The sequence below is a fragment of the Petromyzon marinus genome, chromosome 42, assembly GCF_048934315.1.
Source record: "Petromyzon marinus isolate PM22_M1 ecotype Great Lakes invasive population chromosome 42, UKy_Petmar_22M1.pri1.0, whole genome shotgun sequence".
Taxonomy (NCBI): domain Eukaryota; kingdom Metazoa; phylum Chordata; class Hyperoartia; order Petromyzontiformes; family Petromyzontidae; genus Petromyzon; species Petromyzon marinus.
In genome coordinates this window covers 2,296,864-2,433,663 of record NC_133708.1, presented here as the reverse complement: position 1 = coordinate 2,433,663, position 136,800 = coordinate 2,296,864, and the positions used below count along the sequence as shown (strand labels likewise).

General features: G+C 53.1%; 2 protein-coding genes across 2 annotated transcripts; one reads left to right on the top strand and one right to left on the bottom strand.

The window, feature by feature from the left end:
• Positions 1-41,049: 41,049 nt before the first annotated feature.
• LOC116951298 (uncharacterized) lies at positions 41,050-49,677 on the top strand. The gene is made up of 4 exons (XM_076073619.1): positions 41,050-41,168; positions 46,067-46,091; positions 46,830-47,762; positions 49,105-49,677. The coding sequence occupies exons 1-4, from the start codon at positions 41,050-41,052 to the stop codon at positions 49,588-49,590; spliced, it is 1,563 nt and encodes a 520-aa protein (XP_075929734.1). The 3' UTR covers positions 49,591-49,677.
• A 13,123-nt stretch (positions 49,678-62,800) lies between these two features.
• Positions 62,801-129,412, bottom strand: LOC116951296 (ras-related protein Rap-1b). The gene is made up of 7 exons (XM_032969816.2): positions 129,085-129,412; positions 83,009-83,097; positions 77,439-77,507; positions 69,549-69,605; positions 68,056-68,196; positions 67,749-67,892; positions 62,801-67,366 (listed from the first exon to the last, which is right to left on the bottom strand). The coding sequence occupies exons 2-7, from the start codon at positions 83,063-83,065 to the stop codon at positions 67,277-67,279; spliced, it is 558 nt and encodes a 185-aa protein (XP_032825707.1). The 5' UTR covers positions 83,066-83,097; positions 129,085-129,412; the 3' UTR covers positions 62,801-67,276.
• Between the last annotated feature and the right edge of the window lie 7,388 nt (positions 129,413-136,800).

Here is a 136,800-nt window from a genome sequence, read left to right as displayed (position 1 = left end):
CCCTCTTCCTTCACTCTCCCCATCTCTCTCCCACACCCCCCCATCTCTCTCCCACTCTCCCCACTCTCTCCCTCACTCTCCCCATCTCTCCCTCACTCTCCCCACTCTCTCTCCCTCACTCTCCCTCACTCTCCCCATCTCCCTCCTTCACCTCTCCCCATCTATCTCCCTCTCTACCCCCATCTCTCTCCCTCACTCTCCCCATCTCTATCCCCCTCTCCCCCCATCTCTCTCTCCCTCTCTCTCCCCATTTCTCTCCCTCACTCTCCCCATCTCTCTCCCTCACTCTCCCCATCCTCTCCCTCTCTCTCCCCATCTCTCTCCCTCACTCTCCCCATCTCTCTCCCTCACTCTCCCCATCTCTCTCCCTCACTCTCCCCATCTATCTCCCTCTCTCCCCCATCTCTCTCTCCCTCTCTCTCCCCATTTCTCTCCCTCACTCTCCCCATCTCTCTCCCTCTCTCTCCCCATCTCCCTCCCTCTCTCTCCCCATCGCTCTCCCTCACTCTCCCCATCTCTCTCCCTCTCTCTCCCCATCTCTCTCCCTCACTCTCCCCATCTCTCTCCCTCACTCTCCCCATCTCTCTCCCTCACTCTCCCCATCTATCTCCCTCTCTCCCCCCATCTCTCTCTCCCTCTCTCTCCCCATTTCTCTCCCTCACTCTCCCCATCTCTCTCCCTCACTCTCCCCATCTCTCTCCCTCACTCTCCCCATCTCTCTCCCTCACTCTCCCCATCTATCTCCCTCTCTCCCCCCATCTCTCTCTCCCTCTCTCTCCCCATTTCTCTCCCTCACTCTCCCCATTTCTCTCCCTCACTCTCCCCATCTCTCTCCCTCACTCTCCCCATCTCCCTCCCTCTCTCTCCCCATCGCTCTCCCTCACTCTCCCCATCTCTCTCCCTCACTCTCCCCATCTCTCTCCCTCACTCTCCCCATCTATCTCAATCTCTCCCCCCATCTCTCTCTCCCTCTCTCTCCCCATTTCTCTCCCTCACTCTCCCCATCTCTCTCCCTCACTCTCCCCATCTCTCTCCCTCACTCTCCCCATCTCTCTCCCTCTCTCTCCCCATCTCTCTCCCTCATTCTCTTTTTTCCTCTTTACGATCAGAGGAAACAAGAAGATGCTCGGTGTAGTCGGCACTTTGCTTCGTTCATCATTTCGTTTTTTAAATGCTTTGCTTTATGTAAACACCCCCCCCCCCCCCTCCTTTTTAATGAAAAGATTTAACAAAAGATTTATCGCTCTGCTCTCCTTACCCCATCCCTCTCTCCACCCCCCTTTCTCTCTACCCCCTCCCTTCCTGTACTCTCCCCATCGCTCTCCCTCACTCTCTCCTCCGCTCTCCCCATCTCTCTCCCTCTCGTACCCATCTCATATTCCCGCTCGCTCTGCAAACAGCGGCCACGTGATGTTCGCGTGCGCGGTGTCTGTGTTGCCACATCTGATCTGTGTCAACAATGCGCATTCGGCATAGACAAAGATCCCCCGTGTAGCCTCCTCGGCGAGATGTTAACTCCCTCGCGCGGTCTACAGGAGGTCGTGGGTTCGATCCTGACCCTGATGCCAGCTGTATATTTGGAGTTCGTGTGTCTCTCTCTCCCTGTAGAGATGTTAACTCCCTCGCCCGGTCTACAGGAGGTCGTGGGTGAGATCCCGACCCTTATGCCTGCTGTATATTTGGAGTTTGTGTGTCTCTCTCTCCCTGTAGAGATGTTAACTCCCTCGCCTGGTATACAGGAGGTTGTGGGTTCGATCCCGACCCTGACGCCTGCTGTATATTTGGAGTGTGCGTGTCTCTCTCTCCCTGTAGAGATGTTAACTCCCTCGCCCGGTCTGCAGGAGGTTGTGGGTTCGATCCCGACCCTGACGCCTGCTGCTGTATATTTGGAGTTTGCGTCTCTCTCTCCCTGTAGAGATGTTAACTCCATCGCCTGGTCTACAGGAGGTTGTGGGTTCGATCCCGACCCTGACGCCTGCTTTTTATTTGGAGTCTGCGGGTCTCTCTCTCCCTGTAGAGATGTTAACTCCATCGCCTGGTCTACAGGAGGTCGTGGGTTCGATCCCGACCTTGACGCTTGCTGCTATATATTTGGAGTTTGCGTGTCTTTCTCTCCCTGTAGAGATGTTAACTCCATCGCCTAGTCTACAAGAGGTTGTGTGTTCGATCCCGACCCTGACGCCTGCTGCTGTATATTTGGAGTTTGCGTGTCTCTCTCCTTTGTGGACGCGTGGATTTGTCTCCCGGTCCTCCACATTTTGAATCAACATCACCACGCGTTTAGGCCATTTGCCTGCCTCTCCATTCCCACGTGATGATGATTTCGAGGATGATGAAAAGCCGCATCGTTGAGCTATCATTTGTGAGGGCCAGATCGCTTCTGAAAAATAGCTACACACAGCTCAGTTGGGGCTTTACACGGTAAAACAATAATATATATTAAAGGGAAATGTGTGAATGTGTGTGTCTGTTCGAAATGTTTAGCATACTTCCCAACATGCAATACACTTGAAATGTGGCATGTGGGTAGCTTCCAGACTGTACACAAAGCATAAAGTATAAAAATAGACTTTTGTATTTGGGGGGGGGGGGGGGGGGGCGCAATAATGGATATATTTTGCACGGCAAGTGAGCGGTGACGTCACATCTGTGATGTCACCGGCATGCGGCAGCGTCACGCAGTGTGCCTATGACGTCACGCACCCCCCCCCCCCACCCTCCGCATAGGCCGTCTATTAATCCAAGACAATAATCCAAGTCTCGGGCGAAGCCGGCTCGTGAAGCTAGTAACAATAATAAAACATCGTTTTATACCACAGACTGTTGGGGCAAGCGCTGTTAGCGAGTAGCGCCTATGAAGGCCGGAACGGCACACGAGGGGGTGGGTGGTCAGCACCACGGCCAGGACCACGGCCAGCACCACGGCCAGCACCACGGCCAGCACCACGGCCACCACCACGGCCAGCACCACGGCCACCACCACGACCAGCACCACGGCCACCACCACGACCAGCACCACGGTCAGCACCACGGTCAGCACCACGACCAGCACCAGGGTCAGCACCACGACCAGCACCACGACCAGCACCAGGGTCAGCACCACGGCCAGCACCATGACCAGCACCACGGTCAGCACCACGGTCAGCACCACGGTCAGCACCACGGCCACCACCACGGCCAGCACCACGGTCAGCACCACGCCAGCACCACGGTCAGCACCACGGCCACCACCACGGTCAGCACTGACGATGTTCACTAAGAGTGGGAGGAACTCTGTTTATTAACAGACTTAACAGTTCACATCGTGGTGGTGGTGGTGGCGGCGGTGGTGGTGGTGGTGGCGCTGGTGGTGGTGGTGCTGGTGGCGGTGGTGGTGGTGGTGGTAGCGGTGGTGGCGGTGGTGGTGGTGGTGTGTGTGAACAGCGTCATGCGACTCACAGGGGGGCAGGGGGGCAGGCCCCCCCCCATCCGAATGAACAGATGAAACAGGTTACAAAAAAACACGTCAAGAACATGTATTCAGTAAATAAAACATATATCCCAACCATAAATGCTCCCGCTACACACAAAAAAAACCCCATCGCTTAAAAATGATGACAACATTTTTTAATAGGTCCGGAAATTAAAAAAAAAAACACGAAACAACGCCAAATCATTCTAGACTTGAAGTTTTCGTGACTGCAAGGATCCAACCCCATTTCTTCTTCTATCGGTAAAGCCACGTAGGTGAAAAGTAAATAAGTAAACAAATAATAAAATGCTTACTTCTTTTTTTCACTTACGTGACTTTACCGCAAGACGCAAAGAGAATGTCAAGTCAGCCGCTGCTGCTGCTGCTGCCTGTGACTGAATCCCAGCACGTTGACTTTGCTAAGCAGGCATGCGCATGTGGAGCACCGCTTACATTCAAATATTTACTTGCGAATGACATCACTGTGAGACGGCCTTCATCATTAACGCGACTGCACGGGTGGCAACGTAGATCATACTCTAGATTGATCATATCTATGGTTCTGTAGCCTACATATTGATTGTGTTACGGGGTTTTAAAAAAATAACATCCGTAGCTATATTCTTGGTTCTTTCGGTAAAGTCACCACGTAGAAGGGAAGCAATAAAATAATAAAAAATATAAAAACATAAAATGCTCACGACGTTTCGACTGCAACACACGCAATCATCATCAGGTGTGAAAATCACAGCAAGAAGATTTGAAAAAAACATATTGCTGTGGTTTTCACACCTGATGATGATTGCTTGTGTTGCAGTCGAAACGTCGTGAGGATTTTATTGTTTTATATTTTTATTATTTATTGCTTCCCTTCTACTTGTTGACTTTACCGAAAGAACCACGAATATGAATCCCTGCAGTCACGAAAGCTTTAAATCAAAATCTGTAGCTATGTCAGTAAAAGTGAGTCGGGATGAAAGTATGGGGGGGGGGGGGCAAAGTCTCTTGAATAACTCCCCCTCCCCAGAAAGAATATCACAACTCAGAATATTTATTTCTACTGCGGGAGGAATCCGATGAGCTATGAAGCTCTTTTATCACAGATGTCCGGTAGGGGCACGGGGTAGGAACGTCACAACAACAAAGAGTTACACAAACACACGAATAGTGGTGCAACAGAGGTAAACACATCACCCAGACACACACAAATACAACGAAACCATCCGCATCCGTCCAGGCAAAGCCCTCTGTGATATTTTAACTTATTTTTTCAGGAGCCACCTGGCCACACATGATAGCCGCTCAACAAAGTGGCCCCATCACTTTGACATTTATAGCGGAAAAATCATTTAAAATCATCCGCCCGCTCATGTACGACAAAGATCCCCCGTGTAGCCTTAACAGACTGTAGGGGCAAGTGCTGTTAGCGAGTAGCAGCTATGAAAATTTGTACGGAAACACGAGGGGGTGGGTGGCCAGCACCACGCCCGGCCGCCTTTGTCTCCCCAGTGGCGATGTTTACACACTGTACCAGGTACTCATTTGAGGCTGAGTCGACCTAGAGGAAGAGGCCCAGAACCGGTTTAGAAAAACGTCACCGGTGATGATGCTGGCCGTGAGCGGGGATCGAACTCGGATCGCCGGGTTCGTAGGGCGGCGTGCTAACCGCTGTACCACCACCAACACCAACCACAACCACAACCACCAACTACCACCAACCAACACCACCAACCACAACCACCACCAACCACCAACCACAACCACCACCACCAACCACCACCAACCACCAAACACCAGCACCAACCACCATCACCGACCACAACCACCACCACCAACCACCACCACGACCACCACCAACCACCACCACGACCACCACTAACCACCACCACCACCAACCACCACTACCAACAACCAACCACTACCACCAACCACCACCAACAACCACCACCAACCACCATCACCAACCACTACCAACAACCACCACCAACAACATCAACCACTACCAACAACCACCAACAACATCAACCACTACCAACCACCACCAACAACCACCACCAACCAACCACCACCACCAACCACCACCAACAACCACCACCACCAACCACCACCAACAAACCACCACCAACCATCACCACCACCAACCACCATCACCAACCACCATCACCAACCACCAACCAACCACTACCAACAACCACCATAAACAATATCAACCACTACCAACCACTACCAACAACCACCACCAACAACATCAACCACTACCAACAACCACCACCAACAACATCAACCACTACCAACCAGCACCACCAACCACCACAAACCACCATCACCAACCACCACCAACCACCACCACCAACCACCACCAACAACCACTACCACCACCAACCACCACCACCAAAAAACCACCACCACCAACCACCACCAAAAAACCACCACCACCAACCATCACCAACCACCACCAACCATCACCAACCACCACCACCAACCACCACCAACCATCACCACCACCAACCACCAACAACCACTACCACCACCAACCACCACCAACCACCATCACCAACCACCACCAACCACCACCACCAACCACCACCACCAACCACCACCAACCACCACCACCACCAACCACCGCCTCAACTCGCAGTGCGCTCCACGAGCGCGTGGTATCGCAGCGCCCTCTGCAGGCCGCGGGTGGGAACTGAGCAGGCGGAGCACCTCGCGGGGCAATCGGCTCCACGTGGGGCAATCAGCTCCACGTGGGGCAATCAGCTCCACGTGGGGCACGCGGCTCCACGTGGGGCAATCGGCTCCACGTGGGCTGCCCTGTGGGAGAGAGGAGCACAGCCAGGTCACGACCGCTACTGCCGCTGCTGTTGTTGTTTGTGGAGGTTTTTTATTGACACCGCTTCAATACTGCCAGGGGAGTGTCACGACTCCCACTGCGTTCACTGCTGCCACCTGCAGCGTCCGTGCCTCCCTGAGAACCAGCCCGTAGTCATCATCATCCTACAACTACCACTACACCTACCACTACACCTACCACTACCCCTACCACTACCCCTACCAGTACACCTACCACTACCCCTACCACTACACCTACCACTACACCTACCACTACCCCTACCACTACACCTACCACTACACCTACCACTACCACTACACCTACCACTACCAGTACACCTACCCCTACCACTACACCTACCACTACACCTACCACTACCGCTACCCCTACCACTACCCCTACCACTACCCCTACCACTACCACTACACCTACCACTACACCTACCACTACCGCTACTCCTACCACTACCCCTAGCACTACCCCTACCACTATCCCTACCACTACCCCTACCACTACCCCTACCACAACAACTACCCCTACCACTACCCCTACCACTACCCCTACCACTACCCCTACCACAACAACTACCCCTACCACTACCCCTACACCTACCACTACCCCTACCACTACCACTACCCCTACCACTACCCCTATAACTACCACTACCTCTACCACTACCCCTACCACTACCCCTACCACTACCCATAGCACTACCACTACAACTACCCCTACAACTACCCTACCACCACCCCTACCCCTAGCACTACCCCTACCACTACCTGGTATCCCTTCAGTGCAACGGTAACGCCTCCACATCACCCTGCCAGTCATCGCAACACGCGTATCTACCCGTGTAGTGGCCTTATTGACGTCGGAGACTGCTCATTGGAGGCAACACGTATTTATTACAGACGCTTCAATTACAGTGACGAATCTGATACTTGAAGAGGTAGCGGCCTCTTCGCCCGTACTCTACAGAGGGAACGTTCCCCGAGCTTTAGCCCACGCCAGCTCCCTGGTTCCCTCTATCCTGGTCCTCTCTCGGGAGGCTGTCTGACTTGGCCCAGTTTCGGCGCAGGTCACGATCACCAGCCACACGAGCCCGGCCCTCAGAAGGACATCGGGCCTCGGGGCTCTGGTGTCGCACCCTGGCTTGCCTTGCCAGGCCCTCAGAAGGACAGCGGGCCAAAGGCGTTCCAGGGTCTGGCTGGGAGGGATCACAGCGTCCCCCACAGCCCCCAGGGTGGTGGCCGTAGCGGACGTGGTTGTGGCCACTGCCCTATAACCGCGTGTCACCCTCCCGTAACACCTCTAAACATGCACGCATGTATGTTGTATGTTGTGTGTGTGTATGTTGTGTGTATGTTGTATGTGTATTCTTCTGCTTGGGTGCCTGACTTTTGCTCAACCAGCTTAAAAGGGCGCTACGAATCTTAACAGTGTTTATTGAAGCTCTGTCGTCCCAACAGGTCTGTCCCTTTCACCTGAAGAAGGCCACTTGTGTTGTGGCCGAAACGTCGTGAGAATTTTATTTTATTATTTTATTCTCATTCTACGTTACTTTACAGAAAAATCCAAAGAAGATGAATCCTTGCAGTCACGAAAGCTTTAAATCGAAATTTATTTGATCCCCTGCTGATTTTGTACGTTTGCCCACTGACAAAGAAATGATCAGTCTATAATTTTAATGGTAGGTTTATTTTAACAGTGAGAGACAGAATAAAAATAAAATGCAAATCAATTTATAACATTTTTGACATGCGTTTTTCTGGATTTTGTTGTTGTTATTCTGTCTGTCACTGTTCAAACAAACCTACCATTAAAATTGTAGTGTTCGATTTCACTCGGACAACTTCTGTCTTTCTTCGAACACCGCTTTATTTACAACTCTCAGCATGTCCTCCACATTCCACAGTATCCTGGTCGCCACGGCTCGCTCGCCGTGCTTCACTCGACTCGCTCGCCACCTTTGTCTCTCCACTCCCCACGATTACTTCGCTTGCTCCGCACTCAGCGACTCCGGACTCAGCGACTCCGCACTCAGCGACTCCGCACTCAGCGACTCCGCACACAGTGTCTTCACACACAGCGACTCCACACACAGCGTCTTCACACACAGCGTCTTCACACACAGCGTCTTCACACACAGCGTCTTCACACAAAGCGTCTTCACACTCATCGTCTTCACACACAGCGTCTTCACACACAGTGTCTTCACACACAGCGTCACCACACACAGCGTCTTCACACACAGCGTCTTCACACACAGCGTCTACACACACAGCGTCTTCACACACAGCGTCTTCACACACAGCGTCTACACACACAGCGTCTTCACACACAGCGTCTTCACACACAGCGTCACCACACACAGCGTCTTCACACACAGCGACTCCACACACAGCGTCTTCACACACAGCGTCTTCACACACAGCGTCTTCACACACAGCGTCTTCACACACAGCGTCACCACACACAGCGCCTTCACACACAGCGTCTTCACACACAGCGTCTTCACACAGCGTCTTCACACACAGTGTCTTCACACGCAGCGACTTCACACTCAGTGTCTTCACACACAGCGACTCCACACACAGCGTCTTCACACACAGCGTCTTCACACAGCGTCTTCACACACAGCGTCTTCACACACAGTGACTCCACACACAGCGTCTACACACACAGCGTCTTCACATACAGCGTCTTCACACACAGCGTCACCACACACAGCGTCTTCACACACAGCGCCTTCACACACAGCGTCTACACACACAGCGTCTTCACACAGCGTCTTCACACACAGCGTCTTCACACACAGCGTCTTCACACACAGCGCCTTCACACACAGCGTCTTCACACACAGCGTCACCACACACAGCGTCTTCACACACAGCGTCTTCACACACAGCGTCTTCACACACAGTGTCTTCACACACAGCGTCTTCACACACAGCGTCTTCACACACAGTGTCTTCACACAGCGTCTTCACACACAGCGTCTTCACACTCAGTGTCTTCACACACAGCGTCTTCACACACAGCGTCTTCACACACAGCGTCTTCACACACAGCGTCACCACACACAGTGTCTTCACACACAGCGACTTCACACACAGCGTCTTCGCACACAGCGTCTTCACACACAGCGTCTTCACACACAGCGTCACCACACACAGTGTCTTCACACACAGTGTCTTCACACACAGCGACTTCACACACAGCGTCTTCACACACAGCGTCTTCACACACAGCGTCTTCACACACAGTGTCTTCACACACAATGTCTTCACACAGCGTCTTCACACACAGCGTCTTCACACAGTGTCTTCACACACAGTGTCTTCACACACAGTGTCTTCACACACAGTGTCTTCACACAGCGTCTTCACACACAGCGTCTTCACACTCAGTGTCTTCACACACAGCGTCTTCACACACAGCGTCTTCACACACAGCGTGTACACACACAGCGTCTTCACACACAGCGTCACCACACACAGTGTCTTCACACACAGCGACTTCACACACAGCGTCTTCACACACAGCGTCTTCACACACAGCGTCTTCACACACAGTGTCTTCACACACAGTGTCTTCACACACAGTGTCTTCACACAGCGTCTTCACACACAGCGTCTTCACACTCAGTGTCTTCACACACAGCGTCTTCACACACAGCGTCTTCACACACAGTGTCTTCACACACAGCGTCTACACACACAGCGTCTTCACACACAGCGTCTTCAGCTCCCCTATCGCTATGCTCTCTCCACTGCTGGATATTCTCTTCTTCAGCTCCGCTCCACACTCTGTCTCCAAACTCCGTCTCCAAACTCTCCTCCAAACTCCACGTCTTGCCTCGTCCAGCTCCCCACTCCAACTCTCGACTCTCTGTGTGTCTCCCCATTGTATCCCCATTCTCATTACCCCTAAGTAATTGGCCCGCGTGCCTCCCGACGCTTCGCGTCCTCAGAACACCTGACTTTCTCCAGACATCTCGACGCCTCCTCGCCCTTCACAACAGCCCCAGCCAATCACCGCCGTCGCTGGCCCTCTGGCTTAATTGGCCCAACCATTACCTCATCATCCCAGCCCTTGCACCTGGCTGCCCTAACATGACCTGCACTGTATTTGCCTTTGTTACAGGCTGACCCAAGATAACCCGTACTGTCTGTGTGATCATGTAATCACGCTGTTTGTACCACGCACCTTCGTACTCCACTACATAATTATAGACTGATCATGTATTTGTCAGTGGACAGCAAACGTACAAAATCAGCAGGGGATCAAATACTTTTTTTCCCTCACTGTGTGTGCGTGCAGAGCAGGGGGCATCATCTCAGTGGGTCAACCCACGGCCAGGCCCGTGACCTTCTGCCAGCAGGGAGCCTTCGACACTTGGCGCGATAGCCTCGGAGGTGCACCTAGCCTGGTACAGGCTACGTGCTGGATGTCGTCGCCCCTCAGTGGCGATGGGCGGCTGCTGCTGCTGTTGTTGTTGAAGAGGAGGAGGAGGCGAGAGAGAATGGGTTGAACGAGTGATCGACAGGCCTCCAGAAGCGAGGCAGGAGACCGGGCAGCATTGTAAAACTCGCAGCTCGACGCGTTATTTTTGGTCTGACACACACACAGGTGTGATTCAAAAAAATGTTAACACTTCGGAGAATTTGCAGCAACTCCACGAGAAACGTTTGTGCCTCCGGGACTCTACAGACCACCTGGAGAAAATTCCAGGCACGCGTTGACAACGATGGCGAACAAGTGGAGACTGTGACTCTTTGAAGCTATTAACATGACACTTGTGATCACGTTACAGTGTAGCATTATCCGATCTTGTTCCATGAAAAACGATCGTCCCTTCTAAGTGTTAACACTTTTTTGAAGCACCCTGTGTCGCTTTTATGTTGTTGTTGCAACTCCCGTTCTGTTGGGTTCGAGCGGCGTTCTTCATTGCTAGGCCACTGGTTGCCCTCCCGGTGGCCTTCAGTGCAGCCCATGACACACCTCGTCATAGTCGTCATCGTCACAGTCGTCATCGTCGTCATAGTCATCATCGTCGTCAGTCATCATCGTCGTCATAGTCATCGTCGTCATAGTCATCGTCGTCATCGTCGTCATAGTAATCATAGTCATCATCATCGTCGTCATAGTCATCGTCGTCATAGTCATCGTCATCGTCGTCATAGTAGTCATCGTCGTCATAGTCAGCGTCATCGTCGTCATAGTCGTCATAGTAGTCATCATCGTCGTCATCGTCGTCATCGTCGTTATCAATCGCGCTGCTATCAAAGCCCCCGATTGGTTGTCAAATTGCGTGGCGTGGACCCCTCGCACTCCTGACGATGTCGTATCGGCCAAAGCACCCCCTTCTCCCCCCCCCCCCCCCATCTGAATATGAGTGGGAAAACACTGGGATAGAGTGTTCCCCCCTCTCCTACCTCCCTCCCCCCTTTCTTCCCCTCCGCCTTTAGACCACGCTGCCCTCCCCCCTCACCCCCCGATCTTTACCCCCTACCGCAGTTTGGGCAGACCAATCGATTTCCTGATCTTGAAGGTTGCACCACGTCGACTTTGTTACGCAAACATTACCAGCTGTCAAGTTTGTATTCCCTCCCACCACCTCCCTCTTTTTGAAATCTTTAATTCCAATAAAAATGTAAATCTAGAAATATATACGTATATATTTATATATATAACAAGCCAAACGACTTGCTCTGAGGTCTTCATCGCCGTCGTGTGGGGTCCACGTGGAGTGTGCAGAGCGAAGCGACGGAGCAGCATGTGTGATGCCGCCGCCACGGAGCCGATCGGCGGGTGGCCCACCTGCGATCTCGCCGCCCCCGAGCGGCGAGGCCGACATTGCTCCACCCCACCACCTCCCCACCCCCCCCACCGGAACACACACGCACGCACTCCCCCCACCATTAGAGCGCGTGGGGAGACACCCTGGCCGACAGGTTTTCACCCAGAAGCCCTCGTAAAGGGATAATCTTCACGGTTTCCTGCGGCCAGGGAATTGGACGGTCTCCTCCGACGCTAACACACACCGTGGCGCCGTGACTTGAGTAGAAATGACATGTCCACGGTGGGGCTGCCCCGCCACCGCGGTTAGTACGCACCTCACGCACACGGGTCGGCAGGGCAGGTAGGGAGGAGGGCAGAGCCACGAGCGGCGGGAAAGCAGGGTCGCCCTCTGGCTGGATGGCCGCTGAGCAGGTAAATTTAGATGCGGACGTCGCTGAAAGCAACGGCCCGGGGGATGTTGGGATACAGATGGGCCTACCGATCGGCGGGTGATCCCAGCGAGCTGATTGGCCCGCGAGTCGGCACCAGGTAGCCCCTTTGATGTAGAAAGAATAAAGCGGGTCAGGGTGAAGGGAAAAGGCTCTCTGGCTATTCGAGTCAACCCCAGGCCCGTCAACTCCCGAGTCCAGCCGCGCGAACGTCTGTGGGACGTATCGACGCGCCGCGAGGACCAGCCGGCAGTGACGACGAACCGTGAGTAAGGGAGGGAGAGAAAGAGGGAGTTGGGACTTAGCTTAAAAAGAAAAACGGAGAGGGTAAAGGGGAGAAGGACAGGTAGAGTGTAGCGCCGACTATCGAGAGATAGATTGGTCCTGCCCCGCTGATCCCGACTGACTCGGTTAAATAAGGGCTCGCCGACCCGGTGGAATAAATCGTCGGCGATTACATAACGGACTGGTGTGGTTTTTGCGAGGATGTGGAAAGAAAGTGGAAGCGTGGGTGCGCTTGCTGTTCGCGGTGGTCGCCGCGTGTGTGGAGCGGCGCCGCGTGGGGTGTGTGCGCTACAAACCGTCGGCTGCGGACTCCCACGTTGCGAGCGGATACCCAGCTCGCACGCATGCCCATTGCATAGCCCTTAAAACCCGTTTAATCCAATCCCCCCAATCGCCGGAGTGGGTACGAACGACGTCGCTTACCCTCCGACCTTTAACCTCCCGGTTACCCGCGTGTGATTGGTGCGTGGGACTGCGCGGGCGGGGAGCGTCGCGTTCGGGTGCCGGCAAAGCGCTAGCGGGTCCCAGGGCGGTCGAGGGTGATGCCTCACCGGCAGGAAACCCAGACTCGGGAGGGGACAGCACAGGGGGGGGAACAGGAGCGCGGCGACCTTTCCCCGCCCGGTGAGGAGTGCAGCGGCGGCAGCTCCCACACTAGTGGAGAGTCTGGGGGCGTCGGTACTTCGCGGACAGGGTCGCAGGCAGGAGAGATCCCGGGGGCCGACGACCCCAACACATGCACGGACCGCGACCTCCCGGGGCAGCGGCGATGCCGTGAGATGTTGACTACCTCGCCTGGTATACAGGAGGTCGTGGGCTCGATCCCGACCCTGACGCCTGCTGCTGCTGTGTATCTGGAGTTTACGATGTCTCTCTTTCTCTCTCTCCCTGTAGAGATGTTAACTACCTCGCCTGATCTACAGGAGGTCGTGGGCTCGATCCCGACCCTGACGCCTGCTGCTGCTGTGTATCTGGAGTTTACGATGTCTCTCTTTCTCTCTCTCCCTGTAGAGATGTTAACTACCTCGCCTGATCTACAGGAGGTCGTGGGCTCGATCCCGACCCTGACGCCTGCTGCTGCTGCTGTATCTGAAGTTTACGATGTCTCTCTCTCTGTAGAGATGTTGACTACCTCGCCTGGTATACAGGAGGTCGTGGGCTCGATCCCGACCCTGACGCCTGCTGCTGCTGCTGTGTATCTGGAGGTTACGTGTCTCTCTCTCTCTCTCCCTGTAGAGATGTTGACTACCTCGCCTGGTATACAGGAGGTCGTGGGCTCGATCCCGACCCTGACGCCTGCTGCTGCTGCTGAGTATCTGGAGTTTACGATGTCTCTCTCTCTCTCCCTGTAGAGATGTTGACTACCTCGCCTAGTCTACAGGAGGTCGTGGGTTCGATCCCGACCCTGACGCCTGCTGCTGTGTATATGTGGAGTTTGTGGTGTCTCTCTCTCTCTCTCCCTGTAGAGATGTTGACTACCTCGCCTGGTATACAGGAGGTCGTGGGTTTGATCCCGACCATGACGCCTGCTGCTGTGTATCTGGAGTTTGCGATGTGTGTTTCTCTCTCTCCCTGTAGAGATGTTGACTGCCTCGCCTGGTCTACAGGAGGTCGTGGGCTCGACCCCGACCCCGATGCCTGCTACTGTAGATTTGTCTCCAGGTCTTCCAGTTGTTCCCCTCCACATTTAGGATCGACATCACCGGGCGTTCAGAGTATTTGCCTGCTGCTGTAAATTTCCACGTGATGGCGATGATGACGACAATGATGACGAGCCCACTTTCGTTGGGCCATCACTTGGGATTGCCAGGGTCAATGTAGCCACCCTTGGTTCTTTCGGTAAAGTCACGTCGATAGAAAATACAACTAACATAAGTTAAAAAATTAAAAAAATACATTTAAATAATAAAAGCAAAAAAAAAGCCCACGACGTTTTGATCGCAACGCAAGCGGTCTTCATCAGGCGGAGAGAAAAGAGGGGGCAAGCCTCCAAATGCAACTCCTTATAAGGGCTTTCAGAGTGGGCGGGGCAACCAGCGCAAATGTAGGAGACAATGGGGGGAGGGAGGGGGCAGAGACAGGGGGAGAGAGAGGGGGGGGTAGAGATAGGGGGGGAGAGAGGGGGTACAAGTAGTGCGTTAGACAATGTGGGGGAGGGCGGGGGCAAAGACAGGGGGAGAGGGGGGGAGGGTAGAGATAAGGGGAGAGAAGGGGAGTTAGAGATAGGGGGAGAGAGGGGGGTAGAGATGGGGGGGGGGGGCATTGCACCTCGCTACACTCATCCACACTGCTGATGGTAGAAGTTGACAAGAAAACACAAACAAAGTCACGACCCAAAGTGGTTGATGACAGATTTCCAATGATTGCTGAGTTTAAAACCGTCGTCTCGGTTGACATTGTGTCTGTATCTGATGGATGGCTTCGTGAACGAATCTTTGTTGATAGCCAGTCGGCTTGCAAAGTACCATCGTCTGAGAGAAATCAATTTCGTGTGAGCCAGCCGCATTAAAGTAATGATCAGCCACGGCAGAAGTATTGGTCCTGCCATGTTTCAGATCTGCCTTATGTTGACAATCACGGTCCAAGACATGTCGTTTAGTTTCCCCAATGTCACTGCTGCCGCAGATACAGCTTAGTTTATTGACGCCGGGATATTGCATGTCAGGAATCTTGTCCTTCACAGATGGGATCAGATCACAAATTTTATTAACTGTGTGAAATCGGACCTGGATCTTGTGTTTGTTCGAAATTTTGGAAATCTTTTTGGTTATCCCTGCTATGTAAGGCAAGGTGATGGTTTTGATTGGGTTTTCAGATGGCTCTTTCCGCACGGTTGGGGTGATGGCTTTGCGTATTGTGTAGTCAGAATTAGATACCGAATCCAGACCGAAAGTAAAACATTTACTTTTAGCCGAAACCGAAGCCGAAACCGAAACTTTAACTTCACTTTCGACCGAGACCGAAACAGAAAGGTGTATAACCGAAGTTACCGAACACAAGATTTATGAAATGTCATGATGCAATGTTGCTTTAATTGAAGATATATCTAGAACTAATCACTCAGAGCCTGCAGTAAAAGTCGCTAAATATCAATTCTTTAGGTGTTACTTACTTAGTAATTATATCCTAACAAACGAATGTTGAAGTTAAGAAACAACAGTTTTTTTTCTGCATTCTTGCCCAGCAGGTTGCTGTGCCTTGCTTGCATCAGGATTGACTTTAGTGAAATAATCCCACACCATATGTTTCGACATTCTTCACGGTGAGTAACTGCTCCATGTATTAACTTTAATTTTCTACTTCACTCAGATTCGTAATTTCGTTATCACTAATTCGCTACGGAACTATTAACTAACTAAATATCAATATTGTCAGACTTCGAATCTCGGTATCAACACGCGTGTAGACTTAAGCGAATGCCACACATAAGCCAAGGCGGGCAGGTGGCTGGGAACAGACAACAGAGGCACTTTGCTGTCGTCCCGCCAAAGAGGCTCCACCCACGGATGCAGATGCAGGCTGCCGTCTGTTGACATTAGCAGACCATCATTGCGGCTGTAACCTCGCTCCCAAGCTGCTGCTGCTGCTGACGTGTGTGTGTGTTTGTGTGTACATGTGTGTGTGTTTGCAGCCTATCAGAAGGTCCGGTGGACCAGTTCTGGCTCCTGCCACCATGAGGGGTGGACAGTCCTCTATCGGGGCAGCAGACTGTCAAACAACAGGGTGTGGCTCTTCTTTTGAACAAAAGAATGAAAGGAGCGTGGGAGTGTGGCAGTGAGGTGTGGGAAGCTATAAGCCCCAGGCTACTTTGGGCTCGCCTTCCCAACAATCGGAGGCGAGGATTGGTGGTCGTGGTTACATATGCCCCCACTGAAGACGAACATCCGTGGAGGGATGCAGGCAAAGCCGATGAGTCAGATGCCTTCTATGACCTCCTGTCACAGGTGCTGGCTAAAGTGGCCCCTCGGGATAGAGTCATTTTGTTGGGTGACTTCAATGCCCGAGTTGGTCATGATGCTGGCACCTGGTCTGGAGTGATTGGAGGGCATGGGCCGGATCAGCTCAATAACAACGGTAGGAGGCTGCTAGATTTTTGTGCAACCCATGGGCTTGTAATTACCAACACGCTGTTCCGGCATCGGCGCATCCACACAACATCATGGATGCATGCCGGGTCCAAGCAAGAACATCTGCTGGACTACATAGTGACGGACCAGCGGATGCGAGCCCATGTCCTTGACACCAGGACCTACCGTGGAGCTGATCTGCCCTCTGACCATCGACTTTTCATCTGTAAGATGCGCCTGCCATTCTTCCGCTCCGGTGGTGGGTGTACACCCAGGACCCCAGTCCAACCAAAAGTGGCTTGGGTCTCAGTTATCTGATGAAAGTTGCCAGCGAGAATTTCATCATCGCCTGCGGCTGGGGTTGGCATCGTCCCACACTCCTCCTGATCTCGAGGGTAAATGGGCGGGGTTTAGGACTGTGACTCATGCAGCTGCAATGGCTGCTTTGCGTACGTGGTCCAGACCTCCCCAGAGACCCTGGCTGACAGACGAGGTGTTCAGGATGGTTGAGAAAAAGCGACAGGCCCACTGTCATCGGCTACAGAATCCCACGTCAGAGAATGAGGAGGTTTACCGCAGCCTTCGCTCGGAGGTTCGGAGAGCCGTGAGGCGCTGCAAGGTGGTCGCGGGTTGCTGAGGACATGGAGTCTGCCTCAGTGGCCCACGATCACAAATCTCTATTTAACTCCATAAAAAGTTACCTGCAGCACCACACCTACTATCAACATTAGGGGAAAAACGATGATCCAATCTCCGACCCCCAGCAACAGGTTTGCAGATTTGCTGAGCATTTCTGTGAGGTCCTGGGGGAGGGAAAATTCCTCAGCCAGGAAAAGATCGTGGCACAAAGTGAGGATGACCCTGCTGAGGCTGTGGTGCCTCAAATATTGGAAGAAGTCACCCCCTGTGAGTGGCTGGCTGAAGTGCCATCTGTTGAGGAAGTACTGAAGACGGTCCGGAGTCTGAGACCAGGAAAGGCAGCGGGCACAGATGATCTCCCAAGCGAAATGCTGAGGGAGGGTGGCATTTGTGCAGAGACTGCTGGACCACTGGACGGGTTACGCAGGATTGGAAGGATGCCCTGGTGGTCCCCCTCTTTAAGAAGGGGGACCGCACAGACTGTAACAACTGCAAGGGCATCTCACTCCTCAGAGTGCCAGAAAAAGGTCCTGGCAAGGATTATCCAACATCGCCTTGCCAGGCACGCTGATGGTAAGGCCCCACTAAGAGATGGGGCCTTACCATCAGCCCCACCAAAACTAAGCACCTGCCTGGGTATTTTGTACCATCGAACACTCCACCCCCACACCTCCCAATCGGTGATGGGGCAGTTGTGGAGAGAGTGGAGAGTTTCCCATACCTTGACAGTGTGCGTATGACCGGCTCCAGTTTAACAGCAGAGGTCTCACTCCGAATCAGTCGAGTGGCAATAGCTTTTCATCGGTTGCGTAACGCTGTGTGGAAGCTACCTGGTCTGTCGCTCCGCACTAAGCTTCAGGTCTTCTCAGCCACGGTCATTCCTTCCCTTCTCTATGCTTGCGAAAGGTGGACCCCCCTAATGGAACATCTTCGCCGGTTAGAAACATTTAGGCTGGCCTGCCTACGATCCATCCTGGGTTTAACCAGACTGGATTGTGTGAGGAGCTCACAAATCCTTGAAAGATCTGGACAAGGTCCCATCGGTGAGCTCCTCCGGCGGGCAAGGCTGCGATAGCTGGGTCATGCAACCTGCATGCCCAACCACCGCATGCCGAAACAGCTTTTGATGGCCGGATCGAGGGGACTAAGCGGGCGCAGCACGGGCTAGAGAAGAGATGGAGTGATGTGGTACAGAAGGACGTGGAGCTGAGTGGACTTGCCGATGACTGGTACCAGCGGTGTCAAGATCGGCCTGTGTGGAGGAGGCTCGTGAAGGACGCTAATTGGCAGTTGGAGGTAGTCGCCCTCCAACAACAACAGAGGGCAGAGGAGCGACGCTCACAACAACGAGCGGAGCGCCGGGTGGCTAAGGCACAGCAGGTTGGCACAGTAAGGGGCACAGGTGGTGCATCAGCCAGTCATCTAAGTCATCTCAGTCAGTCGACCCGTGGCACCTGGGTCTGCCCCGTGACCTCCTGCCAGCGGGCGTTCGACACTTCACGTGGCCTCAAGGTGCACATGGCCTGGCACAAGCGTCGTGGTGACGTCACCGCCACTTAGTGGCGAATGGCGGTTGTTGTTGCAGTCTCTCGCATAGGAATGCCTAGCGCCGACTGACCGGCCGATAGGCAGAGTGATAGACGTAGCACGAGCGTTATAGTCTAAAAATAGATCTTCGGGTGACGACCGAAAGTCAATATCAGTTTCGGCTGAAACCGAAACCAGACCGAAAGTAAAAAAATTACTTTCGGCCGAAACCGACACACACACAGATATACACACACAACAACCGCCATTCGCCACTAAGTGGCGGTGACATCACCACGACGCTGGTGCCAGGCCATATGCACCTTGAGGCCACGTGAAGTGTCGAACGCCCGCTGGCAGGTCACGGGGGAGGCCCAGATGTCACGGGTCGACTGACTGAGATGACTGGCTGATGCACCACTTGTGCCCCCTACTGTGCCAACCTGCTGTGCTTTAGCCACCCTGCGCTCCGCTTGTTGTTGTGAGCGTTGCTCCTCCGCCCTCCGTTGTTGTTGGAGGGCGGCTACCTCCAACTGCCCAGTAGCGTCCTTCACGAGCCTCCTCCACAGAGGCCGATCTTGACACCGCTGGTACCAGTCATGTATACACACACACAGAAACGACGTATCGCTCAGTTTAACACTGAGTCGTAGTAGTAGGGGAAGGCTTTCGCGACCAATATCATCCATTATTGAGTAATTTTTTGGGTTAGATCGCGTAAATATATAAATGTGTCATTAAACCCGCCACCACCCGACACAGCCAACTAGTAAGGGTTGTGACGTAAACAGAACGTGGCCAATTCGTCACTAGTACAGCGCTAGTGTGTAGTGTAGTGTGTAGTGTATAGCATAATATACTAGTACAGCACACCGGTGTGTTGGAGAGCCAAGCAACAACATTTACAATCCGAGTTCCGACGTTTCGCCGGTAATTACAACCGGCCTCATGAGGCGGACAGCCAGATGCGTTGACAAATCCCCCCTGTTTCGTTCCTTAAATTAGAGCGGACAGATGCGATGGCGTCCCTCGTGATGCCTCTCCTCCACCTCCGGTTCCCTTTCTCGTCTCTCGCCCCCTCCACCGCTTCCCGTCCCTCCCCTGTAGCTCTCCCCCCACTCCTTTTAGTGACCCCCCTCCCCACGTGACCCCCGTCCATGCACCGCTGCCACTCATTCCTTGACAGCTCGTAGCCAGCGGCATCGTTCCAGCTTCACGCGTGGCAGCAGGAGGAGTACCAAACAGGTGGAGGCTTTCACAACCAATAATGTCCACGATAGAGATTTGTTTTGGAGTTGGATCGCGTACGTAAACGTGAATGCGTCGTGAAACCCCACCGCCACCCGACGCGGCAAATTAGTTGGGTGATGATGGCATTGGCACGTTTCGTTTAACGTGACGAAGCCTTGCTGATTGGCTGTGTCGGGTGGTGGCGAGTTTTTACGACGCATTCACATTTACGCGACCTCAGCGCAGAAACCTCGACTGTGGACATCGCTCCACTCTGCGTCACCGCGTCGCGAGCCAATGCGCTCTCCGTGAATATACAATAATGATTAAATCGCTCTCCGTGAATATACAATAATGATTAAATCGGATTAAAGCCGTGGTTCTTGACCTTCACTACAGCCTTGCCACCCCCCTTTGGTTCTCAATCATAAAATACATGTGTCATGTTAAGTGAAACGGAGTGAGTTGAAGCTCACGTGCCCGTACCAAATTTGTGTGTTTCGATTATTTACCTGCTAAAAAGTGAGGCCGTGTCTCGTACCCCCAGGGGGTGGCGTGCACCCCGGGTGAAGAAGCACTCTCACAAACACATGGCCCTGCAGAGCTGCGCTGGAAGCTGCCAATACCCCTCCCGCCCGCCCGCCCGCTCGCCCACCCGCCCGCTCGCCCGTTGTGACAGGCGAACGCCGCCTCCACCCTCGGGAGAGGTGGAAACGCCGACCTCCTCCTGCTCTTCCTCGTCCCCCAGTCACCACCACCACGACCACCACCATCACGACCACCACCACGACCACCACGACCACCACCACCACGACCACCACGACCACCACCACGACCACCACCACCATCACGACCACCACGACCACCACCACCAACTCGCTCGCTCGCCCCGCAGGGATCGTCCGCGCACCGTGCACAGCGGAAGAACAAAAAAGCCACCACGGGCAGAGGTTTCTGTTGTTGTTGTTGTCGTTGTTGTTGTCCATCTTCCCAGTGGCGCAAAACGATCGGCGGTGACGCGGGACAAAAGACGAACACCCACCCACCTCTCCACCATAAACTCACACAGAGACCCATAGACTCACACACAGACCCATAGACTCACACAGAGACCCATAGACTCACACAGAAACCCATAGACTCACATAGAGACCCATAGACTCACACAGAGACCCATAGACTCACACAGAGACCCATAGACTCACACAGAGACCCATAGACTCACACAGAGACCCATAGACTCACACAGAGACCCATAGTCTCACACAGAGACCCATAGACTCACACAGAGACTCATAGACTCACACAGAGACCCATAGTCTCACACAGAGACCCATAGACTCACACAGAGACTCATAGACTCACACAGAGACCCACATACTCATACAGAGACCCATATACTCACACAAAGACCCATAGACTCACACAGAGACCCATAGACTCACACAGACACCCATAGACTCACACACAGACCCATAGACTCACACAGAGACCCATAGACTCACACAGAAACCCATAGACTCACATAGAGACCCATATACTCACACAGAGACCCATAGACTCACACAGAGACCCATAGACTCATACAGAGACCCATTGGCTCACACAGAGACCCATTGACTCACACAGAGACCCATAGACTCACACAGAGACCCATAGACTCACACAGAGACCCATAGACTCACACAGAGACCCATAGACTCACACAGAGACCCATAGACTCACACAGAGACCCATAGACTCACACAGAGACCCACGGTGCGAAAGAAGCTCAACATTCATGCATGTGGATGCATGAATTTGACATTGTTGTGGATATACCCACATATATATACATACAAAAAGAAAATGCAGTGTTAAGAAGGATTACATACTAAGTGTCTCTACACAGTCCTGTCGTATCGATCACAATGATGAAGAAAGTTATCATTGATGAGTTAGCGGTTGTTGCAGGATACAAGAAACGTCCCAGCACAGCCAGGAGTCGAACCTGACTTGGGAGCTCCGTAACACACCGTCGGGAAAACTTGACCAGGTACACATTTGTTTGCGAATTGCATTTGAGTTCAACTTTATTTGGTGCTTTCGTGACTGCAGGAATTACTCTTTGGGTTTTTCGGTAAAGTCACGTAGAAATAAGAAATAACAATTAGGTAATTTTATTTCATTATTAATTTTATTTAATTCAATTATGTAATTTCATTTCATTATTATTTCTTGAGTGTATTTGAGTTGCTCCGGTAACCAGGTTTCTACGGTGTAACCAGGTCCACGATAAAAAAGCATTTATTACCGAATGGGGTTTTTTTCAAACCTGTGCCCAAAATAATCCAAAATTAACCAACACCTCGGGACATTTGCACGCACGCACAGCCGCCTTTGTCTCCCCAGGGGGGCTCCGTGGTTGTTGTCGTTCCCCCACCCCCCTCCCGCACCTCCGATGAGCAGGGTTGGCTCTCGCCTGATGATGCTGATTGTTGTTGTTGTCATTGCCGGCGAGATGTCACGGCACTCGAACGGTAAATGTTGCAGTGGGTTTACTCTGTATCACACCGGTGAGTGCTGAACTCGTATACTACACTATACACTACACTATACACTACACTATACACTACACTATACACTATACGATACACTATACACTACAGTATACACTACACTATACACTACACTATACACTATACGATATACTATACACTACACTCTACAGTATACTACACTATACACTACACTATACACTACACTATACACTATACGATACACTATACACTACAGTATACTACAATATACACTACACTATACACTACACTATACACTACACTATACACTACACTATACACTATACGATACACTACAGTATACTACACTATACACTACACTATACACTATACACTACACTATACACTACACTATACACTACACTATACACTATACACTACAGTATACTACACTATACACTACACTATACACTACACTATATACTACACTATACTATATACTACACTATACACTACACTATACACTACACTATACACTACATACTACACTACACTATACACTACACTATACACTACATACTACAGTATACTACATTATACACTACATTATACACTACACTATACACTACACTATACACTACACTATACACTACACCATACACTACACTATACACTATACGATACACTATACACTACAGTATACTACATTATACACTACACTATACACTACACTATACACTACACTATACACTATACAATACACTATACTATACACTACACTATACACTACACTATACACTACACTATATACTACATTATACACTACACTATACACTACATTATACACTACACTATACACTACATTATACACTACACTATACACTATACACTACACTATGCACTACACTATACACTACACTATACACTACACTATACACTACATTATACACTACACTATACACTGCACTATACAATACACTATACACTACACTATACACTACACTATACACTACATTATACACTACATTATGCACTACACTATACACTACATTATACACTACACTATACACTACACTATACAATACACTATACACTACACTATACACTACACTATACACTACATTATACACGACACTATACACTACACTATACACTACATTATACATGACACTATACACTACACTATACACTACACTATACACTACATTATACACGACACTATACACTACATTATACACTACAGTATACACTACACTACAGTCAGGGAAAAAAGAATTTGATCACCTGCTGATTTTGTACGTTTGCCCACTGGCAAAGAAATGATCAGTCTATAATTTTAATGGTAGGTTCATTTGAACAGTGAGAGACAGAATAACAACAACAAAAATCCAGAAAAACGCATGTCAAAAATGTTACAAATTGATTTGCATTTTAATGAGGGAAATAAGTATTTGACCCCTTTGCAAAACATGACTTAGTACTTGGTGGCAAAACCCTTGTTGGCAATCACAGACATCAGACGTTTCTTGTAGTTGGCCACCAGGTTTGCACACATCTCAGGAGGGATTTTGTCCCACTACTCTTTGCAGATCTTCTCCAAGTCATTAAGGTTTCAAGGCTAACGTTTGGCAACTCGATCCTTCAGCTCCCTCCACAGATTGTCTATGGGATTAAGGTCTGGAGACTGGCTAGGCCACTCCAGGTCCTTAATGTGCTTCTTCTTGAGCCACTCCTTTGTTGCTTTGGCCGTGTGTTTTGGGTCATTGTCATGCTGGAATACCCATCCGCGACCCATTTTCAATGCCCTGGCTGAGGGAAGGAGGTTCTCACCCAAGATTTGACGGTACATGGCCCCGTCCATTGTCCCTTTGATGCGGTGAAGTTGTCCTGTCCCCTTAGCAGAAAAAACACCCCCAAAGCATAATGTTTCCACCTCCATGTTTGACGGTGGGGATGGTGTTCTTGGGGTCATAGGCAGCATTCCTCCTCCTACAAACACGGGGAGTTGAGTTGATGCCAAAGAGCTCCATTTTGGTCTCATCTGACCACAACACTTTCACCCAGTTGTCCTCTGAATTATTCAGATGTTCATTGGCAAACTTCAGACGGGTATGTATATGTGCTTTCTTGAGCAGGGGGATCTTGCGGGCGCTGCAGGATTTCAGTCCTTCACAGCGTAGTGTGTTACCAATTGTTTTCTTGGTGACTATGGTCCCAGCTGCCTTGAGATCATTGATAAGATCCTCCCGTGTAGTTCTGGGCTGATTCCTCACCGTTCTCATGATCATTGCAACTCCACGAGGTGAGATCTTGCATGGAGCCTCAGGCCGAGGGAGACTGACAGTTCTTTTGTGTTTTTTCCATTTGCGAATAATCGCACCAACTGTTGTCACCTTCTCACCAAGCTGCTTGGCAATGGTCTTGTAGCCCTTTCCAGCCTTGTTTAGGTCTACAATCTTGTCCCTGACATCCTTGGAGAGTTATTTGGTCTTGGCCATGGTGGAGAGTTTGGACTCTGATTGATTGATTGCTTCTGTGGACAGGTGTCTTTTATACAGGTAACAAGCTGAGATTAGGAGCACTCCCTTTAAGAGTGTGCTCATAATCTCAGCTCGTTACCTGTATAAAAGACACCTGGGAGCCAGACATCTTTCTGATTGAGAGGGTGTCAAATACTTATTTCGCTTATTAAAATGCAAATAAATTTATAAAAAAAAATTTACATGCGTTTTTCTGGATTTTATTGTTGTCATTCTGTCTCTCACTGTTCAAATAAACCTACCATTAAAATTATAGACTGATCATTTCTTTGTCAGTGGGCAAACGTACAAAATCAGCAGGGGATCAAATACTTTTTTCCCTCACTGTATACACTACACTATACACTACACTATACACTGTAGACTACACTATGCACTACACTTTACACTACACTATACACTACACTATACACTACACGATACACTGTAGACTACACTATACACTACACTATACACTACACTATACACTACACACTACACTATATACAACACTATACACTACACTATACACTGTACACTACACTATACACTACACTATACACTACACTATACACTACACTATACACTGTAGACTACACTACACTATACACTACACTATACACTGTAGACTACACTATACACTACACTATACACTACACTATATACTACACACTACACTATACACTACACTACACACTACATTATACACTACACTATACACTACACTATACACTACATTATACACTACACTATATACTACACTACACTATACACTACACTACACACTACACCATAGACTCCTTGCTGTGTGTTATCAAACAAAGCTACCCCGTGTAGTCTTCACAGACTGTAGGGGCAAGTGCTGTTAGCGAGCAGCACCTATGAAGGCCGGCATGGCACACGAGGGGGTGGGTGGCCAGCACCACGCCCGGCCGCCTTTGTCTCCCACGTGACGATGTTTACACACCGCACCAGGTACTCGTTTAAGGCTGAGTCGACCTAGGGGAGACCCTGGGACCGGTCTAGATATCATCTTCCCCCGTGTTGGTTGCCCTGAGCGGGAATCGAACTCGGGTCTTCGGGTTCGTAGCGCAGCGCTAACCGCTGCACCACCGCTCCCCGCTACGCATTGTACATTACCCAACTGCAGCGTCGCAATGGCGCTCGTGCCAGGATGTGTTCACGTCAAGGTCACGTGAAGTGTCACGTGACTGACCCAGCAGGTACTATGGGTTGACTCACTGATGCACCACCTGTACATACATACAAGGGTGGAGCGGTGGTGTAGTGGTTCGCGCTACGCTGCGCTACGAACCTGGCGACCCAGGTTCGATTCCCCATCACGGCCTCCCCTAGGTAGACTCAGCCTCAAATGAGTACTTGGCGCGGTGTGTAGTAAACATCGCCACTGGGGAGACAAAGGCGGCTTGGCGTGTTGCTGGCCACCCACCCAGCCGCTGGCCTTCACAGGTGCTCGCTAACAAGCACTTTCCCCACCAGTTAGTTAAGGCTACACGGGGGATCTTTGTCTGTGCACATGCACACGTACAGGCGAACGACTTCCGCCCGCGGTTGGCGCTAGGGACCACTTAGCTACTGCTTTGGAATGACCGCCGCCTAATTCAAATTAATTGGCGACGTCGCTGTAATTCTCTTGCTGACGGCAGCTTCCAGATGAGGGCTCGCCCCAGCACGCCCGCGGAGCCCCACCTCGATGCCAGTACACCGTGCACGCATTTCTCTGCGTACGCGCGCGTGTGTGTGTGTGCGTGTGTGTGTAGAACGTCTCTCTGTGTGCGCAGGGACTCCTCTACTTACCAGCAAGCTGGGTTCCAGAGGTGTCTGTTCGTAAGTCGATTTTTTCGTAACTTCTGTCGGTTCCAAACGTGGTGTACGGCGTGTAGGCTAAATGCGGGGAATAGCTTTAAAAGTTCTATAATCTCCTGTAAGGTGTAGATGCCACTGGTTCTTCACGTTCTGCAGATGTAGATGCCACTGGTTCTTCACGTTCTGCAGATGTAGATGCCACTGGTTCTTCACGTTCTGCAGATGTAGATGCCACTGGTTTTTCATGTTCTGTAGATGTAGATGCCACTGGTTCTTCACGTTCTGTAGATGTAGATGCCACTGGTTCTTCATGTTCTGTAGATGTAGATGCCACTTGTTCTTCATGTTCTGTAGATGTAGATGCCACTGGTTCTTCACTTTCTGCATATGTAGATGCCACCGGTTCTTCACTTTCTGCATATGTAGATGCCACTGGTTCTTCACTTTCTGCAGATGTAGATGCCACCGGTTCTTCGCATTTTGCAGATGTAGATGCCACTGGTTCTTCACGTTCTGCAGATGTAGATGCCACTGATTGTTCACGTTCTGCAGATGTAGATGCCACTGGTTCTTCACGTTCTGCAGATGTAGATGCCACTGATTCTTCACGTTCTGCAGATGTAGATGCCACTGCTTTTCATGTTCTTTAGATGTAGATGCCACTGGTTCTTCAAGTTCTGCAGATGCCACCACCGCCATCTATTGCGCGGCGGTTGAACTTGCGACTCGCTCCGAACGGGTAACTGGACGTACCGACCAGGTCTTTTCGTATCTCTAGACGTTTGTAAGTCGAATGTTCGTAAGTAGAAGAGCCTCTGTATACGTCCGCGGTGCACAGTGATGGGGAGTACAGCTGGTGGTGCATCTGCCGGTCATCTCAGTAAATCAACCCATGGCACCTGCTGGGTCTGTCCCGTGACCTCCTGGTCAGCGAGCCTTCGACACTTCACGCGATAGCCTCAAAGTGCACCTAGCCTGGCACAGGCGCCGTGGTGACGTCACCGTCACTTCGTGGCGAATGGTTGGGTATTGGTGTGGTCTGTGTGTGGGAAGTGGCGCACTGCGCTACAAAACCCCGCGACTCGAGTTCAAATCCCGCTCACGGCTAACACCAATATCCTGGGCCTCTCCTAGGTCAACTCAGCCTCAAATGAGTACTTGATACGGTGTGTCAACATCGCCACTCGGGAGACAAAGGCGGCCGGGCGTGGTGCCGGCCACCGTGCCGGCCTTCGTAGCTGCTGCTCGCTGACAGCGCTTGTCCCAACAGTCCGCTGAGGCTGAATGGGGGATTTTGTGTCTTGTTGCGTGTCCATCTGTGTGCAGCTGTGGCTAGCGGTGGCACAGTGGTCAGTGGGTGGGTGATTGAGTGTGGGTGACTGTGTGAGCGTGGGTGGCTGAGTGTGGGTGGCTGTGGCTGATTGTGTGAGTGTGGGTGGCTGAGTGTGGGTGGGTGATGCAAGCAAGCATCGTGCTGCTGCGGCTGCTGTTTTATTTGTCCTACACCGCCTGCCCAAACACGCAGCTGGCTCGCCTTTGCGCTCCTACAAAAACCTCGCGCTCGTCCACGCGTGGGATCTTTCCCGAGAGCAATCAGACCGTGGACTGCTGAGACCACGGAGAGCTGAGACCAGGGAGAGCTGAGACCACGGATAGCTGAGACCACGGATAGCTGAGACCACGGATAGCTGAGACCACGAAGAGCTGAGACCACGAAGAGCTGAGACCACGAAGAGCTGAGACCAGGGAGAGCTGAGACCACGGATAGCTGAGACCACGGAGAGCTGAGACCACGGATAGCTGAGACCACGGAGAGCTGAGACCAAGGATAGCTGAGACCACGGAGAGCTGAGACCACGGATAGCTGAGACCACGAAGAGCTGAGACCAAGGGGAGCTGAGACCACGGAGAGCTGAGACCACGAAGAGCTGAGACCAAGGGGAGCTGAGACCACGGAGAGCTGAGACCACGGAGAGCTGAGACCACGGGGAGCTGAGACCACGGATAGCTGAGACCACGGATAGCTGAGACCACGAAGAGCTGAGACCAAGGGGAGCTGAGACCACGGGGAGCTGAGACCACGGATAGCTGAGACCACGGAGAGCTGAGACCACGGATAGCTGAGACCACGGATAGCTGAGACCACGAAGAGCTGAGACCAAGGGGAGCTGAGACCACGGAGAGCTGAGACCAAGGGGAGCTGAGACCAAGGGGAGCTGAGACCACGAAGAGCTGAGACCACGGAGAGCTGAGACCACGGAGAGCTGAGACCAGGGAGAGCTGAGACCACGGATAGCTGAGACCAGGGAGAGCTGAGACCAAGGAGAGCTGAGACCACGGAGAGCTGAGACCACGGAGAGCTGAGACCAGGGAGAGCTGAGACCAAGGAGAGCTGAGACCAAGGGAGAGCTGAGACCACGGATAGCTGAGACCACGGATAGCTGAGACCACGGATAGCTGAGACCACGAAGAGCTGAGACCAAGGGGAGCTGAGACCACGGAGAGCTGAGACCAGGGAGAGCTGAGACCACGGATAGCTGAGACCACGGATAGCTGAGACCAAGGGGAGCTGAGACCACGAAGAGCTGAGACCACGGAGAGCTGAGACCACGGAGAGCTGAGACCAGGGAGAGCTGAGACCAAGGAGAGCTGAGACCAAGGGAGAGCTGAGACCACGGATAGCTGAGACCACGGATAGCTGAGACCAAGGGGAGCTGAGACCAAGGGGAGCTGAGACCAAGGGGAGCTGAGACCACGGAGAGCTGAGACCACGGAGAGCTGAGACCAAGGGGAGCCGGGTAAGGGAGAGCTGGGACAGGCGTCTGGTCAACTGAAAGAGTTAAACAAACACCTGACCATTACCACACACACACAACACAGTGTTCACTCGATGTCATCCAGGTCTCCCTTGCAATGTTGATTCACTCTTCTCAATAAATGGGTTAATTTCAATCTCCTCGTTAAATTAAAGTCACGCGTAACTGTGCGTGTGAACACACGCATCATGTTCACAAGTCCACTCAGCTCCACGTCCTCCTGTACCACATCACTCCATTTCTTCTCTAGCCCGTGCCGCGCCCGTTTAGCCCCCTCGATCCGGCTGAACAAAGCTGTTTGGGCATGCGGTGGCTGGGCATGCGGGCTACATGACACAGCCAACGCAGCCTTGCCTGCCGGAGGAGCTCATCGATGGGACTTTGCCCAGATTTTTCAAGGATGTGTGAGCTCCTCACACAATCCAGCCTGGTTAAACCCAGGATGGATCGTAGGCAGGCCAGCCTAAATGTTTCTAACCGGCGAAGATGCCCCATTAGGGGTATCCACGTTTCGCAAGCTTAGAGAAGAGAGGGCATGACTGTGGGCGAGAAGACCTGAAGCATCGTGTGGAGCGACAAATCAGGAAGCTTCCAAACAACGTTACCAACCGATGAAAAGATATTGCCGCTCGACTAATTTGCAGTGAGACCTCTGCTGTTAAACAGGAGGCGGTCATGAGCACACTGCCCAGGTATGGGAAACTCTCCACTCTCTCCACAACTGTCCCATAACCAATTGGGAGTTGTGGGGGTGGAGTGCCCGATAGTTCAACATACCCAGGCAGGTGCTTAGTTTTGGTGGGGCTGATGGTAAGGCCCCACCTCTTAGTGGCATGCTCCAGGTTCAGCAGCAGCGCCTCCAACTCCTCCTCTGAGTGAGCAGCAATTACCAGAGCATCGGCATATATAACGTGGTTGAGCAATAGGGAACCATCTCTTGACCGCACTCGGGCATCGATAAGCCTCCCATTGTATCTGTACCAGATGGAAATTCCCTCGGATACAACAATCGAATGCTTCACGAACTACGTGGTTGAAATAGATGTTAAATAATTTGGGAGCCAGAGGACATCCCTGTCGCACCTTGGGGTGCACCGTGGGGTGCGACAGGGATGGAGGTCCTCAATGATCGTGAGCAGAGGGTCAGGGACTCCGAAAGCACAAGGAACAACCCAGAGCCCAGGCCTACTAATTGTATCATAGGCCTTGACCAGGTCAATAAAGCAGAGATGTAGGTCTTGCTGGAATTCCCTACACCTCTGCTGTAGCAGATGGACAAAAAATATAGCATATGTGCAGGACCGCCCTTTCCTGAAACCGCATTGGGGCTCCGCAAGCCTCTCCTCAGCGTGCCTGGCAAGGCGATGTTGAATAATCCTTGCCAGAACCCTTGCTGTCACACTGAGGAGTGAGATGCCTCTGTAGTTGTTACAGTCTGTGCGGTCCCCCTTCTTTAAGAGGGGGACCAACAGGGCATCCTTCCAATCCTGCGGAACCCATCCAGTGGTCCAGACTCTTGTTATGATGTCATGTAGGTCAGTCTGTACACAAACGCCACACTCCCTCAACATTTCGCTTGGGAGATCATCTCCACCCGGTGCTTGTCCTGGTCTCAGACTCTGGATCACCTTCAGTACTTCCTCAACAGTTGGCACCTCAGCCAGCCACTCACAGGGCATGACTTATTCCTCCAATATTTGAGGCACTACAGCCTCAGCAGGGCCATCCCACTTTGTCACACTTTTTTTCTAGGCTGAGGGATTCCCCCTCCCCCGGCAACTCACAGAAATGTTCAGCAAATCTGCAGACCTGTTCCTAGGGGTTGGAGTTTGGATCACCGTTCTTTCCCCAAATGATGGTAATAGGTGTGGCGCTGCAAGTTACATTTTTGATGGAATTAAAGAGCGATTTGTGATCGCGGGCCAGTGAGGCAGACTCCATCTCCTCAGTAACCCGCGACCACCACCCATCCTTGCAGCACCTCAAGGCTCTCAGAAGCTCCGTGCGAAGGCTGAAGTAAGCCTCCTAATTCTCTGACGTGGGATGCTATCAACGATGATAGTGGGCCTATCGATTTTTCTCAGCCAACTTGAACACCTCCTCTGTTAGTCTGGGTCTCTGGAGAGGTCTGGACCGTGTACGCAATGCAGCCATTGTAGCTGCATCAGCAACAGTCCTAAACCTCGCCCATTTCCCCTCGACACCAGGAGGAGTGAGGGACGATGACAATCCCAGCTGCAAACGATGGTGAAATTCTGGCTTGCAACTTTGATCAACTAGCTGAGACCAGGCCACTATGGGTTTTAATGGGGTCCTGGGTGTACATCCACCACCGGAGTGGAAGAATGGCAGGCGCATCTTACAGATGTCAAGTCGATGGTCAGTGGGCAGATCAGCTCCACGGTAGGTCCTGGTGTCAAGGACATGGGTCCTCATCTGCTGTTCCGTCACTATGTTTTTGCTCTGACCGGGCATGCATCCATGATGTTGTGTGGATGCGCCGATGCCAGAACAGCGAGTTGGTAATTACAAGCCCATGGGCTGCACAAAACTCTAGCAGCCTCCTACCGTTGGAATTGAGCTGATCTGGCCCATGTCTTCAAATCACTCCAAACCAGGTGCCAGCATCATAACCAACTCGGGCATTGAAGTCAGCCACCAGGATGACTCTATCCCGAGGGGCCACTTTAGCCAGCACCTGCGACACGAGGTCATAGAAGGCATCTGACTCATCGGCCTTGCCTGCATCCCTCCACGGATGTTCGTCTTCGGTGCGGGCATAAGTAACTACCACCACCATTCCTCGCCTCCGGTTGATGGGAAGGCGAGCCCAAAGTAGCCTGGGGCTTACAGCTTCCCACACCTCACCCCTTCATTCTTTTGTTCAGAAGAAGAGCCACTCCCTGTTGTTTGGCAGTCTCCTGCCCCGAGTAGAGGACTGTCCACCCCTCATGGTAGCAGGAGCCAGAGCCAGTCCACCGGACCTCCTGAATACAACAGAGATCCAGGCGGTACCGGTCCAGCTCATCGACAGAGGAGTGGCAGCCTCTCCTCCACAGTGAGCATTTGAACATTCCACGTGACCACCCGCAGTGGTTTTTTCGTTGTTTCTGGAGGAGCCCCGAGGGTAAAAATTCAATCTCCTGACTCTGCCAAATGGGGATTGGCCAGGAGACGTCATAGACGCCTGTCCCCCCGGGGCCTCCGGCACAAGTTTAATTACAATTTTATTCCGTGGTATGGTGGTAATTAATTGAAGGTGGAGGGGTTACCAGCCCCTCGCACGCGTCCAGAGCCCCCATTTGGCCGCTGTGGTGGCTACAGACGCCATGAGGGGAATGGTCAACCTAAATTGGCCCTCCCCCCATGGCACTGCTCACCACAGCGTTGCCGTCTGGCACCAACGAGGAGGTAGGGGGTTGTTTTGCCGGAAAACACAGATACACAAAGACAAATCCACCGTATAGCCTTAACAGACTGCTGAGGCAAGTGGCGTTAGCGAGCATCTATGAAGGCCGACACGGCACACGAGTGGGTGGGTGGCCAACACCTGGGTCGCCGGGTTCATAGCGCAGCGCGCAAACTACTACACTACCGCTCCCCACACACAGGTACACACACACAGATACACACACACACAGATACACACACACAGATACACACACAGACAGATACACACACACGGATACACACACACACGGATACACACGGACACACACACCACACACAGATACACACACACACATACAAAAAAGACAAAGACAAAGATCCCCCGTATAGCCTTAACAGACTGTAGGGGCAAGTGCTGTTAGCGAGCACCTATGAAGGCCGGAACGGTACACGAGGGGGTGGGTGGCCAGCACCACGCCCGACCGCCTTTGTCTCCCTCGTGACGATGTTTACACACCGCACCAGGTACTCATTTGAGGCTGAGTCGACCTAGTGGGAGGCCCGGGACCGGTTCAGATAATCGTCACTGGTGTTGGCCGTGAGCGGGAATCGAACCCGAGTCGCCAGGTTCATAGCGTAGCGTAGCGCTAACCGCTACACTACCGCTTCCCACACACAGATACACACACAGATACACACATGCACAGATACACAAAGACAGATACACACACACATACACACACAGATACACACACACGCAGATACACACACACACAGATACACACACAGATACACACACACAGATACACACACACACAGATACACACAGATACACACACACACAGATACACACAGACAGATACACAGATACACACGCAGATACACACACACACACACAGATACACACACAGATACACACACACAGACACACACAGACAGATACACACAGACAGATACACACACAGATACAACAACAACAACCGCCATTCGCCACTAAGTGGCGGTGACGTCACGACGCTTGTGCCAGGCTATGTGCACCCTAAGGCCACGTGAAGTGTCGAACGCCCGCTGGCGGGAGGTCACGGGGCAGACCCAGGTGCCACGGGTCGACTGACTGAGATGACTGGCTGATGCAACACCTGTGCCCCCTACTGTGCCAACCTGCTGTGCTTTAGCCACCCGGCGCTCCGCTCGTTGTTGTGAGCGTCGCTCCTCCGCCCTCCGTTGTTGTTGGAGGGCGACTACCTCCAACTGCCCAGTAGCATCCTTCACGAGCCTCCTCCACAGAGGCCGATCTTGACACCGCTGGTACCAGTCATCGGCAAGTCCACTCAGCTCCACGTCCTCCTGTATCACATCACTCCATTTCTTCTCTAGCCCGTGCCGCGCCCGCTTAGCCCCCTCAATCCGGCCGAACAAAAGCTGTTTCGGCATGCGGTGGCTGGGCATGCGGGCTACATGGCCCAGCCATCGCAGCCTTGCCCGCCGGAGGAGCTCACCGATGGGACCTTGCCCAGATCTTTCAAGGATTTGTGAGCTCCTCACACAATCCAGTCTGGTTAAACCCAGGATGGATCGTAGGCAGGCCAGCCTAAATGTTTCTAACCGGCGAAGATGTTCCATTAGGGAGGTCCACGTTTCGCAAGCGTAGAGAAGGGAGGGAATGACCGTGGCCGAGAAGACCTGAAGCTTAGTGCGGAGCGACAGACCAGGTAGCTTCCACACAGCGTTACGCAACCGATGAAAAGATATTGCCGCTCGACTGATTCGGAGTGAGACCTCTGCTGTTAAACTGGAGCCAGTCATAAGCACACTACCCAGGTATGGGAAACTCTCCACTCTCTCCACAACTGCCCCATCACCGATTGGGAGTTGTGGGGGTGGAGTGTCCGATGGTACAAAATACCCAGGCAGGTGCTTAGTTTTGGTGGGGCTGATGGTAAGGCCCCACCTCTTAGTGGCACGCTCCAGTCTCAGCAGCAGCGTTTCCAACTCCTCCTCTGAATGAACAGCTATTACCAAATCATCAGCATACATAACGTGGTTGAGCAATAGGGAGCCATCCCTTGACCGCACCCGGGCATCGATCAGCCTCCCATTATATCTGTACCATATGGAGATTCCCCCGGTACAGCTATTGAAGGCTTCACGAACTACGTGGTCAAAATAGATGTTAAATAATGTGGGATCCAGAGGACATCCCTGTCGCACCCCAAGGTGTACAGGGAATGGCTCTGACTCCCGGCCACGTAGTTTTACCTGGGCCCGTTCACCATCATGAAGGTCCTTAATGATCGTGAGCAGAGGGTCAGGGACTCCAAAAGCACGAAGAACAACCCAGAGCCCAGGCCTACTGATGGTATCATAGGCCTTGACCAGGTCAATAAAGCAGAGATGTAGGTCTTGTTGGAATTCCCTACACCTCTGCTGTAGGTGACGGACAGAAAATATGGCATCTGTGCAGGACCGCCCTTTTCTGAAACCGCATTGGGGCTCCGCAAGCTTCTCCTCAGCGTGCCTGGCAAGGCGATACTGAATAATCCTTGCCAGGACCTTTCCCGGCACACTGAGGAGTGAGATGCCCCTGTAGTTGTTACAGTCTGTGCGGTCCCCCTTCTTAAAAAGGGGGACCACCAGGGCATCCTTCCAATCCTGCGTAACCCGTCCAGTGGTCCAGACCGTTGTTATGATATCATATATGTGCACAAACGCCACCCTCCCTCAGCATTTCGCTTGGGAGATCATCTCTGCCCGCTGCCTTTCCTGGTCTCAGACTCCGGATCGCCTTCAGTACTTCCTCAACAGATGACACCTCAGCCAGCCACTCACAGGGGGTGACTTCTTCCAATATTTGAGGCACCGCAGCCTCAGCAGGGTCATCCTCACTTTGTGCCACGATGTTTTCCTGGCTGAGGGATTTTCCCTCCCCCAGGACCTCACAGAAATGCTCAGCAAATCTGCAAACCTGTTCCTGGGGGTCGGAGATTGGATCACCGTTTTTTCCTCTAAAGATGGAATTAGGTGTGGCGCTGCAGGTCACTTTATTGATGGAGTTAAATAGAGATTTGTGATCGTGGGCCACTGAGGCAGACTCCATCTCCTCAGCAACCCGCGACCACCACCCATCCCTGCAGCGCCTCACGGCTCTCCGAACCTCCGAACGAAGGCTGCGGTAAGCCTCCTCATTCTCTGACGTGGGATTCTGTAGCCGATGACAGTGGGCCTGTCGCTTTTTCTCAACCATCCTGAACACTTCCTCTGTCAGCCAGGGTCTCTGGGGAGGTCTGGACCACGTACCCAAAGCAGCCATTGCAGCTGCATGAGTCACAGTCCTAAACCTCGCCCATTTACCCTCGACATCAGGAGGAGTCGGGGACGATGCCAATCCCAGCCGCAAGCGATGATGAAATTCTCGCTTGCAACTTTCATCAGATAACTGAGACCAGGCCACTTTAGGTTGGAATGGGGTCCTGGGTGTACACCCACCACCGGAATTGGAAGAATGGCAGGCGCATCTTACAGATGACTAGTCGATGGTCAGAGGGCAGATCAGCTCCACGGTAGGTCCTGGTGTCAAGGACATGGGCTCGCATCCGCTGGTCCGTCACTATGTAGTCCAGCAGATGTTCTTGCTTGGACCCGACATGCATCCATGATGTTGTGTGGATGCGCCGATGCCGGAACAGCGTGTTGGTAATTACAAGCCCATGGGCTGCACAAAAATCTAGCAGCCTCCTACCGTTGTTATTGAGCTGATCTGGCCCATGCCCTCCAATCACTCCAGACCAGGTGCCAGCATCATGACCAACTCGGGCATTGAAGTCACCCAACATGATGACTCTATCCCGAGAGGCCACTTTAGCCAGCACCTGTGACAGGAGGTCATAGAAGGCATCTGACTCATTGGCTTTGCCTGCATCCCTCCACGGATGTTCATCTTCGGTGGGGGCATAAGTAACCACAACCACCATTCCTCGCCTCCGGTTGATGGGAAGGTGAGCCCAAAGTAGCCTGGGGCTTACAACTTCCCACACCTCACCGCCACGCTCCCACACCCCCTTCATTATTTTGTTCAAAAGAAGAGCCACACCCTGTTGTTTGGCAGTCTGCTTCCCCGAGTAGAGAACTGTCCACCCCTCATGGTGGTAGGAGCCAGAGCCGGTCCACCGGACCTCCTGAATGCCACATAGATCCAGGCGGTACCGGTCCAGCTCTCGACAGAGGAGTGGCTGCCTCTCCTCTGCAGTTTGCGTTCGAACATTCCACGTGGCCACCCGTAGTAACTTTTCGTTGTTTCTGGAGGAGCCCCGAGTGTAGATATTCAATCTCCTGGCTCCGCCAATTAGGGTTTGGCCAGGAGACGTCATAGACGCCTGGCCCCCCGGGTCCTCCGGCACAAGCTTATTAGTTACATATTTCAGTTTAACTCGTGGTTTAGTGGTAATTAATTGAAGGTGGAGGGGTTACCAGCCCCTCGCACCCGTCCAGAGCCCCCGTTTAGCCCCTGTGGTGGACACATATGCCATGAGGGGAGGAGCCAATCAAAATTGGGCCTCCCCCCACAGCACTGTCCACGACAGAGTTGCCCGTCCGGCACCGCGAGGAGGTAGGGGGTTGTTTTGCCGATAGACACCCACACAGATAGACACACACACAGATAGACACACACACAAATAGACACACACACAGATAGACACACACAGATACACACAGGCAGATACACACACACAGATAGACACACACACAGATAGACACACACACAGATAGACACACACACACAGATAGACACACATACAGCACGTGTGTAGTACCTGTACAGTGGTGGGGTGAGGGTTATGGCGAGGGTGAACTATGTCAATGCTTGTCTTGGCATGTGAGGATGTCTGTAACGGTTGTGGCGTTTAATCAGCAAGCTCACCTAAATCCCATCCCTCACCTGTCCCACCTACCTCACTCACCTCACCCTCCTTTCCCCTCACCTCCCCACACACCACTCCTCACCTCCCTCACGCCTCACCTTCCTCACACCACTCCTCACCTCTTCACGCCTCACGCCTCCCCTCACCTCCCTCACGCCTCCCCTCACGCCTCACCTCCCCTCCCTCACCGCCATGAGGCGATCACATTCCGCGCGATTTTAATGTCGCGACGACTTTCGTGAACCCAAATCGGCGCTGTCCCCGCCAACGCCAAGCGGTGTCAGCTACCTCACAACAATGACAACAATAGGACATCATTATTACAATGTCGTGTCAAAGATTTAGAGTTTATAGGAGGCACCTTCTTTATTAACAACTTCCAAGGCCTCGTCCGCACACTCTTCACAGTAGCTCAGCCCAGCCTATACACAACACGAGCCGTCTAACGCTGACGGCGCTGACTGAGATAGCCAACTGCTCTCCTTCGTAGAGCAACATCTAGCAGAGACATTTAGCGACGATGGCGATGAGATGACGAGACGAGACGAGACCACTCCCAGCACCGGCAGCCCTGAGCCCCCCGCTCTCTGCTCCTTTTATACTCCTGGCTCCGCCCTGGCCACGCCCTGGCCACGCCTCCCTTCTCGAAGCCCCTAGCAGGTTCCAGGGGGCTCCAGATGGGGTCCTCCGTGACCCTTGCCCCAGTTCCTCCGCTCTGCCAACACCCACCGTGCTCACGCTCACCGGCGTGTGTGATGTCTGTCCACCACAGCTGCCACTGCTGTCCACCAGCCGGCGCTATTACGCTACAAGAACAATAATAATCATCATGCTGCATAATGTGCAGTTGCAGCTACGACTCACAGCAGCGCCACCGGAATTGACCACCAAACCCATCGCAATCGGAACGATGTTTGAACCGTCTACTTAATGTCTGTGTACTGCCTCGGTTGTACTGTCGGTGTACTGTATCGTTTGTCGTGTCGAGGCAGGACTACTTTTGACGGGAGATCGCCTCAGTAACGCGCTTGGAGTTTATTAGCCGAATAGCCTAAATCAATGGAACAAAAACCACAACGATTTGAAAAACTCGACACGGGCGACATTTCGGGCAATGTCCCTTCTTAGATCGGTTCTTGTTTGACTTCACACGCACGCATTGTAGAGGGCGGTCCATATGTCCTGCGCCCCCCCCCCCCCCCCCGCACCAAACCCATCGCAAATTCTCAAACGTTTATATTTTTTAAATTAATGTTTAAGAAAAAAAAACCCGAAGTGAATATGTAAAAGGAAAAGTGGTGTTGGGGATCAATCAATCTACTAGACATCAGTGAAAGAGAGCTTTCTAGGGGCGGAGCCAGGATTTCAGGCCGGGGTGATATTCAACAAATGTTTATTTCAAGAATGATTAGAGAGTCAGGCTGTTGAACTAGACGCCATCGGTTGGCGACACACTCTGACAATGCAGTTGTACGGAGTCCGCCAGACCGAGTGTCGTACACTTACACGCAGAATGTCACCCCTGTCACCCCCCCCCCCCCCCCCCGGCTCCGCCCCTGTATCTAGCTCACCAGATTCCTCCAGTATAAATAAATATGATTCCGATCATTGGTGGGGAGGGGCGGGTCACAAGAAACCTGGACCTCCCTGTGTGCCAGGGTGGGAGCGAGAGAGCTGCCTCCCGGCAAGAGCTTTATAGCTCATCGGATTCCTCCAGCTTTTACAATCGTGTAGTACTTTTGTCCGATTCAACTCTCTCCCCCCCCCCCCACCCCTGTGGGACTTGAGCTGTATCCACATCTTTAGGAATTACTCCCCCCGCCCACGCTCCGCCCCCATACTGACCCTGCCCTCTTTCCCCACCCCCCACCCTCCTCGGCTATATAAACCCGTGTCAGAGCGATCTCTTTCACGTGTCTCAGCAAATGTCTTGGCTGTGTTTGTCCCCACCTGATGAAGGACGCTTGTGTTGCCCCGCGAAGCGTCGTGATTTAATTTAGTTGTTTTCATTCATTTTATTGATTTTTTTTTTACCTACGTGACTTTACCGAAAAAAAAAAACAATGAGTATAGTTTTCAAATGTAGATATTTTTCTGGGTTGGGACCCCCAGACACCCTGGAAGATTTGGTCCCCCCCAATGTTGACTCCATGGCTACGGCCTTTGATGAGAACCATCGGTATGTATAAGAACCCCTGAATATATATGTAATGAGATAGTGACGTCTACTGGTTGGGAAAGGGAAGCACGGGTACAGGCACCACTACAAACACTATCCAGTCCCAAAGGGAGAGGTATCTGGGCCAAAGGTAAGGGGCGGGGCTGGCCACAGGCAGATGGACAGATAGACGGACAGGCAGACGGACAGACAGACGGACAGGCAGACGGACAGGCAGATGGACAGGCAGATTGACAGACAGATGGACAGGCAGACGGACAGGCAGACGGACAGGCAGACGGACAGGCAGACGGACAGGCAGACGGACAGACAGACGGACAGGCAGACGGACAGACAGACGGACAGGCAGACGGACAGACAGACGGACAGGCAGACGGACAGGCAGACGGACAGGCAGACGGACAGACAGACGGACAGGCAGATGGACAGGCAGACGGACAGACAGACGGACAGGCAGACGGACATGCAGACGGACAGACAGATGGACAGGCAGACGGACAGGCAGACGGACAGGCAGACGGACAGTCCTGACGCATGAGTCGCCGTCACCCCGACGGAGTTGTCGTCCCAAACGAGGATCGTCACTCGACCCGCGTCCCCCCCTCGCCCCCCCTCGCCCCCCCTCGGCCAGCCATGGCTGAGCACCCAGCGCAGGTGGCCCTCTACGCCCTGATCGTCGTGATGGGCATCGCGGGGAACGCCGTCGTCCTCGTCCTCCTGCTCGGCTCCCCCACCGAGCCCCCGGAGCCTGGGCGAGGCGCCGCGCGGAACGTCGACAGCCGCCACCGTCGTCGCCGTGGCGGTGGTGGTTGTGGTGGTGGTTGTGGTGGTGGTGGTGGTGGTTGTGGTGGTGGTTGTGGTAGTGGTGGTGGTTGTGGTGGTGGTTGTCTCCACCTCGTCTGCGGGTGTCCCGCGCTGCTGCTGTCTCGCGTCGCCCGCCTCCCTCCCTGGGGGTTGCTCATCGGGAATTTGATGGCGAGCAACGCGCTCCTGGGAGTGACGCGCAACACGCTGCTACTGGCCGCAGACGCCGGGTTCGATCCCCAGCTGGGGGCGGGCGCCTGCCGAGCGCTCATGAGCGTGTGGACGATGGCACGCTGCGTCAACACGTGGAGCTGCCTGGCGCCCTGCGCCTACAGGGTGAGTGGGTAGGTGAGTAGGTGAGTGGGTAGGTGAGTAGGTGAGTGGGTAGGTGAGTAGGTGAGTGGGTAGGTGAGTTGGTAGGTGAATGTGTGAGTGGGTAGGTGAGCGTGTGGACGATGGCACGCTGCGTCAACACGTGGAGCTGCCTGGCGCCCTGCGCCTACAGGGTGAGTGGGTAGGTGAGTGGGTAGGTGAGTGGGTAGGTGAGTGGGTAGGTGAGTGTGTGAGTGGGTAGGTGAGCGTGTGGACGATGGCACGCTGCGTCAACACGTGGAGCTGCCTGGCGCCCTGCGCCTACAGGGTGAGTGGGTAAGTGAGTAGGTGAGTGTGTGAGTGGGTAGGTGAGTGGGTAGGTGAGTGTGTGAGTGGGTAGGTGAGCGTGTGGACGATGGCACGCTGCGTCAACACGTGGAGTTGCCTGGCGCCCTGAGCCTACAGGGTGAGTGGGTAGGCGAGTAGGTGAGTGGGTAGGTGAGTGTGTGAGTGGGTAGGTGAGCGTGTGGACGATGGCACGCTGCGTCAACACGTGGAGCTGCCTGGCGCCCTGCGCCTACAGGGTGAGTGGGTAGGTGAGTGGGTAGGTGAGTGTGTGAGTGGGTAGGTGAGTGGGTAGGTGAGTAGGTGAGTGGGTAGGTGAGTTGGTGGTGAGTGTGTGAGTGGGTAGGTGAGCGTGTGGACGATGGCACGCTGCGTCAACACGTGGAGCTGCCTGGCGCCCTGCGCCTACAGGGTGAGTGGGTAGGTGAGTAGGTGAGTGGGTAGGTGAGGAGATGAGTGGATAGGTGAGTAGGTGAGTGGGTAGGTGAGTTGGTAGGTGAGTGTGTGAGTGGGTAGGTGAGCGTGTGGACGATGGCACGCTGCGTCAACACGTGGAGCTGTCTGGCGCCCTGCGCCTACAGGGTGAGTGGGTAGGTGAGTAGGTGAGTGGGTATGTGAGTAGGTGAGTGAGTAGGTGAGTAGGTGAGTGGGTAGGTGAGTTGGTGGTGAGTGTGTGAGTGGGTAGGTGAGCGTGTGGACGATGGCACGCTGCGTCAACACGTGGAGCTGCCTGGCGCCCTGCGCCTACAGGGTGAGTGGGTAGGTGAGTGGGTGAGTGGGTAGGTGAGTGGGTAGGTGAGTTGGTAGGTGAGTGTGTGAGTGGGTAGGTGAGCGTGTGGACAATGGCACGCTGCGTCAACACGTGGAGCTGCCTGGCGCCCTGCGCCTACAGGGTGAGTGGGTAGATGAGTAGGTGAGTGGGTAGGTGAGTGGGTGAGTGTGTGAGTGGGTAGGTGAGCGTGTGGACGATGGCACGCTGCGTCAACACGTGGAGCTGCCTGGCGCCCTGCGCCTACAGGGTGAGTGGGTAGGTGAGTAGGTGAGTGGGTAGGTGAGTAGGTGAGTGGGTAGGTGAGCGTGTGGACGATGGCACGCTGCGTCAACACGTGGAGCTGCCTGGCGCCATGCGCCTACAGGGTGAGTGGGTAGGTGAGTAGGTGAGTGGGTAGGTGAGTGGGTAGGTGAGTTGGTAGGTGAGTGTGTGAGTGGGTAGGTGAGCGTGTGGACGATGGCACGCTGCGTCAACACGTGGAGCTGCCTGGCGCCCTGCGCCTACAGGGTGAGTGGGTAGGTGAGTAGGTGAGTGGGTAGGTGAGTGGGTAGGTGAGTTGGTAGGTGAGTGTGTGAGTGGGTAGGTGAGCGTGTGGACGATGGCACGCTGCGTCAACACGTGGAGCTGCCTGGCGCCCTGCGCCTACAGGGTGAGTGGGTAGGTGAGTAGGTGAGTGGGTAGGTGAGTGTGTGAGTGGGTAGGTGAGCGTGTGGACGATGGCACGCTGCGTCAACACGTGGAGCTGCCTGGCGCCCTGCGCCTACAGGGTGAGTGGGTAGGTGAGTGGGTGAGTGTGTGAGTGGGTAGGTGAGTGGGTAGGTGAGTGGGTGAGTGGGTAGGTAAGTAGGTGAGTGGGTAGGTGAGTGGGTAGGTGAGTTGGTAGGTGAGTGTGTGAGTGGGTAGGTGAGCGTGTAGACGATGGCACGCTGCGTCAACTCGTGGAGCTGCCTGGCGCCCTGCGCCTACAGGGTGAGTGGGTAGGTGAGTGGGTGAGTGGGTAGGTGAGGAGGTGAGTGGGTAGGTGAGTGGGTAGGTGAGTGTGTGACTGGATAGGTGAGCGTGTGGACGATGGCACGCTGCGTCAACACGTGGAGCTGCCTGGCGCCCTGCGCCTACAGGGTGAGTGGGTAGGTGAGTAGGTGAGTGGGTAGGTGAGTGGGTAGGTGAGTTGGTAGGTGAGTGTGTGAGTGGGTAGGTGAGCGTGTGGACGATGGCACGCTGCGTCAACACGTGGAGCTGCCTGGCGCCCTGCGCCTACAGGGTGAGTGGGTAGGTGAGTAGGTGAGGGGGTAGGTGAGTGGGTAGGTGAGTTGGTAGGTGAGTGTGTGAGTGGGTAGGTGAGCGTGTGGACGATGGCACGCTGCGTCAACACGTGGAGCTGCCTGGCGCCCTGCACCTACAGGGTGAGTGGGTAGGTGAGTAGGTGAGTGGGTAGGTGAGTGGGTAGGTGAGTGAGTAGGTGAGCGTGTGGACGATGACACGCTGCGTCAACACGTGGAGCTGCCTGGCGCCCTGCGCCTACAGGGTGAGTGGGTAGGTGAGTGGGTGAGTGTGTGAGTGGGTAGGTGAGCAGGTGAGTGGGTAGGTGAGTAGGTGAGTGGGTAGGTGAGTGGGTAGGTGAGTGGGTAGGTGAGCGTGTGGACGATGGCACGCTGCGTCAACACGTGGAGCTGCCTGGCGCCCTGCGCCTACAGGGTGAGTGGGTAGGTGAGTGGGTGAGTGTGTGAGTGGGTAGGTGAGCAGGTGAGTGGGTAGGTGAGTAGGTGAGTGGGTAGGTGAGTGGGTAGGTGAGTGGGTAGGTGAGCGTGTGGACGATGGCACGCTGCGTCAACACGTGGAGCTGCCTGGCGCCCTGCGCCTACAGGGTGAGTGGGTAGGTGAGTGGGTGAGTGTGTGAGTGGGTAGGTGAGCAGGTGAGTGGGTAGGTGAGTAGGTGCGTGGGTAGGTGAGTGGGTAGGTGAGTGGGTAGGTGAGTGTGTGAGTGGGTAGGTGAGCGTGTGGACGATGGCACGCTGCGTCAACACGTGGAGCTGCCTGGCGCCCTGCGCCTACAGGGTGAGTGGGTAGGTGAGTGGGTGAGTGGGTAGGTGAGTAGGTGAGTGGGTAGGTGAGCGTGTGGACGATGGCACGCTGCGTCAACACGTGGAGCTGCCTGGCGCCCTGCGCCTACAGGGTGAGTGGGTAGGTGAGTAGGTGAGTGGGTAGGTGAGTGGGTAGGTGAGTTGGTAGGTGAGTGTGTGAGTGGGTAGGTGAGCGTGTGGACGATGGCACGCTGCGTCAACACGTGGAGCTGCCTGGCGCCCTGCGCCTACAGGGTGAGTGGGTAGGTGAGTAGGTGAGTGGGTAGGTGAGTAGGTGAGTGGGTAGGTGAGTTGGTAGGTGAGTGTGTGAGTGGGTAGGTGAGCGTGTGGACGATGGCACGCTGCGTCAACACGTGGAGCTGCCTGGCGCCCTGCGCCTACAGGGTGAGTTGGTAGGTGAGTGTGTGAGTGTGTGAGTGGGTAGGTGAGTGGGTAGGTGAGTGGGTGAGTGGGTAGGTGAGTTGGTGGTGAATGTGTGAGTGGGTAGGTGAGCGTGTGGACGATGGCACGCTGCGTCAACACGTGGAGCTGCCTGGCGCCCTGCGCCTACAGGGTGAGTGGGTAGGTGAGTAGGTGAGTGGGTAGGTGAGTGTGTGAGTGGGTAGGTGAGCGTGTGGACGATGGCACGCTGCGTCAACACGTGGAGCTGCCTGGCGCCCTGCGCCTACAGGGTGAGTTGGTAGGTGAGTAGGTGAGTGGGTAGGTGAGTGGGTAGGTGAGCGTGTGGACGATGGCACGCTGCGTCAACACGTGGAGCTGCCTGGCGCCCTGCGCCTACAGGGTGAGTGGGTAGGTGAGTAGGTGAGTGGGTAGGTGAGTAGGTGAGTGGGTATGTGAGTGGGTAAGTGAGTTGGTAGGTGAGTGTGTGAGTGGGTAGGTGAGCGTGTGGACGATGGCACGCTGCGTCAACACGTGGAGCTGCCTGGCGCCCTGCGCCTACAGGGTGAGTGGGTAGGTGAGTGGGTGAGTGTGTGAGTGGGTAGGTGAGTAGGTGAGTGGGTAGGTGAGTGGGTAGGTGAGTTGGTAGGTGAGTGTGTGAGTGGGTAGGTGAGCGTGTGGACGATGGCACGCTGCGTCAACACGTGGAGCTGCCTGGCGCCCTGCGCCTACAGGGTGAGTGGGTAGGTGAGTGGGTGAGTGGGTAAGTGAGTAGGTGAGTGGGTAGGTGAGTGGGTAGGTGAGCGTGTGGACGATGGCACGCTGCGTCAACACGTGGAGCTGCCTGGCGCCCTGCGCCTACAGGGTGAGTGTGTGAGTGGGTAGGTGAGTAGGTGAGTGGGTAGGTGAGTGGGTAGGTGAGCGTGTGGACGATGGCACGCTGCGTCAACACGTGGAGCTGCCTGGCCCCCTGCGCCTACAAGGTGAGTGGGTAGGTGAGTGGGTGAGTGGGTAGGTAAGTAGGTGAGTGGGTAGGTGAGTGGGTAGGTGAGTTGGTAGGTGAGTGTGTGAGTGGGTAGGTGAGCGTGTGGACGATGGCACGCTGCGTCAACACGTGGAGCTGCCTGGCGCCCTGCGCCTACAGGGTGAGTGGGTAGGTGAGTAGGTGAGTGGGTAGGTGAGTGGGTAGGTGAGTGTGTAGGTGAGTGTGTGAGTGGGTAGGTGAGGAGGTGAGTGGGTAGGTGAGTAGGTGAGTGGGTAGGTGAGGTGGTAGGTGAGTGTGTGAGTGGGTAGGTGAGCGTGTGGACGATGGCACGCTGCGTCAACACGTGGAGCTGCCTGGCGCCCTGCGCCTACAGGGTGAGTGGGGTAGGTGAGTAGGTGAGTGGATAGGTGAGTGGACAGGTGGGTGTCTGGGTGGTCGAGTGAGTGAGCAGGTGGGTGAGTGGGTGGTCGAGTGAGTGGACAGGTGGGTGAGTGGGTGGTCGAGTGAGTGGACAGGTGGGTGAGTGGGTGGTCGAGTGAGTAGACAGGTGGGTGAGTGGGTGGTCCAGTGAGTGGAGAGGTGGGTGAGTGGGTGGTCGAGTGAGTGGACAGGTGGGTGAGTGGGTAGCCATCCTTTAATCGGTTTGCTTTTGCTTTGCCCATCTCCCCCACTGCCCCCCCTTGCCCCCCTCTCTCCCTGCCCCCCTCTCTCCCTGCCCCCCTCTCTGCCTGCCCAGATGTTCAAGATGATTCGCCTCGGGCGCCGCGTCTCCCAGGGCCCACGACTCAACTCCATGGGCGTCCGCGGCGGCGGCGACCGGGAGCGCTGCGCCGTCAAAGCCTCCTTGGCCCTCGTCTGGGGCCTCAACGCGGCCTACGCGGCCCCGGGCCTCTTCTTCACCACGGCCAAGAGGCTGAGCACTGAGCAGGGCGCTGACGGTGGCAGCCTCATGCTCATCAGCAGCACCACGCGGCCGCTCCTCGGCTGCGTCTGGGACTTCGGGCCGGGCGGCCAAGGAGCCGGCTTCGTGTTCGTCATGGCGTCCCTGGTGGCCCACGAGGTGGTGCCAATCGTGCTCATGGTGGTCACCAACGCCGCCAGCCTCGTGGCGCTCAGGCGCTTCGCGGTGGAACGGAAGCAGGGGCAGCAGCAGCAGCAGGGGCAGCAGCAGCAGGGGCAGCAGCAGCAGCAGGGGCAGCAGCAGCAGCAGGGGCAGCAGCAGCAGGGGCAGCAGCAGCAGGGGCAGGGGCAGCAGCAGCAGGGGCAGCAGCAGGGGCAGCAGCAGCAGCAGGGGCAGCAGCAGGGGCAGCAAGAGGCGGGAAAGTCAACAAATCGCAACACCGAGGGACCCACACTGCCCCGAGCGGACCCCGACGGTCGGCGGGGGCCGACGCCGCTCGGCCTCGGGTGGACGGAGCCCGGAGCCGGGGCCGCCGTGGGCCCGGAGTCTCGAGGGGCGGCGGGGTTGGATCCCGGGCAGGGGCTGCGCGCCGCCTCGTGGACGAGGGCTCCGTGGGGCCGCGAGACGCCCGAGGTGCCACCCGAGGAGGATTCGTGCGGAGTCTACGACGGTTCGGAGTCTCGGGTTGCCGGTGACCCCGCGGGGGGCGTCCGCGAGCTGGGCTCGGAGGTCACCGGCGAGCCGCCGGCTTCAGATGTTGGTGGCAGCGTACGCGTTGAGACAGCACAGCAGCAACCACCACAACCACCACGATCACCACCACCACGATCACCACCACCACGATCACCACCACCACGATCACCACGATCACCACCACCACCACGATCACCACCACCACGATCACCAACACTTTGACCACCATCACCACCACGATCACCAACACCACGGCCACCAACACCGTGACCACCACCATCACCGCCACCACGATCACCACCACCACCACTACCACCACCACCGCCTCCTCACCCAACCCATCCGACCGCTCGTCATCATCAACAACAACAACGCGCACTGACTGACTGGAACTAGGAATCGGCGCAGGCATTTTGTAAACACACCGGGCACGAATTCGGGCTATGGGCAATTAAGATACTAATAATTCTTATAATTCTAATACTAATAATACTATTAATAATACTAATAATACTAATACTACTAATAATACTATTAATGCTAATAATACTAATAATAATACTAATAATAATTCTAACAGGTCCTTGCAGGGTGGGCTGGTAGGAACATTGGAAAAAAATGTACACCCAACAGCACGAGATTTCACTTCGTTAAAGTATTGAAAGGGGACGGACGGACGGACACATTAATCTATTGCAGGCTGGTACACTCAGTTTACAACTTCGTTCCTACCAGTATAATACTAATAATACTAATACTAATAATACTAATACTAATAATACTAATACTAATAATACTAATAATAATTATAATAATACTAATACTACTAATACTAATAATATTACTACTAATAATTCTAATAATACTAATAATACTATTAATACTAATACTAATAATACTAATAATAATACTAATAATACTAATAATAATACTAATAATAATACTAGTACATTTGTGATTTGATGCTTTCGTGACTGCAGGAATCCACACTCTTTGGTTCTTTCGGTAAAGTCACGTGGGTAGAAAAATAATAGATCACGTGGCTTCGATCGCAACACAAGCAATCGTCATCAGGTGGGACAACCACAGCCACGGCCGACTTCAGCTGTTTGTTTCTTGCTGTGGTTGTCGCACCTGATGACGATTACTTGTGTTGCGATAGAAACGTCACGTGATGTATTATGTTTCTACCTACGTGACTTTACCAAAAGCACCAAGGAGTAATATAATTGTGTCAACGGTCTGTTGTGCGATGACAATCTGTGCACTACCGGGAGCTACACACGAGTGTGAGGACTTACTGCCAACGAAGCGTACACATTGGAGGGAATCAAATATTTTGATGAAACCGATTTATTTTGTTGAACTCCGATCACGTTTGCAATCCCCCCCCCCACAAACCTTCCCCCACACACAGACCGGAGGCCCCCGGGCCCTCGCAATGGGCCACCCCACGGGGAATTTGCCCTGTGGCCAGCCGGGACCTGCCAAGGTGGCACGAGGCCACGCGGGCGGCGACGGCGGTGGCCTGGCCGGCGGTAGCCTCGCCGGCGGTGGCCTCGCGGCCTCCTCCTCCTCCTCCCACGGGCTGGCGGCGGAGGTCCGCGCCACGAGGCTCGTGCTGGCGCTCGTCCTCTCCTTCGTCGCCTCGTGGGGCTCCCACATCCTCGCCGTGAACTTCTACAACTTCGGCGGGCGGCGCGAGGGCCCTCTCGCCGGCGCGCTGCTGGCCCTGGCGCGCTTCTCCGCGTCCACGTTCCTCGCCCTGTGCCCGCTCATCCTGGCGCTCGGCCACGCGCCCCTCCGGAGGCGCCTGCGCTGCGTCGCCGCCGCCGCCGCCGCCTCCTCGCCGAGACGACGCCGCCGCAGCGTGGAGGCCGGTGGCGTGCGGGTGGCCGTGTAGCCGTGGTCGGGGGCTGTCCGGTCCGTCCCACCCCTGCACCCCCCCCTGCCTCCCGCTACCCGCCCGCCACCCCTCTTCATCATCACCACCACCACCCCCATCATCATCATCATCACCACCACCCTCTCTTCATCACCACCACCATCACCACCACCCCCATCATCACCACCACCCCCATCATCATCACCACCCTCATTATCATCATCACCACCAACACCACCCCCATCATCACCACCACCACCACCCTCTCTTCATCACCACCACCACCCCATCATCACCACCACCACCCTCATCACCACCACTCTCTCATCATCACCACCACCACCCCCATCATCATCACCACCATCACCACCACCCTCATTATCATCATCATCACCACCACCACCACCCTCATCACCACCACCACTCTCTCATCATCACCACCACCCCCATCACCACCACAACCCTCTCATCATCATCACCACCCCCACCCTCTTTATCCAAGATCATCCCTTCATCACCTCCTCTCTCCCTGTAGAGATGTTAACTCCCTCGCCTGGTCTACAGGAGGTCGTGGGTTCGATCCCGACCCTGACTTCTGCTGCTGCTGTGTGTATGTGGAGTCTGCGGTGTCTCTCTCTCGCTCTCTCTCTCCCCCCGTGGTCGCGTGGGATTTTTCTCCGGGGTTTCTCCCCCTCCACATTTGTCATCGACATCACCACGCGTCTCGTGTATTTGACTGCTCCTCAACACGTCCACGTGACGCTTCGTTGAGCCACCAATTGCGATCGCCAGGTTCGCTTGCGCCAAACAGCTGCTGCCGTGGAAGCTCGGCCCGGGCCCTTGCCTCGGCGGCATGAGAACACCAAAGCGTCTGGTTGTGAGTTGAGAGTCCCACGCGGTGTTGAATGTCGCGCGGCGTGAGATCGCCACGCCACCAGATGGCGGTGTACGACAGCAAACGGCAAAGTGCGGCGCGTTCGTTGAACTTCTTTCGCGCCGCACGCAGCCAACCGTGGCGATCAGGAGGTGCGGGAGAAAGTACGACGATTGAACAGCAGCAGCAGCAGCGGTGGCAGCGCGTGGAGCCCGAGACATCGGTGCAGGAGACGCGGTGAGACGAGACGGATAGAGAGAGAGAGCGACATGGAGTAGGAAGAGAGGGGGTAGAGAGAGAGGGGGGTAGAGAGAGAGGGAAGGGGTAAGGAGAGCAGAGCGAGAAATCTTTTGTTAAATCTTTCATTAAAAAGGGGGGGGGGGGTGATGTTTACATTACAAAAAACTACATTTCGATTTGAAGCTTTCGTGACTGCAAGGATTCATCTTCTTTGGTTCTTTCGGTAAAGTCACGTAGAATGAGAATAAAACAATAAAATAACACAATAAAATTCTCACGACGTTTCAAATTTGAAGCTCTGTCGTCCCGACAGTTCTGTACCTTCCACCTGAAGACGGCCGCTTGCGTTGTGGCCGAAACGTCGTGAGAATTTTATTGTGTTATTTTATTATTATTTTCTCATTCTACGTGACTTTACCGAAAGAACCAAAGAAGAAAAAAAACCGAAATGATGAACGAAGCAAAGTGCCGACTACACCGAGCATCTTCTTGTTTCCTCTGATCGTAAAAAAGGAAACTTAAAATAAAAAAGATAGAGAGAGAGAGGGAGGGAGGTTCAGCTCGAGTCTAAAACTAAACTTGACTTGAAGCTTTCGTGACTGCAGGGATCCACAATCTTTGGTTCTCTCGCTAAAGTCATCACGAAGTAGGTAGAAATATAAAATAAATCACGACGTTTCGGGCACGCCTTCCCACCTGACGATGTACGCTTGTGTGCTGCGCCCGAAACGTCGTGATTTATTGTATTTGATACCGACGTGACTTTACCGAAATAACCAAAAGAGAGAAAAAAAAACCGAAACTATTTTATATTTTATTTTACCAGGCCAGCCCCGACGGAAGCGACCTGGCTATCACAAACGATAGCCCAAACGAGGTGGCGGCTTGTCGTCGTCGTCGTCATCATCACGTGGAAGTTGATCTCAGCAGGCAAATACTCAAATCGCCGTGGGGATGTCGATGATTCTCAACGTGGAGGGGAAGAAACCCGAGGACCCGGAGAAAACTCCACGCGACCACGTGGAGAGAGAGAGACACCACAAACTCCACAAATACAGCAGCAGCAGCAGGCGTTAGGGTCGGGATCGCACCCACGACCTCCTGTAGACCAGGCGAGGTAGTAACATCTCTACAGGGAGAGAGAGAGAGTGAGAGACACCACAAACTCCACAAATACAGCAGCAGCAGCAGGCGTTAGGGTCGGGATCGCACCCACGACCTCCTGTCGACCAGGCGATGTAGTAAACATCTCTACAGGGAGAGAGAGAGAGAGACACCACAAACTCCACAAATATACAGCAGCAGCAGGCGTCAGGGTCGGGATCGCACCCACGACCTCCTGTAGACCAGGCGAGGTAGCTAACATCTCCTAGCCACCCAGGAGCCCAGGCACCACCATACAGGCAACTCCTCGTTTAGCGCTCGAGAATGCGTTCCTGGAGGACGTGAGCAGCGAAAAAATCGAACCGCGCTACTGGAGGGGTCTCGCGACACCGCCGTACACGCGGGGGGTGGAGCGGTACGGACCCCGACAGCAGCGGTATTTATTACTCATGAGCATAATACACACACAGGGACTCCTCTACTTACGAACGAGTTAGGTGCCAGAGGTGTCTGTTCGTAAGTCGATTTGTTCACAAGTCCAACATTACTCCTGTCGATCCCAAACGTGTTGTACGGCGTGTACACAAAGCACAGCGAATGGCGTTAAGAGTTGTATCATCTCCTGTAGATGCCACCGGTTCTTCGCGTTCTGTAGATGTAGATGCCACCGGTTCTTCATGTTCTGTAGATGCCACCGGTTCTTGACGTTTTGCAGATGTAGATGCCACTGGTTCTTCATGTTCTGTAGATGCCACCGGTTCTTCACGTTCTGCAGATGTAGATGCCACTGGTTCTTCACGTTCTGCAGATGTAGATGCCACTGGTTCTTCACGTTCTGCAGATGTAGATGCCACTGGTTCTTCATGTTCTGCAGATGTAGATTCCACTTGTTCTTCACGTTCTGCAGATGTAGATGCCACTGGTTCTTCACGTTCTGTAGATGTAGATGCCACCGGTTCTTCACGTTCTGTAGATGTAGATGCCACTGGTTCTTCACTTTCCGCAGATGTAGATGCCACTGGTTCTTCACGTTCTGTAGATGTAGATGCCACCGGTTCTTCACGTTCTGCAGATGTAGATGCCACTGGTTCTTCACGTTCTGTAGATGTAGATGCCACTAGTTCTTCACGTTATGTAGATGTAGATGCCACTGGTTCTTCACGTTCTGTAGATGTAGATGCCACTGGTTCTTCACGTTCTGTAGATGTAGATGCCACTGATTCTTCACGTTCTGTAGATGTAGATGCCACTAGTTCTTCACATTCTGTAGATGTAGATGCCACTAGTTCTTCACGTTCTGTAGATGTAGATGCCACTGGTTCTTCACGTTCTGTAGATGTAGATGCCACTGGTTCTTCATGTTCTGTAGATGTAGATGCCCGTGGTCCTTCACGTTCTGTGGATGTCACCACCGCCATCTATTGCGCGGTGGTTGAACCTACGACTCCCGGTCCGAACAGGCAAACTGGTCGCAGGTTTGTTCGTATCTCTAAATGTTCGTAAGTCGAATGTTCGTAAGTAGAGGAGCCCCTGTACACGAATGGGTTTTATTGCGAGTGTCGGTTAAAAGTTTGAACAACAATGCAGATGGTAAACATTAATTCGTGAATTAAAAAAAAGAATATTGTTTTGTCGTACGAACTTCGGTGTTAGGTATTCCACTGTTGCTTCTCTTGCAAGGCAGCGGTGGGACACGAGGTTGCAGCAGCTGCTGCTGCTGTGCTGCACATGTGGCACTTTTAAATCATCATCATCATCGAGATTGTAAAGCTCATTAGTCTCGAACTGCCTTTTGTCAGTTTCCATCCTTTCTCCCCTCCGCCGCCACCACCCTGCACCCCTGATTAGCACAGCGGGCTACGTACGGTGCGAAAGAAGTTCAACATACACTATACTATACAATACACTACACTATACACTACACTATACACTACACTATACACTACACTATACACTACACACTACACTTCACACTGCACTTCACACTGCACTTCACACTATACACTACACTATACACTGCACTACACTATACACTACACTATGCACTACACTATACACTACACTCTACACTACACACTACATTATACACTACACTACACACTACACTACACATTACACTATACACTACAATATCCACTACTATACACTACACTACACACTACATTATACACTATACACTACACTATACTATACACTGCACTACACTATACACTACACACTACATTATGCACTACACACTACACTACATACACTACACTGTACACTACACTATGCACTACACTATACGCTACACTATACACTACACTATTCACTACACTATACACTACACTATACAATACACTATACACTACACACTACACTACACTACACTCTACACTACACTCTACACTATACACTGCACTATACACTGCACTATACACTGCACTACCAAATACACTACACTACACAATACACTGCACTATACACTGCACTATACACTACACTATACACTACACTACTATAGACTACACTATACACTACACTACACCCTACACTACACACTACACTATACACTACACACTACACCCTACACTACACACTACACTATACACTACACACTACACTACACTGTACACGAACCAGTGGTTATTAAGCCGGGGTGCAGGCCACCCCTTGGAGGTACGAGAAGTGGCAAGATTTTCTTGAGAAGGTAAATCATCGAAACACAAACCAAGCATGGCCAGGTAAGTTACAACTTATTCAGTTGCATCAAACCCCCATGTATTCATCAACATTACGAACAAAAATGACGAATGAGAACCAAAGCGATGCATGGCTGCAGTTAAAGGTTAAGAAGCACTGCTCTCGACGATACACTACACTATACACTACACTACACACTACACTACACACTACACTACACACCACACTACACACTACACACCACAGTATACACTACACTATACACTACACTATACACTACACTACACACTACACTACACACTACACTACAACACACGCTGCAACACACACTACAACACACACTACAACACACACTACACCACACACTACAACACACACTACAACACACTACACTACACTACACACTACACTACACACCACAACACACACCACAGACACACTACACACTACAACACACACTACACGACACACTACACCACACACACACACACTACACCACACACTACAACACACACTACAACACACACTACACTACACACCACAACACACACCACAACACACACTACACTACACACTACAACACACACTACAACACACACTACAACACTACAACACACGCTACACCACACACCACAACACACACTACAACACACACTACACTACACACTATACTACACACTACAACACACTACAACACACACAACACTATACACTACAACACACACTACACACACACACTACACCACACATACTACACCACACACGCTACACCACACTACAACACACACTACAACACACACTACACCACACACACTACAACAACAACAACCGCCATTCGCCACTAAGTGGCGGTGACGTCACCACGGCGCTTGTGCCAGGCTATGTGCACCCTGAGGCCACGTGAAGTGTCGAACGCCCGTTGGCAGGAGGTCACGGGGCAGACCCAGGTGCAACGGGTCGACTGACTGAGATGACTGGCTGATGCACCACCTGTGCCCCCTACTGTGCCAACCTGCTGTGCTTTAGCCACCCGCCGCTCCGCTCGTTGTTCTGAGCGTCGCTCCTCCGCCCTCCGTTTTTGTTGGAGGGCGACTAACTCCAACTGCCCAGTAGCATCCTTCACGAGCCTCTTCCACAGAGGCCGATCTTGACACCGCTGGTACCAGTCATCGGCAAGTCCACTCAGCTCCACGTCCTCCTGTACCACATCACTCCATCTCTTCTCTAGCCCGTGCCGGCCCGCTTAGCCCCCTCAATCCGGCCGAACAAAAGCTGTTTCGGCATGCGGTGGCTGGGCATGCGGGCTACATGACGCAGCCATCACAGCCTTGCCCGCCAGAGGAGCTCACCGATGGGACCTGGCCCAGATCTTTCAAGGATTTGTGAGATCCTCACACAATCCAGTCTGGTTAAACCCAGGATGGATCGTAGGCAGGCCAGCCTAAATGTTTCTAACCGGCGAAGATGTTCCATTAGGGGGGTCCACGTTTCGCAAGCACAGAGAAGGGAGGGAATGACCGTGGCCGAGAAGACCTGAAGCTTAGTGTGGAGCGACAGACCAGGTAGCTTCCACTCAGCGTTACGCAACCGATGAAAAGATATTGCCGCTCGACTGATTCGGAGTGAGACCTCTGCTGTTAAACTGGAGCCAGTCATAAGCACACTGCCCAGGTATGGGAAACTCTCCACTCTCTCCACAACTGCCCCATCACCGATTGGGAGTTGTGGGGGTGGAGTGTCCGATGCTACAAAATACCCAGGCAGGTGCTTAGTTTTGGTGGGGCTGATGGTAAGGCCCCACCTCTTAGTGGCACGCTCCAGTCTCAGCAGCAGCGTCTCCAACTCCTCCTCTGACTGAGCAGCTATTACCAAATCATCAGCATACATAACGTGGTGGAGCAATAGGGAGCCATCCCTTGACCGCACCCGGGCATCAATCAGCCTCCCATTATATCTGTACCATATGGAGATTCCCCCGGTACAGCTATTGAATGCTTCACGAACTACGTGGTCAAAATAGATGTTAAATAATGTGGGACCCAGAGGACATCCCTGTCGCACCCCAAGGTGTACAGGAATGGCTCTGACTCCCGGCCACGTAGTTTTACCCGGGCCTGCTCACCATCATGAAGGTCCTTAATGATCGTGAGCAGAGGGTCAGGTACTCCAAAAGCACGAAGAATGACCCAGAGCCCAGGCCTACTGATGGTATCATAGGCCTTGACCAGGTCAATAAAGCAGAGATGTAGGTCTTGTTGGAATTCCCTACACCTCTGCTGTAGCAGACGGACAGAAAATATGGCATCTGTGCAGGACCGCCCTTTCCTGAAACCGCATTGGGGCTCCGCAAGCATCCCCTCAGCGTGCCTGGCAAGGCGATGCTGAATAATCCTTGCCAGGACCGTTCCCGGCACACTGAGAAGTGAGATGCCCCTGTAGTTGTTACAGTCTGTGCGGTCTCCCTTCTTAAAGAGGGGGACCACAAGGGCATCCTTACAATCCTGCGGAACCCGTCCAGTGGTCCAGACTGTTGTTATGATGTCATATAGGGCAGTCTGTGCACAAACGCCACCCTCCCTCAGCATTTCGCTTGGGAGATCATCTCTGCCCGCTGCCTTTCCTGGTCTCAGACTCCGGATCGCCTTCAGTACTTCCTCAACAGATGGCACCTCAGCCAGCCACTCACAGGGGGTGACTTCTTCCAATATTTGAGGCACCGCACCCTCAACAGGGTCATCCTTACTTTGTGCCACGATGTTTTCCTGGCTGAGGGATTTCCCTCCCCCAGGACCTCACAGAAATGCTCAGCAAATCTGCAAACCTGTTCCTGGGGGTCGGAGATTGGATCACCGTTTTTCCCCTAATGATGGTAATAGGTGTGGTGCTGCAGGTTACTTTTTTGATGGAGTTAAATAGAGATTTGTGATCACGGGCCACTGAGGCAGACTCCATCTCCTCAGCAACCCGCGACCACCACCCATCCTTGCAGCGCCTCACGGCTCTCCGAACCTCCGAGCGAAGGCTGCGGTAAGCCTCCTCATTCTCTGACGTGGGATTCTGTAGCCGATGACAGTGGGCCTTTCGCTTTTTCTCAACCATCCTGAACACCTCCTCTGTCAGCCAGGGTCTCTGGGGAGGTCTGGACCGCGTACCCAAAGCAGCCATTGCAGCTGCATGAGTCACAGTCCTAAACCTCGCCCATTTACCCTCGACATCAGGAGGAGTCGGGGACGATGCCAATCCCAGCCGCAAGCGATGATGAAATTCTCGCTTGCAACTTTCATCAGATAACTGCGACCAGGCCACTTTAGGTTGGAATGGGGTCCTGGGTGTACACCCACCACCGGAGTGGAAGAATGGCAGGCGCATCTTACAAATGACTAGTCGATGGTCAGAGGGCAGATCAACTCCACGGTAGGTCCTGGTGTCAAGGACATGGGCTCGCATCCGCTGGTCCGTCACTATGTAGTTCAGCAGATGTTCTTGCTTCGAGTTAAACTGAAATATGTAACACACACTACAACACACACTACAACACACACTACAACACACACTACAACCACACACTACAACCACACACTACAACACACACTACAACCACACACTACAACCACACACTACAACACACACTACAACACACACTACAACACACACTACAACACACGCGACACCACCATACTACAATACACACTACAACACACACTACACACTACACTACAACACTACAACACACACTACAACACACACTACAACACACACTACAACACATGCTACACCACTACAACACACACTACAACACACACTACAACACTACAACACACACACACTACAACCACACACAACAACACACACTACAACACACACTACACCACCATAGTAAATTGAAAAGTAAAGTCTTTAGAACCTGTGGTGTTTCGTTTGTTGCAATCCCCACCCATACCTCCGAATCGCACGGCTGGTCACGTACGGTACGAAAGAAGTTCAACACACATACAGATCTGGCTCTAAGCTCTAAAACGATGCCCTCCGTCCCAACATTCTGTTGTGTGGAGAGCTTCCTTGTAGGTTGCAGCCCTAGACTCGATTCCACCCTCGGGAGGAGAAGAAAAACAATCGATTATTTATTAAAAAAATCACGACGACCTGAACCATTGTCACGACTGAGTGTTTGGCGTGCCACGAGGCCCCGCCAGATGTGGCATCTCAACATTCACAGTGACTCCCGTTACTCTCACACAGAGTGAATACATCATTCATTCGCCGATGAGTCGCACGCAGACGGACTCGCAGAGGCACGCGATCCCACTGAGACACACACACACGTGGCACACGCGTGTACATGTGTGTGTGTGTGGGTACACCGACGTGTCGGAAGAGGTGGCGAGTTCCCACACTTCACCCCGCCGCACGCGACCTGCCGACCGCATGGGGGCGCCACGGTGGCTAGGAGATGTTAACTACCTCGCCTGGTGTGCAGGAGGTCGTGGGTTCAACCCCAGGCCCTAACACCACGGTGGCTAGGAGATGTTAACTACCTCGCCTGGTGTGCAGGAGGTCGTGGGTTCAACCCCAGACCCTAACACCACGGTGGCTAGGAGATGTTAACTACCTCGCCTGGTGTGCAGGAGGTCGTGGGTTAAACCCCAGACCCTAACACCACGGTGGCTAGGAGATGTTAACTACCTCGCCTGGTGTGCAGGAGGTCGTGGGTTAAACCCCAGACCGCAACACCACGGTGGCTAGGAGATGTTAACTACCTCGCCTGGTGTGCAGGAGGTCGTGGGTTTCATCCAAGACCCTAACACTACGGTGGCTAGGAGATGTTAACTACCTCGCCTGGTATGCAGGAGGTCGTGGGTTAAACCCCAGACCGCAACACCACGGTGGCTAGGAGATGTTAACTACCTCGCCTGGTGTGCAGGAGGTCGTGGGTTTCATCCAAGACCCTAACACTACGGTGGCTAGGAGATGTTAACTACCTCGCCTGGTGTGCAGGAGGTCGTGGGTTTCATCCAAGACCCTAACACCACGGTGGCTAGGAGATGTTAACTACCTCGCGTGGTATGCAGGAGGTCGTGGGTTAAACCCCAGACCCTAACACCACGGTGGCTAGATGTTAACTACCTCGCCTGGTGTGCAGGAGGTCGTGGGTTCAACCCCAGGCCCTAACACCACGGTGGCTAGGAGATGTTAACTACCTCGCCTGGTGTGCAGGAGGTCGTGGGTTTCATCCAAGACCCTAACACCACGGTGGCTAGGAGATGTTAACTACCTCGCCTGGTATGCAGGAGGGCGTGGGTTAAACCCCAGACCCTAACACCACGGTGGCTAGGAGATGTTAACTACCTCGCCTGGTGTGCAGGAGGTCGTGGGTTCAACCCAGGCCCTAACACCACGGTGGATAGGAGATGTTAACTACCTCGCCTGGTATGCAGGAGGTCGTGGGTTCGATCTCAGACCCTAACACCACGGTGGCTAGGAGATGTTAACTACCTCGCCTGGTATGAAGGTCGTGGGTTCAACCCCAGACCCCAACACCACGGTGGCTAGATGTTAGCTACCTCGCCTGGTATGCAGGAGGTCGTGGGTTCGATCCCAGACCCTAACACCACGGTGGCTAGATGTTAACTACCTCGCCTGGTTTGCAGGAGGTCGTGGGTTCGATCCCAAACCCTAACACCACGGTGGCTAGGAGATGTTAACTACCTCGTCTGGTATGCAGGAGGTCGTGGATTCCATCCCAGATCCTAACACCACGGTGGCTAGATGTTAACTACCTCGCCTGGTATGCAGGAGGTCGTGGGTTCGATCTCAGACCCTAACACCACGGTGGCTAGGAGATGTTAACTACCTCGCCTGGTTTGCAGGAGGTCGTGGGTTCCATCCCAGACCCTAACACCACGGTGGCTAGGAGATGTTAACTACCTCGCCTGGTATGCAGGAGGTCGTGGGTTCGATCCCAGACCCTAACACCACGGTGGCTAGGAAATGTTAACTACCTCGCCTGGTATGCAGGAGGTCGTGGGTTCAACCCCAGACCCAAACACCACGGTGGCTAGATATTATCTACCTCGCCTGGTATGCAGGAGGTCATGGGTTCGATCCCAGACCCTAAAACCACGGTGGCTAGGAGATGTTAACCACCTCGCCTGGTATGCAGGAGGTCGTGGGTTCGATCCCAGACCCTAACACCACGGTGGCTAGGAGATGTTAACTACCTCGCCTGGTATGCAGGAGGTCGTGGGTTCGATCCCAGACCCTAACACCACGGTGGCTAGGAGATGTTAACTACCTCGCCTGGTATGCAGGAGGTCGTGGGTTCAACCCCAGACCCTAACACCACGGTGGCTAGATATTATCTACCTCGCCTGGTATGCAGGAGGTCATTGGTTCGATCCCAGACCCTAAAACCACGGTGGCTAGGAGATGTTAACTACCTCGCCTGGTATGCAGGAGGTCGTGGGTTCGATCCCAGACCCTAACACCACGGTGGCTAGATGTTAACTACCTCGCCTGGTATGCAGGAGGTCGTGGGTTCGATCCCAGACCCTAACACCACGGTGGCTAGGAAATGTTAACTACCTCGCATGGTATGCAGGAGGTCGTGGGTTCAACCCCAGACCCTAACACCACGGTGGCTAGATATTATCTACCTCGCCTGGTATGCAGGAGGTCGTGGGTTCGATCCCAGACCCTAAAACCACGGTGGCTAGGAGATGTTAACTACCTCGCCTAGTATGCAGGAGGTCGTGGGTTCGATCCCAGACCCTAACACCACGGTGGCTAGATGTTAACTACCTCGCCTGGTATGCAGGAGGTCGTGGGTTCGATCCCAGACCCTAACACCACGGTGGATAGGAAATGTTAACTACCTCGCATGGTATGCAGGAGGTCCGTGGGTTCGATCCCGACCCTAACACCACGGTGGCTAGATGTTAACTACCTCGCCTGGTATGCAGGAAGTCGTGGGTTCCATCCCAGACCCTACCACCACGGTGGCTAGGAGATGTTAACTACCTCGCCTGGTATTGCAGGAGGTCGTGGGTTCCATCCCAGACCCTAACACCGTCGATTCGTCTCCTCCGGTGTTCACACTCCACATTAAGAATCTACAACACCACCATCACCACCACGCGTTTGGATTATCTGGCTGCTGGAACGTCCCCGTGATGACGGCGGACCCCGCCGTCGAGCTGTCATTCGCGATGGGCAGGTCGCCGCTGAAACTGAAGTAGGCAGCTCAATGGAGGCTCTCGCCTGGAACAAGGAAAATCGTTTCAGTTGTCGGTCTTGAAAGATGGGGGGGAGGGGGTAGGGAGGGGCTACGTTGACCATACTTCACCACGCCGGGCGGTGCGGGTCGGTGAAGCGGAAGGCGGGTGGGTGAGGGGTGGGTGTGGGGGGTTAAGGGGGGGGGTGGGTGTGGGGGGTGAGGGGTGGGTGTGGGGGGATTAAGGGGGGGGGTGGGTGTGGGGGGTGAGGGGTGGGTGTGGGGGATTAAGGGGGGGGTGAGTGAGGGGTGGGTGAATTTGGGGTGAAGGGTGTGAGGGGTGGGTGAAGGGGGGTGAGTGAGGGTGGTGAGGGGTGTGTGAGGGGTGGGTTAAGGGGGGGGGGGGGTGTGTGTGGGGGGGCTCCCTTCATCCCCGGGGTGCACCGTGGCGCGAGGCGTCCGTCCTCGTCAGGACCCCCACAAACTCGCCGCGGCTTCAGGAGCGGGCAGCGAGCGCGAAGAACGCCCCCCACCCCCCCCCCCCACTTCGGACGTTGTCACTTTACCCCCCCCCCACTATCCCAACCCTCCCATCCCCCCACCCTACCCACCAAACTGATAAGATTCCCGATCTATCGATCCGTTGGGGCGTTCTCAGAGGAAAATGTTCGGAAATCTCGCGAGAGCACCGCGGGCTCCTCCTGCCCCCCCCCTGCTGCCCCCCCCTCCCCGTGCAAGTCAGTGATGAGAGCCGCGGCCCTCCCCGTCTCAACTTCGCGCCACATTTCCTCCAAGGAGTTTCATCTCTTGCTGACGCCGCCGCTTCTGTCGACGTTGCGAGATCTCTTCTCATGGATGATGGTGAGCGGGGGAGCGGTGGCGCAGCGGTTAGCACGCCGCGAACTTCGCAGGCCTTGCCTTCGGATCTTGGGCCCCCCCCCCAGTCGCGCCGAAACCTGGCACTGACCAGCGTGGGGAAGTATGGTCACAAGTCCCCCCACGCACTGCCACCCTCCCCCCCCCCCAACGAGCGCACGGATACCCAACACGGCGTGTGTGCGAGTGGTGGGGGAAGTCCCCCATCCAGCAGTGGGTTAACAGACTAAGCCCAGACACACTTGTGACAAGACGACATGATTAATTTATTGCTCTAATAAATGCAGACGTCTCTTTTCGTTGGAACTTTAAAACGGGGCTTGTCTCCCTCGCTCGCTCTGTCTCTTAACCCGTCAGCGACGAGGCGAGCACCACGGACCACTCTCTAATGTGACCCCCCCTCGGATGTAGCCCCCCCACAGCCCCCCACCACGCAACTCCCACCCCCCCCCCCCCGCCGTCTCTACATCGAATTCCCCATCTCTCGTGCGGCATGACCACCACCACCACCACCGCCTGGAAGCGCGTCTCAAGATTCAAAATTTCTCCTTTACATTCATTCTCCCTCCCTCCCCGCCCACCCACCCACCAGTCCCGAATTTAATTTGTGCGCGCAATCAGCTTAATAATGAATGACTTAATTGATTAATGGGGGGGAGGGGGGCGTGGGTTGGGTCGGTGGAGTGTAAAATGTAATACAATTTATTTGGCATCAAATGTATGTACGGTACACATTGTACGAATATTTAAGTAGTTCGGGGAAAGGAAAAATAAAGTATTATACCATCAGACATCTACAGTACAATCGGTAGAAACTATAAGCGGGTTAACGTGTTTGGACTACAAGACAGAGATACTTGGGATGCGCCACTGAATTGGAGAGGCGCGGAGCGAGTGGATTTCCTGTCTGGGGTTTTTTTAAATTCTCAGAAATCCCACCCCCCACAATGGTTTGCCCCCCAACGTAGCCACCCGAGGGAGGGGCAGACGGCTTCTCTCCTTTAAAGTCGGGGCGTTCCATTGCTTGAATGGGGAGGAGGAGGCGGTGGGGGGGTCAGACTCACGAGATACGGACACACACACACGCACACACATATATAGGTTTGTTTTTAATTCGGAGCATTCAATTTGTGTTTTTTTCTGTAGGGGCTGGGGGTTGTGTGGCGAGGGGCAACACAAAGCATTTTGAAAGCCTTCGGGGGGGGGGGGCCTTGCTGGTAACTTTTTTGCGGCAATGTCACGCCTGCGAATTCACTCGACTTGTAAACACAAACAACGGAACACGCGCTCCCTCGCTCGCTCGCTCGCATCCTCTCGCGCCACTGCCAAGCCGAAGTTAAACAGCTTATAACCGAGTTGTAATAAAGGATATTGTTTAATAATAACGACGATGGCGACTGACGTTGGTGATGACGATGGCGAGAGGGTGCGGGGGAGGGCGGGGGAGGGGCTAGCATCAATAAATGAATCTTGTAGTACGCACGAAAGCATTTAAAATCAAAAGGAAGTGAAATAAACCATGCAGGAGCGACCCCTCGCCCCCCCCCCACCCCAGCGCCGCGTGGCGTCACGCACGGCCTGGCGAGCAGCGGTGGTGGACAGAGGCCAGCAGCTGTCGCGGCACCCGGCCCGTGCAAGTCCCACCGCGTTTAAAGTTGTAAAGCCTCGCGCCGCTACAGCACGGCCGACGGACCAATCGACTGACAGCACGGCCGACTGACCAATCGACTGACAGCATGGCCGACTGACCAATCGATTGACACCCCGGCCGACTGACCAATCAACTGACAGCCCGGCCGACTGACCAATCAACAGACAGACCGGCCGACTGACCAATCAACTGACAGCCCGGCCGACTGACCAATCAAATGACTGCATCGACCGACCGACCAATCAACTGACTGCCCGGCAGTGATCAATCGGCCGACCGACCAATCAACTGACTGCCCGGCAGTGATCAATGAACCGGCCGACCGACCAATCAATCGTCAGACCAGGCAACCGACCAATCAACTGACAGACCGGCCGACAAAAACTGTCCAACCCTCTGGCGGCGACCACCAAAATCGCATCTCCCTCCCCGTCTCACCTGCCTGCCCGCCCGCCCGCCAGCCGCAAAGCGGTGCCGAGGGACTAGGGCCACATCAGCGAGCGAGCGGGGGAGAGAGAGGGCGGGAGAGAGAGAGAGCGAGCGGGGGAGAGAGAGAGAGCGGGGGAGAGAGAGAGCGGGGGAGAGAGAGAGCGGGGGAGAGAGAGAGAGCGGGAGAGAGAGAGCGGGAGAGAGAGAGCGGGAGAGAGAGAGGGAGAGAGAGAGCGGGAGAGAGAGAGCGGGAGAGAGAGAGAGCGGGAGAGAGAGAGCGGGAGAGAGCAGGAGAGAGCGGGAGAGAGCGGGAGAGAGAGAACGAGCGGGAGAGAGAGAGAGAGCGGGAGAGAGACAGCGGGAGAGAGCGGGAGAGAGCGGGAGAGAGCGGGAGAGAGAGAGCGAGCGGGAGAGAGAGAGAGAGCTGCGGTCTGGGGGTTTTGGCATCACCGGACTCGAGCCCCAACAAGCCTCTGGCGCCGTCACGGTCCCCCTCGCTCTCTCCTCTGGCCGCCAACGGAACCCGCCGAAGAGAAAGAACAAAAAAAACCCCTAAAAACAATCACTCGTGCGCACCAAAAAATAACCCAACGCCGTCTCGGCGGCGGCGGCAGCGGCCGGGACGGCGTTCCCCCGGCGGCTCCGCTCGCGAATCGCGCCGACGGTTCGCCCCCTCTGGGCAAAACAAAAAAAACTGAGTTGACAACACTCGGTTGTCGTGTTCCACGCACCCCCCCCCCCCAAAAAAAAATTGACGGGAGTTCAGGAGCGGGGCCGGGGGGAGTGGCGGCGGGGCGGGGGTGGGAGACGTCGTTTGGAGACGGGGGGGGTCGGCGGTGGAGGCCGGGGAGCTAATCGGCGGTGAGCGCAGAGGAGCGGGCGAAATGCATCGTGCAGCTGGAAGAGAATAGAACAGGTAGTAGGGGCAAGGGGCGGGGAGCGCCATCCACCCCCCCCGGTCCCCTCACCCCACCCTCCCCGTCATTTGCTGTATCTTTTTTTTTTTACGAAGTCTCAGCTCCTTCTTAGCCACCACTTTTTTTTTATTCTTTACAGTAAAATACAAAAAAAATAATGGAGGGGAGGAAAAAAAATGACAATACAGTATTTATAAAGTCTGAAGAGACGGGTCGTATGCAAAAAGTCTCTGTACAAATATTAGTACGGGAGCCACAGGTGAAACGGGGAGAGTGTTAGTTTGGCGCCCGGCTGCACTGTCGAGTGGCGCTGTGCCGCTCGCTCGCTCGGCGACTGTCGGGGCGGGGCAGGGGGGAGCGGGGTACGCGAGGAGGAGCGAGGAGGAGGAGGTGCGAGGAGGTGCGAGGAGGAGGAGGAGGAGGTGCGAGGAGGAGGTGCGCCAGCATGCGTCACGGCATGGGGATGGATGAGAGGAGGGCGACAGAAGCCCCAGACAGTCGCAGTCACTCACAAGTTCGCTCACTCGCTCGCACGCGGAATGCACTGACGCGGCACACTGACACACTGACGCACTGACACACTGACACACTGACGTGCACACTGACGCACGCGCGCGCACACTCGTGCACGCGCTGGTGTGCACACCGAGGCACCGGCTCGCACGCACAACGCACACGGAGCACACGTGCGCCCAGGCACACACACAAACACACACACACACACGTGTGCCCGGGCACACAAACACACACACACACGTGTGCCCGGGCACACAAACACGCACACACACACACACGTGTGCCCGGGCACACAAACACGCACACACACACACGTGCACCTGGCCAGCCGCCTTCCTGTCGATCGCACGGCGGAGCGGGGCGGAGGGTTAACCAACTCTGGCGTGCAACACACGGACCGTTCGAAATACACACACGCCGGAGGGATGACAAAGGGACAGAAGACGAAAGAAATCACCAGGAGGGGGGTGAGGGCTGTGTGTGTGTGAGGGGGGGGGGAGAGCACTCATCTTTTTCCCACTTCTCAAATTTTTTTTGTAATTTTTTTTCCCGTTTTTTTCCCCGGTGGACCGATTCCGCAGCCTTCACAAAAGGGGCCCCTCCCCCCCCTCCACGGCCGCCCCCCCCCCCCCACCACCACCACCCCCCCCCCACCGCCGGCTGAACGTCATAAAGGTGTCGTCGTGACTCGGTAATTGGTTGCGTGGTGAGGCGTGGGGGGGCGCTCGGCTCTCGGTGAAGTCGGTCCCGGTGGTGACGGCGTCGCGTCGCTTTCGTCTCCGTACGAATTTCCGACAGACGCCGGTGGTGGGTGGGGGGGGGGGGGTAGCGGGCGGGGGGGGCCGGCGACCGACGGACAAAAACGGGCGGTGCGCAGACGGAGGGTGGGTGGGTGGGCGGGGGGTTGGTGGGGGGTTGGTGGGGGGTTGGTGGGGGGTTGGTGGGATGGGATCGGATCGGGGGGACGTTTCCTCGCGGAACGCCGAGCGCAACCGAGGACCCCACCCCGGGACCCCCCGGGGGAGTTTGAAGGCGCAATAGAAAAAAGGTGGCGGCGGCGGCTGACGGTGGTGGTGGTGGCGGCGGCTGTGGTGGTGGTGGCGGCTGACGGTGGTGGTGGTGGCGGCTGTGGTGGTGGTGGCGGCTGACGGTGGCTGTGGTGGTGGCGGCGGTGGGGATTGACGGCGGTGGTGGCCGACGGCGTCTCACAGCAGCGTGCACGACTGCTTCTTCTTCGCCTTCCTCTTCTCAGGCGGCGCTCTCCTGTTGATCTGCCTCACCAGGTCGTAGAAGATCTGCGGCACACACGCAGTGGGCGGAGGCGTGGGGGGAGGGAGCGAGAAGACGGAGGACGAGGAGGGGAGGAGGAGGAGGTAGAGGAGGAAAGGAGGGGGGGGGGGACCGCAGGGGGAGAGGCTGTACTTAATACTCGGAAGTATTCAGTGATTAAACGTCAAAGTGATTTCCTCCTCAAACAACAACAACAACAACCACCATGTCGACTCGGGACGTCTGGAAGGATATCGACGCACCCAGAGAAATCGACGCGTGTGAGGGGTGGGGTGGGGGTGTGGAAGTGGGGGGGTGTGGAGGTGGGGGGGGGGTGTGGAGGTGGGGGGGTGTGGAGGTGGGGGGGTGTGGATGTGGGGGGGTGTGGAGGTGGGGGGTGGTGCCCACCTCGTTGACGTTGATTTTGGACTTGGCGGAGGCCTCCAGGAAGGCGCAGCTCTGCCACTGGCGTGCGAGGTTCTGCCCCTGCTCGCGACCCACCACACGCTCGTCCTCCAGGTCGCATTTGTTCCCCACCAGGATCATGGGCACCTGGGCGGGGCAGCGGGACAAGCGAGTGGACAGGTAAGCGTGCGAGCGAGCGAGCGGGCGGGCGGGCGATTGGATGCGCGAGCGAGTGGACGGTCGAGCGAGCCGGTGGACGTCCTCCCGAGCAAGTCGTCCAAACGGATAGAAGGGAAAGGTGACCGCTCACGTCGTCCGTGTCCTTGACGCGCAGGATCTGCTCACGCAGGTCCTGCAGGTCGTTGAAGGTGGACTGCGCCGTGATGGAGTAGACCAGCACGAAGCCCTGGCCGTTCTTCATGTACAGGTCCCGCATCGCCGTGAACTGCTCCTGCACGTCGTTCACGCCGAGACACGAGCCCGCGCGCACGCTCAGCGGCACGCTCAGCGGCACGCTCGCCGACACGCTCACCGACACGCTCACCGGCACGCTCAGCGGCACGCTCGCCGGAACGCTCACCGGCACGCTCACCGACACTCACACGCTCACCGGCACGCTCACCGGCACGCTCACCGACACTCACACGCTCACCGGCACGCTCACCGGCACGCTCACCGACACTCACACGCTCACCGGCACGCTCACCGGCACGCTCACCGACACTCACACGCTCACCGGCACGCTCACCGGCACGCTCACCGACACTCACACGCTCACCGGCACGCTCACCAGCACGCTCACACAACACGCACACCCCCTCATCGACACGCTCAAGAGCACGCACGCAAGCTACGCACTTCCCCAAATCGCACGCTCACCAACACGCACGCACGCGCTCACCAACACATTCCCCAACAAAGCTGCCACTCTCGCAGCCGCCTCCTCCTCAACAGTTTGACTCCCGCTCACAGCCAACACCAGTGACGATTACCTGCACCGGGTCTTGGGCATCCCCCCGGGCGACTCAACCTCACACGAGCACCCGGTGCGGCGAGTCAGCGTCGGCGGCCACACCGCTCCCTTTCGAGTGCCGTGAAGGCCTTCAGGGGGGCGCCGCTCGCTCGCCGCACTTGCCCCGAGGCTACACGGGGGACCTTTGTCTCCGCGCTTAGAGCTACGCTGAAGCATGTGTGACTGTGTGTGTGTGTGCTTTGTGTGCGCGCACACAATGCGGGGCTGTGTGTTCGGCTATGAATGCCATTGTGTGTGGGAGTGCACAGCTGTAAATAACCGCGCGTGTGTGCGCGTGTGTGCGAGCGTGTGTGCGCGCGTGTGCGAGCGTGTGAGAGCGTGTGTGAGCGTGTGTGCGAGCGTGTGCGAGCGTGTGTGAGCGTGTGTGCGAGCGTGTGCGAGCGTGTGCGAGCAAATGCGGTGTACATAACGGGTGCGGCTGCAAGGGAATTTACACAAATTCCTGGAGTGGTGGAAATTCCACATTGCCATGGTGGGGGGGGGGGGGGCTAGTCTGTCAATAGGACAACCGCTGTTTACTTCCCCACAACTGTGGTACTTATTTTAGACGACCCCAGAGGGAAGTATGATGGGCCGAGTCAATGCTTACCCCCCAGGGTTTAAACTCGTGCTCAAGCGCCGAGCCATATGGCCGTACAGGTGTTAAGCTGTGAGATGACTGTAGGCGTTGCAGGTGGGCGTGTGTGATGACTGTAGGAGCGTGGGTGATTGTAGGCGTGTGTGGGATGATTGGAGACCCGTGTGTGCATGCAATGTGGTGCAGCACTGACTGTGCCGGCTGTATCCAGGATCTCCAGCATGCACTGTGATCCATCCACTTCCACTTGCTGGGCGAGAGGAGGGGGCGAGAGGAGGGGGAGAGAGAGAGACACAGATTCACTCACTTTAGTCACAAAAAAGCAAAGACAAAGATTCCCCGTATAGCCTTGACGGACTGTAGGGGCAAGTGCTGTTAGCGAGCAGCACCTATGAAGGCCGGCCGCCTTTGTCTCCCCCAGTGGCGACGCGCGCTCACGCACGGCCCTCGCCCACCAACAACACTAACACCAAGTGGGAGAGAGCAAACTTGGCATGGCCCCTGTGCACCGGTACCGCGCGGCACGCCACGAATACGTGGCGACTCACGGCAACGTCCGCCCCCTCCCTCACTCCCTCTCATCTCCCAACCCCCCACCGCCGTGCCCCACCCCACCCCACCCACCCCACACCACCCCACCCCACACCACCCCACCCCACACCACCCACACCACCCCACCCACCCCACACCACCCCACCCACCCCACACCACCCCACCCACCCCACACCACCCCACCCACCCCACACCACCCACCCCACCCACCCCACACCACCCCACCCCACACCACCCACACCACCCACACCACCCCACCCACCCCACACCACCCCACCCACCCCACACCACCCCACCCACCCCACCCACCCCACACCACCCCACCCACCCCACACCACCCCACCCACCCCACACCACCCCACCCACCCCACCCACCCCACACCACCCACACCACCCCACCCCACCCACCCCACCCACCCCACACCACCCACACCACCCACACCACCCACACCACCCACACCACCCACACCACCCCACACCACCCCACCCACCCCACACCACCCCACCCACCCCACACCACCCCACCCACCCCACCCACCCCACACCACCCACACCACCCCACCCACCCCACACCACCCCACCCACCCCACCCACCCCACACCACCCACACCACCCCACCCACCCCACCCCACACCACCCCACCCACTATTTTTTTGTTTCCGCGTTTTGCCCTCTGCTATGAGCGGCGTTTCCAACACCGCTCGCTTCTCTCGCAGCGCCCAGCCGCCAAAACGGTAGAACCTACATCGCTCGTCCAAACTCGTCGCGCGGAGAACCGGGGGTGGGGGAGGCAGCCTCACCCGACTCACGCCTGGCAAGTCAGGCGCGAGTCTGGTCTGCCAGGCGTGAGTCGGGGCGTTTCCAAATGGGAGTTGCCAACAGGTGTTGCCAACAGGTGTTGCCAAACGGGCATTGCCGATGGAAGTTGCTTACAAGCGTTGCCGAACGGAGTTGCTACCAACTGGAGTTAACCGACACATCGAACAACGCCTTCGTGCACCGCGCCGGCCTTGGTGTGCTCTCAACAACAACAACGGCACTCGGACCCCCGACGGGCCTCGTCCGCGTGCGGCGCTTGTGAACCGGGCCACCCCTAGGTTTGCTCGGCCTCAAAAGGGGAACCTCGCAGCCCGGCCAGCCTGCCCACGTGGTCGCTCGGACGGACGGAGTTCTATCGGCGGAAGACGCGGACTTCCATATCGCGGTCCCCGCGCTCTCATTTCCACACGGAGAGCGGGGAAACCCAACGGGCTCGGACCGTGCGAGACACACAGAAGTACGCAGAGATGCAACGCTGTGGACTGTGCGTGGGCTGTGCGCGAAACTCGTCAGGCAGCTGTCTCACACACAGAGATACACACACAGAAATACATAGATACACAGATACATAGAGAGATACACACACACAGATAAACACGAATAAATAGAGATACACACAGAGACACAGACACATCATTGCGTACTGTGTGTGTGTGTGTACTGTGTGCGTGCGTGTGCACTGTGCGCGTGTACTGTGCGCGTGCGCGTGTACTGTGCGCGTGTACTGTGCGCGTGCGTGTACTGTGCGCCCCCTGCTTTGGTACGTGTCTACTACTACGACCACCACTTAGGGAGAGTGAGACCGGCACAAGGATGTACCATTCATGCCGAACATATTTGCGGGGTCGATGTCCGCTCGCCAGGTGATGACATTCATCGCGATGTCTAACTGCGCATTTAAACTATTCAACTAAAAGGACCCACTGATCTGTGTTGCTCTTTTTCAGGAGCGACCTGGCCATCACAAAGGGCAGCTCAACGAAGTGGGCTCATCATCATAATCATCATCACGTGGAAATATATAGCGGCAGCCAAATTCTCGAAAAACGCGTGACGTTGACTCGGAATGTGGAGGGGAAAACCGGAGCAAAATCCACGCGATGACGGGGAGAGAGACGCAAACTCCAAATATACAGCAGCAGCAGGCATCAGGGTCAGGATCGAACCCACGACCTCCTGTATACCAGGCGAGGTAGTTAACATCTCCTAGCAACCGTGATGATGAGAGAGAGGGACGCAAACTCCAAACATACAGCAGCAGGCATCAGGGTCAGGATCGAACCCACGACCTCCTGTATACCAGGCGAGGAAGTTAACATCTCCTAGCAACCGTGATGATGATGAGAGAGAGAGAGAGACGCAAACCCCAAATATACAGCAGCAGGCATCAGGGTTAGGATCGAACCCACGACCTCCTGTATACCAGGCGAGGAAGTTAACATCTCCTAGCAACTGTGATGATGATGAGAGAGAGCGACACAAACTCCAAACATACAGCAGCCGGAATCAGGGTTAGGATCGAACCCACGACCTCCTGTGTACCCAGGCGAGGTAGTTAACATCTCCTAGCAACTGTGATGATGATGAGAGAGAGAGACACAGACTCCAAACACAGCAGCAGCCGGCATCAGGGTTAGGATGGAACCCACGACCTCCTGTATACCAGGCGAGGTAGTTAACATCTCCTAGCAAACGCAGAGCAACACGAGGGGGAGCTGAGTGATAACGGTCGTCAGTCAGCCGGCTTGTCCTTACTGACAACGGTTTTAAAGTCTTTGGGTTGTGTTTTTTTTTTACGTGCTACACATGTTTCCAACCTAAGATAGACGTGAAGTCCCCATCAACTTTCCACAACAACTCCCCGAGGAAAATCTGTCGCATCTTCCGGCCAAACAAGATGTCAAACCGGGGCCTGCACATCGAGACCAATTCAAGACCCACAACGCGGGGGTGGGTGGGGGGGCATGACGGAGAGAGAAGACTCGGGTGTGGCTGGGACACCACGTGCTGAGAATGGAACCCGAGCCCCATAGCGAAGTGGGGGGGACACCACAAGGCAGGGAAAAGAGCACGGGGCAGGCCAAGGGCCTCCTGGCGACGCGTCGCTCAACACCAACCAGAGACCATGGGGGGGGGGGGCCCGCCTGTCTTGGGGCGAGGCGAAGAAAGCTGCTAGAGACCGCCCGGCATGGCGTGGGGCTTGTTGCGGCCTTAGCGAAGAGGAGTGAGTGCTTCCAACCAGGGTCGGAAGAGTTTCAAAGCGTCCGGGGAGCACCGAGGACGCCGTCTTCTCGTCGCGCAGCGCCTCCGGGAGCGCTTGTGTGGCCATCTGGAACGCTCCTCCCTTTCGATATGAGGAAGCCAATGGAGCTGTGCACTTTCAAGTCATCATCTAGATTGACAAGCTCACCTCTTGAAGGCCGATTTTTGTGTGTTTAGTTTGTGGTCCTTTCCACCCCGCACCTCTAATAATCACGGTTGGCTGTGTACGGTGCGAAAGAAGTTCAACATACGAAGCGCAGGAGCGGCTCGCAAGAGAAAGGTCGTGAGTTCACAACCGAATTTGAGGGGGGCGGGGGGCGATGCACACACACACACACGCGCACACACACGCACGCACGCACGCGCAACGCGCACACACACACGCACACACACACGCACACACATACGCACGCAAGCTCACACAATGCGCACACATGAACGTACACACACACACGCAAGCTCGCACACATGCACGCACACACACACACAAGCTCACACAATGCGCACACATGAACATACACACACACGTACGCAAGCTCGCACACATGCACGCACACACACATACAAGCCCGCGCACACACGCACGTGCGCACACACGGCGGGGAGAGGCGGTCAAGGGCCCCGTTGCCGCCCATGCCTGGGGACGGGGCACTGCTCAGCTGTAACCCCGGCGGTCGGCTGGCGCACGGCTTTATTTGAATCCCCCAAAAGCGGGCACCGGCGTGTCTCTCTCGGCGTGGTGCGCTCCCCCCCTGTGGGGCGAGGCTAAACTACGATGGCTCGCGGCCGACAGGGATACATTGACACAAGGCCCCCCACCCCCCCGAGGGGGCTCTTGCTGGGGGGGGGGGGGGGCTAAATAGTGTAACGGAGCTGAAGGGGGCACAGCGCACACACGGCCGCGGATTGTCAACAGTGACGTTCCCAACTTGAAAATAACTCCACCCCACGGGCACGCAGCGAGACGACTCCGCGGGATTCCTGTTACACCCCCCCCCACTTGTCCCCCGGGGGGCCCAGTCAAACGCCACGCTTCCTTCTCCACGCTGGCCAAGGGGGAGGTGGGTGGGGGGCGGCCCCGACCCACCCCCCCCCCCGTTCGGCGCGCGCCATCAACCCCTTCCCGCCCCCCCCCCTTTTCCGATGCCGTCCACCAGTTGACTTTGTATTATGTTATTTTAAACAAAACTCGGTTTTTCTTCCCCCGTGGAGGGGGGGGGGATTCCCTTTCCGACGACGTACAGCAACGCGCGTTGCTGTACGTCACCTGTAACGATGGCGCTACAATAACCCCGAATAAAAATGTACGCAGAGCCGCTGGCGTGCGTTCCGGGATTCAGCGGCTGAGCTGGGGGGGGGAGGAACCCCCGCACCCTTCAACTTGCAGACGTCTACGCGACGTGGGGGAACATGGGGTTTTAAAATAATAATCGGCGATCCCCAGCGTAATTAAAGGGGATTACAGCGGTGCTAATGTGCAGCTCAAACGAAAAAAAAAAACTTTAAATTGTTGTCGGCCTCAGGGGTAAGCGCTCCACCCCCTCCCCATCCAGCCGGGTGGAATGGCGTCGGCATGGAACTCGGCACGGCGGAGCCGGCGAAGGCAACGGGGGGTTGCCGACCCCCTCCCCCCCCCCGCGCAAATCACTCCAGGCAAGTGGCCTCAATGAGATCCACCGGTGAGAGCTCCTCCCTCATCCCCCCTCGCCCTCACTCCCCCCCTCGTCCCCCCTCCTCCCCCGTAAGTTTATCCGGCAGCGGGCACGTGATAGTGTTGACGATGATGTGGCCAGCAGTGGAGAGGGCATGACTCGTGGTGGTGATGGTGGTGGTGGTGATGATGTGGCAAGCGGTGCCGAGCACGCGGCTTGGGGTGGTGGTGATGGTGGCGAGTTCATAGAGTAGCCCCATCTTGGTTCTAGACCTGCCGACTCCCACTCGAAGGATATTTAAACTAATCCAGGGTGGAGGTTTTAGGGCGAGGCGGTTTCGGGGTGAGGGGATTCACTACGTCTCGTCACTTCAGCTTTCAAACTCTTTTAGCCAACTCTGATCCACTCTATTTAAACGGTTAACAAGAAAGTAGCCAATCGATTGTCCGGCCGCTTCGGGGGTGTTAATAAATATTCGTATTTTTAATGTGTTTACTGTGTGAAATCGGCACGGAAAAACATAAAAATACAAAAATATCCTACTGTAATAGGTTACTGTATTTACTGTAATAGGTTACTGTATTTACTGTAATAGGTTACTGTATTTACTGTAATAGGTGACTGTATTTACAGCACCGTACTTGCCACTCCGATCTCGAAGCCTCTGCATGGGGTGATGTATACACGTGCAGTATTTTCCTTGTTTATTCTGCATGTAGTGTATAATGTAGTGTATATCATATTTGACAGTGAAATCAAGCGTAGCTACTTGGTGTTTTGGAACACACGCAGTGCCGATAGCCGGACTGGTTACTGCCTTTGGAGCGGTTTTGCCGGATAGGCCCGGGACCGCCGGGTAACGTTGGAATCAGCCCGACAATCGACGGTGAACCACAGCCTCAACTCAAGTGGCAGCATTCCTCCTGACACTTGGTGCCAACCTCAAGAGTTACATCATCGTCAGAGAGCCACGCTCAGTCCACTGCTGGATGGCGGAGAAACCTCGTAGCGGGAGTAACAAGTCCGCCCCAAGCACACGCATGGATTTCAGCACGGGCCCCCCCCGTCAACGCGGATACGAACCCGACGTGCCTATCTCGCCGGGCGAACGGGAGAAAGGAGGCCTGCTAATTATCACACGGCAGTGATATAGGGGGCGTCAGAATGAACAAACAATTGAATCATTTGGCGGGACCCCGGGGTCCCGCAAAAATCAGGTCAATAATAATAATTATTATTTTTCAGTCCACCCACTACGTGATCCCGACAGCAACGCGCCGCCCGCCCAGACTCGCGCCAGCAAGCGCCAGCAGCAGGCGGCGATCGACACGATGGGCGCCACCCCACCGGCCAAGCGCAAGCCCGGGCGTCCGCCGCAGTAGCGTGCGGCGACGACGCCCTCCGGTCAGCCGTCGATCCTCAGCTTCTTTGCCAAGGCGAGCCCCGCCCGCCCCTCCAGGCGGTGAATTTAACGTGTTTGTGTAATTTTTCAACTTTTTACGAAACTTAGTGCCCCGAGTAGCTCTCGACGAGGCCAATCGATTGACCACTAGTTTTGTTGTTGTCGGTAAGGCAACAAAGACTCGTGTCGCTACGCGTTTTTTCCCACCACCACCGGGGGAGTGATGGGACCCCCGGGGTCCCGCCAATGGCTTCAATTGACGGGGCACAACCGAATGAAAGAACGGACGAATTAAACGGTTTGGCAGGGAGTAGTGGGAGGGCTTTCGCGACCAATATGATCCACCATGGGGGTTTGTTTTGGGTTTGGTGGCGTTAAACCCGCCACGGCCACCCCGACACATGGCCAATTAAGTAAGGTTGTATACTCTTTGGTTCTTTCGGTAAAGTCACGTAGGTAGAAAAATTTAATAAACTAAATAATAAATCACGACGTTTCGATCGCAACACAAGCGGTCGTCCTCAGGCGGGGAAAAAATAATCCAGCAGTGGAACCGCTGAACCAGCGAGAGAGCAGTTACAACAAGAGGTTATTCATTTATCGAAACGTCGTGATATATTATTTTTTGTTTGATTTAATTTTTCCTACCTACGTGACTTTACCGAGAGAACCAAAGAGAGTATGGATTCCTGCAGTCACGATAGCTTCGAATCGGATAAGTAAGGATGTGTCGCGTAAACAAAACGTGGCCAATTCGCTACTCGCACAGCACACGGTAGCGTGTTGGGAGAGTAAAACCCACTGCACAACATTCACAATGAGCGAATGAAGCAGCATCGTTCTGCTTGCGAGACACAGCCTAACAACCGATTGGCTGTGTCGGGTGGTGGTGGCGGCGGCGGCGGCGGGTTCAACCACGCATTTGTATGCACGCGATCTAACCCAAGTTAAAACTACAAATGGAACGATCACGCGGCTGGTGTTAAAGTAAAATAAGTAATAATAAAAAATATTTCTTTTAAAACACCCTTTTATGAAACGTACTAGTAATGGGAGAACTCCACCACTCCAGTAAGTGGCCCCTGAAGCTTGCCACAACGTAAGGGACCGTGGCCATTGACACCCAACGTCAGTTGACCGTGGACAATAAGACACAAGCTGAAACATTACATATTAAAAATAATGTCTAAAAATATCTATTATTTTACGATATAATATAGTATTATCATTACTATGACATAAGTATACCAAGTTTGCAGTCGATACCACATTGGGAAGTGGGTTAACATTGAGTTACAAGATTTGAGGATACAACAACGACGACGACAACAACAACGACCACAACAGACAGAGCGAGTTAAATGAAAGGGTGCAACACAACAACAATCCACCGCACCTTCCGGTAGGAGTCTTCGATGGTGGGATCATACTTCTCCACAAATATTCCTTGCACGAACTGTACCGTCTGCGGAAAACACCGGGAAAAAGGTGTCCAAATGTTAGGCACATCAGCGCGAGCATTTCACCCACCGTGTGATAATTAATTTGTGTAGAGCGTCGTTCGTGGGCTTTGCCTGGGTAGGATGGGGATGGTTTAGTTGTACAGTGAAACCTTGGATTGCGAGTAGCTTGGTCTGTGAGTGTTTTGCAAGACGAGCAAATTTTTTTTAAATAAATAATAATTTCATAAACGAGCGAGGGTCTTGCAATACGAGCAGTACGTACAGAATAACGCTTTGTCTGCCGAGCGTCACGTGATCACAACTGAGACAATGGTTCTTCTCTCTCTCTCTGTCGCTGCGGGATTGTGGGTAATCATCTCCCATGCTCGGTCTCAGTCGGCGTGCCTCACTCGTATAGTCAACATCCGTGCGAGCGAATACTGTTTACTACAGTATAGCGTTGTGACCACGTGTATACTGTTTACTACAGTACTATAGTGTTGTGACCACGTGTATACTGTTTACTACAGTACTATAGTGTTGTGACCACGTGTATACTGTTTACTACAGTACTGTAGTGTTGTGACCACGTGTATACTGTTTACTACAGTACTATAGTGTTGTGACCACGTGTATACTGTTTACTACAGCACTATAGTGTTGTGACCACGTGTATACTGTTTACTACAGCACTATAGTGTTGTGACCACGTGTATACTGTTTACTACAGCACTATAGTGTTGTGACCACGTGTATACTGTTTACTACAGTACTATAGTGTTGTGACCACGTGTACTGTTTACTACAGTACTATAGTGTTGTGACCACGTATATACTGTTAACTACAGTACTATAGTGTTGTGACCACGTGTATACTGTTTACTACAGTACTATAGTGTTGTGACCACGTGTGTACTGTTTACTACAGTACTATAGTGTTATGACCACGTGTATACTGTTTACTACAGCACTATAGTGTTGTGACCACGTGTATACTGTTTACTACAGTACTATAGTGTTGTGATCACGTGTATACTGTTTACTACAGTACTATAGTGTTGTGACCACGTGTATACTGTTTACTGCAGTACTATAGTGTTGTGACCACGTGTATACTGTTTACTACATTACTATAGTGTTGTGACCACGTGTATACTGTTTACTATAGTACTATAGTGTTGTGACCACGTGTATACTGTTTACTATAGTACTATAGTGTTGTGACCACGTATATACTGTTTACTACAGTACTATAGTGTTGTGACCACGTGTGTACTGTTTACTACAGTACTATAGTGTTGTGACCACGTGTGTACTGTTTACTACAGTACTATAGTGTTGTGACCACGTGTATACTGTTTACTACAGTACTATAGTGTTGTGACGACATATATACTGTTTACTACAGTATAGTGTTGTGACGACGTGTGTGTACGTAAAGCATTTTTTTATTTTGTGTCCAAGTGTAGTGATTGTTCTTTAGTAACTGTACTGCAAGTGAAAGTCGTCCTACACAATAACCCTCCTCCTCCTCTCTCTCGTCTCCCTCACACCAGCCACGATTAAATGTAATTAATAAATTGCATTACCTTTTTATTACATTTAAATAATAAAAAAAATATTAAAAAGGTATTTTGTATTAATCATATTTATATGAAAACAGTATTTTTGGGCTGTGGAACGAATCATCTGAGTTTCCATTATTTCGTATGGGGAAAATCGCTTTGATATACGAGTGCTTTGGATGACGAGCACGTTTCCAAAACGAATAATGCTCGCAATGCAAGGTTGCACTGTACTTGTATGTGGGAGATTAGTTTACCTTTCTTGTACTTTGCACTACTATCGTGTTTTTTGTACTGTTTGTTGTTGTCACGTTCTTACCCTGTGCCCCTAGTGGACCATCTGTGAAATAGCGAGCTTTAAAGCTCCTCCTGCAGTAACAGGTCCCTGCAGGGTGGGCTGGTAGGACAAGTCTCTGCGCTGTCTATTGCTGATTTTACACCCAACAGCACGAGATTTCACTTCGTTAAAGTATTGAAAGGGGACGGACGGACGGATACATTAATCTATTGCAGGCTGGTACACTCAGTTTACAACTTCGTTCCTACCAGTATAAATAGGTACTCTTTGGTTTCATTCGGTAAAGTGACGTAGGTAAAATAAAATAATTTGCACGTTTCCGAAAGGATTTCATTGTTTTCTTTTATTTTATTTTACCTACGTGACTTTACCGAATAAAACCAAAGAGTATGAATCCTTGCAGTCACGAAAGCTTCAAATCTAAAAGTATAAATACAGATTCTTAAGTATAGAACTATCCTGCGCCCTCGCAAGACACAGCGCAACCGAAGCAAGGTCAACTCGATTAAAGAGCGAAGTAAATAAAAATTAAAACTAGATTTGGTGCTTTCGTGACTGCAGGAATTAATCTTTGTTTTTTTTTCGACAAAGTCACGTAGAAATAAGAAAAAATAAAATTACATAATATACGACGTTTCGATTGCCACACAAGCAATCATCATCAGTATCCCCTGGTATATCTGTGTTAATTCCCTCTACTTAAGGTCTGTATATATATCTGCGGTTATGTGTTTCCTCTACCTGATGATGATTGCTTGTGTTGCAATCGAAACGTCGTATATTATGTAATTGTATTTTTTCTTATTTCTACGTGACTTTACCGAAAAAACCAAAGATAAATACAAAATTAATAAAGGGACTTCAATAGTGGAAGGGGGGGGGGCTTAATTTGCCGGCTATGGTGAGAGCCGGAGTCCATGCCACCACGCCGTGGGATCTAAACTAAAAACTATTTTTAGTTTACCAGCTAAGGCCCGACTGAGCTGCTACGTACCTCTTTTGCAGAAGCAAAATTATAGCTCAATGAAGTGGCTTATCATCATCAAGTGCAAATTTATAGCAGCCAAATGTTCAAAATGCGTGACGTCGATTCTAAATGTGGAGCGGAAAACCGGAGGACTACGAGAAAAATTTACGCAAACTCCAAACATCCAGCAGCAGCAGCAGGCGCCAGGGTCGGGATCGACCCACGACCTCCTGCATACCAGGCGAGGTAGTTAACATCTCACCACCGTGGAGCTGCGTGGATGAGAGGCAAGGCACGCTCCAACCCCAACCACCACCCCTCCCCGTCTTGAAATTTTATTTCAGGCCGAGTTTAAAGCAGCAGCAGCAGCAGCAGCAGCAATGGAATCTCTCCACCGAGGAAAACTGCGGCGGTGGGGGAGCCGAACCTGAGGGGCGGTGGGGAACGCTCCCGGCCCCAACGGAACGACCGGCTCAAATTACTGACGCCAAAGTTTTTCTGGGTACTCCGGGCGCGGCCGCTGGTGGCGGTGTTCCGGCAGCACGATTTGCCGTGTGAACAGACCACAAACATTTCACATGGTTGAACTAACATTTCACTGATTTTATCCAGGAGAGAAACCACGTTTTTTATTTATTTACCAGGTTAAGGGCCCCACACACTGAGCTATGAAGCAATTTTTTTTATAGAATGTCAAATAATAGCCCCACGTAGTGGCTTATCATCATTACGTGGAAATTTATGGCAGTAACCAAATACTTAAAAACGTGAATTTGGCGACTGCCACCCAACACAGCCAACCCTTACTAGTTGGCTGTGTCAGGTGGTTGCGGGTTTAAACGACACATTTATACATTGACGCGATCGAAGCCAAAAAACCTCCATTATGGATTTTTTTTCCCCCCCGTTTACAGCGGCAAGCCACCCCACCACTCAACCCCCCCAGCCCCCCACCAACCCTTCCACCCCACACACACCCAGAGAGCCACCGCTCTCATCGTTTGATGTTTGCAACGGCGACGCCTGTCGTACGCCGTTTCACATCGCAAATCCTGCGGTACGCGCGCACCACGGTTTCGAACAAGCGGCAGAATTGCCCTACAGACCTAGAGACACAACAAGAACGACAGCCAACAACGACCCAATTACCGCGCGGAGAAACGTGCCGGCGAATGCCAAGACAACGTCTAATGAACATTCGGCGCAAGTCCCCTTGGTTTTTTTTTTGTGCGATGCGGCACGTGTGTGAAATGGAGCTTGTAATGGACGCGCCGACGCATCAATTTTAACGTCGGCACGTACATCCGACCGTCGCACGCGCAGCCAGCGAAGGGCCGCCGTGCGCCAAACGTGTGACCCTCTTGGCCACCGCGGTCGCGCAAGACTGCTCCCCGGGCTGCCCGTGCACCGGCTCGCCACTCGTCGCGTTCACGCCGTCGGCAAATTCCCGGCGGGCACTCGGAAGGCGAGGTGCAGAGAGATACTGTAGACCGAGACCCATGGACTCCGACAGAGACCCATGGGCTCCGACAGAGACCCATGGGCTCCGACAGAGACCCATGGACTCCGACAGAGACCCATGGACTCCGACAGAGACCCATGGACTCCGACAGAGACCCACGGGCTCCGACAGAGACCCATGGACTCCGACAGAGACCCATGGACTCCGACAGAGACCCATGGACTCCGGCTTTAGAGTATTTGGCTGCTATAAATGTCCACGTGATAAGCCACTTAATGAGCTATCATACAGCTCAGTGGGGCCTTACCTGGTAAAATAAAAAAATAGTTTTCAATGGCTGGTGGTGCTAGTAGTAAAAAACAGTGAAGGCAAGGAACTGAATATACAGAGGAGCTCCCCCCGCTCCCCCTCCTCCCCAAAAAACATATAAACATCCTGGGGCCCCCATGCCTCCCGTAACTTAATCCAGCCCTGACCATCATCGTCGTCGTCATCATCATCACTGTTGTCCTCATTGGGACCACAACGTCAATTACCAGCTGCTTGGCACACGCGTCACGGAAACTCGACGTCGCTTGTGCTGGGATGTCCCTGGCTGCCCCCCCCCCCCCCCGGCATGCGAACGTGGAAAACCCCCCCACACGGCGCAGCTTAACGGACCATCGCGCCGGTGTGTGTGTGTGTTGGTGGGAGGGAGCGGTAGCGTAGCGGTTCGCGCCCTGCGCTACGAACCCAGCGGCCCGAGTTCGATTCCCGTTCACGGCCAACATCAGCGACGGTTATCTGAACCGGTCCTGGGTCTCCCCTAGGTCGACTCAGCCTCAAATTAATACCTGGTGGGGGTGTCTAAACATCACCACCGAGGAAACAAAGGCGGTCGGCCGTGGTGCTGGCCACCCACCCCCTCGTGTACCCTTCCGGCCTTTATAGTTGCTACTCGCTAACGAGCACTTGCCCCTCCAGTCTGTTAAGGCTATAATACGGGGGGACCTCTTCCGTCTTTTGTTGGTGGTGGTTGTTGCAGGAGCGTGCGGTGCCGAACAAGACGGAAAGACTGCCCTCGGCGCCCAGTGCAACGTCACTCGCCGATGGTGCACATCGCCCAGGGGACACGCGGACGGTGTCGCGGTGAAGAGTCTGCCAGGTCGGCGGTGAGCGGGTGAGGTGGGTGAGGTGGGTGTGTGGGGTGTGGTGGTGAGGTGGGTGATGGTGGGGGGGGTGACGTCACTCACCAGGGCGGACTTCCCCACTCCACCAGACCCCAGCACCACCAGCTTGTACTCCCGCATCGTGACACGGGGAAGCCCTCACCTGCACACACCTGGGAGACAACAAGGACTAAGATGTAAATACCCGCCGCCTGTAGTCCTTCAATAGATTGTCGGATTAAAAATGAATGCGTCGTTCAACCCGCCACCACCCGACACGGCCAACTGGTAAAGTTGTGTCGCTTAAACAAAACGTGGCAATTCGTTGCGAGACCAGAGGGGGTATCTATTATTGGTTTGGTTCGTCACAATATTCACAGTGGCCTTCGCACCTGATCGGCTTCACAAGTGACGGGACATCACACTGACCTCTATTTAAGAGCAAAACAGGAGGAGGATTTCTCCACAACTCTGTGGCGGTTGCCTGATGACACTGGTTGTTGTTGTTGTTACCAGTGAAACATCACGGTACTCGAATTGTAAATGTTGTAGTGGGTTTACTCTCCAACACACAACCGGTTACTGCTCAACTAGTAACTAATTGGCATGTTTTGTTTACGTGACAACCCTGACTAATTGGCTGTGTCGGGTGATGGCGGGTTTAACTAAGCATTTATTTATTTATGAGATCTAACCCCCAAAAAAAGTCTATTATGGGCCAGTGCCGTTTGCGACCACGTATGCACCTCCGATTAGCACGGTTGGCTACGTACGGTTTGAAAGAAGTTCAACATCCATACACAGATACATGAATGCCGGCACGCCACACGAGGGGGCGCGTGGGCGAGGCTTCCACCAACTTCTGGCCGCCTCTGGACTCCCCCAAATGCCGATGTTTACACACGGCAACAGGTACTGATTTTTTAGGTCGAGTTGACATAAGGGAGACCCAGGGACCGATTCAGATATTCGCCACTGTTTGTGGTGGCGAGCAAGCGGGAATGGAACTCGGGTCGCCGGGATCGTAGTGCAGCACAATAACCCCACTGCACCACTGCACACCCATGCCGCGACTCTAAGGGCTTCGCAGCTGTCTCTCTCCCCCTCCTCTGTTCCGACCATGGACGAACTCGTCCGTCTGAACGGGGCCCGTAGCTATCCGTGGTACGGAAATTTGAGGGCTCTTTGTTCCTCTCACACAGCTTAAAAGCCGTGATCTGAACGTGGCTCTCTCACTCCAGCGCTGTCCTACCAGACAGTCTCGCTCCCTTCACCTGATGAAGGCCGCTTGTGTTGTGGCCGAAACGTCGTGAGAATATTATTGTGTTATTTTATTTTATCAATTTATTATTTTATTCTCATTCTACGTGACTTTACCGAAAGAACCAAAGAAGAACAACAACCGCCATTCGCCACTAAGTGGCGGTGACGTCACCACGGCGCTTTTGCCAGGCTGTGCAGGTATACATTCACAAACTCAAGTATGCTTACAGGCTAAACTATTTTTATTTTACCAGCCAAGGCCCGCTGAGCTATATACAGTCATACCTCGGTATACGACCACTTTGGAGTACGTCGAATTTGGTATACGGCGTGTTCTGATAAGAAAAAAACGTCTTGGGATACGCCGTATTGATGGAATACGAGGCGCTTGCTAGAACTTGTCTGGGTCGGGATGAGTCACCGCGTACAGTACCCGCGTAGACCCCCGTTCACGACTGAAACAAAGCGCCGCGCCTCAGTCTGCCTGTAGATCTCGTTCAGTGCACAACCTCTGTTAAAACTCCGTGAATATTCACGTGTTTTTTCATTTTAATTTATGTATGCATTTTAGTAATAAGTAGTGTCTACATTATCTTATACGACAACATTAATGTATAATATGCCATATAAATATAATTTATTATACTCTGGAACGGATTATTCCCTTTATTTCTTATGGGAGAAATTCGTCTGGTATATACGTTATTTTCGGTATAAGTCCTCCTACCTTCTGGAACGAATCAACGACGAATACCGAGGTACTACTGTAGCTCTTTTTCAGAAGTGACCTGGTCACACAAATAATGGCCCAATGAAGTGGCTTATCACGTGGAAATGTATATCAGCCAAATTACCTAAACGCATGACTGTTGATTCGAAATTTGGAGGGCAAAACCAGAGGACCCGGACAAAAAATCCTCGTGTCCACAGGGAGAGAGACACGTAAACCACAAATATATAACAGGCGTCAGGGTCAGGATTGAAGCCACGATTTCCTGTATACCAGGCGAGGTAGTTAACATCTCGCACACAATCACAATGCAGCACACACAAAATCGATCACAATATGGTAGCAAAGATAAAGATGCCTCCCCGTATAGCCTTAGCAGATATTTGGAGCTGGCAGCAAAAATGTATACTTGGGTCACCGGGTTCGTAGCACAGTGCGCTTACCACTGCACCATCGCCGTTCCCCACGCACGCAGCATCATTCCCCAGTCCACCCACCGCTCTTACCACATTATCATAATCATTGTCGTGTTGACATCATTGCGCTATCACCACCACCACCTTCGTAATTACCATCGTCACCAGAATCTCCATCGCCCCCCATCATCGTCACCCTGCCCCACTAAATACTTGGTGCGTGCGTTCTCACTCGTGACTCAATCGGCGCGCGCTCGGCGCTTCTGAGGTAGGGGTCGCATGCACGACCCCCAGCCAGCGCCTCGCAGCGTTTGTTCGCCCGGGGGCAGATATTCTTGAGCCGCGGGGGCCAGGAAGGAGCGTCGAGAATCGTCGAGAAGCGCTACAGAGCGCCAAAAAACGCCCATAAGCGCCGAGAAGCGCGGTATCACGGCAGGAAACTGGCGCTTCCTTCTTTGCGGCCAACACTCGTGCCACCCTAATGAGTGAGGTGCTCGGTCTCTGGGCACCCGCGCTAACCCCAGCCCCGACCACTGGGCCACAAAAGCGCCTGCCCCATGGCCGGGTAGATCTCCGTACATGTCTATGGATCTCTACACGAGTCGATAGATCTGCCAGAGTCTCTGGGCCTCGTGGCAAACTTATGGGGTTCTAAGCAAGTCCACGGGTCTCTACGAGAGCCCACGGGTCTCTGTGAGAGTCTGTGGGTCTCTGCGAAAGTCTAAGTAAGAGTCTTGATCTCCAATCTCTCTCCCTGCACCCCCCGCCTTCCCACGTTGGCACGCTGGATATTTCCGACGACGTGAATGCGACGAGTGGCGATGTACAACGGGCAGCGTGGGCAGGGGCGGCAACGCTCACATGAGCGCACGAGTGGAGGAGGAAAAATAAATATAAATAGCGAGATGGCCCTGCCTCTGCCCACCTATAAAAAGGCACAGGCTGGGGGGGGGGGTCAAGGCAGGGAACGAGTACACAGCCGCGATGTTGCCGAGCCAGTGGGCGAGCACCTGTGACCAACCGCCCACAAAGGCGATAGCCGAAGGAAGTCTATGATAATCTATGGGTCTCTGTGGGACGAGTCTATGGGTCTCTGTGTGAGGCGTCTATGGGTCTCTGTGTGAGGAGTCTATGGGTCTCTGTGTGAGGCGTCTATGGGTCTCTACGTGACGAGTCCATGGGTCTCTGTGTGATGAGTCTATGGGTCTCTACGTGACGAGTCTATAGGTCTCTGCGTGACGAGTATATGGGTCTCTACGTGAGGAGTCTATGGGTCTCTACGTGACGAGTCTATGGGTCTCTGTGTGAGGAGTCTATGGGTCTCTGTGTGATGAGTCTATGGGTCTCTGCGTGAGGAGTCTATGGGTCTCTACGTGACGAGTCCATGGGTCTCTGTGTGATGAGTCTATGGGTCGCTACGTGACGAGTCTATGGGTCTCTGCGTGACGAGTATATGGGTCTCTGCGTGAGGAGTATATGGGTCTCTGCGTGATGAGTCTATGGGTCTCTGCGTGAGGAGTCTATGGGTCTCTACGTGACGAGTCTATAGGTCTCTACATGACGAGTCTATGGGTCTGTGCGTGACGAGTCTATGGGTCTCTGCGTGAGGAGTCTATGGGTCTCTGTGTAACGAGTCTATGGGTCTCTGCGTGATGAGTCTATGGGTCTCTGCGTGACGAGTCTATGGGTCTCTACGTGACGAGTCTATGGGTCTCTGCGTAACGAGTCGATGGGTCCCTGTGTGATGAGTCTATGGGTCTCTGCGTGAGGAGTCTATGGGTCTCTGCGTGACGAGTCTATGGGTCTCTGCGTGACGAGTCTATGGGTCTCTACGTGACGAGTCCATGGGTCTCTGCGTGACGAGTCTATGGGTCTCTGCGTGACGAGTCTATGGGTCTCTGCGTGAGGAGTCTATGGGTCTCTACGTGACGAGTCTATGGGTCTCTACGTGACGAGTCTATGGGTCTCTACGTGACGAGTCTATGGGTCTCTACGTGACGAGTCTATGGGTCTCTGTGTGATGAGTCTATGGGTCTCTGTGTGATGAGTCTATAGGTCTCTGTGTGAGGAGTCTATGGGTCTCTGCATGAGGAGTCTATGGGTCTCTGCGTGATGAGTCTATGGGTCTCTGCGTGACGAGTCTATGGGTCTCTGCATGACGAGTCTATGGGTCTCTGCGTGAGGAGTCTATGGGTCTCTGCGTGAGGAGTCTATGGGTCTCTGCGTGATGAGTCTATGGGTCTCTGCGTGACGAGTCTATGGGTCTCTACGTGACGAGTCTATGGGTCTCTGCGTAACGAGTCGATGGGTCCCTGTGTGATGAGTCTATGGGTCTCTGCGTGAGGAGTCTATAGGTATCTGCATGACGAGTCTATGGGTCTCTGTGTGACGAGTCTATGGGTCTCTGTGTAACGAGTCTATGGGTCTCTGCGTGACGAGTCTATGGGTCTCTGCGTGACGAGTCTATGGGTCTCTACGTGACGCGTCTATGGGTCTCTGCGTGAGGAGTCTATGGGTCTCTGCATGACGAGTCTATGGGTCTCTGCATGACGAGTCTATGGGTCTCTGTGTGAGGAGTCTATGGGTCTGTGTGAGGAGTCTATGGGTCTCTGCATGACGAGTCTATGGGTCTCTACGTGACGAGTCTATGGGTCTCTGCGTGACGAGTCTATGGGTCTCTGTGTGGTGAGTCTATGGGTCTCTACGTGACGAGTCTATGGGTGTCTGTGTGGTGAGTCTATGGGTCTCTGCGTGACGAGTCTATGCGTCTCTGCGTGACGAGTCTATGGGTTTCTGCGTGAGGAGTCTATGGGTCTCTGCGTGAGGAGTCTATGGGTCTCTGCATGACGAGTCTATGGGTCTCTGTGTGGTGAGTCTATGGGTCTGTGTGGTGAGTCTATGCGTCTCTGCGTGACGAGTCTATGGGTCTCTGCATGACGAGTCTATGGGTCTCTGTGTGGTGAGTCTATGGGTCTGTGTGGTGAGTCTATGGGTCTCTGCGTGACGAGTCTATGGGTCTCTACGTGACGAGTCTATGGGTCTCTACGTGACGAGTCTATGGGTCTCTACGTGACGAGTCTATGGGTCTCTACGTGACGAGTCTATGGGTCTCTGCGTGACGAGTCTATGGGTCTCTGTGTGGTGAGTCTATGGGTCTCTATGTGACGAGTCTATGGGTCTCTGCATGACGAGTCTATGGGTCTCTGCATGACGAGTCTATGGGTCTCTGCGTGACGAGTCTATGGGTCTCTGCATGACGAGTCTATGGGTCTCTGTGTGGTGAGTCTATGGGTCTCTATGTGACGAGTCTATGGGTCTCTGCGTGACGAGTCTATGGGTCTCTGCATGACGAGTCTATGGGTCTCTGCATGACGAGTCTATGGGTCTCTGCATGACGAGTCTATGGGTCTCTGCGTGACGAGTCTATGGGTCTCTGCATGACGAGTCTATGGGTCTCTGTGTGGTGAGTCTATGGGTCTCTATGTGACGAGTCTATGGGTCTCTGCGTGACGAGTCTATGGGTCTCTGTGTGGTGAGTCTATGGGTCTCTATGTGACGAGTCTATGGGTCTCTGCATGACGAGTCTATGGGTCTCTGCGTGACGAGTCTATGGGTCTCTGCGTGACGAGTCTATGGGTCTGTGCGTGACGACCCAACAGCCGCCACCGCCGCCCCCCTCCCCCACTGTTCCCTGTCCCCTCAACCTCCCCCGACCTCGCACGCGACTCTCTGCAGCTACAGGATGTTGTCGCCGTGGTAACTTGTCGTCGGCAGACCTTGGACTCGGGGTGGAGTGGGGAGATGGGGCGAAGGGGGGGGCTGGAACCTCCCGCCCGTTATCGCACCGCGGGGGCCGAGGTCGGCGGAAGCCGGAGCCCGAAAGCAAACAAGCGCCGGCGGCGCTAACAGCTGGAAGGGGGTACGGGGGCGGGGAGCCGCGCTTAATCTTGCTTCGTAGAAAAATTAGCAACGGGAATATTCGCACGCTTGAGTTTTTATAATGTATTTTAGTTTGATGGTGATGATTAATTGGGTGAAACTCATGAAGTGTGCCGATGACTCTGTCCCACCCCACCCCTCCTCCCAGCCCCGTCCCGTCCTTTCCATCCGTCCCCCATCCTGTCCGTCTCGACTGTCCCATCCTTCCCCTCCGACTGCTGGTAACAGCGCAGGACCGTGCAGCAGTGGGGAGACCGTGTGGGGTAGGGAGGGCCTTCACCCAACAGTGGATAGACAGAGGCTGCTGCTGCTGCTACTGGTGGTCTAGCGTGGAGTGTGCAGTGGTTACACACGGGTGTTGGAGTGGCCTGGCACAGGCACCGTGGTGGTGGTGGTGGTGACAGTCGCCATCGCTTAGTGACGAATGGACGGCTGTCAGGGTTACTGGCAAGGTTGCATGGCGAGGGCGGTGGTCAGGAAGTATGGGGTGGGGGAGCAGAGGGTGACGACAACAAAGCTTCAAACGTCTCTGGCCAGTTGGGGACGCTCACAGCCTCGCTGGGGAACTGTGCAGGGCGACCGTTTGGGGTGTGCGTTGATCGTCCCCAGCCGATGATGTTCGCAACGTCACTTTTTTCGTGAATTTCCCCACCTCCCTCCTTACGTGGTTGACGACCACCACGGAAAGCGGACATCGCAAGAGCTAACCGCTTCGGGGTACAACATCTATTGGTTAATAGCGGAGGAATCCGATGAGCTGGAAGAACTCTTTTCTCACAAATGTCCAGTAAGGGGGGGCACGAGGTCAGAACGTCATGACAACAAACAAATCAAAAACACGACAGGAGTGCAAAGTATAGGAAAGGTATAACGATCTCATTTTTAAAATATATATGAATAAAACTAAAATGTTGTTTTCATCTTAAACAGGTAAAAGCCCACCGAGGTATGAACTTACACCTTCTTAAAGTGATCCCTTGGTTGCTACCATGGGGAGGGGGGGGGGGGTGGCTCTGCCCATCATAATCAGAACATTTGGTTATCCTGGAGGAATACGATGAGCTATGAGAGTAATAGTCCAAACGGAAGACATTCCCCCCTTTTAACTCCACCACCACTTCTTTGGCCGGTCCCCAATAACACGGCCCTTGGCAACACGGCCCATCGAAACTTAACACCGCTGCCGCCACCGTGTTCGCCACGGCGGCTGGGAGATGTTCACGACCTCGCCTGGTATACAGAAGGTCATGGGCTTGATTGCCTGTTGTTTATTTGGAGTTTGCACGTCTGTCCGCGTGGTCACGCGCTTAAGAGTATTTTTGACTGCTATAAATTTCCAACCGATGATGAGCCACTTCGTTGAGCTATCATTTGTGATAGCCAGGTCGCTTCTGAAAAAAAGCTAGATAGCTCAGTGGGGCCTTACCTGGTAAAAAAAATGTTTTTTGCTTTTATAGTTTGCCCGCGAATTGAACCGTAGCACGGAGAACACCAGCGCCGGATCGGCACGGGGGTAGCAAAAACGGCTGCGGTGACGCCAACGCAAGTTGATGGGAGTCTCACCAGAGACCCATACACTCTGAGACCCACAAACCTCCAAATTGAATTGCGATTAAAGCGGTCTCTTGCGTGTAGTAGGTTTATAATAATATCAGCCCAGTCACCGATTATTGGAAAAAAAAGCAGCAGTCTGACCGCCATTGGACCAACAGACGTGGGCGAGTGTAGTATGCCCCCTCGTGTGCGGATACAATCTTAGGAGTGGTTCTGTGAGATCTCCTTACAACGGGCCGCTCTCTGACACGCGGCAGGGTAATACACAGCTGTGGGCGAGAGAGATGCCAACGGACGCCGCATATCTGAACGATCGCCATAAAAATTGGCAACGAGGCTAAAAAAATTAATTTGCTCGATCGATTTTGCTCTCCACTTTGCTCCCTTCACAGCGGGCCGGTAAAATTGCACACGTGGCACAGACACTCAAAGCAACTTTGTTAACAAAAATCAAATAGACAAAACAATTTCACAGAGTTCTCCGGACCACAGCACCGCGTCGTCCGGAGAGTGAGGCACGCACGGTGCAGCTTGTGCCCGGTGTCAATGACGACACGCCGAATCATCTGGCCGCGCGCACGCACGCACACCAGCACGCAGAGCTCGCGGGTGACTTTGGAGGTTGGTTTGCCTTTATATAATGCTAATAATTGGCCCAGATGAATTGCAATTACATTGGAGTAAATAAACTTGTATTTGTTGGAAGCCCAATTTAAATCTGATTGGTTCTTCGTGTTTGTATCGTGACATGCTTATTAAGAAGCCGGCTCTGGTGACGCTGCATCTGACGGCCTGGATCGTTACTCTTCACTTGCTGGCTTTTCCTGAAGATATCTGGCGCAGTTTCAAGCGAATCGCCGCGGCTATTTGCCTAGTTTGGTCATGAGACTCTTTCGTCAGCTCACCGGGTGAGCGAGCTGAAACAATTTTTATTTTACCAGGCAAGGCCCCACTGAGCTATGTAGCTCTTCTTCAGAAGCGACCTGGCTATCACAAATGATAGCTCACCATAAGTGGCTGATCGTCACGTGGAAATATATAGCAGCCAAATTATCTAAATGCGTGATGTAGATTCTAAATGTGGAGGGAAACACCGGAGAATACGTAGAAAAAAATCCACGTGACCAGAGAGAGAGACAGCAAGAGAGACACATGCAAAGTCCAAATATACAGCAGGTGTCAGGGTCGGGATCGAACCCACGATCTCCTGCATAGCAGGCGAGGGAGTCAACATCCCCTAGCCACCGTGGCATTAACCGTAAAATACTCCGCGCCGCCTGCTTCCTAGTAGTGGTCGCTGACGATCACGTCACTCGTCGTTCAAAGAGAACCGGCCATTTGCGTGCGCGCCCGCGTCATGGTGGGTCAAAGTTTCCCAAAAATAAAATTAATACAGGGAAAAAAGAAAATCACTTAAATCGGGATCACGCACACACACACCAACAACAATGATCCCCGTATAGCCTTAACAGACTGTTGGAGCAAGTGCTGTTAGCGAGCACCTGTGAAGGACGGTACAGCACACGAGCGAGTGGGTGGCCAGCACCACGCCTTTTATCTCCCTAGTGGCGATGTTAACTAGACACCGCACAAGGTACTCATTTGAGGCTGAGCCGACCAAGGGGAGGCCAAGGGACCGGTTCAGATAGTCGTCACTGGTGTTGGCCATGAGCGCGAATCGAACTCAGGTCGCCAGGTTCGTAGCGCAACACGCTAACTGCGACACCACCGCTCCCCTACACACAACCACCGCCATTCGCCACTAAGTGGCGGTGACGTCACCACGACGCTTGTGCCAGGCCATGTGCATCTTGAGGCCACGTGAAGTGTCGAACGCCCGCTGGCAGGAGATCATGGGGCAGACCCAAGTGCCACGGGTCGACTGAATAAGATGACAGATGACTGGCTGATGCACCACCTGTGCCCCCTACTGTGCCAACCTGCTGTGCTTTAGCCACCCGGCGCTCCGCTCGTTGTTGTGAGCGTCGCTCGTCCGCCCTCCGTTGCTGTTGGAGGGCGACTGCCTCCAACTGGCCAGTAGCAGCGTCCTTCACGAGCCTCCTCCACAGAGGCCGATCTTGACACCGCTGGTACCAGTCATCGGCAAGTCCACTCAGCTCCACGTCCTCCTGTACCACATCACTCCATCTCTTCTCTAGCCCGTGCCGCGCCCGTTTAGCCCCCTCGATCCGGCCGAACAAAAGCTGTTTCGGCATGCTGTGGCTCGGCATGCGGGCTACATGACCCAGCCAACGCAGCCTTGCCTGCCGGAGGAGCTCACCGATGGAACCTTGCATATGTGAGCTCCTCACACAATCCAGCCTGGTTAAACCCAGGATGGATCGTAGGCAGGCCAGCCTAAATGTTTCTAACCGGCGAAGATGTTTCATTAGGGGGGTCCACGTTTCACAAGCGTAGAGAAGGAAGGGAATGACCGTGGCCGAGAAGACCTGAAGCTTAGTGCGGAGCGACAGACCAGGTAGCTTCCACACAGCGTTATGCAACTGATGAAAATATATTGCCGCTCGACTGATTTGGAGTGAGAACTCTGCTGTTGAACTGAAGCAGGTCATAAGCACACTGCCCAGGTATGGGAAACTCTCCACTCTCTCCACAACTGCCCCATCACCGATTGGGAGTTGTGGGGGTGGAGTGTCCGATGGTACAAAATACCCAGGCAGGTGCTTAGTTTTGGTGGGGCTGATGGTAAGGCCCCCCCTCTTAGTGGCACGCTCCAGTCTCAGCAGGAGCGTCTCCGCACACTCACAGTAACACAGCCAACCCCCCAACCCCCCACCCCACCACAGACTGTTAAAACTGCCAACTGCGAAACTCCACAGCAGCGCCTTCCTGAAGCCACCATAGCACAGCCTTGCGCGCAAAGTACAACAGTGAGAATATCGAGTGTGCTAAATTATTCATGTGATTACAACAGGAGGCTCTCGATAATGACGGGGAGAGCGGCCGCGTATAATAATAAAAATCGCAGATAATCTGAAAGTGTCCATTTTCCGCAGATCTTCATGCCAAATACCACCAATATAGGACTACAGTGTGTTTAAGGTAAGAAAATTGAGTTTGTTAATGAACAAAACAAACATTTGTAGTCAAGAATCTACCGGTCGATGATGCGCGTGCTCAGTGACAACACTTTCCCGCTCCCACCCCAGCAAAGACTCGGCCCACTCAGTGGACAGCAACAGAGCCACGCCAATCAACAGCAAGCAAACTACGCCACCCACTGTTGTAAAGATATTGCAACTACTGTACTGTAGAGGCTATCACGTGGATTTCGGATTAACCGGAGCAAACACATTCGTTCGGTTTTAAGCACGTGAGACTTGTAAATAAACATTTGCAAGATTAACGAACTCAATCCACGAGTTTTTAATTTATTATTATTTTGTCAAAACCTCAGGTGCGCGTGGTTAAATCCGCAAATCGGATAAACCGCACACTGACAAATACAAGTCAGCTGTGTTATCAAACTGAGGATTGCTTCCTCCTCCTTCGCTGCCTTCATCCGTGGGAAGGGGGGGGAGCGGGCGTGGGGAGGGGGGTGGGGCACGGGGGGGGGGGGAGACCGGGAGGACGAGGGGGGGGGGACGACGCGGGAAACCAATCGCCGGCCTCCGCACGGGCAAATAATCTACGTACGCCAAACTGGGGGGGTTCAACACGCAACCGAGCCACCTTCACGTAACCAAAGACGCGTCATCATTCGGTGGCTGTGGCGGCGGCGTTGGCCGTGGTGCACCATTGACAACGGCAACGCACTCCGCGCCAATAACGGGACACCATACGGGACTTGCAAAAATGAATGCAACTAAAACGATTCAACAAGCGATTCATCGCGCACGCGTTGTGACTCGCGCGTTTAAATGACTGACGTGCTTCCAAGAAGGGCCACCGCCTCAAACGCTGCCCATCACGCACACGCGTGTTTTTGTTCAAGGCCACAGCGCTACCGACGTTCACGCGAGCCGTGACCAAACCGCCTGGAATGCGGCCAATTTCGTCGGCGGGCCGCCCGGAATGCTACCAACATCTGACGACGCGCCCAAAATAAAAAAAACGATCTGGACGCAGCAGCAGCAGCGGCGGCAGCAGCAGCGGAGGGCGCTTGGCAGAGGTAAACAGAAAGAAAAAAAATCTCTCCCGGATCGCTCGTAACGGCGTGGCAAGCTTATCACGGAAGCAATAAACCAAAAAAAATATCACTTTTTATTTATTTAACCGGGTAAGGCCCCACTGAGCTATATAGCTCTTTTTTTCAGAAGCGACCTGGCTATGACAAATGATAGCTCATCATCGTGTGGAAATGTATAGCAGCAGCCAAATAATCTAAGTGCATGTCCGTAACCAATCCACGCAAACGCCACACATGCAGCATGCGTCGGGGGTCGAAGCCCTCCTGCGTACCAGGCGAGGAGGTTAACATCTCCTAGCCACCGTGGCACCCCACAAAACGCAGAGTCGCGAGACGCCGCGGGATAAAAACGAGTCGTGCAGTAACGACCGGGGGGGGCGACGCGGAATGGATTCTCGAAACGACCGAATCGTGACCCCTGGGAAGCAAAAGAGCAATTGAATCGTCATTTTGCCATTGGCAAATTAACTATTAAAAACATAGAATAAACCGTTTTTATTTTACCCGGTAAAGGCCCCACTGAGTTGCGTGGCTCTTTTTCAGAAGCGACCAGACCACAAATGGTAGCCCCAACAAAGTGACTTATCATCACGTGGGAATGTATAGCAGCAGCCAAATACTCTAAAGGTGCGTAATTCGTTTACATGTAGAGAGAAACACCTGAGGACCCGGAGAAACATCCACCGGACCACGGGGAGAACATAAAAACTCCACATATACACAACATGCGTCAGGGTCGGAATCTAACCCACATCCTCCTGTATACCAGGCGAGGTATTCAACATCTTCCCCCCCCCACTCTCTCATACGGTCCTGGCCTGGCCGAGCAGTGGAGCAGAGGGAAGAAGGGAGTATGTAGCCAACCGTGCTAATCAGAAGTGCGTGCCTGCGGGTTTTTGCCGGGATCACGCACGCGCAACCTGGCAAGTGCAGCGGCTGGAGTGCAGAAGGGGTGCTGGCATCGAGCGTATGCACGAGGATTAGGGGGTGCGATGTGCAGACAGACACACAAGCTGGCGTGTCCATCACTTGCACGCACGTTGAACTTCTTTGACACCGTGCGTCGTCAACTGCACTCATCGGAGGTTGCGGCGGAAGGACAATAAACTAACAGGCAAAAAGCAAAATCACAGTGAGAAACAGCAGCGGGGATTCGATTGGAGGTTGCCGATTCTCCTCCGCTGTCCCCGATGTTCTGGAACTACACAGACCCCCAGCCGTCCGTGCTGGCAGCTTCCCTGTGCCCAGTCAAGTCCAGGCCTCAAGGCCTTTCCTGGCCGACTGTGCCTCCGAATTAAAGAATCATTAACCGCAGCGTCTGCTCACCATCTTGAGGTGCGGTCGCATTCAGACATAGCAAAACAATTCCACATCGTGTAACGAGTCAACCGTCGCCCATTACATGTTGTTTAATACTTTAAGGCCCACCGTGTTAATGCGAAGGCGTTTGTGGTGCTCTACATTGGGCAGGCGGGGAAAAGACGATCGAGTTTTGGTAATCGGGTGACAAACTCAGAAGAACAGGGAGTTTTTGTTCCTCAAGACACGCAGATACGCCGCATGCTCAGCAATGCATAACATCAGTTTCTAAAACGTTAAGGCAACGTACTTCTCTATTTAGCTCTAAAAATGTCACTGCTGTCAACAACAATCATGATTCCAACTTGTAACACGCCGAAGAATCGTCAACCACTCAACGAGAGGGAGATCGGCTCGTTACAACCGCGCGACTTCCGCGTTATAACGGGGGGGGGGGGGGGGCGGGGGATGTTGATTCCCTCGCCTGGTATGTCGGTTCTGAACCTCAAACGTCTCCTACAAGCGGGGGCACGGCCCTGGGGGGGCGTGGGCACCGCCCTGGGGGGGCGGGGGCCAACGTCGCCAACGTCACACGCGCCCAGAATGTTTATTTAGAATCGCAATATTTATTGACGTTGGGAGGAGGAATCCGTTGAACTATGAAGCTCTTTTTCACGGACGTCCAGCAGACAGCAGGCGACGCCGCCGCCGTCGAGGCCCGTGAAGCGACGGGACGTTTGGTGCCAGGTCTACAGAGGTCGTGGAAGGAGGGGGTGGGCGCCGAATTCTCCGAGTCGTGGTTGACTTTACGAGCCTTGCGAGAGGCAGTGTCCCTTACATATTTATTTTGTTGGCTTTTGTTAAATATTTCGCCCGGAAAAATCCCTCCCAAAGTGGCCGTGCGCCAGAGCCCCCCCACCCCCCACCCCCCACCGTCCGGGCCGAGGCATCAACCGGCGCTCGCGCGTTTGCAAAACACGCTCGACAAAAAGCAAAAATGCCCCCCATAAAGCCTTCAGCAGATTGGCGGGCCAAGTGTCGTCAGGGGAGTCGCACCTATGAAGGACGGCAGAGTACAAAAAGGTGTTTAACAACGCCCGGCCGCCTTGGTCTCCCCCAGTGACGATGTTTACACATCACACCAGGTATACATTTTGAAAACTGAGTCGACCTCGGAGAGGCCCCAGTAGGTTCAAAAATGATGAGCAGGCATTGAACTCTGGTCGCGTGGTTCGTAGCGAAGTACGCTAAATCTCTGTGACGGCGATTCCCACGACACGTAATGACACGCATGTACACACAAGATTTTTAATCTACGAGTTATTATCACGAATATCACACCCAGTCAAACACGGTCTTTAAAAGAGGCAGCCCGCATACCAAATGCAATGCTTCAGATTTGTGCTGCCATCACGTCGGGATTGATTTAAAATGAACATCTTAATAAAAATATATAATTAAATGGCTTGTATCTCATTCCAGACAACTCCAAGCCAATTCTGTCTCCACGATAACCCTCCCCGTCCCCCCAAGCCTTGCGGAGGTGGGTACATCGTGTACCCTCGTTAAAAAATAAAAAATCAGCGCTGCTCCAAACAGGAATGGCCGATCGCCTCCGGCTCCGCCTGCTTCGGCGGAGCTGTGTCGGGTTTTGCAGTGGCACGGGCCATTGCTGGAGCCTTGGTGGCACGTGGCCATGCTCAGTGCTTCGAGAAGGCAGTCACGCCATTGTGATGGGGCAGAGGTTTTCCCTCTAGATCCACACTGTGGAAGCATCCACGCGGGAGTGATGGGCGAGGGGTTATCCCTCAAGATCCACACTGCGGTAGTGATGGACCAGAGGTTATCCCTCTAGATCCACACTGCGGTAGTGATGGGCCAGAGGTTATCCCTCTAGATCCACACTGCGGGAGTGATGGACCAGAGGTTATCCCTCTAGATTCACACTGCGGTAGTGATGGGCCAGAGGTTATCCCTCTAGATCCACACTGCGGGAGTGATGGGCCAGAGGTTTTCCCTCTGGATCCGTACTGGAAGTGTTTGTGCTACAAGTACTGTCCTGACTCTACTCTACCATTGGTACTCTTCATTGCCTCGAATGTGCCATGTAATTTACACCATCTGCCATGTCATATGCAGGGTCTTGTTTGTCCTGTCTCAAATAAAGTTGTTTGCCCGTACTATTTGTTTAGTTTGCACGAACCTCCCCAAAGCCGCGAATGTATCATCTTACTTGCACAGTCTTTGTTTCGCGAGTTTACAGTGCCGTTTAGACCGTGACGTGTGCCGACCATGAGAATTACAAAGAGAAAATATCACAACGAAATTCTTCGTCAATGCGCCCACGACCCCTTCCATAAACGTTGACCGCGAGAGGTCAACCGGCGCTCGCGAAATCCAACTCCGGTTCCTGGTGACGCCGCCAGCCCGCTCCGCATTTCCACACCAACCCGGCGCTCCTGGGTGTTCCCCCGTGCGTGAAAGAGAGACAAGCGGCGGTCGGCGGTGGGTGGGACAGGAAGTTTGGACAGGGGCGCGGGTGGGCAACACCACCCCCACCACAGAGTCCCCCAGAAAGAAATGTAGTGATCCTGAAGTCTTGCGTGTTTGTGTGTGTGTGTAGCTACATCGCGGGCAATTACATAACCCAGCGACACTCAACACATCAAAACCACTGTATATGCCACCATGCGCCTCACCCATGCGAGATCACCGCTTTGTCAGTGCTATTTGCATTGCTACCGGGCGCGTACAATTCACTCCCTAGCAGATCCAACGAAGCCCAAGTATTTTCGCGGTCCCATTTAAGGATGTTATTTATTTTACTTGGGTTTCTAAAGTTGTGTTAGTGTACCGTACATGTCGGCTGTACCATCTCACTCGACACCCGACACTGTGCTCGTCTGTACTCCCCGTTTCGTTTCGAACCGGGCAACACAATTTCAAGCCTTTTCAATTTATCTGAAAATATTTTGGCGACACTGTTCAACCGGGTGAGAGAACTCGAGAGGCCAAGATAGCCTCAGCTGCAAACGTAAACCTGGGGTGTTACATCACCCAATCGCCCCGGCAACTTTTGACAGTATCGATCCGCCGGCGCGCATTTAACCCCGCGTCTCGATCCCCAACATCTGTTGTCTCTTCCGTGTGATTTGTTTCAACTCGACCCGACCGCCCGTCTCGTTCGTACCGTCAGTCAGTGCCCCCCCCCGCCCCGCCCCCCATCCGCTTCAATTCTACTAATTTGTTCTGAATGTTCATTCTGTTAGCCTAAAGGGGGGGGGGGGGGAAAAAATGTGCATTGAATTTTCACGAACTGGAAACGATCAAGTCGAACACGCACGATCTTGAGGCGTGCGTGAGACCACATTTGTAACCTATGAATATGTACAAGTCTGAAAAAAGTTTTCGCTTGGCGCCACGATCACCTGCAAATGTTCTGCCGGTCATCATGTCGCCGTCCGGCGGTGGGAGCAGCAGCGACTGGCGCGCCGCCGCTCACTAAGACGCAACAACGACGACGACCCGAGTGTCCATTTTCTGGCCGCAGCCAACAAGTGGGGCCCAGTGGCGTCTCAAGCTGTCCCCTGGACGTCGGCCGCCCGCCCCACCCACCACGGACCCGCGCCCATCAGCCCGGTGAATTACATTACGGTCCGTTTCTCCTATAGAGCGCGGCGCAGTGGTCCCAGAAGGACACCGCGTTATGGGGAAAATGACATTTTCCGGGTTCTAATACGTTTTATTGAATATAGGTGTAAAGCACAGTCCGCGACAACACGAGAGATGCGTAACGCAGGCCCGAACGAAGACCGAGACGCGCGCGGGGGACGCATCTGGAAGCATCCAGCAGCATCCCAATGCCCCGTGCGATCGGCCACTCCCGTTTAAAGCAGCGCCGATTTCTAACGAGGGTACACGATGGTAGGCAAGCGAGGGTACGCAAAGCTGGTGGGTACAGGGGAGAGGCGCAAGGAGGTGGGGGGGGGCGCTGTTTGTTGGTGGAGATAGAATTCGCTTGGAGATGTCTGGAATGAGGCGGCCGCAACGACCGTAGTTCCGTTTGCTTGATCGTGTTATATATCCAATTCGCATCACGAAAACACACGCGGCGTTATAGGAGAACTGGCCGCGTATACAAGCGAACGACCCCGACAACCCGCCACAATGTTTACATCAGTTGCGAGTTCGGCTTAACTCGTACAGGCTTGCAGCTGATATAGGGCACGGACAAGGGTCCAGCCGGGCAACTGCCAAGAAACGTTCGAGTGGCGTTTAGCCGAGCGGACTTGGAGACCCCCTTGCAGACCCCGGTACTCCCCCGCGGCGTTGGTTTAAGCAGACAGAAACCTCCGTCTCAAATCTACCCGCCATCCAACAAGGTGCCCACAAACATGAATCCAATACTGTGCCCTATCCACCAGCACAGCATGTCATACAGAACGCCATTCACCCAGCGACCCACCAACACGGAATGTCATACATAACACCACTTACCCCTCCACCACCGTGAAGGTCACAACACCATTCACCACTCACCACAGTGCATGTCACAACACCACTCTCACCCACGTACCACAGTGCATGTCACAACACCACTCACCCACTCACACACTGCATGTCACAACACCAATCACTCACCCACCCACCCACTCACCACACTGCAGGTCACAACACCACTCACCCACGTACCACACTGCATGTCACAACACCAATCACCCACGTACCACACTGCATGTCTCAACACCACTCACCCACCCACCACACTGCATGTCACAACACCACTCACCCACGTACCACACTGCATGTCACAACACCACTCACCCACCCACCACACTGCATGTCACAATACCACTCACCCACGTACCACACTGCATGTCACAACACCAATCACTCACCCACCCACTCACCACACTGCATGTCACAATACCACTCACCCACGTACCACACTGCATGTCACAACACCAATCACCCACTCACCACAGTGCATGTCACAACACCACTCACTCACCCACCACACTGCATGTCACAACACCATTCACCCACTCACCACAGTGCATGTCACAACACCACTCACTCACCCACCACATTGCATGTCACAACACCAATCACCCACTCACCACAGTGCATGTCACAACACCACTCACCCACCCACCACACTGCATGTCACAACACCAATCACCCACGTACCACACTGCATGTCACAACACCACTCACCCACCCACCACACTGCATGTCACAACACCAATCACCCACGTACCACACTGCATGTCACAACACCAATCACCCACTCACCACAGTGCATGTCACAACACCACTCACTATCCCACCACACTGCATGTCACAACACCACTTACTCACCCACCACACTGCATGTCACAACACCATTCACCCACTCACCACAGTGCATGTCACAACACCACTCACTCACCCACCACACTGCATGTCACAACACCAATCACCCACTCACCACAGTGCATGTCACAACACCACTCACTCACCCACCACACTGCATGTCACAACACTAATCACCCACGTACCACACTGCATGTCACAACACCACTCACCCACGTACCACACTGCATGTCACAACACCAATCACCCACGTACCACACTGCATGTCACAACACCACTCACCAACCCACTCACCACACTGCATATCACAACACCACTCACCCACTCACCACACTGCATATCACAACACCACTCACCCACCCACCACACTGCATGTCACAACACCACTCACCAACCCACTCACCACACTGCAGGACACAAGACCACTCATCCACTCACCACAACGCTCCACTCTTCTGCTTCTTCCCTCGCGCACCGTCCCACTGTGGAACCTCACTTCCCATGACCGTCTCTCTACACCTCCCCACACCCACCCACTGCAAGTGTGAATTGCTGAGCGTGACGCCTGCCGCTTTTTTGGGCCGTCGCTCACACAAAGCTATAGCCGAGCCTCGACGACGGGTATGGTTAGCCTGCCATTTCCTCAAACCCAAGAGTCGAGGGGAAACGGAGGAGACATTTCATAAACCGGAATTTTTGTCAGCAAATTTTTCCACGGCGGGGGGGGGGGATGTTAACGCTCTTCTAACCACAACGTGCCCGAATTTTGACCGTGCCCGCGCTTCCGAGTCACCGCTCGCACTCGCAGAACGTGGCCAAATCACACGGTCGCAACCGCAGGAGCTGCGCATGGTAAAAAGAGGTTAACGTCATCATGAAAGGGTCTGTTTCTCCGATAACGTGGCAGTAGATGTGTTCCTGAAAGGGACACCGCTTTATGATAAATTTAATATAAAATATATAGGGGGTGAAGCGCAGCGAGTGAGAAAAACGCCTGAGATGCGTATGCAGGCCGAGCGACTGAGGCAGGATCCCAATGCCCTGTGCGACGACGCTACGCCAAGGCAGCCTACACACAACTAAAATATTACTGGTCATACTCGCCTGTCATCGGGCCACGGTCAATCCACTGCTTGATTAAGGCCCCCAGCGCAACCCGTCCACCCACCGCCACTCTGTCGCTATTCTTCTAGAAACATCGGACAGCCGTTGTCCCTTCCAGCCGTGCCGCATCCGGGCAAGCTCGCCAGAAAGCCCCACTTTGCTTTCTCTTCACTGGGAATTGTAACACAACCGGCTGGAGGAGACGAGGAGGATGATGAGGGCGAGGATGATGGTGGTGAGGTGCGGTGCGATGTGGGAGCAAACCGAAAAATCTAATTAAAAAAAACCCCACACAATTGACGATGGGATGCGAAACTCTCCAGCCGTTTTCTCAGGGCCACGCTCTCAGAATCTGCCATATAAGGCCACGTGTGTTACTTCCTCCCACCCGCCCCGACAGTATCCCACCGCTCAGCCCCGCAACACCCCTCCACACCACGCCGCGTCGGAACGAATCGCCTGCGCAGGTGGGCGGGTGGCCACCCGCCGCCCGCCTGGCCGGCCGTCCCGGCCGTCTGCGTGGCTATCTTAATGGTTCCCACGCGTCCCCGGAACCTCGACCCACCCCAGCCCGGCCCCGGGCCGGCCGGGGCCAGGCACCGCTGTTCCACCCCGCAGCTGCCCGCCCGCCCGCACGCCCGCCCGACCCCCCCCCCCAAACTGTTGGCCGCAGATGTTAAGAAATCCGCGGAAGCGCCGCGCAAGTTTTTCTGATCGGGACCGGAAAAAGAGGAGAAAAGGGGACGCGGGGCGGATTCCTCGAAAATAACGAGGGTGGATATGCCGTGTTCGAGCAACTATGACAGCGCGGCGTGGGGAGTTGTTCTATATATATTTGTTTTAATCTGTGGAACTCCGAAGATCGAAGACGACAATAGGAAAGTAACGGTGTGTGGGGGCTGTTTCGGCTGTGCCGGGTTTGTTGCTCGGCGGGCGCGACACGTCCGACAGTCCGCTCCAGGGGCGGGAGTCTCCAGAAACGGCCGATTCGCACACCAACGATGTGAACACGGTACCGTCAGGAGTTTAAGAGTTGATTTTAAAACGGACATGTCGATTTTTATCCGGGTCCTCCGGTTTTTCCCTCCACATTTAGAATTAACATCACCACGTGTTTAAAAGTATTTTGGCTGCTGCTATAAATTTGCACATGATGATGGTGATAACCCCACTGCGTTGAGCTATCATTTGTGATAACCAGGTCACTTCTGAAAAAGAGCTACATAGCTCAGTTGGCCGTACACCTGGGAAAATAAAAATAGTTTGAGTTTAAAAACCAGTCCAACGTTTTGGGCAGCAGGGCCCGAGGGGGAGACACGACCCAACTCAGGTCTTTTTATTGCAGTTTCACGAGCAGACTCGTGTCAACGTTTACATCGGTTTATTTTCCTTCGCTTAAAACGTACGCACTCTCTCTTTCCTTTCACGGTGTGTGCGTGTTCATTCTCTGGTACTTGCCAACGGGAAAAACCACACACATTAACATGCTCGCCATAATTTCGCAGTGTTCTGCAAGGCACCGTCGTTTTCCCATGCCACAGCTGGGAGGGACACTTCGTAAAGAGGGCCTCTTTTAGAGAGTTTGGCCTACTCTTCCACACCGGCCAGTCTTGGAAGAGGTGGGAGGTACCCCACACACGACTTGCCAATAAGGACTAACCGTCTACACCGCTGGGTGGACGGACAGACTATAAACAATTAAACAAACTATTTTTTATTTCACCAGGTAAAGCCCACTGAGCTACATAGCAGCTTTTTCAGACGCGACCTGGCCACAAATGACAGCTCAACAAAGTGGCTTATCACGTGGAAATTTAAAGCAGCCCAATGCCCTAAACGCATGTTCATTCTCCATGTGGAGGGAAAACCCAGAGGACCTGGAGAAAAATCCACACGACCACGGGAAGAGACACGCAAACTCCAAGTGTACAGGCATGAAGGTCGGGATCGAACCCACGACCTTCTGTATAACAGGCGAGGTAGTTAACATCTTGCCACCACAGCGCCCCAAGACAATAGCGTGTGGACGGGGGTGGAGAGGGTCATTTAAGCAACTCCCTCCATTATTTCAACTGCTGCGCCAGGAGATCGAACCAGCGACCAATGATTTGTACGTCCGGGGCAGCGGTTCCACTGAGGAAGTTGGTGGAGGGGGGGGTGGTTATTGTAAAAATCTGAATAATCAGTTAATTAGCATCTATATAAGCAATACAGTTGTAAGGTGTATTACTTAATAATACGCTTCCAGGCCGTACCAAACCTGCAGTTGTCAGAGCGGTTAAAGTTTTGTATTTCTCTGAACTTCAATAGATTCGCGAATTAGTCTCGGCTATGGAATAATTACTTTTACACAACACTTCAACGTTATCAAAACCAATTGAGTGTCCTTGTTAGCAAGCATGTTTTGCTACTGCCGACAGTTGTGTTTCTGAATATTTCATATTTATTTGGTCGAGTTCGCCTGTCACCGCACAAACATCGGCCGTTATTAACGTCGTCGGCTTTTAATTCAAGTCGGCTTATTGCAACCTTCGAGAATTAAATATTTACTTTTGAGCGATCACGTGACCAACACTTTATAGGGCATCTAAAAGGTGTGCCCGACCCCCCCCCCCCCCCTTGGGTGTACATGTGGCCAATTTGGGGAACTATAAATAGCTTGGCGATGTAATCCTCCACCAATGTTGTCTAACAATAATCGTCGTCAAGGTGTGGGTTTCCATACCCACGCTAAACCCCAGTTTGCATGAACACACATTGAACTTCTTTCACAACCGATCGTACGTAGCCAAACCCCATGCATAAGCTCATCGTATTCCTCCGGTATGAATGCAATTTTATCATTCTAAAGTCCACGTGTACCGATGCTCGACCACTGCTGCGAAGAATGTGGTACTGAAAAGTTCAAATGCTTTATTTTTTCTTCTCAATTAAGTTCAGTAATTCTAAAGGACATACCTCCATCAGGGTTCAGCAGTCCAGCCTTACTTTCAAACACTGCCAGCACACGTTGCCTTTCACAGCGTAACCTAAACTAAAAAAATATTCTCAACAGGTATGGCCCACTGAGCTGCATAGCTCTTTTTTCAGAAGCGACCTGGCTATCGCAAATGATAGCTCAACGAAGCCAAATACTCGAAATTCACATCGATTTTAAAATGTGGAGGGAAAAACCGGAGGACCCGGAGAAAAACACACACGGCCACGGGGAGAACACGCACACTCCAAAAACACGGGCGTCAAGGGGTCGGGATTGAACCCGCGAACTCCTGTATACCAGGCGAAGTACGTTAACATCTCGACACCATGAACGATGTCGACAAAGTGAGGGGGGCCCGGCTCGTTTTTACAGGAATGAAACGGGAGAAAAAAATCGATGTCCCCACGTGAAACCGACACTTTCGGAAAGTGCATCAGGAAGCTATTAATTAGAGGTAATCACACACGAGCTAGACGAGGCACAGGCTGCGAGCGAGTCCGCGCGCAGCGCGCGGGCATGCGGACGTCACCCGCCTTGGGCCAGAAAGGCTCATCCCGTTCGGCGCCGGTGGTTTTGGTGTAACCGGTCAAAAGTTTCGACGCGAACCCTTTCACACACCACCAGTACGAGGCCCCCCCCCCCCCCCACGTTTGCTCGGGGCCAGCACCCACCACTTGCACGGCCGCCGTGCCCGAATGTCGCCGCGCGTAACCCCCAAATCTACGGGCCCCACAAATAAGAGCTGCCGTGTCGTCCGATGCTTCTTAAACGGATTGCGGAGAACGCAGAAAAATAAACGACGCAAACTCTCCGTGTCTCTCCATCTCGAAGCCCTCCTCCTCCTCCTCTTGTGGGTAGCAGAAAAGAAGACACGGGGGGGGGGTGGGGGTGGAGGATTTTTTGCGAGTCTTTGCCTGACGCGTAAACCGCTCGAGAGCTTGTGGCGGCGGAGGTTTGCGTCTGGCAACGGAGTGGCGGTGGAGGGTCTGGGAGGAGGGGCCCGAAGGAGGGGCGATGGAGCGGCGGAGAGGGGGAGAGAGAGGCGGGTCTCCGTGCAGCATCTCGCGATCGTGCTGGCGCGGCGACCTTCACGCCGGCGAGCCTTATAGGGGGGCGCGGGTGACTGTAAACAACAGTCGTGGGCGTGGGGGGGAGCCGCAATGAGAGAGGTACATAGTGGGGGGTGGTGGTGGGGGTGCAGCCGAGAGACCACGGCCCGCAACACACGTCGACACTAAACCCACACGGAGAGCACGTGCGTCACAACAAACTCCAGCGAGATGGATCCGTATTGGCCAACAGAGAGTAGGTAACAATGGTGTTCTCCGCCGTTGCCTTGCGGAGGGAGCTATCTCATGGAAACTGTGATGCGCCGCAGAGGAGTTCGTTTGTTGGTAGGCGGCGGGAGGGGGGGCGCTAGAGTCAAACGACCCACGGCCCCGAGCGAGTGACAGCTGACCTTCCGCCCGTGTTGCTACTATCTCGACAAACTGCGACAAAAAAAAAGCTCGCCCAAAATTCCGACAACCGCCGAGGAAATTAACTCGACTCGCTCAAATTTTGATTTAAAGCTTTCGCGACTGCAGGGGGATTCATATTCTTGGTTCTTTCGGTAAAGTCACGTAGAAGGGAAACAATAAAATAATACGTGACTTTACCGAAAGAACCAAGAATATCAACTCACTCACTCGCCACTTATACTGCAGGCAGAGAGAGAGCGGGGGGGGGGGCAGGGGGTGATAGGACAGTAACCCCCTCGGTTAAACGGACCCCCATCCGTTCAACGAGTCTCAGATTTAAGGACAAAATCTGCTGAATCAGAGATTTTGTCCGATGATCAGACAACGACGACGGACTCTGACCCAAACAACGGACTGGGTCCCGTCCGTAATAGGGGCATCAGTGCACACAGTATTCACTTCTTACGCTTAATGGGTACACAGTGTTTATTACACACATGTGTTTTTTGTTAAAATAGGTAAAAAATAGGGATACAAGTGGGAAATTAGTTGTACAATACATTTACAGTACTTAGTTCTTCAAATATATGTTACCGAATTATTAATATACAGGTTTTACTACACTATTATTATTACGGTGTTGATTTTTTATAATGAAAGGCATTTACAATGTTACAATTATCATTACTGAACTACCAGCGAGTAGTCGCCATGTGCTAGGGTGTTGGATTTAGCGCTCAAAATGCGCCATTTATCCATTAACGACGAATTGGGAATTCTACGGACACCCCTTCCCCCATTAGTCCAGTACACCGAGACTGCGCTCTAATCACGTAAATCAATTTACTTCACCCCACCCCCCAAGGCGTCGAGTTTTTTTTATCGGTCAACTCATCGGTAGAAAAGGAACTTCCTCTACTTACGAACGAGCTGGTTCTAAGGGGTCTGTTCGTAAGTCGTTGGTTTGTAATTCCCAACTTTACTCCTGTCGATTCCAAATGTTGTACGGCGTGTACACTAAATACGGGGAATGGCTTTAAAAGTTGTATAATCCTCCGATAAGATGTAGATGCCACTGGTTCTTCATGTTCTGCAGATGTAGATACCACTGGTTCTTCATGTTCTGTAGATGTAGATGCCACTGGTTCTTCATGTTCTGTAGATGTAGATGCCACTGGTTCTTCATGTTCTGCAGATGTAGATGCCACTGGTTCTTCATGTCCTGTAGATGTAGATGCCACTGGTTCTTCATGTTCTGTAGAAGAAGATGCCACCACCGCCACCGCCATCTGTTGCATGGCGGTTGAACTTACGGACTCTCGGTATAATGTCGATTTTACGGAAGGGACGCGTGTTCTTGGGAAATAAAAACACACGCGTAAAGTGAAATGGCTCTTCCCATTAACTTATTTCTGAAAAGAGGGATTTAAATTCCAGTCATTCCAACTACAACCTAATCTATATCACTTTGTGACGACACTTTTCACAATGCAAAAAATATATGAATAATAAAGAACATTTATATTAAACGGATTAAATAAAAATCTGCTGCTGCTGCACGCTGGAATGATAAGAAAGGTGATGTGGAGAGGCATTCCTGTTGCACTGTCGGGATACACCGGGTGCCACGGTGGCGAGATGTTAACTCCCTCGCCTGCTTTGCAGGATGTCGTGGGGGGGTTTGATCCCGAGCCTGACGCCTGCTGTATATTTTGAGTTTGCATGTTCAGCCCTGTGGTTGCGTGAATTTTTCTCCGGGTCCTCCACATTTTAGAAACACGCCTTTAGAGTATATGGCTGCTGTAAATTTCCACGTGACGATAAGCCACTTCGGGCTATCATTTGTGTCCAGGTTGCTTCTGAAAAAAAGCTACATATCTCAGTGGGACCTTACTTTGTAAAATAGTTTAGTTGTTTACCATGACGCCGTTTGATCTTACAGCACTTGCCTCCGTCAAATTTCATAATAAAACGCGGAAATTCGATTCGGTTAAATCCAAACGTGTCCATAATTTGTCAATTGCCTTCAGGGGAAATTCCATAATCTGAACATTCGTAGAAATCGAGGCGATACCTGTAAATGGGGGGGGAGGGGGGAACTGAACGTCACCCATCTCTAACACCCCCCCCCAAACTAATGTGCCACTGGACCGGAGGTTAGCGTGCGTGGCTTAGTGACATCATTCGCATCGTCAACCGCACCGCGCTGCCCGTTCTTTGTAGGCAGGATGTGAGGGCGGGGTGAGGGGGGAGTTTTCCATTTTTAACAGGGCTTGCGCAATCTACCACGTACAAAAATATTGGTTCAAGCAAGCCTGACACTCTGCTGATGATACACCGAATGTCAAAACGGGTCCAGTTAGGCCTGCAGTCCCAGAAGGCCGTGCTGCTGGTGTGACGAGTAATAAAGAAAAAAATGTGGAGGGACATGGAGACGTAGCATTTGCATATTTGATTTTGTTACTTAAAATGTAATGGATCGCAATTGCTGCCAATTTATGGACTTAAAACCGACGAATCATCACAGCTCCACTGAGAACCAGGCCTTACAAATGTGGGGGGGGTGGGGGGTTTGGCACGGCAATTCCCGTAATGACATTCCAATATCAGCTAGACGTTAGCGTAACGCTGAGTTGCTATTGGGGACACATTCTTTGAGAAAACCGGAGCCAAAAACAAACCACACAGCTTTTGCAACTTCCAACGTAGAAGGCCACCGCGTTTCCGTCGTGACGGCCGCTCAACGGGCTTCCGTGCCGCCAATGAAGCGCTGCCCAAGACGAAATACACGTGTCGGAAAAGCGTCAAGGCACAGAATCCATGCGCGTGCAGGATTTTTCCCCCAAACTTTTTTTATATCTATGGGACCATTTTTTGCCAGTATCAAAGTATGAAAAATAAGAATAGGTTTTTGTTTGAACCCTTTCTGGCAATAAACAGGAGTTGTGTTAAGATGTTCAAAAAGCAAATAGATTAAACCTTTTGCAAGGAATCAAGTACTGCATTGACCACGCACGCAATTGTGGTTAACATGCAAAAAACATGCTCTCTGATAATCCTATGCATTGTCCTTGGAACTGAATGGCCTCCATCAGAGACCACCTTCTTTATGGCCTAGTCTCACAAGTACTGTGTGTGGTTAATGCAGACTTGATTCCTTGCAAAAGGTATATATTTGTTTTGATTTAAAGCTTTCGTGACTGCAGGGATTCATATTGTTGGTTCTTTCGGTAAAGTCACGTAGAAGGGAAACAATAAAATAAGATCCAGGTCCGATTCAACACATTACATAAAATCCGTGATCTGGTTCCGTCTGTAAAAGATGTGATTCCGGACATACAGTACCCTGGCGTCTACAAACTAAGTTGCTCCTGTGGTAGTAGTTACATTGGAAAAACCAAACGACATGTCTCGGACCGCATTCGTGAACAAAGTAGACCTAGAACACGGTAGGACCAACACCTCGGCCGTGGCAGATCATTGTTATAATTCAGTAGGCTCACATGACATTGACTTCTCCAAGACAAAGGTTAATTGCAAGCCATCTGGCTACCATGAGAGATTCGTTCATGAGGCTATCCACATATACAAACACCGAGACAATTTCAACCCAGAAGATGGATTCCGGCTTAGCAATCATTGGAAGGATTTGATAAACCATTTCGGGTCTTAATTGATTATTCACGCTTACGGTGGCTTTCAGACCGCATCCATTATTTTCGTCTCCCCCCCCCCCTCTTTTCGGAAAATAGATGGACTCGTCCATCTGAATAACTGCCAAATCGCTCTCCGTGGTGCTAACGTAAAAAAAACGCCACTTTTTTCAAATTTTCTTGCTGTGATTTTCACACCTGATGATGATTGCTTGTGTTGCAGTCGAAACGTCGAGAATTTTTTTTTTATATTTTTATTATTTTATTGTTTCCCTTCAACGTGACTTTATCGAAAGAACCAAGAATATATATTTGTTGTTTGAATATATATTTGTTGTTTTCTCAATTTTTGATACTGGCGACAAAGGTCCCCAAAGATATAACTGCTCAAGCCGAGCTCTGATACTTGCATTGTCTTTGTTACTGTTCGCCTTTTGGCAGTGCGCTCTAACACTGGTAGTGTGACAAGGACATCAAGAAGGCTGCCGTCTCTGGTGCAGGCTAATCAGTTTTCAAAGACAATGCACGGACTATCATCAGGGCCTGTTTGTTTACATGTTTTTCCACAAGTGCGTGCGCGTGTGGTTAACGCCGTCTTGATTTCCTGCCAAAGGTACCTTATTTGGCGTTAGAACATCTTCACACAACTCCTGTCTTATGCAAGAAAGGGGGTAAAACATTCTTATTTTAACCTTGCCGTCACCCCGGTGGGCCGGGGGGAGGGGTCCGGGTTACGCACTTGGAGCATGCGGCGGACATGAGGTCTGACGCGGTCGTCGCCGTCGCCGCAAATTAAATCAAAGGCTGCGCCGATTTCGTCTCCGACCGGTTACCCCCGTCCCCGGTGAGTGCGGCATGCCCGGCGTGGCGACGGGTAAAATTTCACGGCCCTGCAGGGTGGGGCTCACGAGCGCTGTGATGCGGGTATCAAGATATGGAGGGATAGGCCTCTGCCTCCCCGGAAGCCGATGCCTCCAGCAGCATCCCCACCTGTAGCAGAAGCCCCACTCAGACTGCCCTCATTCGGTATGAGGTTGCGCTCAATACACGCAAAACACAAATGAATCACAATTGCCTCGCTGATCTCGTCAAGGAGCTTAAACCATCATCACGCAAACTCCGGTCATCCCTTCGCAGCAGCAGTGGCTTTCTGGCTGGCCATCAAACAAAGATAGTCACCGAATCGCACGTTTTCAGCAGCGCTTCTGCGGCCGTCTGGAACGCTCCAACTTCCGATATTAGGAATCCACTGGGAGCTACGTGCACTTTTAAATCTTCATCTAGATTGACAAACTAATTTCTTCACTGATTTTTGTGTGTTAGTTTGTTGAACTTCCCCCGCACCTTCGATAAAAACGGTCGTATACGTATGCTGCGAAAAGTTGTTCAACGTACATACATAATGGACTAGCGGTAATTACAGTCACTGTCTTCGCATTAACGCTGACAAGAATGGGAAAAAAACGGGGTGATTATGTACGTATATTGAACTTCTTTCGCACCGTACATAGCCAACAGTGCCAAATCGGAGGTGCGCACAGAGAGACTTCTATCAGTAACCACAACGCGTTTAGCTTGTTAACCGAGCAACGAAGGCAGCTGCCACGATGCAAAGGTTATCGAAGGGTTAGTCAATCAGCTCGCTGAACATGCAACGCAGGAGTCGCCGGTGTTCCGTCTCCCATCTCCCGGCGCGGCAGTCAAAACAATAGCGGCAAGTTTCTGCCGAGTACACCGCAGCAGTCAATCGGCAGGCCGCGTGCGGTGGGGAAAAGTGTGAGTAGCTCACCCCTAGCCGAGAGGAGACTGGTCGATGTGGACGAGTAGACCAAATACCACCCCCACCGCCAAGACCTCGCTGTGGGGGAGGCTCTTCTGCCCCCAGTGGAGTGAGCAACCAACCAAATTATTTTAGAGTCATACCATCACCATGAAACCGACTGTGACCACTGTATCAGCCGTTCCCCATAGCACCCCCCGCCCCCGTATGCCGGGTGACATCACCACACCGGGTACAGAATGCACGCACGAGTCTCTCCCGCGCCAACTCAAAAGTCAAATGCGCGTGGCCGAGAAGACAGACGCTCAACTATGTAAAAACGACGAGGAATGTGCCATCCCCGCAAAGAGTGAGGAGCTGAGGGGAGGGAGGGGGGACGCGGGGAAGGAAGGGGAGGGTTTATAACAAACAAAACATCGTAACGTGACAAAATGGGCTAACACAGTAACAACAGAAGCGACTGTTTTTGTAGGTGGGAAATGTTCCGTTGCAACATTTCCAAATGACAATTTGTGCGGCGCGGGGCCTTTTCCGATTGCGTAAACGTGACGCGAGAACGTGAACGCACGCTCTCTGATCGCGGGAATTTTTCCTTGTGTTTGCAGCGCGAGAGGCAATATATTTGACGTGCCGATGGGGGCACCGCGCAACGCAATATCTCGTGGCCACGCAAGCGACAGGGGAAACACGACTACGGTGGAAGGGGGGGGGGGGGGCCCTCTGCAGCCCACATTAGCGGGGAGACCCAGCTGTGGCAGAAGCAAGCAATTGATGTAACTATTTTTTTATTACCAGGTAAGGCCCACCCGACCACAGAGCTGCTGTAGCTCTTTTTCAGACGCGACCCTGGCCATCACAAACGATAGCTCGACGAAGCAAGCGGCTTACCATCATTGCGGACATTTAAAGCAGTAGCCAAATAGTCTGAAACGCGTGACGTCGATTAAAAACGTGGAGGGAGAAGAGAAACGGAGGATCCGTAGAAAAATCCACGAGAGAGCACCACGGGGAGAGAGAGAGAGACGCGCAACTCCAAATATACAGCAGGCGTCAGCGTCGGGATCGAACCCACGACCTCCTGCATACCACGCGAGATGGTTAACATTTCCTAGCCACCGTGTGGGCGCTACGTTGAGCGGCACGTCCCAGCGCTTGCCCCCACCGGTGCCCACTGACAACGAGGGTTGGGAGGGGGGCGGCGCTGGGTGCGCCGTACCGATAACGAGCGGTAATGGGCGCAGCGCTTGCTGTAATTGGCGAGTGGGGGGGGGCGTGTGTGTGCGTGACCGAGATAACCGCACTTCCTTCCAGCCTCCCCGGGAGGGCCCGATGGACCTCTCCCTGCCGGTATTTTGCAAGAAGAGTTCGCAGGCAAAGGAAAAAGAAAGGAAAAACAAAAAGCTGTGATCGCGTACGAGGCGAAGGCTCCCGCCAACCAAATTTGGTCAAATGTCGTTCCAGGGGATCCTCTGAAGTTACGCGCGACCACCCCCCACCCACCCAACCATCCAACCACTCAACCAACCACCCCCCACCCACCCAATCATCCAACCACTCAACCAACCACCCCCCTCCCACCCAATCATCCAACCACTCAACCACCCACCCAGCCATCCAACCACTCAACCAACCACCCACCCACCCACCCAGCCAACCAACCACTCAACCACCCACCCAACCATCCAACCACTCAACCACCCACCCAGCCATCCAACCACTCAACCACCCACCCAGCCATCCAACCACTCAACCACCCACCCAGCCATCCAACCACTCAACCACCCACCCAGCCATCCAACCACTCAACCACCCACCCAACCACTCAACCACCCACCCAACCACTCAACCACCCACCCAACCACTCAACCAACCACCCCCCACCCACCCAATCATCCAACCACTCAACCAACCACCCACCCAACCATCCAACCACCCACCCAACCATCCAACCACTCAACCAACCACCCACCCCACCCAACCATCCAACCACTCAACCAACCACCGACCCCACCCAACCATCCAACCACTCAACCAACCCCCCACCCACCCAGCCATCCAACCACTCAACCGACCACCCAACCATCCAACCACTCAACCAACCACCGACCCCACCCAGCCATCCAACCACTCAACCAACCACCCACCCAGCCATCCAACCAATCAACCACCCAACCACCCAACCATCCAACCACTCAACCAACCACCCAACCATCCAACCACTCAACCAACCACCCACCCACCCAGCCATCCAACCACTCAACCACCCACCCAGCCATCCAACCACTCAACCAACCACCCACCCACCTAGCCATCCAACCACTCAACCACCCACCCAGCCATCCAACCACTCAACCACCCACCCAACCACTCAACCAACCACCCCCCACCCACCCAATCATCCAACCACTCAACCAACCACCCACCCAACCATCCAACCACCCACCCAACCATCCAACCACTCAACCAACCACCCACCCCACCCAACCATCCAACCACTCAACCAACCCCCCACCCACCCAGCCATCTAACCACTCAACCGACCACCCAACCATCCAACCACTCAACCAACCACCGACCCCACCCAGCCATCCAACCACTCAACCAACCACCCACCCAGCCATCCAACCAATCAACCAATCAACCAACCACCCAACCCTCCAACCACTCAACCAACCACCGACCCCACCCAACCATCCAACCACTCAACTAACCACCCACCCAGCCATCCAACCACTCAACCAACCACCCACCCACCCAACCAACCACCGACCCCACCCAACCACCCAACCATCCAACCACCCAACCAACCACGCCGCCGTGTATCTGCGGCAGGAAGGGAGGCGTGGAGCAGTGATAACGGGTTGTGGTGCTTTGCAGACGGAAGGTGACCCCGGGGTGGGTTCAATTCCCATGCGTGCAGAGTCTGCACGTTTCTCCCTGCCCGATCTGAGTGGGCTTCTTTAGGTTTTCTTTGATAGCCAAATTAAAAACCCACACGCACTGTAACCGGGTATTGGACAAACATCTCAATGCTGAAATGTTACCTGATAATTACCCATTTGGGATTATACCTGGACAAATCATCCCAAACTGCAAATTTATTGAAAACTATGACTAAACAATATTTATTTTACCAGATAACTGAGCTAGCGAGTTATTTTTCAGAAGCGACCTGGCCGCTAATGATAGCTCAACGAAGCGGCTTATTATCACGTGGACATTTATAGCGGCGAAATAATCTAAAACGAACGTCGATTCTAAAATGTGGAGGGAAAATCCGGAAGACCCAGAGAAAAATCCACGCGACCACGGGGAGAACATGCAAACTCCAAAGATACAACAGGCATCAGGGTTGGGCTCGAATCCATCACCTCCTGTATACCAGGCGAGGTAGTTAACATATTTACGAGGAGAGAGACACGCAAACGCCAACAAATATTCAGCAGGCGCGAGGGTCGGGCTCGAATCCACGACCTCACAGTGTCCCGGGGGGGAGAGGGTCGGTGGGATGAAGAAACTTGCCCCGTTGTTATCAACTTCCACGCCACGAGATTGAACTGATACGGGTGAACTCTGGGATAGGAGCGAGTCGTGCGCCAAGTCATGAACAACCACGGCAACGTGCCACGCGCGGAAGAAAAGAGTAATTTCCTAGTCGCTTATAATTACATGCCTATTATGAAGGCCAATGTTTCACGCGAGGTAATGAAGTACATAAAACCATACAAACAGAAAGTAGATGGATTTTTTTATTGAATCGCGCCCCTTCTCTGCCCACCCCTCCCCCACCCCTGCAGAAGCATGCCGATTAATTAACTCACTGAGACTACGTGGCACCCTGATGTACACCTGCATTTATTGACGAAGTAAATCCAAACCGGATTACAGACTAATTTACGCATCGATAGACGTGGAGGATTATTGGTTAAACGCACACCTCAAGCAGAATCCCGTTCTGCGTCTCCACGCAATTAATAAATAAATAAATAAATAGATGCTGCTTACAAGCCCGCCGGCTTTCCAGAAGAAATATTTTTGCGCCGGCATTTATTCAAGTGGGTGGGTGGGTGGGTCTTACCTGGGTTTTGTTAAACAAGTTCTGCTGGGTTACTGGACGCTACTGCTCCACTCGTTCTTAAATGGGGTGCACGCGTAACTTCAGAGTTACAACTTACTTAGTTTCATCAACCCCTACGTACATATTAAGAGTACACTTTTTTTTTTATTAGAGATCTAAAGGGGTACAAAGGCTGCAGTAAGGGTTAAGAACCACTGCTCTAGACCATGGGGGGGTCGTCCCCCCCCCCTCCCCTCCCCCCGTTCATCGCAGAAAGCAATACCACACACACAAAGCAGTATTAACTTAACGCGTGGGTTTTCACAGCCAAAATCACACGATTATTGATTGCATTGTGTGAGGCCACGTAGAAGTGATCCGGCTACATTTCTGTCGGAAAGACCCCCCCCCCCCAACCACTCGACAGAGCCAAACAAATGTAGTTTGTCACGCGGAGGCGAAAGGAGTTTGATGGCGCGCCAATTGTCCACGTGGTCGCGGGAATTTTTTCTCTCCAGGCCCTCCGGTTTTTCTCCCCTCCACATTTAGAATCGACAGCGTGCGTTTAAGATTATTTTGCCACAATAAATATCCACGTGATGGGCAAGCCAACTATGTCGAGCTATCATTTGTGATGGCCAGGTCGCTGCTGAAAACGAGCTATGAAGGTCGGTGGGCCTTGCACCTGGTAAAATAAAAAATTGTTGAGTTTAGTTTATTGTTCCAGCTCACAACCCCGGTGAGCTGACGTACGATTCTCACGAACAAACTCGGCAAATAGCCACGGCGGTTCGCTTGAAACTGCGCCAAGCATCTTCAGGAAAAGCCAGCAAGTTAAGAGTAACGTTCCAGACCGTCGGGTGGACCGTGTCACCAGAGCAGGCTTCTTAATAGGCGTGTCACGATTCAAACACGAAGAACCAATGAGATTTGAACTGGGCTTGCAACAAATACCAATTAATCAACTCTTAATTTAATTGCAACTTATCTGGGCCAATGATAAAAACTAAACGAACGCACTAGCGCTTCTTTTGCACGGTGCGACCTTGGAAACAGTGGCGCCACCACCACGGGGTCATGCCTACCGCAGGGTCACGTGACCGTGGGGTCAAGCCACCACGGTGGCGAAGCAACCGTGGGGTCGCGCCACAACAATCGAGATGCCTGGCAATGGCCGATGAGGTCATCAACAAGCAGGTCGGGCAAGTATTAACACTCCGTAATTAGGTAACAAATTAAAACAACAAAAATCACGACGTTTCGGCCACAACACAAGCGGCCTTCATCAGGTGAAGGGACCAACCTGTCCAGCGGACAGCGTTGGAGTGAAGAAAGCCAAGCGCTGGTCGCCTCCCTTTAAGCTGTGAGGGGGGCAAACAGCAAACGCCCTGCCAAAGGAAATTAGCATGAAACGCACCACTGACAAAGCTTGGAATTAGCACAAGATGATAATACACCACCCTGGGAGTTTGGAATACCACTACTAGAATAAATATACTGTACCATTGAAATTTAGATTTTAAGCTTTCGTGCCTGCAAGGATCCATACTCTTTGGTTCTATTGCAGTCACGAAAGCTTCAAATCTAGAATACTCCGTAATTACACAGCAAGAGGGGGAGGCTTCCACAGTACGAGAAGCAACCGGTGGATTCACACAGCGGCGCCCCAATGCAACCGCCCGCCCCTGGGCCCCGTCCTTCTGGCCCAACGCAGAAGCCGGCACGGCTGTGCCGCTGGCTACGTCATGCTTTGTTTCAAGTGGAAGTTTGAAACAAACATCGCTTCCCGACGCGCCCCGCCCATCCCGAACGCGCTCAAGAATCCTGCCCAGGCAAGACACCTCTTCCCCCTCCCCCGCCACTGCCCTCTTCCTGGGCTCAGAGAGTCGGGCACCCCCCCCCCCCCCCACAGGAGGTAGTCGACATCCAACGGGTTAAAAACCGCACCGCGAGGTTGCTCCGATGGATTGTCGCAAGAGATAACGGCACCGTGTGTCACAACGGGTGTACACCATTTTTATTCAAGGATCCCTTTCGTTTGTATTTTAGCGTCGCGTATTTCCGCCGGGTCGGCTTTCCTCGCCCGTCGGCATCTCCTTTGCAGAGTCGTGTTTGGTCCCGGTCGTCCCCAAGGCAACGCCACTGGATGATTTGCACGGACCACGAGACTTGCAGGGTCCGTGCTGTACGTACGGCTATCTGCGCGCGTGGGTCGTGAGGGCGTGCCAGGGGTTCGATCTTGGTCGACGAAACGGAAGCATCGCTTACACGCGCACGCACAGAAGGCAGGCCCGGGCAGAGAGGTGGCACAAGCGACCGGTGGACTGTGTGAACCCGGCACCACAGTGGCTAGGGAGATGTTAACGACCTTGCCTGGTATAGAGGCCGTGGATTCGATCCCGACCCTGACGCCTGCTATATATTTGGAGTTTGCGTGTTATCTCTTCCCATGATCTCTGGGTCCTGCGGTTTTTCCCCTCCACATTTAGAATCAACTTGGCCGCTATACATTTCCGCATGATTAATCCACATCGTTGAGCTATCGCTTCTGAAAAAAGACCTGTACAGCTCAGTGGGGCCTTACGTGGTCAAATAATTGGCTCGATTAACCACGATTCAAATTGTAACCGACTCCCCCTCTTGCGTGGGCAAATTTACCTCGGAATACATCCTGCCGCCTCCCCCCCCCCAGATACAGGAAGCTACGAGCCACGCCCAGCGCCACGTGGCCAACGACACCAGCGACACCGCCAAGCAACCTCCCGTCCAGCGGCACACGTGGGAACGCAAGAGCCGAGGGAATTTGTTGCCCGATTAGTCGCATAAGAGAACCTGGGATCGGTAACCGAGGGGGGTGGGGGGGGAGGCGTTAGGGTCAACAACGCAGAAGCTGGTATCACTTTGTAGAAAATATCAAGTGGTTGGTCTTTGAAAAGGCCCCTGCCATAGGAATGTGGAATTTTTCGACTAACGGGCACAGGGCTGTAAACGGGAGATGCAAGCACGAAATCACTTAAAAATATGTATTCCTTAAATTAATGAGGGTATGTATGTGTATGTATACATGCATGTTAACGAGATGTTAACTACCTCGCACGGCATACAGGCGCGTCGTGGGTTCCATCCCAACCATGACGCCTGTATATTGCATGTTCTCCCCGTGGTCGCGTGGATTTTTCTCCGGGTCCTACGGTTTTTCCCCCGACATTATAATCAACACGTGATTAGAGTCTTTGGCTGCCACACATTTCCACGCAACAAGCCAACTCGTCGAGCTATCAGCTGCGGCCTGGTCGCTACTGAAAAAGAGCTACGTAGCTCTGTGAGGGGGAGGGGGGGGGGCCTTACCTGGTAAAATAAAACAAATCGTATGTTGAACTTTTTTAGCACCATACGTAGCCGACCGTGCTAAAATCAGAGGGGGAAGGGAGGCGAGACAACTAAAGAATCCCAGCACAACAAGCGTGGGCTGGTCGAGCGACGGCAGGGAAGCATTGTTAAGAAGCGAGAAGAAACGTGCGGGAAGATTATTTGGATTATTTAACCTTCTATAAATTTCCACGTGATGATAAGCCACTTCGTTGAGCTATCATTTGTGATAGCCAGGTCGCTTCTGAAAGAGCTATATAGCTCAGTGAGCCTTACCTGGCCAAATAAAATAGTAGTAAATAGTAATATATTGTGTATAAATGTCCATATGATGGGCCGCTTTGTTGAGCTATTATTTGTGGCCAGGTTGCTTCTGAACAATACGTTAATAACCTCAGTGGGCTTTGCCTGGTAGGATAGGGATGGCGATTTGTGTAGCCTTTCCTGACTCGCCACGACTGGACATCTGTGAAAATAGCTTCACGGCTCATCGGATTTTTCCAGTGCAAATACATTTGCACGTGATAAGCCACTTTGTTGAGCTAGCATTTGTGGCCAGGTCGCTTCTGAAAAAAAGTTACTGGATGAAGGAATTCTGTAGGGGGGGGGGTGGATTTGGCATGACCCGGAAAATCACTCCGCTGCTAGCCTGCGGCCCCCGTCCAAAAAGCAATCGTGGGAAGCGCCACAACGGTCAAAGCAGAATCAGACCAGAGTGTGTATTTATACTGGAGGAATCCGATGAGCTACAAAGCTCTTTATAAAGATGTCCAGTAGGGGCACAGGGTAAGCATGTCCCAAACAATCAATACAGACACACGATAGTAGCCAAAGTACAAGAAAGGTAAACACATCGCCTAAACAAATAAAACTAAACCATCCCCATGCTACCAGGCAAAGCCCACTGAGGTATTAACTTATTGTTCAAAAACGACCTGGCCACAAATGATAGCTCAACAAAGTGGCTAAACATTTGGGCATTTATAGCAGCAGAATAATTTAAAAGTCTAAACCCACGTTTTTAAATGCGGAGGGAAAAAACCGGAGGACCCGTAGAAAAAAATCCACGCGACCACGGGGAGAGAACCACGCAAACTCCAAACATTCAGGCGTCAGGGTTGGGATCGAACCCCCCCCAGCCTCCTACATACCAGGCGCCGGCACACCGGCACGGCCACCGCGGGCGGGCGAACGCAGAACCCCCACCCCCTGCCGCCCCCCCCCCCCCATCTCTCCGGCAACGACACCAACGACGGTTTTGGTTGCTGAAAAATGTCGGTTTTAAAAATAAATAAATGTAGGAGTAGTGGTGGTGGTGTGCGTCAGTATGGAAGGGAACCACGTTGCCACACCCATCATCGATCATCCGTTTTCCCCTGCGGGGGGGGGGGGGGGGTTTTGTTGCGCAGTCGAACTGCGAAAGGGGCAGCGGCAACTTGGGCAGGGGGGGGTGTTTCATCTAGCAGCGGACTGATCACGAGCGATGGCGGTGATCGGCTAACCTCCGTGATCGGCAACGGCGGGCAGAAGCCCTCATCCAGCAGTGGATTGACAAAAGGGGCTCCCCCCCCACCCCCGTCATACGTGCGCACTCCTGGGGGAAGTCTCAACAGTTGCCGCGCCTTGGCGGAAGACTGGCTCTTGCCAGGGGAATGTGGAATGTACAGACCGAGAGGATTACGATTAAACGGCCACCTGACAGAGTCGAGCGACATTGCTGCCGTTCCATTCGATCGCGCACCGTCGATAAACTCCCGACAAATGTCAGTCACACTCCGGTTGACTTCATCATCCGTGGGGCGGGCTATCCCATCTCGATCAACGGCACTTGCGAAGATATAAAAAAAATCCCTAACGCACACGCCGCTTCTAGTATCAGCAACTCCTCACTCGTCGAGGGTCGGAGACCGGGTGCCCGCGTGACCGTGTGCACGTGAGCAAAGTTAATCTATTACTCCCGAGAACCGATTGAGACAGAGAAGCCGCGTTTCCACCGCCTTCACCCGCACACTCTCTCACCGCAGCTGCACTGCGAATGCGTCGTCGGCGGAACGAGCGGCGGTCTCCCGAGCGGCACGCGCCTCTTTAACCCAACCCACACGCCGCTCTTATCGTAGGGGGCATAAGGTAGAACACGCTATCACAGTAGCAAAGGGTAATGAACGTCTCCCCTGCTGTGCCGAAAAATGTCAAGATATATACACACACATATATGCCTCGCTCTTTGTAGAACTACTTGTTGGCTCTGTTACAGGTTGGCCACCCCTGGTATATCGGAGAAGTTACACACGCGCGTGTAGATGTGTGTGCGCGTGTCCTGTTTTATGGGTAGCGGTAGTGTAGCAATCAGCGCGCCGCGCTACGAACCTGGTGACCCGAGTTCGATTCCCACTCACGAGCCCACACCAGTAACGGTTATCTGAACAGGTGCTGGGCCTCCCCTAGGTCAACTCCGCCTCAAATGAGTACCTGTGTGGTGTGTAAACATCGCCACTTGGGAGACAAAGGCCGTGGTGCTGGCCACCAACCTCCTCGTGCGCCGTACCTGCCTTCATAGGTGCTGCAACTCGCTAGCAGTACTTTCCCTAACAGTCTGTTAAGGCTATGCGGGGGATCTTTGTCTTTGCTTGCTTTCTGCAATATCCGCGCGGTTTTGCTTTGTCCGGGGGTCGCCCAAACTTCCCTTGCACCAACCCGGGTAGATCGGAAGTTCAGAGTCCTTAACTACGAGCGAGCATCCATGGCGCGAGAGCGAGGGAGCCGTGCGACTCGGCTCGCTTACCACGCACGGTTTAACGCATTTACGCAGAAGAGCCCCGTCCGTCCGCCCGCCCGCCCGAGCATTCGTCCACGATAACTTTCGTGCAAAAAAATCGGGACTCGATAAGGAGCTGAAATGAAACCACGAGATCATGCAGCATTTTGGGGGGGAGGAACTCAATCGTTAGAGAAAACTGGTCACATTGATTAAAAAAAAGCTGCGTTGCTTTTCAGTGGGGGGGGGCACACAAGAGTGAAGCTAACTATACGCGCTAATCGTTACTGAATGCGTAGTCGGCTCTTGCGACCGATGTTATCCGCAACGGAGGTTTTATTTTTTCACGGGTAAGATCGGCGTACACGAATTGCAAACGCCGCACGTTTGACTCTCCCGACGCACAAACGGCGAGTGCCGCACTACTAACCGATTGGCGCGTTGTTTACGAGAGACAACCTTACTAAAAAAAAATCGGCCGTGTCGGGTGGTTAGCGGCGAGTGATCGGTGTTGTCGCAGACGCCGAATGTCGGGGGGGGGGGGGACCTGCACGCGTGCAGACGCTTCCGGTTTAAAAAATATATATAAAAAATTTGGCTCAACAGATCCGGCGGAAAGCGACGCCCACGGTTCTTCGCCAGAAGCTCTCCCGGGCGCGCAGCGCGGGGAGAGAGAGAGACCGGGGCTGTGGCCGCCCGCCAGGCCGAGTAAAAAACGGGAAGAGATTGTGGGACTCGGGGGGTTGGGAGAACGGAGAGAATGGGGGCGGCGGGGGAAGTGATGGGGCGGACGGGCGGCACTGGGACCTTGGAAAGAGGCCCCCGTTATGGGAACAGAGAAACGCGGTAGCCGTTTAAAATCGAAACTTCCCCCTCTCACACCCCCCAAACGAAGCGCTCAACCGGCAAGACCCCCCCACCACCACCACCACCACCGTGTCCCCGGCCACCCCTATCCTGGCCTCTCACCAAACAAACACAAACTACCGGCGAAGGAACTTCATTTAAAGTGCAACATCCACCCCCACGCCCCCCTCCCCTGCGCACTGCGACTCCCCACCACTGTACAGCTTACAAAGACAAAGAGGGCCCCCCCCCCCGCCCGGGTATAGCCTGTAACAGTGTTGGGGCAAGCGCTGCGGCTGCGAGTTGCAACCTATGAAGGCCGACACGGCCACACAAGGGTGGCCAGCACCACGCCCGGCCGCCTTTGTCTCCCCAGTGGGCGGTGTTTACACCACGCCGGGTACTCATTTGAGACCCGAATCGGCCTAGGGGTGGGAGGCCCAGGACCGCTTCAGAGAACAGGTCACTGGTGTTGGGCCGTGAGCGGAACTCTGTTCGGCAGGTTCGTGACCGCTACACTACCGCTCCCCACAGACACGTGCACCCCGTGCTCAACGTGCTCACGGTTCAACGGTGGAAGTTCCACAGTCCTGTGGCAGGAACCAGACACATTCTTGAAAACGAACGGCGACTAATTATGGGCAATGGGCGGCTTCATCGTTTTTTTCTAATTTATTTTAAAAGTTGCCGAGCACACAGGATCCAAGACCCAAAAAGGCATGCAGCCAAGTAACAGGCAGCACTGTGTCTCGTCGATGAAGGTAACTCATTTCTAATCTCAGTCGTGGCTAACTTAGGCACATCATCATCATAAAACTGGACGGGATTTCAAGATCACCACGTGGTGTACTACACAATTTCTTGGGAGTAAAATCGGGGGTGGTGGTTGTGGCGGTGTTGTGGTGTTCATAGGTGCAACAACAAGTGGAGAGCCGGGCGGCTAAAATACAGCAAGTTGGCACAATTTAGAGTACAGATGGTGGTGCATCTATCGGTCATCTCAGTCAACCAATGGGCACCTGGATCTGTCCCGAGACCTCCTGTCAAGCGAGCCTTCGACACTTCACGTGGCCTCAACGTGCACATGGCCTGAAACAGGTGCCGTAGTGACGTCACCGCCACTTAGTGGATATTGGTTTCCTAGGTGCTCGCTAACAGCACTTGCCCCAACAGTCTGTTAAGGCTATGCGGAGACCTTTGTCGGTGATGATGACAAGCCTTGCCGTCCAGACTAAAACAAAACAGGTGCCCGCGCCTCCTCTCAACATGAGGCCGATCGGAGGCATTCGAGGGTCATGATAAAAGAACCCGAACCCTTAACAAATTAAACCACTCGTCTAGTCACTCACGGAGTCAAACTGACCCCTCTCACTCACTCAACCATCCCACATGCCCTGTCACAACCCGACCCACCCATATAAACTCACTCACCCCACCGCTCCAATTTCATTCACCCTCCTCCAAAACTCACCCCAACGCACTCACTTCGTTCCACAAACTCACTCACCCACACACACACTCGCCTACAAATTCACCCCTCACTCACTCACTCACGCACTCACCCATCCCACACACCCTGTCAACCCCACAGGGTGTGGCGGGATGTCAACTGGAGTTCGCCGAGCTGACCCCACGATCGCATCAAGCGAGAGGAATAACGCAGCTCGCAATGCATTCGCGCACAAGGTGACAATCCCAAAGCGGCCCACCGTCAATGTTTTGATTCGTAACCACCACTACTTGTGCTGCGATGTATACGTTTCCAGATGACGATGGAGCCATATATGGGCACCCCCCCCTGCCCCCCTGTCACTCCGCTACTGGATGGAGGCTGTGTAGGTCGTCGGTGATTGTTTGACCATACATCACCGCACAGAAGGTCAGTGTGGGGTTGGTGCGAAGAGGAAGCACCATCGTCCGCGGCTACTTTCAAATGAACAAAAACTCTCGACGCATTTACAGTACGGAATATAAGGGAGGTTCGTACAATTTTAATTCCGTGCAAGAGTCGGCAAAATCGATGCTCCAGCAAACGTCCTATTTGATTGATTGTCCGGAAATCGTTTGTTCTTATGATTAACAACTACTGTAGTTACGAGTGACGTTAAAGCCTAGTACGAGGGATCCTCCTTTGAGAAAAAACAGTTGAGGTGAATGCCAAAAGAAAGTTAAGATTAGTGTGGTCCAGACGGAAATCCTTTGAGAGGCGGGCTGATGGGTCACTACTAAAAGACGCCACCCAACTTTCAGAAACTCCAGCCTGGGGAGGTGATAGCTTCAGGTGCAAGACTAGGTGTGCAGTGAACCCGAGGACTCAAACCCACTCCGAACTACCGATGGATGGGGCCTGTACACACTCAAGAGCCAAGGCCCTCTGTGACCTCGAAAAACTGATGTGCCCCGCGCCACCCACCCGTTCTGAACCCAGCCTGGAACCAATGACGGGAACAACTTACTGTACTCTAAACGTCTTCTGGATGGAAGCCATAATTGGGAACAGCCCATCGTGGGAATTCAGTACCGAGAGGGAACCACGGGTTACTTGACTGTAGAGCACTCTTTGGTTCTTTAGGTAAAGTCACGTAGGTATGAAATAAAATAAATCACGACGTTTCGGGCACAACACAAGCGTCCGTCATCAGGTGAGAGAGCATGGTCTGCTGCTGAGGCAGACTGTTTAATCACGATTGGCTGTAGAGTATTTACAAATGACGTGCCCCTATCGAGTGAGAGAAACGTCTCGCCCAGCACCTCGCCACAATCCTCACAGTGCCTCACCTTTGGCACCCGAGTTGTGAGCAACTTCGCCCGACATCTCGAACAGAGTCCCCTCCCCCTCCTCACCGACTTCACCCAGCTCCTCGCAAACCTCAACTGATCACTCACCTACCTCGCCCGATCACTCACCGACCTCATCTGTATAGCATTTAAAAGTCACTCAGCCCTCCTCCCAAACGCACCCCCACGCACTCACTTCGCTCCACAAACTCACTCACCGACAAATTAAATTGCTCGTCAACTCACTCGTCCACTTTAATCAAAATCTTGCCAAACAAACTCACCCCCCCTCTCACTCACCCTTCCATCCATCCCACACACCCCGTCAACCCGTCCCACCCATATGAACTAACTCACCCTACTCACCCAACCGCTCAACTCATTCACCCTCCTCTGAAAATCACCAACACACTCACTTTGTCCACAAACTCAATCGCCTACTGACGGACTTACAAATCAGCCAAACTCAAACTCACCCCCTCTCACTCACCCATCTATTCAACCCGACCCACCGACTTCACCCATGTAAACTCACTCAACCCAATCACCCCACCGATCCAACTCATTCACCCTCCTCCCAAACTCACACCCCACTTCATCACCAAAACTCACCCCAACAACTCACTCCGAGACACTTGGGACCGAACAACTCAAAAATAATTATAGCTACAACTCGGTGGGTGTATCGATCGTTTAAACTTAGGCCGCCAAACACCCGTGAGGAAACTCAACAACAATCATCCGCATATAAAAACAGACACGTACACAAACGTGGAGTTTGTCCGTAGAGCATGCCACGGTGTTTTGGGGTGGGGCTGCACAAATATCAATCACCGTCATCACCACCACCACACCACGACCATCATCACCATCACTACTACCACCACCACTATCACCAAAGACAAAGATCCCCCCGTGTAGCCTTAACAGAATTTTGGGGCAAGTGCTGTTAGCGAGCGCCTATGAAGGCCGGCACGGCACACGAGGGGGTCGGTGTTGGCCGTGAGCGGGAATCGAACCCGGGTCGCCAGGTTTGTAGCACAGCGTAGCGCTAACCGCTACACTGCCGCTCTCCCCCACCACTATCACCACGACCATCATCACTACCACCATCATCACTACCACCACCATCATCACTACCACCACCAGAATCACCATCACTATCACTACCACCACCATCATCACTACCACCATCACTACCACTACCAGAATCACTACCACTATCACTACCACCACCAGAATAACTACCACCACCATCACTACTACCACCATCACTACCACCATCACTACCACCACCAGAATCACTACCACTATCACTACCACCACTACCACCACCATCACTATCACTACCACCACCAGAATTACCACCACCATCACTACCACCACTACCACCACCAGAATCACTACCACTATCACTACCACCACCATCATCACTACCACCAGAATCACTACCACCACCATCACTACCACCAGAATCACTACCACCACCATCACTACCACTATCACTACCACCACCACCAGAATCACTACCACTATCACTACCCCCACCAAAATCACTACCACTATCACTACCACCACCATCACTACCACTATCACTACCACCACCATCACTACCACTATCACTACCACCACCAGAATCACTACCACTATCACTACCACCACCAGAATCACTACCACTATCACTACCACCACCATCATCACTACCACTACCACCACCATCATCACTACCACTATCACTACCACCACCATCATCACTACCACTATCACTACCACCACCATCATCACTACCACTATCACTACCACCACCATCATCACTACCACTATCACTACCACCACCATCATCACTACCACTATCACTACCACCACCATCATCACTACCACTATCACTACCACCACCATCATCACTACCACTATCACCACCATCATCACTACCACTATCACTACCACCAGAATCACTACCACCAGAATCACTACCACTACCACCAGAATCACTACCACTATCACTACCACCACCATCATCACTATCACTGCTACCACCACCATCACTACCACTATCACTACCACCACCAAGATCACTACCACTACCACCAGAATCACTACCACTATCACTACCACCACCAGAATCACTACCACCACCACCATCACTACCACTATCACTACTACCACCACCACTATCACTACCACCACCAGAATCACCACCACTATCACTACCACCACCACCATCATCACTACCACTACCACCATCATCACTACCACTACCAGAATCACTACCACTACCACCACCAGAATCACTACTACCACCACCACTATCACTACCACCACCATCCTCTCGCTCGCTCCCTCAACAAACCGCGCACTCCCACACGGTCACAAATTCGCCCAGAATTAAAATGTAAAAAAACACAAAACCGCCGGGGCATAATCGGAAATCGCCAAATGCTGGACGAGTAAACGGAGAGCGAGAAACGGAGAGCGAGAGGCGAGGGAGCGAGAGGCGAGGGAGCGAGCGGCGGGCGGGCCAGGAAGAGGCAGCCGCCATTTTACGGGGTCCCGTCATCACCACCACCACCATCAACCACCACCAACAACAACATCAACCAACAACAACATCAACCAACACCATCAACCACCGCGGCGACGAGGCAAGGGGAGGGAGTCCCGATAAAACTTACGTTGGTTTACCGCACACGGTGAGCGAGAGCCAGAGAGCGCGAAGAGGCGGCAGACCCGTGGAGGAAGGTGATGAGCGGCCGGTTGAAGGTGGTGGTAGTTTGTAGCTGGGGGGGGAGTAAGAGTAGCGACGAGGCTCTGGCGGTGCTGAGTAGAAAGTCGAGGATGGCGGTGGAGGAGGTCCGCGATGGCGTTTCTTTTTCCCTCGAGTCGATCCGCCCCGCGCGATTCCTTTCGCTTCGCTCTCTGAGGGGGAGGACGCCGCGCGCTTTGCTTCTCTATCCTCGCCTCAGCCGAGACTTGGGCGAGGTCACTTGCGCGGTGACGTCACCGGGCGAGACCATTACACCGCGCGCGGGGGGGGGGTGTCACGGTGGTCTTCTTGAGTTGATCCGACCCGCGCTTCGCTTCTCTACTAACGCCCACCGCGCTTCTCCGCTTGCCCCCCCCCCCCCCTTGTCAACGACTTGGGCGAGGTCACTTACGCGGTGACGTTACCGGGACGAAACCATTAGCGCGCGGCGGGGGGGGTGAAGCTAGACTGTTAAACAGCCCGGGCGATTGTGGTGTTAGGGCGTAGGGAGGAGGGGGGTGTAAATGTGAGACAATGGTAGAGTCCAACACTGGTGGAACTTTTAAATGATTCAGAATTAGAATACCGTACAACGTTGAACTTCTTTCGCACCGTACGTAGACAAACCGCGCTAATCGGAGGTGCGGGGGGGGGGACAACACTAAACGCACAAAAAAACGAGTTTCATCAATCGAGATGATGATGATTATTTAAAAGTGCAGCATCGCTCCCAGTGGCTTCCTAACATTGGAAGGGAAGAGCGTTCCAGACGGCCGCAGAAGCGATTCTGAAAGCGCCACGCGATGATGCGGTGCAGACAAAAGCCGCCGCTGCTGCTGCTGCTGTTGCGAGGATGACCACAGTTTGCGTGATGGTTTTTGCTCCGTAATGTAGGGGAGGTTTTTTTAGGGGTTATAATCGCGTAAATTGAAATGTGCCGTTAAACCCGCCGCCACCACCCGGACACAGCCAATTAGCGAGGTTTTAGTGTCACGTTAACAGAACGTGCCAAACCGTTACTGGTACAGCACACCGGTTGTGTTGCAGAGAAAATCCACACCATTTACAATCTGAGTACGACGTTCCGCCAGTAATTACAACTCGCATCATCAGGCAGACAGTAATATTTGTGTGCTGGCGTGCTGTACTAGTAACGAATTGGCCAGGTTCTGTTTACGCGACAAACTTTAATAATTGGTTGTGGCGGGTTTAACGACACATTTATATGTACGCGATCTAACCCAAAAAAAAAACCTCGATCATGGATGATATTGGTCGCGAAAGCAAGCTACATGTTAAACTGTTTTTTATGTTCCTTGATGAGATCAGCAAGAACCTGAATATCTACTTATAACTGGAGGAATACAATGAGCTATGAAGAATGTCACATCAACAAACAATACAAAAACGCGGCGCCACACGCTTTGTCAAAGGAACGTTGAACTTGAATCAGAATTTTGATTTAAAGCTTTCGTGACTGCAGTAATTCATATTCTTAGCTCTTTCGCTAAAGTCACGTCGAAGGGAAACAATAAAATAATAAAATATATATAAAACAATAAAATATATGTTTTATTATTTTATTGTTTCCCTTCAACGTGACTTTACCGAAAGAGCTAAGAATTTGAATCGGAATATCTATTTATACTGATGAGCTATAAAGCTCTTTTTTTCCACAGATGTCCAGTAGGGGCACGGGGTCAGAACGTTGCAGCAACTGTGGTGGCACGACCGTGGAGCAGCTCCGCAAGCGCCGCGATTGTCCACTAACCCCCAGCCTGAGCACACGCAGCACACACGCAGCACTTGCAGTGTCCTGGCGGGGGGTTGCCTGGCACGTCGGGTTTTCATCCGACGGGCCCCTAGAGGGAGAGTCCCACGGTTTCCCGGTGCCAGGAGATTGGCCGACCCCCGCAGGACAGGCGACATTGCGATGCCCCTAAAATTGGTTTCGAATTCTATGGGCGCAGAAGGAGAAAGTTCCCTGGGCCAACCACGATGAGTTACTCACAACACTGGGGGGAGGGCGGAGGGCGGAACATTGAGCAAGCAAAAGCGCAAGAGCCCTTCCAGACAATGGGCAACGAGGGACAATGGGTGGCCGCGCAGCACTCGAGGGAGGACACGGTAACAGGAGGGGGGGTAACCACAGGTAAGTGCACGATTGGCCGCGCGGTACAATGGCACCCCGTCCTTTGAAGTTAAGGGAATAAAAAGAGTAGCCCGGGACGATATTTCTCTCTTGTCTTCAACCTCCGGGCCGTCAAGACCCAACTCCCTGCCGTCCTGCCTCCTCGAGCCGCTCGCAGCGTCTGTGTGATGCCAGCGAGTGCTGCTACGAGGCAGTGACAGGTGAGGTTTTCTCTCGTCCTTCTCCCTCCGACTCTCACAGCGTCCGTGCGACGCCGTGAGTACAGCTTCGAGGTACGTGGTAGGACGTTTGAGTGATTGGGTTCGTAGGCAGGGTCAGTCTAAGCTCTTCCCGCAAAATATTCCCCCTCCAGGTAGTGTGTATGTGCGCCGTCAATAAACTTTAGCACAGAGTATCGGTGCCGCGTGATTTCTGTGTGTGTGGGTAGAACATCGGCGTGGCGTCTGCGATTTGTGTGTGGTGCGGGTGCGAAAGAGTGAGCGCAGGGCTGCAGCGTCGGTGTGGTGTTGGTAATTTGAGTGAGTGTGTGTGTGTGTGAGGCACGCGTGTATTAAACATAGACGGCCGCCGACACTCCCGTGTCCGTGCCACGCGAACATTAGGGCGGGCGAGGGGTTGCGTTAGAACCCGCTGGCCGACGCTCGCACGTGTTCACGCAGCAGCAACAGCCTTAACGGCGAGGCGCGCGCCCAACTTCGCGCAGCCCTTTAGCGCTAGCCTTTGTGCGCAAGCGGAGTCGGGGTTAACCACCCGGAGGCGCTCGCGCGCGCGCATATTCACACAGCCGCTGTAGCGCCAGCCTTTGTGTGAAACGAGCGCCCGCAGGGCCGCGCGCGCGTGCACGCGGCCGCCTTCGTGTTAGTGGCGGTGCACGTGGCCGTGTGGGGAGTAACCCCGGGCGGCGGTGAGCCAGCGATTTAGCGATGTCCCTCAGAGGGGGCGCTAACGCGGGGGGACCGATCACCCGGTCGGCGGAGGCCCGGCGGGGGCCGAACGGCGCGGTGGAGGAAGGAGTGGAGGGGACAAACTTCGTGCTCCACCTGCGCGGCAAGGGCGGTGGGGTGGACGTCGGCCCCCACACAACAAACAATTACACAAACAGGATAGGCGTGCAAAGTGTATGAAAGCTAAACACATCACTGAACATGTATACACGTAAAACGAACACCGTTTTTGTTTATGCTAGCAGGTAAAGCCCCCTAAAAGTATTATTTAAACAAATGATGGCTCAACAAAGTGACTCATCACGTGTGGAAATGTATGGCAGCCGTTTACTTTAAAAGCATTTTTCTAAACGTGGAGGGAAAAATTGGAGGACCCGCATAAAAATCCACGAGACCACGGGGAGAAAGAGAGAGACACGCAAACTCCAAATGTACAGCTGGCGTCATGGTTGGGATCGAACCCGCGACTCCTGCCTACCAGGCGAGGTAGTTAACATCTCCTAGCCACCGTGGCGCCCCTCGCCATGGTCAATCCACTGCTGGATGAACGCCTCCCCAAGTGGGTCACGTGATTAATAATGTATTTATTAATATTTTCCTTCGGATCGCGCGAGTAGAATGTGTGTCATGCACCCTCCTCCACCCGACACGGCCGGTGAATGAAGTTGTCGCGTTCGCATACTTGGCTAACACATTACCATTTAACACGTTTAACACGTAATACGTTGACTTTCGCGACCAATATTCGTGACAAAACGTTTATTTGTGTTAGAGTGGGTGAATATAAATGCGTCGTTAAACCCTCCACCAACATCCGATTATCCCGCACCTCCGATTTAGCACGTAGGGTGCGAAAGAAGTTCAACAAACACACAAACACCTGACACAGTCCATGAGTAAGGTGTGTCACGTAAACAAGCCGTGCCCAAATTCGTGACTAGTACAGCACGCCAGCCTACACAAATCTTGGCGCCTCGCTGGCAACTGCAGCAACCAGCTTCGTCAGGCGATTAGCCAGAATTGTTTTGGAAGTCCTCCGGTCTTTCCTGTTTCGGAAACGTCACGGCTCGCGAATTGTAAATGTTGTCGTGGGTGTACTCTCCAACATACAGTACACTATGCACTACACTATACACTACACACTACACTACACACTATACACTACACTACACTATACACGACACTACACTACACACTACACTATACGCTACACTACACTATACACTACACTATACACTACACTATACACTACATTACATTATACACTACACACTACACTACACACGACACTACACTATACACTTCCCTATACACTACACTATACACTACACTACACTATACACTACACTACTCTATACACTACACTGTACACTACACTATACACTACACTACACACTACACTATACACTACACTACACACTACACTACACACTGCACTATACACTACACTACACACTACACTATACATGACACACTACACTATACTATACACTACACTATACACTACACTATACACTGCACTATACACTACACACTTCACTACAGTATAAACTACGCTATATACTACACACTACAGTATACACTACACTATACACTACACTATACACGACACTACACACTACACTACACACTACACTCCACACTACGCTATACACTACACTACACACGACACTACACACGATACTACACACTACACTACACACTACACTATACACTACACTACACACTACACTATACACTACACTATATACTACACTATACACTACACTATACACTACACTATACACTACACACTACACTATACACTACACTATACACTACACTATACACTACACTATACACTACACTATACACTACACTATACACTACACTATACACTATACACTACACTACACACTACACTATACACTACACACTACACTACACACTACACTACACACTACACTATACACGATACACTACACACTACACTATAATTGTAAATGTTGTAGTGGGTTTACTCTGCAACACGCCGGCTAGTGCTGAAGTAGTCACTAATTGGGCACGCGTTGTTGACCTGACAGGCCTCGTTGGCCGTGTCGGCTGCTGGCGGATCTAACCACACGTTGATATTTACGCGATTTAACCCCAATTTTTATCTATTTATTATGGAACGTGTTGCTGCTTCAGCAGCACCGCTACATGTCGTGTTGTTGTTGTTGTTGTAGTTGCTGGACACAAATCTCACGAGATTCAACGACCGGGTGTAGTCCCACGTTTCACCGGTAGACACGACCAGCATCGCCAGGCAGTTACCAGAACTGTGTTGCATTGAAAGTTTTCAGATAATTTCGCTGCTATGAATGTCCAAATTATGGGGCCACTTTGTTGAGCTGTCATTTGTGACCAGGTCGCTTCTGAAAAAAAAAAACAAGTTAATACCTCCGTGGTAGGATGTGGATGGTCTAGTTTAATTTGTTTGTGTTTGGATAATTTGTTTACCTTTCTTATACTACGCACCACTATCGTGTTTGTGTAACTGTTGTTGTTGTTGTCACGTTCTTACCCCGTGCCCCTACTGGACATCTGCTAAATAAAGAGTAAAGAGCTTTATAGCTCATCGGATTCCTCCTGCAGCATTAATACAGATTTATATTCTGTTGCTGCGAATGGATTTACGTGAACCCATTTGCATGCAAAATGCAGTAGCAGGTGTTAGGGGCCGTCCATAAATGACGTCACGCACCTGGGGGGGTGGGGGGGGGTTGAGGAATGTGACGTCACATCAAAATGGGCAACTTTAAATAAATATAGACACAACACGTTCTAATTAATTAAATACACTTTTTAATAAATGTTTTCTCCTACAACATCAGAATGCAGCGCCACATTAAATACGCACTTACAATGTGACAATAGTTTAAAGCGATTTGAAGCAGGTTTTATTTTGGGGAGGTGGGGGGAGGGGCAGAGCTTTGTGACGTCATATTTGAGGGGGGGTCTGACTTTTTGTGACGTCGTGTGACGAAGGGGGGGGGGGTGGTGGGCGAAAATCGTCCAAAATCGCGTGACGTCACTTATGGACGGCCCCTTACCGGCTGCTGCTGGGAGGCTATGCTGTCAACAGTGAGCCCTCCCCCTCCCTAACCCCCTTCCGTTCACTCCCTCAAAGCCACAAGCTCTCCTCCATCGCCCATTCCCTCCCCTCGCCCCTCCACTCTGTCCCGTCCCTCCCCCGTAGCCCTGTCGTGACAACCCCACGTGTGCCCCCTGCAACGGTATCGGCCCATTTTGCACTGTCCCTGCCATCTGAACCACTCTGTTTTTTTTACCGCTCCCAAACTAACCGTGTCAACCGCCTTCGGCTGAGACGCTCTTAGCCGATGTCATGACCGAAACGACAAGACCCACTTACCTGTAGCGGCACACGTGCCAAACGGGCAGCCGGGAAGTGTGTCAGGGCCTCTGATTGGTGCAGGGAAGTCTCAAATTGGATTGGTTAGGACCAGATAATTGAACCGATTGGTGGAGATATTCAAACGGAAAGGGCGGGAAACGAGGGTGGTCTGTCGGGGGAGGGGGGCGTGGGAGACGGTTGACAACCGTTGGAGAAGGAGGACGCGGATTGGCTGAGTGAAATAGGGCGAACGAACCGTCTAGAAAGGGGGCCTCGGGGGGATATAAAAGGGGCAGGAGACGCTTGCAGAGAAGACGAAGTTCGGGCGTCAGGAGCCAAAGACCGGGCCTCGGAATGGCGTTGTGTCCGAATAAAGTCTCTTAGTAAAAAGAAGAAACCACGTGTGTGCCGGACGTTATTACTCAAATATATATAAAAACTAAAAAAAAAGATGAGATTCGAGAAACGTGCCCGTTGTGTCAACTGCCCAAGGAATCGAACCGATTCCGGATTGCGAGCGTGCATCAAGCCTCCACCCATTGGATGGTGGCTACGCTGCTGCTGCTGCCTGCAGTGATCCAGCGCTGTGGAGACAGCAGCGAGGGTTGGTGGATCACCACACAGATGGGCGGTGAAACTCCCCTCTATCCGTGGGTGGGCGTCGAGGGGGTGGCCCGTACCCCGGGCTCTGCCTTGAGAAGGCGGTACGGCAAAGTGTGGACTAATCTCCATCTGTTCCATACTTCCTACTACCTGTGGGTGTCGAGGAGGAGCCGGACCCTGGCCCTGCCAGGAGGCGGTTGGGCAAGTGGACTGATCTCCACTCGGTTCGTTCCGTCTGTACGGGGGATAGAGCGTTGCTCCCTCGCGCAATGCGTGGGGCTTTTCTCCAGGCGCTCCAGTATCCTCCTCGTGCACGTGAATAATAATAATAAACACAAGCCATGCATAATACTAGTTATGATGATAAACATAACTCGTCATGAATCGTAATAATAAGCACAGCTCATCATGAATAATAATAAACACAGCTCATCATGAATAACAATGAACACAACTCATCATGAATAATAATAATAAACGTAACTCGTCATCAATCGGCTGAGAACATCTTACAAATACGACGTCATTGTAGTAGGGGCAGCAGCGACAGCAGGACCCTCCTAATAACGA

Coding starts and splice junctions, on each gene's coding strand:
- LOC116951298 (XM_076073619.1), top strand. CDS start 41,050: ATGGCTGAGCACCCAGCGCAGGTGGCCCTCTACGCCCTGATCGTCGTG. Junction 41,169..46,066: donor ACCGAGCCCCCGGAGCCTGG/GCGAGGCGCCGC, acceptor CAACACGTGGAG/CTGCCTGGCCCCCTGCGCCT. Junction 46,092..46,829: donor TGGCCCCCTGCGCCTACAAG/GTGAGTGGGTAG, acceptor CTGCCTGCCCAG/ATGTTCAAGATGATTCGCCT.
- LOC116951296 (XM_032969816.2), bottom strand. CDS start 83,065: ATGCGGGAGTACAAGCTGGTGGTGCTGGGGTCTGGTGGAGTGGGGAAG. Junction 77,508..83,008: donor GAGTGGGGAAGTCCGCCCTG/GTGAGTGACGTC, acceptor TGTTTTCCGCAG/ACGGTACAGTTCGTGCAAGG. Junction 69,606..77,438: donor TCGAAGACTCCTACCGGAAG/GTGCGGTGGATT, acceptor CCTCTCGCCCAG/CAAGTGGAAGTGGATGGATC.